This window comes from Chlamydotis macqueenii, chromosome 2, assembly GCF_036417535.1.
Source record: "Chlamydotis macqueenii isolate bChlMac1 chromosome 2, bChlMac1.mat, whole genome shotgun sequence".
In the NCBI taxonomy this organism is placed as follows: Eukaryota; Metazoa; Chordata; class Aves; order Otidiformes; family Otididae; genus Chlamydotis; species Chlamydotis macqueenii.
Window position 1 is genome coordinate 29,206,714 of NC_141557.1, and position 144,179 is coordinate 29,350,892.

Below are 144,179 nucleotides of genomic sequence, written 5' to 3' on the forward strand. Positions count from 1 at the left end.
AAAGTTGAGTGCTGTCACTAAAAGAAATTTAATCCTTTTGCTGCATTGTAGTCATATGGTAAATTTTTATAGCTATAACTGCTCCTGCTTTATTTGTTATCCCAGCAGGGCATGGCTGAGATATAACAATATTGCACAGCAGGGCTGTCTCTTTTCACAAAACATTTCATTGAGGCTTTTGAGCTATCTCCTGCTAATCATATTTCTCACTGAGGTGCCCACCCACCCAAAACTAGTGTGGTCAGTGGACCTGGCAGGTTACCACGTTCCAAGCAGTTTAATAAATATCTACCCATTTCATTTTGCTTAAGAAGAACCAGCAGGGTGGCTTCGTAGGATGGGATTATTGCCTCTGCATCCTGTTGTTCTTGACTGTGGATTTAATTCCTGCTTCTGCAATATAAGTTGGTAATTGTAATCCGAGATACTACATTTGATCTTGCTGCTTCTGGCAATGGAATCCCATTGAGCCACCTATTCCAAAACAATGTGTGAAGTTTTCTTATAAACCTAAATGTTGCCTGACATAAAATAGCATATCTAACTGTAGAGCAACAGCTGGCATGCAGAGGATATATTCATTTGCACTCTTCTGCACTGCCTCAAGCAGATATCGCTACACGTAAAAGCATTGGAAGACAACAGTAAAAATATTATTTGTAGAGATGGTGTTTGTTTCCACAGCTGTTTTCAGCCATCTTTCCATGTTCCTAACATTTTGCAGTTTCCTTCTTATTCTTGTTTCTCCAGTGGTACACCTGTAATGCAATTTTGAAACTTTAATAAACAATATTATTTGCAGAATCTTTCATGTAGAATTGTAATTTGTTTTATAAATGTTACAATATAGATCATTACTTACTTCTTAGGCATATTATGAGACAGCTTTCTGGTCCAATGGGTTAAGAAATTAAATCAAAAGCAAATGAAAACTGAACATAAGATAACATGGATAGATTCTGAAATATCCATTATTTTACTGTCTAGTTTATGCCTTATGCTGTACAAGGCAGCCCGGAATTCAGTCTCAGCTCTGTATATATTTGTAATTTTTTTATATAACTGTGTTCCAACTTTATCATTAGGGATTTAATTCTGCAATTGCTTATGAACAGAATTCCCATTTAAGTCCCTGAAGATGCATTTAGACTACAGAAGGGAAAAAATGATCTGCAGAAATATGATTGCAAATACATCTATAAACAAGTAGGTTGCTAGAAGTGTCATACAAAAGAAGATGCTTAGCCTACAGATTTTCATCTGATCACAGGTTCCTGTAATAATAAGAAAGGTATAGGTGTCTGGAAGACGGTTATGTTTTCTCTAAATGAAGTGAAGATGTAAGACAGAAAATGAAAGCTTAACCCATTTGTTTGTTTGTTTGTTTCTTTCTTTCTTTCTTTCTTTTTTTTCCCAGTTGGTTCAATTACTTTTTTTTCCACTCTATCTCTTATTGTGGGATTTGCAGGATGTTACTTTGCAAGCACAGCCCACAGGCATTCCTTAACGCATTGTCTCATGGAGACAGAGTTTGCTTTGTTTGTGGCTAAATGATTACATTAAATTTTTCAATGCAACTATCCTGACACAAGTTCTTGGACTTTTCAGAACAGAGAAGAGGCTTAAACATAGTCAAAAAATAGAAGAAGGTGTTGATGCGGTAGTATTTTACAAACTTCAGAGCTGCACTAACCATTTACATTTTAACTGACACAAGCATCCCTGAGGCCCTGATGCAAGAAACATTGAAGCTGCATGGAGAACAAATCTATCATCTACACAGTGGTAAAAATCTGCCTAAGCAGATAATCTCCAGGATAAACAGGCTCAGTTCTCAGCCTCTTCTCGTATCAAGGATACTCCAGTCCCTTTATCATCTTCATGGCCCTTCACTGAGCTTGCTCCAGTGTATCCATATCTTTCCTGTATTGCTGAGCTCAGAAGTGGACACTGGACATGGTGTATTGCTATATCACTAATAACTACAAGGTAGATAGGACGGATAATATAGCAGAAGCTCCAAAGCAACATTTCAAAATGATTACATGTGACCATCCGAATTAATGTACCACAGCTGGGGGTTTCAAGGGCTGCAAAACTTCCACAGAAGTGACTGTTAGAAAATGTGAAGTAACTGTTTTCTTTAAGAGAAATCCATGCAAACCAGAAATCAGAATTGGACATTTTAATTACCTTTTCAACAGAAAGGTTTAGAGATTATATTATACTGTTGTGGTGCTGTAGAAGAAATATTTTGATCAATCTTTTTACTCAATATTTTTCCTTTTCCAGATGCAGTGGCTGGGGGGAGAAGACAACGGCTAACCCACTGTACTCCAGGAAGCAAAACCTGAGACAGGAATAAAATGGAGTTATTGAACTAGTTAATGAGTATGCTGAAAGCATCTGTCTTTTCATTCTCTTTATAATTTTTCAAAAGAATGCTAATATATTTTGACAAGACAGAATGAATGAATAGCAAAACCAATAACAGTGCACTGGAAAAAAGGAAACGAAAATCTTAAGAGGAATGGGAAATGAGAAATTTTCATATTCTTCTGTAAAGAGAATCACTCTTTATGTAAATTCCTGAATCCCATGTTGAAAAGCGTGAAGTAATGCATTCAATTTCCTCACTCTAGGTAGTTGTTTATAAAAGACCATCATGGGGTATATTTCCTGTTCATGTAAATTCTGTGCTTCTGGAATAAATCAATAATATTTTGTCCCTCCTCCCAGGACCATTTTCAAAGGACACTATTGAGAGATGCTGTCAAATTTGAATGTTTGGTTTCTCAGAACTTAAAAATGAAATTCTTTATAACTGCATATATCATCAAGGGGTTAAAAATAAGGAACACAAACTTTTTATTTTTTCTTTTGCTTAAGAAGTAAGATTGAATCTTTCCAAAGTCCGGAAGCCTGATAGCTATACAGTGAATGTTCTGTTCAGCATCAAGGCAAATCCCAAGTTAAGCTATCAGAGATGAAGAAGAATAACAATACCATTGCCTTATCTAAAGCTTTCCTTCAGAGGATTCAAAAGCATTCAGTAAACATTAGCGAATTTAAGTAATTCTCTGTGAGGCAGATAGTCAGAATTTTCAAAAGCCTGTAAGTGCCAGGAAATCCATTAACTCTCTATTATCAAAGGGCATCCCAGAGTAAGCCAATGAAAAATAGAGTATGTTGGAAGAAAGTCAGTCGCAGATTACACAGACTCTTACTGTCAAAAGAGTATAACTTGAGAAAGAGCTGATGCATGCAGTTAGTTTCCTTTCCTTTTATGTTCTGATTAAATGCTTGTTAGTGTTGATAGCAATTCTCTCATTAATTTTTACGAGACTTGGCCCCCACATTCAAAAAGCGTTCTGAAATTCGGTCTGACCATTACAATAAAAGTATCTGAAATTGTGGTGTTTTTTGAATCTAGAACTGGAATCTCACCCTTGGTCATGTACAGTGGAGTAGTGACTCTGAGGCAACCTCTGCTGAACTCTGGTCTTTACACCATGATCAGATACTGGTTAAGAGAGAAACTCTAAGATTAAACACTCATCAAATCTTACCATTTAAATAAAATCAATACATATCTTTTTAGAGGCAATAAGCTTGGAAACTAAACTAAGTCTCAAGTCTTATAACTTGCTGTTCTTACTCCACACTTCCTTGGTGGGTGGCTGTTTAAATTCAGCATCTGAAATCTTTTAGCACAGCATAAATAATCTCTCTAGTGAGCTGTCATTAGACATACTGGTTTTACTCCCCCTCTATACCTGGTTGGCATAACATAACACCATCAATCCTGTAAAAAGGACCCCTTGTTTTCCTCCTCCAGCCCAGTTACCACCACTGTCCCTTTGTAAGTTATGAATACTCCTAGCACAGCAAGAACACATTAATGATTTATTTTTTCTAGGGAATATCCTTATTATGAATGATTTTGTTACCTTGCTGGGTACTCTCTCTGCAGGACATTGTTGCTAATAGATCCCCTTGAGCATCTGCAGTCTACATTCCTCATTTAACTGGATCCCAGGTGCTATGCATGTTAAATACCTCGTCTATAATCTCTTTAAGCATGAGATTTCTGTCACAATATCTTTTGTTGGCCAGGCAATTTTTTGCAGCAAGAGTAAAAACAGTGCAAGGCTTTTCTAAAATTCGTGGAAGAAGTTGCTAGTTGTAGTTATTCACAGCTGCATGCAGCAAAGAGCTCACATTTAGGGAGAACATCAGTTCCAGTACCCCTTATCTCTGCCACCCTCTATGACTTTTCAGTTCTCTGAAATCCTGGATCCCTTCAGACCCTCCTATTATTTTCTTATACATCTCTCAAATTGTGACAAAAGAAGTCTTACCACAGACTGCAGCAGGGACAAGACTGAGTGCCAAGACTGAATTCTTTAAAAATACCTAAATGGTGCTTGCCTTGGTAAAATGCCTTTTACAAGATTTTGTTAGTAGATCCCTACTAACAGACAAAGGAAGACCTTAGTTAGCCGAGGGAAAGGTTTCAGCAACACGAGCACATAGAAAAGGGATGAATGGATGGTGGGTCCTGCAAGCATGAGGTGTGCTGGACTATACAAAATGGAGGCTGAGTCTGTGCTGTTGAAGGGGAAAGACTGAAAAATAGTGAGATGTAATTTGGATTGGGAATGAAGAATGGCTCTACTGGGAGGTGTGGCTCTGTGTCATAGGAGGAGCAGCTGATGCCTGTCTAGTGGATTTGGAAGTTGTTCTATCTTTTGTGGATTATATAGCAGGTATGAAGAGAGTGTTTAACCAGTGGTGAACTGGTATGTAGCGTTTATATGGAGCAAGTATATGGAGCATGCAAGTCCCTTGGATTGCATTTCATTGGGATTGCAAACCTAAAGGACAGCAATATTGTAAAAGGCCTGTGCTTCATGTCATCAGATTTTAATAAATACATACAGAGCAAAGTTTATTTGGAGATGCTTGAGGACTTACTTTATAATTTTTCCTGCAGTGTTTCTTTATTGTCCATTTTTTCATGCTTTTGCACATACTCTTTTGTAACTGTAATTGTAGCTGATGCTTATGTGTGATTGGTCTGTCATGAACAGCCAAGTTCTACTATTTTTTTAATGTACATTATTCCAAAATAAGATCTTACTGCATCTAAGTGCTTGAACATGACTCTATGTTGTTGGATATGTGTGAGTCTTTGCAATTTTATTCCTCTTTACAAAGAATCAGAAAATATAAGATTAATTCAAAACACTTACAGAAGGGGGTATGTGGGAACAAAGAAATAAAAATTGACACTATGTCGGCACTATTTATAAAGAGAAGCTGAATGACAGGCCTTCTGTTTTTCCAAGTAAATGTTAATTCATTTAAGTGACCTGTTGTAGTGTTTAAACCATGGTAACACATATGTTCATATATGAAGACTGAAACATGAAGTATCGTATTTCATTTACAGTATAAACATGAAATAGTATAAAGAAGTGTCCTCAGCTTTGCAGTTCCCACTAAGAAATTGCTTCCAAAGTTCTCTGGACATTTTAGTCTATTTCTGAAGTCCTTATAGTCTTAGAAGGCCTACTCTTAGAAGTTTTGCTTTGCAAAGGGGCAGGGAAAAAAACTCAAAAATTAAATGGATTGTGGAACTATGGAAAGCTAGGATGAAGTATTTTAGTTTATATGCATAATTTATAGTTTTCACACATTTGCTTTAGAACATTGCTGTAGGTATGTGGCAGACGGGCCTCATATGTCCTGCTGAGCATTTTCTCTCACTTACCACTCTGAGCAGATAACGTAGACAGGGATGGCCAGCAAGGGAATGCACTGCTGCTCAGCCAGGCAGCTTGCAACCAGGGCAGGCACAGCTGATGCCAGAGCAGCTGAGAGTCAGCCACAGCTCTGTCTCTGTGTGCTGGGTGACACACAGGCTTTGGGGCTAGGTGACCTCTGTAAATGAAGAGGTAATGGGCAGCTAGGTTGCGGCTGCAGGGAAGGGAGGTAGGAGCTGTTGTATTTTGTGGAAAAGAAAGGTAGGTGACAAGGCGGCATGCAGGTTCTGCATTAAGGATGGTCGGTCAAGACATGGGAAAGAAACTCTGCCAGATCACTGCTGATCTGTGGAATTTTCTGACTCCAGAATAGCAGCTGATGAGGGCCTGTTACTCAGTAATTGCTTGTCTGAGTCAGGAACACCTATGTTAGAACAGTTTCCTTTATGGTTGGATTTCTGTAGCATTCTGTAGTCCAGCTTTCTTTTCCGACAGACAATATTTTCCTATAGTTAATTAATGTGCAATATATTTACTTGCTACATGCTAATATGCAGTTTCTGAAATGCAACGCAATCACATGGCATCGCAAGCTGTAACCACAGAGAAGTTATAATGTCATCTATGCACCATCTTTACAAACAATGAGCTACATTGTGGAACAAGATGTGTCACTGACTGTAGCATCTGTGGGAATCACAGTAATTCAGAGGCAGCGTTAATGTCATCAGAGACATTTGCAGCCTTCCCACTCCAGAGGTAAGAAAATATACATTTTTTTCCTCTCACCAGGACCCAAGGTCTTTGTAGGTTGCAGAGTGATACTGGTTTCCTCCTAGACTCACAGCACCCAATCTTTCAACCTTTATTGTTTTGGTACTGAACTGTAAATTCTCTAACACTTCTGCAATATTTGTCAGTTCTGCCACAGTTAAAAGCAGATATACAAATTGCATATATTATCTACAAATTGAAGAGTTTTGGTAGTGCCACAGGTATATAGCACAGCTTGGCTCGCCAGCTTCAACACAGTTTAATGGGAAGAATTGTACGGAAATAAGATGCAGAATAAATTTCTTTTCTGAGATGTAAAATACACTGCTTTATTGAAAACATTTCTGCAGTTCTATACTTACCCTATATAAGAAATATCTAATCTTTATTTAGTGAAAACAGCCATTGACACCAATGGCAGGAAGGAACTTGGTAGAGTAAGAATGTTTGGTTTGGATTAAGGTGTTTTTTTCCTCTTGTATAATCTCTCTCCCAAAGAAAAGGCTCATTGAATGAATTGTGTTTGCTAGGACAAAATAATTCTCTTTACTTGAAGACGAAAGAATGAAGGATTAGCAAAGTAGGTGGACCCCATGGTTCTCAGATAACGGGTCTGTTTTACCAGAATGCTTTACAAGAGGAATCTGCATCCTGTTAGACAGACAGTGTTTGTTCCACTGAACCAGGCTCATCCAATGCAAACTGTAAACAGTTGAAATGGAAATGCAATTTTTTAACCATTTTTTTTTAATATTTAATAAAAAAACAGCCCCTTGAAACTCTGACAATCTCTATCCCTCAGCAGTTCAGTGTTGGTTTCATGTTTCATTTAGTGTGATGCCAGAAGGAGAGTAAACTTTTGGCTGGAAATATCTCTACTTTCATCAAAAATATTTCCCTTTCTTAATGTAATACAGGTAGAAGATATAGGCTAAACTGCTGGAAATCAATGGACTAACACAGAGGTAACCCTGGAATACTGCTGAATATAGTGCTAACTGTGGAGTTGTGCCTGAGATGTCTACAAGCAAAAAAGACATATTGACTCTTTTGCATGACAGGAAATGCATTGAGCTTAGAGACACTGAGAAACACTGAAAATGGGACTTGTCTGGAAAACCTTATGACTCTAGGGATTAGGTCCAAGCCTGGGTTTACTGTTGATGCTTATGTGAACACTCACTTGAAAGCCCTGAATCCTTGTCCTGGACCTTACACTGTTGTTTGTCCAGTGACATACATATAATGCATATATGTATAAAATTAAAATAAAAATGCAACAATATCTTCATCTCTTCCTCTTGGCCATACACTAAAGGAAAGTGGAAGCTGCTACTGAATTTTACAGGGAACCACTTCACAGAAGCTTATTAGGCATGGGGGAAAGTATCCAGCAGATAACGTCCACCCGTATCCTAGGTGTAATGGTTCTGTGTTTCTGTACTCTGTGATTTGGAGTCATTATGGAATAATAACTGTTTAAAATATCTGAAAAAAACATTGGGCAGAAATTAGTACATATTGAAAGACAGAGGTTATCAATAAGAAACACAGAAGTCTGCACCTGTGCTGTTCAATATAGGTATAAATGGGCTGGGAAAAAAAAAAGTGAATAGAAAGATGATTATTTGCTGATGATCCAAATTATTCAGGGTAGTCAAAATGAAATGGACCATAAAGATGTATAGGGAATGGCTGGATAGTAAACTGACAGATAAAATTTTGCTTTGATAAATGCAAATAATTAATATGGGACAAAGCAATAAACTTAACTGTACATGAAGGGCTCATATTAGTTATTGCCACTCCATGCATTGAAGTTTTAGAGATGAGTCTAGTTTTGGAAACCCTGCAGTGGCGTTGGTGTGATGCTCTGCTCAATCTAGTTATTTGTGCTGGTAAGTCAGGCACCTGTGCTCCCTCTACAGTGTGCCATTTACCCTTAAAAGCAAACAGCTGCTTTCATCTTGAAAACTAAATTTAAAAATCCCAGTTCTTTCTCAGGCTTGCCACCTGAATTTGTGTTAGTCTGATCTGTATTTTATTGACTTTATTTCCACCATTTATAAAGGAGGAGACTATGTTTTATATGGCAGCTTACCTCATAGCAAACACCAAAATTCTCTAACAGAATATTACAAGCAGTGTAAAATACATATATTAACGCTTTCCTTTAGTAGGTGGTAAGAAAACCACAAAGTTCTTGAGACCTGTTTATGTAACAGGTCAAATCAGAGTGGCTTCTCCTTGTGTTAAAATATGCGTGGATAAATTTTGTAAACAAAGTTGGAAAAATAGCCATTAGAAAAAGTAAAGTATATTGTTACACTACAAAATCAGGATCGAATTAGGGATATATCAAAGCCAATTTTTCAGTAAATTGCTAATTCTTCTATACCAAACTGAATATGACTATTCAGTCATATGCAGTCATCTCAAAACATATTTTTCTTGGCATACTGTCTGTCTGCAACTTTGTTAACAAATCAAAAAGTGGCCTCAGGAAGTTGAAAAAGCAAATCACAGATACATCATTATCATCACAAGCTAAGTTCATTTTCACAGGTGTTCCAGGTCAGAATGGGCAGGAGTGTTGGTTACTAAGAACTAATTTTTGAAGTGCCCTTTGCCATGGAGCTGTAAAAAAGCTTTCTGATGTTCACAAGGCTTACTTAGGTAGATTTCAGCTATGTACACAGATATGCAAGAGCAGGAATTATTCAGCTGTGAACTGAAGTCAGTTGCGAACCAGTGACCTTTTCTCAAAAATAATTAATTTTAAGGTGTTTGACACAGGGAAGCTTTGACTATTCCACTGGTCATTATATGCCCAGAAGACTTTCTAACTTTGAAAGGGGGATGGATTGTTGATGTACTGAAAAATTTTCAATTATATTCACATAGTGTAAAGCCTGTAGTGAATTTAAAAGGAATGTAAAGTTTGTATTTTGATTTCCACCTTCATCAATATATCTTTCAGGACTTGAGTTTTGCCATAGAACTGAAGAGCACAATCATAGAATCATAGAATCATAGAATGGTTAGGGTTGGAAGGGACCTTCAAAGGTCATCTAGTTCAACCCCCCTGCAAGGAGCAGGGACATCCCTGACTAGATCAGGTTGCTCAGAGCCTCATCCAGCCTGGCCTTGAACGTTTCCAGGGATGGGGCCTCCACCACCTTTCTGGGCAACCTGTTCCAGTGTTCTATAACTCGCATCGTAAAAATTTTTTTCCTAATTTCCAATCTAAATCTACCCCCCTCTATTTTAAAACCATTACTCCTTGTCTTATTGCAACAGGCCCTACTAAACAGCCTTTCCCCATCTTTCTTGTAGGCCCCCTTGAGGTACTGGAAGACCGCTATCAGGTCTCCCCGGAGCCTCCTCTTCTCCAGGCTGAACAGCCCCAACTCTCTTAGCCTGTCCTCATAAGAGAGGTGCTCCAGCCCTTTTATCATCTTCGTGGCCCTCCTCTGGACCTTCTCCAACTGGTCCATGTCCTTCTTGTGCTGGGGGCTCCAGAACTGGACACAGTACTCCAGGTGGGGTCTCACCAGGGCAGAGTAGAGGGGGAGAATCACCTCCCTCGACCTGCTGGCCACGCTCCTCTTGATGCAGCCCAGAATGCGATTGGCCTTCTGGGCCACAAGGGCGCATTGCCGGCTCATGATAAGCTTCTCGTCCACCAGCACTCCCAAGTCCTTCTCCTCAGGGCTGCTCTCAATCCATTCCCCGCCCAGCCTGTATTTGTGCCTGGGATTGCCATGACCCAGGTGCAGGACCTTGCACTTGGCCTGGTTGAACTTCATGAGGTTGGCACGGGCCCACCTCTCCAGCCTGTCAAGGTCCCTCTGGATGGCATCCCTCCCTTCCAGCGTGTCGACGGCACCAAACAACTTGGTGTCATCGGCGAACTTGCTGAGGGTGCACTCTATCCCACTGTCCATGTCGCTGACAAAGATGTTGAACAGGGCCGGGCCCAGCACGGACCCCTGAGGGACGCCACTTGTGACCGGTCTCCACATGGACATTGAGCCGTTGACCACCACTCTCTGAGTGCGGCCATCCAGCCAACTCCTTATCCACCGAGTGGTCCGTCCATCAAACCCATGTCTCTCTAATTTAGAGAGAAGGATGTCATGCGGGAAGAGAGAAGGATGTCATGCGGGACATCCTACCTAACTGTATGCGTGTAACTTGTCCGTGTGAGTGTTAACTGAAACATGTTCTGTATGAAATTCTGGATTTATTTGTCAATAGAATGGAAGCTGCAAGACCTGTGTGACAGGAAACAAGCTGTGCTCTTTCTTAGAGTACTCCTATTAATTCCTGACGTGGTAAAACATCATTTCATGATGTGTTGACTTAAGAAGTTCCTACCTATTCAGTTGTGTCAAGACAGCTGTTTGTGGGATCTGATAGACTATCTTGTTTGATTCCTATTTATCAGTGAGTGATCATGTGGGAAGCACATTTAACTTAGATGCAATACAAAGTCTTAAGCCTTGGACCAGGAATAAACTGGTTTTGCTTAAGCACAAATGTGTAAAGAGCTTCAGTTACCTATCCCGTGTTTTTTTCCTGCACTCGCATGCCTGGAAGAGCAGAGGGGAAGCTGTGCCCTCTAGTGAGGCTGAGTAGCAGGCATAAGAAAAAGATTATTCCAGTGATTCATATGGACAAACGGCCTTCATAAAAGGACCCACAACTCCATCTCCCAGGACAGTGACCTTCACTGGAGCGATGGAGTCAGCCCACTACTTTTTCATTCTCTAACTCCTGGTTCCATTTGTGGTTTCTTGGTGGTCCAGCATCAGCAGGAGAAGTAACAAAAAGCTCTCTCACTGCCTTCCCATGAAGCACTTCTCTAAGAATTAGGAGCTATGGCTTTAGCTCTGCCCTTCTTCCCTCCTTTCTAAATTAAGAGGGTGCATAACAAGTTCTTTGGCAGATACAACATTTGATCTTTATATGAATGTCAGCATCATATCTGCAATTGCACTTGTGCCTTGAGCTGAACCTGGCACAGAGTGAGGTATGAAAGAAATGAATTAAACAAGCTAAAGGGCTCTGACCTTTCCAGAGCCTTAAGTACAGTTTTACAACCCTCTTCACGTATCTCAGCATCCCAGTAAAATATGTCTCTGGACCTGGGTATTCTGCAGCATATGTGAGGTGGGGAAGGGAGAGAATACTCTTACTCCACAGTGAGGTGACCTTTGTTTTAATCTGTTGACTTTTTTCAATTTTGTTAGAAGTCGGAATCATACTCTGAGACCTAGGCACCAAAGCTGGAAATTGGGCAGAAAGCAGGTATTTTACCATCAACAAAGCTTTTTTGGTGCCTCTCTTGAAATGGTAGCAGCTGATTTGTAAACTCAGTCCATCTGCAGTGTGTTTTTCAGTATCTATAGATGAGGAAAAACATGTTTGTTGTTCCCTGTAGGGAAGACGCCAGCAGTAATTCTACTTGGCAGCTGGAGGCAGTGATACCATGCAGAGCAAAGTCTTTTTCAGTCGGGCTGTCTGAAATAGATCCACAGGACTACTGCACTGAGCAAACAGAAACAGGAATTTTCTGAGGTGGAAATATAATCCATCTATCTGACTATTCTTAAATTAAATAAATATTTGTTATGTCAGTAAATTAATTTATTGACGTTATGAGTTATGTGGATTAAGAGACAAAAAATATTTTCCTGTGGCTTTATCCTGGCTGTTCTGGGGTATCTGAATTTTTTGAAGATGACATCATGATGGCAGACAACTTAGGCAGCACATTCCTGTGAAAGTTTATAATATTTCTATGTCCTCCAAAGTTATCATCCAAAAGAAATCTGGACCTTTCTGCATCCTTCAGATCTGTGATATATAACCTACCTCTGCCTTGTCTTCCATAAGGACTGCTGATTTCTAATTCACAGGTGTCTCTACTGTTCTTCAGTGTCAGTTCCCTCTGATTATGCAACACATTTTTCCTATCAGAAAGTAAACCCCATTATTCTTGGAAAAGTGAACTGCAAATAAAAACGAGTCTTTCAGTTATTAATATTCATTCTGGCAACACTTATCCACATGGCCACATTCACAGCATTTTTTAGCCAGCTCTCTCTGCAGGCGTACTGTGTGGATGAAGAGCAGTTCATCCAGTTGCAGAAACCTCAGCACAGAAGCCCATAAAAGAGCACTTTAATGTTTGCTAGCCTCCACTTTCTCTTCTACTTTATGACAGTATTAGTGTTTCCACTCCATTTCAAGACAGAAGCACCTAGCCATTTTTCTTCAAAGCTCTGACAGTTGCTTATCCATCTGTACGTTCAACTATCCTGATTCAATGCCATTTGAACTTGGGCTTTGGGCAGCATCCTCTGCCGTACCAATCACTGTTACACAAGTTCTGTATAAAGCCTGTCATGAATTTCCAGATGATTATTGATATGAAATGACTTCATCCTTTGCTAGTATTACCATATATTTCTTCAAGATGCAGCACTGGGGAAATATTCCAGAATATCTGCTAACTGGGGAACATCATTTGAAGCCTCCTAGAACAGGAATTGTTTGTCTTTTAAAGTGATGGATATTTGTAGCTGATCGCTTGCTTAAAGAACAGCAGCTCAAATTACGTCTAGTGAGGGATATACACGCGGATAAGCCTTGCCTGCCAGATGACACATCCCAGTCTGGATTTAGGACTTACTCTCTGTGGTTTCACTGCTAAGCTTTCACTGAACTCTGCTGCACTGCCCTGCCTTTTAACATCTAACCCTTTACATCAGCCTTATTCAAGAGAGTTTTTCTGCCAGTATAAGATCTAAAGCTCCTGGCTACAAAAGAATCTCAATATTTATTTGATGTCTATTAGTATAAGCATGCATCACCACTTGATTTACAGTGGAAGATTTTAATTTACTTTTTAGACTGTAATTGTGCAGTCTTGTGAGCGCCAAAGATGATGCCCTGTTTTATTTTTATTTAAATAGCTTTCAGAAAATTGTAGAAATAAAGATGCTCACTGGATTGCTCTTCCTTCTGATTTTTTCACTACCTTTTGCCAAGACAACTAAGGTTCAAGCCCTGATGTCTGTTGTTGCACTTGCATTAGAAGAGTTACATTTGGAACCAGAGCACATACACAGATACCATGTGCAGAATGCTGTTATCAGATTTGGCACACCAAATACTGGGAATTGTTAGGGGCTAGTAATGCACCATTCAGGTTCATGGTTTAGGGCAAGCAACTTGATTCAGTAAGATTCTTACCTGTGTAATTAAACCTATATTTATTCAGAAAATGTCTTAAATACATGCTTAAATTTCACTAAATAATAGGGTTGATAGCTGTCGTAGTTCAGCCCCGATCGGGACCAGACTACGCAGTCTCTCTCTCGCTCCCCCCACCCTCCGAGAGAATAGGGGGAGATGATATAAGAAAAACGGCTCAAGGTTTGAGATAAGGACGGGGAGAAATCCTTAAAGTTACCGTCACGGGCAAAACAGACTCGACTTGGGGAAAACTATTCATTTATTTCTAAAACTAGCAGGATAATGAGACAGGGAACAAGATAACCTCCCCCCACCCCTCCCTCTTCCCAGGCTTAACATTATCTCTACTACCTTCCCCTCCCGAGCGGCACGGGGGGGGAAAAGGGAATGGGGGTCGCGGTCAGTTCATCACGCGTTGTTTTACGCCGCTGTATCATCGTCGGGGGAAGAACTCCTCGCATTCCTCCTCTGCTCCAGCGTGGGGTCCCTCCCACGGGCCACAGTCCTTCGTGAAACTGCTCCGGCGTGGGTCATCTCTTCCACGGGGTGCAGTCCCTCTAGAACAGCTGTCCCAGCGGGCCCTCCATGGGCCACAGCCTCCTTCAGGCCTCCACCTGCTCTGGCGTGGGGTCCTCCACGGGCTGCAGGTGGATCTCTGCCCCTCCGTGGACCTCCATGGGCTGCAGGGGGACAACCTGCTCCACCATGGTCTTCACCACGAGTTGCAGAGGAATCTTGGGCAGGAGCCATATTACTCCTCCCCCTCCTTCTTCACTGACCTTGGCGTCTGCAGCCGTTCCTCACAACAGGCTGGCAGACGCCTCTCAGGATCCTTTTTACATCTTATTCACTTCTCATCTCCTCTCCACTTCTTGCAGCCCGGCCGGGCCGAGTTGGGCCCAGTCAGCTGCCCGGCGGGAGGCCAGAGGGTGAGGCCTGCAAGGCCCAAGAGGCTCGCGCCTCCCCCTCTCTGCCCCCGCTCAGCTGCTTCACATCTTCTCCTCTCTCTTTTTCCTGTTTTCCCCTACTTAAATACGTTATCGCAGAGGCGTTATCACGGGACATTCTGCTACCAATTGGCTCGGCCTTGGCCAGCAGCGGGTCCGCCCTAGGCCCGGCTGAGTCCACTGAACAAAGGGGAGCAACTTCTAGCAGTTTCCTACAGAAGCTACCACCTTAGGCCCCCCTCACTAACAAAACCAGAACAATATCCCTTTTCCCAATTTTTTTATTTATTCTTCAACAAGCCTTAGGTGAAACAGAGAGTAACAAAGTCTTTTGACTGTTTTGCTGTTATAATCACATTCCGTATCACTAACAAATGGCACCTCCTTTCAATGAGAACCACGGAGTTAATGTGAGACATTTGAAATAAAAAAGTCAAGAGGACAGAAATACAACATGAAAGTGTAGCAGATACGCAGATTCGTGTGCAAAGCAGTATGTACCAGCTCCATGTGTCATCACCTTCTTTGAGACTATACAAGAAAAGATCAGAATTGAACAGTTTCAAACAGAGAACAAAGGGCACTTGGGAGAATTTAGAATCTTGGGTTTGATTTGAAAAAAAATGTGTTTAATAGGGCAAAATACAATGTACTTTGCAGAAGGACAGCTTCCTGCAACTCAGTTTCCCCTCCTGCGTCTGCTACAGTCACTTACAGTGGGCCATAAAGACGTGGGCTCAGAAGCAGCTCTCTAACCAAAGCCATACATCTCATTCACAACATCCAGCTTAGCCAAGAGGAAAGGTGCCCAACCTCTGCAGAAACACAACAGGTGCTACACCATCCTACCAGTCCTGTGCCAGGAGAGAATTAAGTAAAAAGAGAAAAAAGCAAGTGGTTAAAACTAAGATGGAAAAAGATGGAAAAACACAAAGAATAAATAGAGAAGAAGGTCAAAGTTGATATTTCAGCAAAAGATGATAGAGGCTATCTGTTTTCACTGCTCTGTCAGAAGGGAACTGCAATACAAAGATCTAGTTCATAAATGAGGTGCTTTCACCAAACACTCTTTTCACAAGAAAAAGGGTTGTGAATATAAGGCAGAGAGATATTTAAGAGGACAAAAAGAACATTTGAGTGTTGTTAGGTAAGTATTTAATTTTTAAATTTATTTAATTGCTAAATAAATAAAAGCCAGGCTTCTTCAGGCACTGGTCTGCCTACACCAATAATAAGAGTCATTATTGTTTTCCATTTATTTTGGGGGGCTAAGCATAATGAATAATGAAAGCAAACTCCATCCACCTTCATGTGAATATATTGTAAGTCCTACAACGTGACACATTATTGTAATATGGTGGTTGAATTAATGATTTCAATTTATAAATGAATCAGTGATTTAGAGCTGTGCATATACACGATCTATTTGAGTTGATATTAAACCTTTGGAAGCAGTGTATATTTATTAGCACCTTTGTAGTAATGCAAATTATACTTGATTTGGCTTCTGAAACACTTAACAAAGAATCTTGGGATTTCATAACTTTTAACTCCTTATTGTACAGTTTACAATTGAGCATGTTGTTAGAAAATTATCAGTCAATTCACCTGAGAGAGTCCTGGCTCATTGAAATAGTATCCAGCCTCTAGTGATAAATTTAGTTTTTAGACTACAAAGCATTCAGAATTGCAGATCTTCATTACAAAGACAATGTTCATTTGGCTGTTTCATGAACCTGTGCTTACCTAAAGGAATGTGATGGCTTAAGGTTATTCAACAGAGCTAGTACAATTATTCTCATCTGTTAGAGAAATATAAGGATTACTGGAAAATTAATTTGAAAGAGGAAAGGACTTATTATATAATTAAAGAATTGTCTTTATTAAGCTATTATTGAATTCTAGTAAATTTTGTCTGCTGTTTAAGAAATGAGTTTCCTACTAGGAAAAACATCCTGGAGAAAATTACTTTCATCTGTATTTAGCAAAGGAGGACAAAGTAATGATTTGAAACTGTCTTTTAAAAAGATGATTTGCAGAGAACATTTATTAGGTCCCTACTTATTCACAGGGGACAGAATCAGTACGTTTTCTTTTCTTCCTGTCTGTAAAAAGTCTGAATGCAGTGCTAATCAAGACTGATCTCAGTTCCTCCTTCTATATCATAGGTCTAAGCCTATGATGCTCGATAAGTCCATTCCCCCACTCTTCTCTTGCAAGTCACTCTTTCCTCTCCCCAGTTTATGGCCTGTTAAATGTACTGGTAAGAACATCAGCATGTGTCCCTGTCATAGGACTTGGTATTTAGATACCACTCCATCAAAACTGCATACCTTTGTGGAGGTAGGAAAATACTATTATATATGTTTTATGAATGCTGAAAAGTTAGTAGGATGCATCAAAAAAATGTTTTAGGCACTGTATTGCATACTGCTTTAATGTCTCCAGGTTAGGTATCTGGCTATAAAAGTAATTCACAAGACTGAGCTAGAGCATATTGAATGAGGAGAGTTAGATACCCAAGATTCAATTTGCAACAATACAGTGGGTTGTACGAACACCTAATTCAAGAAACAGGGTTGCCCAATTCTTCTCGTGTGTTGTTTCTTCTTTTAAAAGGAAATACCATTCCTGGATATAATTCCCTGAGATTATGAAATTGTTCAGCATTGCGCTTGATTTGTGGAAGTTAGCCCGAATCATAAAGTTCTGATATAGATATACACTTCAGTAAAGTTTAAAGAAACCAAGGTCAGAAGAGGTTAGACCCTTGTATTCCTATGTGCTTAAAAATATTATTTCCCACCCCTACCCTACTTAGCTTGAGGGACAGGAATTACATTATAGTTTTCACTAATATACAACCCTCATAGAATTGCAGGTTTTCAGAACATTTCTTATGTTTTACACACAGTTCCTATGTTGTGCTTGAATATGAAAGTTGCATATGAATGTTGTGATGAAGCTTTAATTCTCATCTCTCATCCATCAAGAGGCCTTATATGAACAGAAATGTAGAAACTGCAGGACCCCAAATTTATGGTAATGATTAATTTATTTTCCAGTGTATACATACACTTTCCACTGCTGCCTTAATGAAAAAAATGGTCTACTTGAGTTCAGTTTAATGGCTTGCTAGCGCTGGGATACGATGTCTTCAGTGTGTTTTGCTGTACTGGGTTACATGGTGCGTTTCGTTGTTAGGCCCAAGGTCATTAGAATATGTGACTTTTTGTATTAAGGGCTCTACTGGGTGTTGGTGGGAAGGTGCTGGCAGCAGGGGCTGCTGGGCAGCGTTTGTGAGGAGAGGCCGGGGCTGCCTGGTGCTGGACACAGCCGGTTCCAGCCGTTTCCAGATGGTTCTGCAACGGACCCACCACAGGGCACAGCTGAGACCCTCAGCCAAGATGGCGGCACCTCTGGGAAAACGTATTTAAGAAAGGGCAGAATAGCCAGACAGGCAAAGGAATGAGGGGAAAAAAGTAAGAAACAGTAGTATGAATTTTCCTAGAATACACTGTTACTAACAAATTTCAATCTCTTACCTCTAGTCCTCTTTTCCCACAATAAACTGTTTCCAGGGGTTCTCCTCCTGTATCTCCATGAAACCTTCTTCCTCAGTCAATATTTTTTTTCTTACGTGAACTCTTCTAGCACTTCTTTAATGAGAAACACACCTTTTCTCCAGATAGTTCCCACTCATTGAATAATCTGACTTGGTGACTTCACATAAGTAACTTCAAATATTTAAATTTCCTACTTCTCTGCCAGTGTGAGGTACGTATTTGCCTACAATGTAGTACAGCATGAAAACTGTGGTCCTGAAGCAGAATTTTTTTTGGTAGGAACTCTACAAGTACAGAATAAATAGGCCTGTCCTTTTTGGGAGAATTTATGCACCCTAGCTGGAAGACTGAAATACTTTAAACCAGCCAGCAATAAACCGCTAACGGTAAATGTTTAATTTTAGGTATAATTTGTACGACTGTTTGACTCCAAACTACATTATCAATGTGATAAAATGGAACTGTAGCCACTCAAAATTGTCATTCATGACAGAAGCGGTTTCTAAAGTTGTTTAAAAAATAATTAGTGACACTCCTTTTTTTTTTCCTAGCACATCTTGGATGTGACAATTCCTTCAAATGAGGTATTTAATTCCTCAGATATCATCTACACAGATATAAAGACCTTAATTCTGGTGGTTATCTTCCATCCTCTTAGGAGGATGGCTTCCAGCCTTACAGAGATCAGGGAAATGTCTGAAAAAGACTGTCTGATTTCAGAAAAAGCAGGACTAAAAAAAAAAAAAACAAACAAAAACCCTTGAACAGTGGGACAGGAAAATAAAAGCCAAATATGTAATGATAAATTTTGCTAGCGCATAAGAAAAACATTGAATTATTTAAGCAAATAAATGTAACCTATATATGTTGAGCTATTGTGCCTATTTGCTATAATTTCGAGACTTTGATTAATTCGAAATTCAGAGAATCCAATCCCACTGGACTCAAATGCATAAAATTGGGGCACCATTACTTCAGCAGCAACTAATGTAGTGATTCCAATCCACAGCAATGTAACATCCATGTTTTAGATTTGTCAGCAATTTGGGTAAGTTAAATCCTGTTAGTGAGGGGTTTAGAACTTGGCAATAAAGGCTAAGGCCAAAACTTGACTTGTTACACTATGGGGTGACAATTGTTCTAAGCTGTAGAAATACCAAATATTTACAAGCTGATTTTATATACATACACACACTTACACTTGTGATTCTTACCGCGAAATGAGACGTGAGGGGAGAAATATTGCTGTTCGGCTTAATTTTGATTTGGAAGGACATTGCAAATCAGAAGAGAGCTTTGCGATATAATTTCTACTGCTGACTGCTCATTTCTACTGCTGACTGCTCTTTGTTGTGTGTTTATCTTGTCTTCAGTTCTATCTGGTTTGGAAACAGCAGAATGAAGGACTGCTGTCAGAATGGAGTAGAAAAGACAAAATAAACTTTCTTACGATTTTATTTTTAATTGGTCACTTTCTAAATTTTCCATAAAAGTAATTTCATGGTAATTGTCATAGCAAAAACAGGTGAGGATTTTGGTTTTGTGTCATACATCTTAAGGTAAATGATAATGGAGATGTTTGAAGGCATAACCAGATAAAAAGAGAAATTTGTTAGGACTCAGATTTGAGGTGTGTGGGAGCTAGTTTTCAGGTTTTAGTTTTGGTTTTATTTATTTTGTTCTTCTAGGTATTCCAGCTGCTTTTTTCAGTCTATTGCATTTTTAAGAAATAGGAATTGCCCCTATGTAGACTTTGAGACTATTCTCCTTTTCCTTCATCTCTGTGGAAGGAATGATGATAAGGAATTATCCTTACAACTCCTTGTGTACTGCAGAGAAGCCTAAAATAGCTCTGGGCTGGCTTGCATTTCCAGCACTCGAATGCAGTGGAGTTATGTTTGCATGACACGGAACACGAAGGCTAATTAGCTGAGATGGATGTGTCACCTTGACCTGGACCCGTATGCATTGATCCTGGAGTTAGCTGGGATATTTCAGAGTTGCACTCCATGCAGTAGACATGCCTCTAATTCCTGAGCTCAATGAACAACTACTCAGAATAAGGGAAATGAAACAGGTTTGGGGTTTTTTTTGTGTAAACCAGGATTTGTTCTCCTCAGTCTCTAATAAGATTTCAGAAGTAAGAAGTGGATTTATGAAATCTGTGGGCTTGTTCCTTACTTACATGAGTGATAACAAAGGAACACTAAGCTACCATTTGCCCTCAAACACCATTCTAAATCCTAGTTGAGGAAAAATGAAATATTGCCCTGTTATCACACACTGATCAGCATTTTACACAATAATGCAAACCTCTGTAATTTAATCTTTCTATTTCTTCAGCAGTGTTTTTAAATAGTTAATTCTGGTTTCACACTGCTTTTACACCAACTTCAGTGGACATACTCACTGCAGAAGTGTAAGAACTGCCAACACCTAGTGACATCTTGCTGATTTTCTTGAGTTGCCACTGAGGCATTGCTATGATACCACAAACATGAGACCTGAACCTATTCAGCTCAACTGCCACAGAAATACAGGAAAAAACTAGGTCACTATCCCCAAAAGCTGAGAGCCTACAGGAAAGCAAAAACTCTCTTTCTAACATACACTGGAGACTGGTGATAAGATTGTTTGTCTGTTTTCAAAATTAAAAGTGATTTTTTTTTAAACTCTTGGAAATCGATACAGCATAGAACAATTCAAGGGTAAAAAAATCCTCCAAATCATTGGAGAATACGATATGGTCAAAATGATATGTTGATGGTCCTGTCAAGTGATTTGGTTTTTGTATAGTCTAGGTTTTGGCTGATAATGCTTCTTTATACTATAGTGATTGAACAAAATATTTTTAATCTCATTCTCTTTTACCATTTATAAATAGCGAATGAGTAGGTTTTCTTTTTTTCTTTTCCTTTTTTTTTTTAATATCTTCTTTCTAGGTAGAAAGTATCGATACTGTTGGTCATGGTTTTCAGGGTTAAATCTGGGTATGATATTCCATCTGTGCTTGCTTGTCCCTAAGAAGATTCTGCAGCTCAGACTAGGATCCTGACTAGCTTTACTGCTTTTTCCGGCTTGTACTCCTAAGGTCTCCTTAATCTTATTTAAGTCTGCAAAGGGCTTATATTTAGCTGAAAACATGAAGTGGTTCTGTAGTAGGAAAATTTCAAGCCTTCTTGCTATGCTGTGGCAGAGTAAAAAGATTTACTCCTTAGCTTTTCTGCCTTTTAAAAATGCCTTTACCATGTAAAATAGGTAACATGCTGCCATCTAGTGTCAACACAGCATGATTGCATTTCTTCAAGTGATTTTAAGGAATTTTGTATGATATTTCCTCTTCAGTAAAACTGTAGGTATCTCAGCAGCATAAATTTTGAAAGGACCATCCAATTATATCTTATAAATTACTTTAGGATAGCTGTGAGATCTGTATTTGAACTAATACAGTGTCCTATCACAAGTCTCAGCTACAAGCCCTAACTTCAGCTGAAAGCCTGAAGAAGCATTAATTTGCTTAAAAATACAGAAAAATCAATTGTATCAGTGTACAGTATGCCCTCTCAAAGGGTTGTGAATTTCATTTAAAACCAAACCAAAAAAAAAAGCAAAGGTATTTTTCCCAGATATACTCTTTTGGCCCTGACTCCGAGCAATCGCAACAATATGAATGTTGAAGGAACTGCATGGAAGTGCTGCAAACTTAGAAATGTTTAAGGAAGAAAGCTTTTTTTTTTTTCTTTTCTTTTATTCTGGAAACAGTACACTTACAAGAAAAAAAAAAAAACAAGAAGAAACTAATGTAAAAAATGTTCAGAGGGTCTAGGTAATTTGTCACCACTGAATTTTGTTTCCTCCTTTGTCTCCAGTTAGATTCAGTACGCACACAGCCATATCGCATAGCTGAAGAATAGCTCTTTATGATTTTATGATGAAACATGCAAAAAGAAAAACAAACAACTGAGCCCTGTTTACTCAGCTGAGAACTATGACTCTGTTCAAACTTGGCCTACTGTGCCGGAGTGCTGGCCAAAGTTTCAGCTGTGTAATGAAGTTCTGCAACCAGAGGGAACAGATTTTACAATGAAATAGCTGATTGAACCAATTAATTTCCAACAGCACATGATGACTATTTGTTAAGGTGAAAGGGTGCTAGAACATATTTATAATTTTATGCTTGCACTGTGTTCTTATTTATACTTCACTTGCACATAAGCAAATATAGAAAACGTTCTATATGTATGTGGTTAAGTAGTTGCTCCCAGTTACACAATCCATGCCATTTTTTGAGTGATCATTTCAAGGCATGCGTAGCAACTATCAAATTATTCTGTTGGCAGAGTGCTTGAAAACTGAAATACAAACTGGAAATTAATTCTGCTATCCTAACTCTTATGTTGTCACTTATGCTGCTCAAGCTGAATATTCCTGAAATACTGGTGTAAATACTGATGCTGCTTTGTATTTGCTTGTTGTAGTACATTTGAACCTGCTTAAAGCACAGGGTAGCAAAGCATCAGATCTTACAGGTCATAAAAGTATGTTTAGTAAAAGATAGTTCCATCCCTTAGGATAATTGGTGACACAACAGCTCTGTTTTGTTTTCAAATTACAGTTTTCTTTTCCTCAGTCATATTTTCCTTCTAATACCCTTGTTTTCTAACATGTAAGAGAATCGCATTGAACTTGTGGCCTTGTTGCTAGGTTTCAAGCTGCATTTGTGCAGCCTACTGAGACATTATTTTCGTTTTTGAATTCTGAATTGAGTCCCAAGGCAACAGGGCCCTGTTTCTTAGCAACACAGATGGGTAGACTGTATATTCCAGCTCTTTTGTACAATGGAAGAATAAACAACTCCCTGAATAGGGGTGTGCTGGAAGTTCATCCTTTTGCTTAACTTCCCCTAGAATTGAGGAAAGAGAAGCCTTCCATGATACAGCGTACGAAGTTTGCCAGGAGGTCCCTGGTTTTGCAGAGTGGTGAGTGGTATCTCTGTATTTTCTGCATCTCTTTCAGGTCCTTATTCATCACCATGCATATGGATCTGTAGGTGCTTTGGATCAGTGAGTCTCAGTTTGTAGGATACAATCATATGCATGGAAAATCAATGGTAACAAAGCTGGTACAGTTGAGATGTGTGAAAATACACAGACTTTTTGCTTTGGTGACATTAATGGAGAATCATAGAATCGCACTGCTTTAGAAACGTCCTCTGGATGTGAAAATTTGATTTTAGGAAAAAATCCGGGACTGGTGAAGACAGTTACAGGACCGAGAGGTAAGGAGGAAGTGGGTATTCATGCAACTAGTAAATTAGTGGCGTGTGTTATCCACTGTATGAAAAGCAGAAAAGTTGCCCTTGCGACACAATCTGCAAATGGTTGCTCGGCTTCGAGACTTCTTGGCAATATGGGCAAAATCTGGATTTTGCTGTTTCCAGGCTGTGGGACTGACATTGCCCTGGGGAGGGAGGAGTGCTAGAAAGAAGGAAGGGGGAGAGAAGGACATGCAGTTCCTCAGGGCTGAGCCTGTCTGCTCCTGAAACCTGTGGAGGGGCACGTCCATACACAGCCTTTTCATGATGGCAGCAGCAATGCAGAGTCTAGGTTATTACAGTTTTGGCACAGACTAGAAGAGAGAAGCGCTTTTGCTGTTCATTCACGCAGCTGGTTGCTGACCTTGGCAGTCCTGTACCTAAAGTTGGCCTGGTGAATCTGCCAGCATCTCCACTGAGTTGCAAAATGAGAAAAGGCTGCTTTAAATGTACAAATTATCAGCTGTCAATTTTTCTCCCCAATTTATTAAATTATAAGACAAAAAAAAAAAGCAGTTTGTCATGGTGGGACAGCTGGCTTGCCTGTAGACTGTCCGCCTCCACACTCGATGGGAACCGTGGGCCACCTTAGAAGAGAAAAGCAGAGTGCTCACCCAAGCCCACCCAAACCTGCTCACCTCCCTGCAACTGGTAAGAGTGCCAGGCTGTGCTTCAGAGTCTGGATAGCCTGAGAATAATCTGCGGGGTAGGGACTGTGAGTTTTGGCCCCTTCCCAGAGGCTGTCCTGCAGCGGGACGCGTTCCAGCCAGTGGGGTCTGGGACTGGAAGGAGCTCGGCTTGACAACACTTTACAGCTGAGCATGGCTTGGGAACAAAAGTAATCTGAAAAGGACAGCATAGAAATGTGACCTTCCAAGACCAGTTTGTGGGAACTTACTTAATCTCCAGCAAGCTGCCTACCTAAAACCTCATTCAGAAATGCAATTTTGTTGGTAAGGACACATTTCCATTTGCCCTTATCCTTCAAGGGGCCACCTTCTCTTAGAAAAAAAACATTGTGTCCTCAGAATGAATAAGCACAAAGAAGAGAGTATTCTAAGGTGATAGCTTTCTTTCAGGTTTCCTAAGCAATGAATAATAAAGGGAGTAGGAGAAATGGTTGGTATTTACTTGGGACCTGTTGCAATACCCTTATGATCTATGTCGTTCTTCCAGATTTTGCAGGACATACAAGGAGCATACAGATGCAGTGTAAGAGAGGTGATGGAGTCTGGGAGTGTCTTCAAGATCATTGAGAGAGAAAAGAGATAATATAGCTCATGCACAGAGCTAAATACTTAACTGCCTATTAGGGCATTAATGCTGCTCCAATGGTCTTTCACCCTGCCCAGAGGCATCCTTGGGTAATGAAAGGGCCTCTCTCTCTCCCTCTGGGCAAAAAGGTGAAGCTCGAGCAGCACCGGCTGATGAGATAGCCCACGGCAGGACATAACACCTGGGCACATGTTAGGACAGCAATGAGGTAGCTCTAATTGATGTTGTGGCCTGGGTGGGCCCAGGAAGGTGGAGAAATACAAAAATGCTTCAGGAATGATGGAGACTGGAGTTTCAATGTTTCCCTGATTTGAGGTTCATTCTGTCACTCCTGCTTGTGCAAAGCGAGGCCGGTGTGCACCCAGCGCTGCCCAGCTAACACCAGATCCCTGCTGTGCTGCACTGCATGCGCACAGGTTTAGTCTCCCATCATGGAAGTACTGTTTAATGAGACAAGAATAAAAACTTGAAGGAGAGGATGAAATACCCTACTTAGTGTGGGTATTTCAGGCAAAATAAAAACCAGAGCTCCTGTTCCTACAAACTGGTATGAATGTGTAGATTCTTGAACATCCTTGCTTTGAACTTCTGATGGGCTTTCTCTAGTGTTAGGAGTTTGCTTCTTCAGGTTACTTTGCAGAACTGAGAGAAAGAGGGAATCAAAAAGCAACAGTTCTTCGTCTAAGCACAGCTACAAAATAATATTGAAGAACAAGTACACATTTATCTTCAATGAATGCACTAGGTTATACAGAGAGAGCTAGCCAGACTGTGAGTAACATAATAAATGTTCTGTTGTACATGTGTGTGCATTGTTTTTTTCTTTTTCTTTTTGCCAGGGCTTACAATATCCGAGAAGAAAAAAAAATCCATCGACAAGCCATTATGTTCACCCTCCACCAAGATGAGCCACAATTTTCATTTGAAAGTCAAATAAAATTTTCTGCAAGCCTTGATTGACCTTTCTCCCAACGATAAACTGTAGTGCAGCAACCCAAAGCCAATACAGATATATGGCTAAAAAAGCCTCCTGATTTTACCTACCGACTCTGTAGATCATCCAGCCCTCCAGAGAAGCCATGAGGAAAGGGAAAAGGGGAACTGCAGCTAAAAATGACCTCTGAGTCCACAGTCATGCAACAGCTTTCCAGGCTTAGATCCAGGCTGCTCCTTCCTCTCTCAGAAAAGAAAAGGGACTTGCCTCAACTTGTCACTTGCTTTCCAAAGATCAGCTCTTATGAGGCCAAAATACTGTTTGTGAAGAATGGCAAATATAAGACTGGTCTATATGAAGACCCCAAACCACATGATTATAGGCAGGTAAAATGTCTGGCTCCCAAATTTTTATAAAGCAAACACTCTGAAATAAAAAGCGGATGCTTGGGGATCAGTAAATGAAGCCACTAGGTGTCAGCCTCACTAGCAAAAAACAACAACAAAAAAAAGAAAACCCATCAGTTGTTAGTACCACAGCTGGGATCGAACTTTGATAAATAACTGTTGTAGTCACAAATTATTTGCCAAAAAGACTTCCACAGGGAAAGCTCATCAACTCACCCAGGTTTTAATGTGCTTTGTAGCTGATATTTTCATTTTGGCAGAATATATTGAAATACAGACATCAGGGCTAATCAGCTCATCTTTACCTTGTTCTCTGTGACACGTCTGCCTGTACTTTCTGCTTTCCCCAGACTGGTAGGTACCAGTTGAATTGCTCGACATGCTGGATAGAAGGATTTTATGGTAATATTTCCATTTAGCAGCCCTAAATGAAACCAGCATTTTGTTGTGCATAACACATAGCAAGAAACTGTCCTTTTTTTTCACAACAGCTGACAATCAAATTATTTACAGAAAAGTTGCAAGGAAAATTTAAAAATCCAAGATACAACTTGGATCAGATCATCCCCCCAGAACAAAATCAGTGTGTTTAATATTAAAGCTGCTAAAGAAGAGAAGCCTTCAATCAAAACTTTTTAATTCAGATTTTTTTGAAGATTTTTTTTTTCTCTTGCAGGTAGTCATACTTTTGTGGGCTCTTTTGTGTTTGTTTGGTTTTGATTTTGCATTTTTTAGAATACCTTTTAAAATCAGCTGTCACAAAAACACAGAGAAGAATATTTTATTAATATTCAGTATTCTACCCATATTCAATTAACTATTAATTACAAACCTTCCTATCTTTTCTCCTCTGAGCCCTTCAGATAATCTCGCCCAAAAAGCAATTCAGCAAATTTACTATTTCTAAAATAAGAAACAAAACCGAGACAGTAAACAAAACCCCTTCTATTCTCCAAAGCAAACATTTATACCCGGACATATAGTTTACTGAAGAACCACATAAATGGCATATAGCCAAGGTTGCATTTCCATGGAAAACAACTTTTTTTTCCACCTTCTTCTGTATTCATGAGTATAAATCATGTCTTCATTTATTTGCCAAGCTGCTATAGCAGGAATTTAACTTCCCTGTTTTTCAGTTTACCTAAGGTAATTAAAAGCAAACTTCTAGTTAGCTATTACAGCCAAAAGACATTTGTCCAATAATATTCTGTCTCAAGGAAAACTTGCTTTATTTCAAGATGATCAAGCTTCCATAATAGTAATTAGATGCTTATTTGTTTTAAAACCTGCTAAACAAAATTCTTCTCTTTAAATAAATGTGTCTTACTTTTTCTCAAGTCTTGAACAGTAATGTAAATTTGCAAAAACAGTGGAAGGGGAAAAAAAGCATGTTTGTCCCGCAGCTCTAATGTTGTGCTTTCTAAGGTCACCACTTCAGAGGGCCTGACTATAGCAAGATAATCCTTAGCATCCATATCTTAGGAAATGTTCTCAAGATTTCAGAACCTTCTCTGTTCATATCAGGAGAAAACTAATGCTTTAACAATTTGACTGGCTTCAAAAGCTAATTCCAGAAAGTCCAACAACTACATGGCCAAGGTATTTAGCTGTGAGCATGAAATAAAATTTCAGGTCCTTCTTACGAATTAGGTGCTTTCTGTGGGGATTTCGGTGTCACCAGTCAGTGTTCTAATCTCAGGACTAATGATTCTCTTTGGTGAAATTCTGCCTGAGTGCAACAAGTACTTATAGGGCAGCATGTCTGAAAAAGAATAAGGAAAAAGCAAAAGAGCAAGTTGAAACAAAAAAAAAATCCTGATTAAGTTCCTGATAACAACCAAATATTCTCAGAGTCTCCTCAGGACTTTGTACAGAGGTAGAGGGGATCTCCACATTGAGGTCTGAAGGAAAACAGGGCATACTGTAGTTGCTAGGCATATCATTAACTTCTCAGCCAACTGAAACTTCTGGTTGCTTAGTTCTAGCAGTGATGCAAATTCAGCAGAACTAAGGACTTGCCTCTACAGGGAATTTTACTCCTTTTTTTTTTTTTTCTCCACTAATATGTCCCCTAGGGATAACCCTTAATTATCTGTTGTCAGGGATTTAAAAGGAAATATGCAATCTCAGTGCAGGATTTTGAAATTAAAAACGTACCTACTTAAGGATTTTGGACCTAGCTGCACTGATCCCCACGACTTGATCTTGTGCATGCAAAGGGGCAATTTCTGTGTCCACTTAGAGGGGAGTTCCTTTTCCACCATTCAGGCCAATGGGAAATGCTTCATTAAAGAGAAACCAGTACTCAGTCAGAAAAAAAAATAGAAAAAGGGATGTATTAAGAGAAAAGCAACAAGTAAGAAATGAAAATTACTAGTGTACAGTGCTTCCTTCTCCTTATGACGTTCTCTTGTACACTTATGTGCATCACACCCATCAATCCACAGTTAAACTTTCATTAACATCAAGTCTGCAACGTAACTTCATGCACCATTTATGTTCTCTCCCTGATTTCACAAGATATTCATACTGCTGCCTAACTCCACCATTTTTATTTTATCTTGTTCAGTTAATCAAAGAAACGTATCTTCCTGTTCATGCAGATGATATCGATACCTCCAGAACATCATGGTTATCAATTTTCTATCTCGTAACTCACAAGAAATCAGCTGTTCTGTGTGTTTCTTTCACACATTTCAACGTGTGAAGATCAGGAAAAATTGTCAGTCAAATCTGTGTACCTAGCGATGTAGTCTAATGAAAGTGATCTACATGAAGAAGCAAATTGCTATTCAAGAATGGGATGATGGAGCAAAGTTAATCTTTTAAGGGACCTTGTCTCAGACAGATTTTAAGACCGATGTGCTGGTGTCTTATTTAACCTACGCTTACCTGACTCTGCAAAATGTGGTTTGGTGAACAGCAGTACTACCAGCAGCCAGACTCACAATTTCCTCTTGCAATCGGCAGAAAATATTGCCAGTTATTTAAACTCCCATCTATTTTGAATGCAAAATCAGTTTTACTTCCAAACAATGAGAATATGTATCTAAAAAATTATATGTCATTGATGTTAAATGACCCCCTTGTTTTAGGCTTGCTTTTAGCACTCTTGTAAGTTCTTCAGCAACAGAATGCTCTTAAGCTCATTGTAATGCAGATGACTGCAGGGTATATTAATGATTAATTAAATTCAATGGAAAGGTTTGAAAAACAATGCAAATAACTCCATGCAAATAACTCCAAAGCATGCAACACATTTATTCCAAGAAATGATATCCCCTGTGTTTTTAGTATCACAGCTCCTTTCTCCAGAAGGGTGTTCTGTTTCTGTTATTATTTGTCATCTGTGTTGTAATAGGAGGACACCAGACTCATTAGAGATTGGGATCATGGTGATAGCAGTTGTGTAAATAAAGAACTTTAGGGTAATGGAAAATCGTAACTCTTGTCAACTTAAAAGCTTAACTTCTTAACAACGTAATTAACAGTTAATGAAATCTCCTAAATCTTGAATTTTTTTAACAGAAATGTTATCAATAGTTTTTTTTACCTTACATAAATCCAACATTAAATGTTCACTCTATAGTCAACATCACTTCTTGGTTCTAGGCGTGATGGCTTATCCGATGTTACAATGTATTTTCCTTTTCGAGTGCAGTATGAAGCTAATTTACCAAATTTTGTGACAAGTTACTGCAGAGATCCTTTAAATTTGAAGTTAAAATCACAGCATTTAAACATAGGTAAGTCCTTGACAACATGCAGGTTCATTGTGTTAAAGAAATCAGGAATCGGTATGTGAATAGTAGGGAGCAGGAGTAAGAGTGTAGAACTCCTCTACAGCCATGTAGCTGGCTGAAGTGGCCTCTGATGAAGCTTAACTGCCAAACAGCAATGTTTTTCCCTAAGTTTCAATATCAGAGAAAGTCTCCTTCCTAGCTCTAAATAACAGGCTCAAATCACAGAAAATACACTAGTTCACTCATGCAAAGGTACTCGATTTTAAGGATACCTGACACCAACAAGATTATTAGCTCAAAAATCTGCTTGCCAATGTCGATTTGCTGATAAGACTGCAATTTTAACCTCCTAATGGTGGTTTATTTCCAGGCAACTGAATCAAGTCCAATGTCTGCAGTTGTCATTGTAGATACAATAGTCCACATCTGCATTCCTACTGTAGTGGATAGTCCATTGTTCTGGTTTTGTTTGGTGAGGGGGGGGCCTAAGGTGGTAGCTTCTGTAGGAAACTGCTAGAAGTTGCTCAACTTTGTTCAGTGGACTCGACCGGGCCTAGGGCGGACCAGCTGCTGGCCAAGGCCGAGCCAATTGGTAGCAGAATGTCCCATGATAACACCTCTGCGATAACGTATTTAAGAAGGGGAAAACAGGAAAAAAAAAGGGAGATGATGTGAAGCAGCTGAGCGGGGGCAGAGAAGAGGAGGCGCGAGCCTTGTGGGCCTTGCAGGCCTCACCCTCTGGCCTCCCGCCGGGCAGCCGACTGGGCCCAACTCAGCCGGGCCTGGCTGCAAGAAGTGGAGAGGAGATGAGAAGTGAATAAGATGTAAAAAGGATCCTGAGAGGCATCTGCCTGCCTGTTGTGAAGAACTTTTCTTGTGAGAGAAACAGCTGCAGACGCCAAGGTCAGTGAAGAAGGAGGGGGAGGAGTAATGCGGCTCCTGCCCAAGATTCCCCTGCAGCCTGTGGTGATGACCATGGTGGAACAGGTTGACCCCCTGCAGCCCATGGAGGTCCACGGAGGGGCAGAGATTCACCTGCAGCCCGTGGAGGACCCCACGCCAGAGCAGGTGGAGGCCTGAAGGAGGCTGTGGCCTGTGGAGAGCCCGCTGGGACAGCTGTTCTGGAGGGACTGCACCCCATGGAAGAGATGACCCACGCCGGAGCAGTTTCACGAAGGACTGTGGCCCGTGGGAGGGACTCCACGCTGGAGCAGAGGAGGAATGTGAGGAGTTCTTCCCCTGACGATGAAGTAGCGGCGTAAAACAACACGTGATGAACTGACTGTGACCCCCATTCCCTCTTCCCGCCTGTGCTGCTCGGGGAGGGAAGGTGGTAGAGATAATGTTAAGCCCGGGAAGAGGGAGGGGTGGGGGGAGGTTATCTTGTTCCCTGTCTCATTCTCCTGCTAATTTTAGAAATAAATTAATAGTTTTCCCCAAGTCGAGTCTGTTTTGCCCATGACGGTAACTTTAAGGATTTCTCCCTGTCCTTATCTCAAACCTTGAGCTGTTTTTCCTTGTATCATCTCCCCCTGTTCTCGGAGGGTGGGCGGAGCGGGAGAGAGACTGCATAGTCTGGTCCCGATTGGGGCTGAACTACAACATCCATAATGCGATGTCTGCCCTTTAATGTAGTTTCTATAGCTTCACCTCTCACAAGGATAGTTTATTTGAGAATAATTAACTACACATAGTTAATATAGTAGCATATAAATGCTACTATATATAGTATAGTATGTATAGTATAGTATGTATAGTAGCATAAAATGCTACTTCCTTTGTACATTCACAGCAAGGCCACGGATAGAATATTTTTTTGCTTATAATCTTTACCATATATGTCTGGGTGATCCTTTTTTGGAATTCTATCTGATTAACAATAAACACAACTTTTCAAATCCTAGAGTCCAGACAGCTTGTCCTATAGCTCATAAATACTGTTTGCTTAATATTCTCAGATCCTGGACTTGAACCACTGAAAGGAAAGGAGAAGGTCTCTGAGATTTCTTACATACAAGGCTTATGAAAACAAATGGGATCCATGGCTGCTACTACCAAAGAATCCCTGCCCACCTAAATCCACTTCATTTATGGTTAGTCAGATTAAAATACAGCTTCCTGCTTTTCTCTGTGTCAATAATAATAATAATAATAATAATAATAATAATAATAATAATAATAATAATAAATCACATTTATTTTAGAGTGTTTTGGATCATGCAATATCTTAACTTGAGGGGGCAGTTGGCATGTCCTAAGAGAAGCATCACCGTACTGGAGATCCAGGGACATGGACCACCAATTTCCTTTAGATTTTCAAGAATATAATTCTGTTTCCAGCTCTTGTTGACTTTTATGGAGTCTGGAAAGATAATCTCTTGGGGAACACGTTCTTGCTTCAGCCTTTAGTGGAAAATTATACAGCACTGCACAGGGCAATTCATTTGTAGGAATTAGACTGTTCAAGGACACAGACTGTTTCAGAATATGCAGGTACTGGGCAGATGGTTTGATGGTTTATAAATATACACTAAACATTTAAATGTAGAGATCTCCAAAAAGAGAATGTCTCTATTTTCATTATAAACCAACTCTCATTAACATTACTGAAGACTAACAAATAGTAGGTTGAGGGGAAAATACCTTGTTTAGGGAACTGGTGTAGGTGATGACAGATTGTGAGTTGTGAACATAACTCTAATGAATAGTGGAAAATCAATATGTACATTTGTAAAACACATGAATTGGCTGAACATAAATATCTCTAAGCATTTTAACATGTTGTGCTCTGATTCAAGTCTGAAACATGTCTGAGAATGAGTTCTTTGATGAACCTGTCAAAGATCATTCTTGTGACAGCCACTCCTGTCTCATTTTGTAGCTCTGATGTACTTTTTCTGCTTTCAGAGGCACAGACAGTGGCATGGTGCTCACACTGCATTCTTGGGTTGTGTGGAGGAAAAGCTGTGCTGGCTGCAGCAGGCAGAGATGTGAGTGTTCATTCTGCTAGGGTAGGGACACTTGGATCTATTCTCATGCAGAGGGAAAACACGATTTTGCTCTCCTGTGGTCTTAGGTGAGAAGGATTGATGGGTGCTGGCAGAAGCCATAATTCCATTGGTTTGGGAGGGTCGGGAGGACACTGACACCCAATTAAACTGAATAGACCCGAGCTTTTCTTTGAGTCTAGAGCAAAAAGTGCAGATAGCTTAGCGGGCTTTCCTCATGCTGACTTGCACTAGGGAAGGGTTACTATCAAGTGACATCCTTGCTGTATCCAGGATGACCCTGGCTTACATGGGCTCAGTGTATCCACACAGGCAATGCAGCATTGTCTCAGAGTCCACACGGCAGTGTTGATAATCTGAGAGGAAGCAATAAAAATCTGCTGGTCACAACACCAACTTCCACTGGAATAGCTTGTACTTCTTGGAAAAATGCATTTGTCTGAGCAGAATTCTCTACTGCTACAGCCAGGATGCTCTGTAATTCCACTTGTAAAGTCTCTTGAAGGAGATTACTCTTGGGGAGTAACGCCCACTCAAAGCAGGGCCATGCTGGGTGGCTTCCTAAGGAAGGTGGAAAGCAGAACTACTTTTTAATGTGTTATAAGACATTTTTTTTAGCTTCCAACACACCTTTTCTTCAATGTTCCCACGCTGCTGACACTTCACAGTGCCCTCCAATACAGTCTCCATGTCTGGCTGCCAGAGTCCCAGGAGGAAGAGAAAAATGTCCACAAAATACACCATTTTCTGCTTCCATCTTGTCTAGAACAAACTTCTCATGGGGGAAATCTTGATCTTCTCACTAATGAAGCTATTTTGCTGTAAAACTGCATTTTCTGCCATCATGTTTGACACTAGCCTGATGTGAGCTTGTAGGGAGATGACTGTAATTAAACAGCAATGTCTTTCCTTTCACAGGAACTCCAGCCTAAACAGCACAGGTGCTGAGGCGAAAGCACTGTGATAGGGACTCCACACCATTATTCACAGTAATGTACCATACTTCTGGTCCCAATAAATGTGTTCTCCTGCACATGCTATGGAAGACACTAGTGGTCCTGAGCTGCATCTTGTGTATATCCTGTGAGGCCAGGTATGAGCTCTCTGAGAGCCCTGACATGCTGTAACAAAGCAGGCCTAGGTCCGAAACCTGGCACAGAGAGCCCCCTTTTTCAATGATGTTCAAATATTTTGGCAAAATATCTAGGTTTTCCTCTAGATACCAGCATGGAACAGAAACACACTAAATGCGCCTTGCCTGGTTTACTAGTGAGTATTTGTTCTCTATCCCCGAGGCCCTGATTTCTGAAGTAATATGGAAAGCAGCATTATTATCTCTTTCTACTTAACAAATCCCTCTCTATATATATGTCACTGTACTGCTAAAAGTTACTTACCAACTCTTCCAATTCATTAATTCTTTACTCTAACCAGTCGCTCAGTCATCTGGAGGTAAAAGAAATGGCACAGCCCATCCTGAGAATTAGAGAGGCTTAAGTGCCCTCATTAGCTTACTTTGGAAACTCCCTGTCCTCTTCATTCAAGAGTTGGTGATCAGCAGACTGTGCCAAAATGAACCCTCCCACACTTCCTCTTTCTTCGATAGGAGCAGCTGTTTTGCTCTTGACACTAAGTACTACAGGATTGATTGCTGAAAGCTCAACATGGTCAGGTAGTTTCAATTCCTTTTATAAGCAGTGTGTGGGGATGTTGAGCGTAACAGTGGGAAGCACTTTTTAGTCATGGTCTGCATTGCTGAGGGCTTTGGAGGCATATCCAGAGGTAGATTTGACTCTAATCTCTCGATTTAAACTGTGAGTAAGGTGCACAGTAAATACACCCCAGAGAGTGATTTAACGTAAGAAAATTGCATATTGGGTTGTTCTGGTTTCCAAAAGACAGTGAGCTACACACCACTGTGGAAAGCTTGGAACACTGGTAAGAATCCCTTAAGCAATGATCTCATAGCTCTGTGTGCACTGTTGTGGAGTTCAGTGTTTGTCCAGGATTTCCCAGATGCAACCCTTAGTGAAAAGAACATGACCTCTCTTTCATTAGAGGAGCCAGGAAAAAAACACGGGGCTGCTCTGCAGTGACGAGAGAGCCAGTTACTAGGGCCTCTGGGGTACATAGGCTGTTAAGGAATCTAAGGTACCCTCCATAAATCTATGCATGGATAATGCTCTTTACTGCCAAATGTACTGTAAGAGATATCCTAGGAATCAAAACTGAGAGTTGTGAACCTAAGAGTTCCTTGAAAATGTTGGCTTACTTTGATGTAATTATTACATATACTACATACATTTATCATATGCAATATGTGTAAGTAAGAAAAAAACAACTGTTCCTTTTAAGAACACTATGAAGAATTATAAAGTTTTCTTTTTCTCCAACACCACATCCTTGCTAGGAAGCAGCTTAAAGAGCATACTGACAGGGCAGATGTCTCTCTTCCAAATTCCCACAGGAGTGTGACATTCCAGCATCCAGCAGAGCCCAGCAGGAGTGCAGTGTCACTGGCCTTTTGCTGTGTCTCTCCACAGCATCGTCCACTGTAATGGTTCATAGGCACACATGGAAGAAGTGCTCATCCAAGCAGAGTGCTGTGGCAGCTCTTCACACTAATCTCAGCATCTCCTTGTTCCTCTGTTGCACACCCAAGTTTTTTCAGAGCCTAAAGAGGGCCTGAGGTTCCCCCTCTGAGATATTTGCCATTCAGGCTGATCTTCTCCCCTGACACGCTTCACAGAGCTCTTAAATCTCAGAGAAAGCAGAGTGTAGTTTTTATATCAAGGGCTGGCTTAAGTGGTGTTCTCATGCCTCAGCAGTTGGAGATACAGGCAAAATCTCTTCATCATTTTTACTTTTACATCCTCATTGTGGGCGTGGAAATGCATTGTAAATCATGCTGACAGCTATGTCAGTCATTTGGGCACACAGTCAACTGCAGCGTGGACATCTCTTAGCCCAGCATATGTGAAATTACCGGTGTCCATTACCAAAAAATGTCCCTGATGTAAAATCTGTTCCTATCAGTCAGTATTTTTCCATTGACTTCAGTGTACTTTGGAACAGGCTTATGGAGGTGAATTCTTTTGTTTTAGGCAGCACTATTGGATTGTTCCTTCAGAATTTCTTTATAAAAAGCTCTACAGCTTATATAAATGCAGACAGAGAATTTAGATACTTTCTGAAATACTAAAAGGAAGAAGGAGGCTTACAGGTTAACCATAAATACTGTGATCTCATGAATGACCAGAAGAAGGAAGTGTTACATGAAAGTATGTTCAGATCTGCCACCCACGCATACTGACTCTATAAAGACAAATTAATAGATTCTGTAATTTACTAACACTAGTATTTTGCATATGTATAGAACTTACCCTACATATATTACAAAACAAACAGAAAGATTTCAAAGTCTCTGTTCAGGACATCCTTCACAACCCTCCCAGCCCCACCTCCACACCCCTTCATGTACTTCAAATTCAATGTTATCTCAAAAGCTGTTGTACTTTGGGATAGATTTAGCCATGCACCCTGTGATTTCTTGAACCGAGGTCGTACTCATGTGAATGATTACCATGCAGATTAAAATCAGTGTTTGAATCATAAACAGGACTCCTAATTCTCATCTAAGCTCTGTCAACATTACTATAATTTTGTTTATATTTTATTTGCCATGAATTTATGCCCAAGTTCAACTAAAAACACTGTTCCATATCCTCCCTCCATCACAAACCCATACATTTGAAAAATTAAACACAAACACATGGAGTACTCAGGTAGTCAGCAAATTTTAGATACTGTAAATGCTCCTAGGATCACACTGGTCATGCTGAAAGTGTTAATATCCTTGTCACACTAACTCTTTGAAATACTAAATTTTATGCTTTTCATGTGGAACAAAATAACAAAAAGACACGAAACAATCAACCTGACTAACAATAGACTAACAATCTAAAGTTTAAAAAATTATTATTGACTTATAAAGATCTTTCTGAGACTTGACTTACAAAAACTGGTAAACATAGCAGATTTGTTTGCAATTAAAAAAAAAATCTTGTATTGACCACAATTAAAATTAACAAACTGGAAAAAATGTAAAGAATATTTTTTTTTGCCAGATGTTTCTCTGCTCCATTAAACATGCTTTGAGCATTGCATTAAGCCTTATCATGTCACAGTGATAGCAGTAGGGTAATTTTATTACATTAATAGCACAATTACAGTTAGCTAACACTATACAGACATGTGCTGTTTAGTTAGTATAAGGAAGAAAAATATTAATTTCTTTCAAATAAGAGACTGTTTTTAACAAGGCACTAACTGCAGCCAAAAAGACACACAGGATGGCTGTACAACACTAAATAGAGGAGTGAAGCCTAAATTGAAAAATGTCCTGGGATGCCTCTTTTCATTTAGGTAAGACTAATACCCTCTTTTACTTTGCCACCAACCACTGTAACAGCTCAGGAAGCACTGGGAATGTTCTCGCTGAATTTTGTGTGGACTGTGGTGAAGGGCAACAAGCAGAGAGGAGAGTGGAGAGCAGGGAGGTAGGGAGCCATGGTGAGAGGGCCTCAGAGGAGGCAGCAGGATGCCAGAAGCCGGAAAGGCTGCTGTTGCTGCAGGGCGCCTGCACATGATTCTTTTAATAAAGAGTCCGTTTAGTTTTAGTACCATGGGATTTCCTCAAGTTACAAATCAACAGGCAGCGCGTGAAACGCACAAGGTCTCTTCTGTAACTGTTTCAAACATAAAGCTTTATAAACATTGAAGTGCTACTTTTCCTCCACAAAGGCCTTCTCTCAGCTGGAAAAATAAAACAAGGAAGAGCCTGTCATGTAGATTGTACTAAAATCATACTTAGCACAATAAACTTGTCTGTAATGCCATATCCCTCAGCTCACTATTTACCTATAATTTACTTTGTAAAGAGAAACAGGTTTATTTTCACTTGCTTCCTATGTAATTGAAGAGATAGCAACTAAGTAGTGATGATTTTCCTTCAGTGTTCACCTCAAGGGATGGATAGGAAAACAACAATCACCTGGCAGCCAGTGGAAAGTCCAAACATGGAGACATAAACAGCATTCCTGTACGTGTTTTCCTGAGAGGATAATTGTTCTTGTTGATGGTTATGTACCTTTGAAATTAAATACCAAGCAGTGTCAGTAGTGAAAATAACTAGAAACATAAAGTCCAAGGATATCAAAGGCATTATTCTTTTCCCAACAGAGGAAATTTTCTGGCCTTGCAGAAAAGGCAAGGCAGGAAAGGGAATATAATGGCCTGGTGTATTTTAAAATAATGTAACGAAATGCACCCTTTCCCCTGATCACGTCTCTAAAAGCTGGCTGGCATGCCCTGTGTGAAACATAAGTCCAAGCACACAGCCAAGGGCTGTGTCAACACATAATGTTGGCTACCTCACACTTAGTATGGAAAAAGTTTCTCTTGAATCCAGGAAAAGTTGGACAAGGCCTTAAGTGACTTCCAGATCTGGAATTTCAAGCACACAGTCCATGTGCATAGTGCTGTGTTGCTGTGTCACTGTGTCACTGAAGAAAAAAGAGCACAAGATTTATCAAATTTATTGATTAACTTTATTGATCTAGGGGTTTGTTTTGTTTTGTTGTTTTTTTTTCTAGCACCACACAGTTTATCACAGTTTCACAACATTGTAGGTCCTGTAGCAGCAGGCATTCCCCAGTCTTTTGTGGTGCTGTTCAGGATTTTATTTTTAAAAGTACAAATTTGAGAAAGATACTCCCACAAGTCATATGTATATATAAAGCAAAGTCAAGAAGGCTCAGGAGCAGAGCTTGGAAACATGGGACAGGAGAGTGCCAGAGGTCTCAGAGCATTGCACCAGGATGGTGGGGTTGGGATTTACCTTAGCAGGATCAAATGGAGACCCAGGGAAAAAAGGTGCCTAAAATACTGATTTGGGAGAGAAGCTAAAGGGTGCTTTGTAGCTGTTCAACTGTTTTATTCTGGAAGGAGTGAATGCTGTAGTTCTGTTTAGGACTACAAGTGTATACAGTATTAATGACATGAAGGAAATGAGGGGATAATAAATATTGGAGACATTAGCTCTTACTTTTACAGTCAGAGGATTAATTTATTCTGGGAACTATGCCTAATGCTGGCTAGGATTGAGAGTGTGTAAATAATCTATGCACTTCACTGTCTCACATCAGTTATGCATTTTACCTCACACTTTATTTTGTCTGGTATCTACCCAAATAAGATAGATACCAAAGGAGAGAACCAAATTGGAAAAGGAGTCAGCAGAATAGGGTCTGCAAATATAATACACTTGTGTCCCTAAGGACATTCCTTCTCTGGAATAATGGGCTTCTTAAAACAAGACATTAAGAAAAAAAATATATTCCCTTAAGATTAATTTTTGCCTTAGAGTTTAGGGCTGAGGGAGTTGCATGATTTGCTAATTTGACTTGAGTTGATATGAAATGTGTGTTCTTCAGACTTTCTTATGAAAAAAACACTTGTCCTGATGAGTGGCAACAAAACCTAAGAAAATATTGTTCCCTGTCTTACCTTGTCACCTAGATTTCTGAAAACAACTTTGAAACAAATGTTATGCTGACAGTACAACTTCTAATGCCAAGGCACCTCTGTGCTTTCTATGCGTAGTGCTAATCAGAAAAGAGAGAGATTGGGTCCTTTTCCCGTAAGTGTGTGTCAGACTCTTGAAACAGGAATCAGTCCCAAGCTTTGATTTAAAATAGATCTTTCTGTAGACCTCTTGAGCAACACCAAGACCCCATCTTGAACATGTGCTACCAAAAGATAACTATTTTAGAAGCTGTATTCAGCAGGTTTGCAGATCTCAGCAGCTTTTTAGCAAATTAGTATACTTTCAATATTTCAGAGAAAGGGAAGAAGTTAATTTTATAAATCCAGTAACCCTGATGTAGAAACAAATTTATGGATGGCTTTGTTCTCCTTCAGACAGCTTTGCTTTTAGATCTGCTAAACTCAATGTGTAGATTCCCAATAAATGTCAGTGATCTTAGAAACTACTCACTTAATTTGGGAAGGCTAATCAAGGAAATTTTCCTGCTGTCTTCAAACTGAAGTGATGCTGAGAGTATTAATTTTAAAATTCTGTGACAGGACTCTTGTTAGTGATATTAGTGTTTTGTGCTGGTATAATTAAACTTGGCTAATACATAAGAGCTGACACACAGTAACAAAATTCATAATTCTCAAATGTGCTGTTCTTGGAGGGTTTGAAATCACCTTAGCCTTTCATTAGTTGAAGTATAACAATACACTTGTGCTTCAAGAAAACAAGTGGGAGGCATAAATACTTCCTATATGAGTTTGGTAAGAATGGGATGTTTTGAATAATCTAGAAAATGTTTATTTCCCAGGTTGGTGTACCAAATTTAAGAAACGTTCAAACAGACTTTTTTCAGAAAGTCAGAAAACAGGAAGTATTCCTCTTCTTTCCCACATTTCCCTCCCCTTCTTTTCTGTTTCAGATATTTGAACGATTTAAGTAAGTGTCCAGGGTGTCAGAATTAAAAACTGAAAAAATTGTTAGAAGATGTTTCAAATTTTATGTGAAGGTCAATGAATATTTTGAAAAAAAATAGTTTCAATACATAGTTTCCAAATCCAGAATAAGTTCATACGTGAGATTTGATGAAAAAAAAAAATGTCATTTTAAGTACTCAGCTCAATACTTGCAGATATCTATTAAGGAGGAGCTACTTTGTATTTAAAAAGTAGCCATACCACTACACTTATCTGTGTTATTCTGAAAATGAAAAGAAGCTTAAGTGGTATTTTTATTTGCAATTAAATTAATCTTAAACCTATTTTGCATAGAATAGAGAATCTGGCTTATGCCATGGATATCTACCACTGAAATCAGCTACAACAAATGAGTTTATTCCTCTTCTGAGAATTCAGAGGCACTACTTGCTAAATGGGGGCAGGAGATGTACGTGCTTTGAACACTCTGCTTTTCACATGGAATGCCTTTAAAGGCATAAAGGCATTGACATATTATCTTCATTGAAGACAAAAAGCTATCTCAGAATAACTTTATTTCAAAATATACCTGCAATTAGAATCTTGGCAAAAATATCCTTTCCTTGCTAATGTCTCAGAAAGATTGCTCCTTTTTTTTAAATAAATGTAGTAACCCTCTCAGACAACTTAGTATCAAGGAATTAATGAAGGAAACATTTACCATTTGAAGAATGCAAAGAAATAAATTAAACTGAAATCCTACCTCAGTTTAGATAACTAGCAGCAGTTTTGCTTTTTACCACTTTTCTACAAATTTGATTGTTCCTCCTTTGTGAGCAGATAACTAGAAGAGTCACTCTCTTATGGAGAAGGATGTTTTCCCTGGGTCCTCTCCACTCTCCTGCTTGCCATATTGAATATTTCAGGCTCTCCTTCCACATATTTAAGTATATCTTGTTGAAGATTTGATCTATGAACTTAAAGGATGTTGCATATTTAATTAATGGGTCCAGAATGATTAGGCTTTCTTCAAATTGTTGCTGATTTCTTGTGTTTGGGTAAACCTCTTTTCCTCAGTCTTCCTTAGATGCCTTTAACTTTAATTAGTGCACAGATGGTAAATGGGAATGTGGTAGTTTTCTTGTATCTCTTTTCTAAGTACTTAAAAATAACTTAAACCATCAGCAAAATCTGTATGCTGCAACATACAAATAAGAAATGACAGTTATCACTTCTTGACACTCGGAAGATCATTCTGAAATTATAGTCAGACCAAAGTTACAGTATTTTCCAATTCAAAATGGATAAATGCCACTCTTTGGCACTTGCAGAATGGCAGTCTGTGCAGACAAGTTCTGTAACTGCCTTATACATAGCCCTTTTAGGCTATGTATTTGAACTTTACACAAGAAAGAAAGAAATAAATCAAGGCTTAATTCCCTACTGCCTTCCATCCTCTGTAATGTGAAGTGTTGTCACTTCATCTTTTGTAATGGAAAAAAAGTCACCAATATGATACATTGCCACTTCCACTTATGCAAAACAAATGGATTGAGCTGGAGCAATCAGCTGATACTGACTTATGCCTCATGACAGGGTGTATATAACCTTTAGTGCACCCTGGCAATGACATGAATGGAACCAACCATCTTTCATGGGGCATCTTGTTTCACAAAGCAGCGTGCAGTGGACTCACAGTAATACTGTGGAAATTGATAAAACAGGGTGAAAGAGGTATTGTAATAATAATCAAAGTTATCAACTGATATAAAATAGCCTTGTTTTAATTAAACATTCTGAGTGATAATTTTTGGCCAATACCTCAGAATCTTTCTTAATAAGGAATGGCCTTTCCATTTTTCTGTTTCCAACCAAGGTACACTGATTCACTGAAAACCTGAACTTGAAATCTTAGTAAAGAGCTGGAGATTTTCCCCATCAAACTTGAGGCCATTATATCTAAACAAAAGAGAGCAAACTTGAAGATCCATTGGATGATTTTGTGAAACTTACTGAGCTACGCATCCATCCAGAACAGCATGATTTATTCCTATGGTAGACCAAATGAGCAGGAAATGTGGATAGGTTGATAAATCATTAATGTGAATACTGGCAGTATTTCTCGGTCTAGATAGCCAAGGTGGGCAAAATTACAAGTCTGAGAATATCTTTTCTGAATCTCATCTACTCCCATGACCATGCAATGAAATGTCGTGTCATATAAACATGAAGGAGAGCATCTGTCTCTTGGAAGACAGGAGATTGCTGAAGGAGTGCTTCAATTCCCTCTCTCTGAGTCCCTGAGATATAATATACTGCACCTTGGGATGAACATAGAATCAGAATTTCTTGATTAAACTTTTATGCTGCTCACTGAATATTTCAGGGGAAGAACATAAGAAAAACGCAGGGAGCTATAACATATTTAATAATTAACACTTCACTTCTTACTAGCCCAATGTCAAAAATGTTTCCCTAGATTCTTTGACTGAAGCCAACATTCAGATTGCTTCCTCTGCTTGCCCCACTCGGGCAGCACCACTGCTGGAGAATGAATTTGAAGAGTCAGAGCTCCTCGATCTGGTAGGAGCCAGTCAGTTGCCACGTGGAGCGCACAGCGTAGCTGTGATCCTGCCCTCTCTATGCCTTAGGTACCTGCCTCAAAGCTACACATGAAGGCCCTTTATTGCTCTAGACTTGGAGGATTAAAACCAGACTCTTCTCTTGAAGGTAAAGGAGGACTTGCTACTTTTATGTCAGGGAACTAGTTGGGATTCTGCATACCTGTCATCTGCTAGCCTTGTGACTCAAACTTTGACAGTAAGTAGGAAATATAGGTTGCAGTTTTTCTTCAGTGTGTTCTGGCTTTGCTAAAGCTTGTCCCACTGAAGCTGGGCTGCTGAGCAGGATGGTTTGAGGGATGATGGTAGAATGGAGAGAATTAGCAAGTGGTAACATAATTCTATAGCCTGGTTTTGATAGCTTGGCTTTTAAAGCTGTATGGTCTAATTCTTCTGCTGCTCATACAGTATCAGTGACTATATTATTTGGAAGCATGTTGGAAATAAAAATTTAGCTCATATCTGTGAACTAATTTACTGTATTTGGGGTAAATCAGAAAGAACTATTGATTCATAATTCAGGAACAGAACGGATCAGAACAGGGGTTGACCTCTACAACTGTTTGGACAAGAGTGTGCTTCTGACACATATTCTGTGTACAGCAAACCTCGTAATGTGAAACTGGAGGAAAAACTAAACATCTGTAATCCTATTGTTGAGGTACTCTCATAGAGTTCAGGGGGATATTTGACATACATGGTGAAGAAGAAATAAGCTTTGTAGAAGGAAACACACATGACATTTGAAAATATTCTCTCCTCACATACCCTTTTCGTTCCTTCCATTGTTAGTTCCTGGAACTGTAATTCAATGCAGGGCATCAGCATTGTAGAAGGACTTAAACCTTAGACTTAAACAATCCATCCTGAAGGTTATTCTTACTGGGAAAGATGCTGGAGCTCAGCTTCTGGGAGCCCTTTCGGAGTCCTTATGTGCATCACCTGGAAAAAATAATCTTGTTTCATTTCATAGGTATAAAAATCAGAACCCGGTACATTGCATTCTGGTTTTTTTATATGTGTACACACACCCACACCCTGCATATATGCAGTATATGACAACAATACTTTAATGGAAAAACATTCCTTAATCAATATAACGAAAGACTGGGGAATTAAATTAGCAAAATTAAATGGCAAAGTTTTTCATAAGTCCTTGAATTCTCTGAGTCAATATAAGTTTGAATCTCTTCTGTTTTAAGGACGAAATGAGAAGCGGGAACAACTTCTGACACTCCTCTGTGACCTATCAGTGGGCATTTAAAGATGACCATAGCTCAAACAGTGCAGTCAAGCAGGTAGAAATATACACCTCTACCCCATCACTGTGTTCCTGGTCTGAAACAGTGGCCGATCGCTATATCCAGTCTCGCCCTGAGGAAAGGGTGTGAGGCAAAGTTGTTTTCCTATACTAGTCCAAGACTAAAACAGCACTAGACCTGTGCCATCCTTTTGAGAAAGCTCTAGTTTATCTGCAAAATATAATCTTTAGGATATTAGAATGGAATTCTTTGAAATGTTAAGGTAGTCTGAAATCTCATTCTAGTGAAATTTCTAATGAGTGTAGTACTTGCAATTTGACCCTTTGTGACTTCTAAGTCACAAAACCAATATTGCTCTGTAGTCATAGAATCATAGAATCATAGAATCATAGAATCACATGGTTGGATGGGACCTATAAGATCATCTAGTCCAACCGTCTTCCCACTACCATTGCTGCCACAGCTACTAAACCATATCCTGTAGCTTCTCATCAAGCCGCCTCTTGAACACTGCCAGGGACGGAGACTCCACCACCTCCCTGGGCAGGCCGTTCCAGTGCCTTACCACTCTTTGAGAGAAAAAGTTTTTCCTCAAGTCCAATCTAAACCTCCTCTGGTACAACTTGTGGCCATTTCCTCGGATCCTGCTTGTTGCCTGGAAGAAGAGGCCAAACCCCTGTTCATCACAACCTGCCTTCAGGAAGCTATAGAGTGCAATGAGGTCTCCCCTGAGCCTCCTCTTCTTCAGACTAAACAATCCCAACTCTCTCAGCCGCTCCTCATAAGACTTGTGCTCCAGACCCCTCACCAGCTTTGTTGCCCTTCTCTGGACATGTTCCAGGGCTTCAATGTCTTTCTTGTAGTGAGGGGCCCAAAACTGAACACAATACTCAAGGTGCGGCCTCACCAGTGCCGAATACAGGGGGATGATTACCTCCCTGCTCCTGCTGGCCACACTATTTCTAATGCAGGCCAGGATGCCGTTGGCCCTCTTGGCCACCTGGGCACACTGTCGGCTCATGTTCAGCTGAGCATCAACCAACACCCCCAGGTCCCTTTCCTCTTCACAGTCCTCCAGCCACTCAGCTCCGAGCCTATAGCGCTGCATGGGGTTATTGTGGCCAAAGTGCAGGACCCGACACTTGGCCTTGTTGAACCTCACGCCATTCAGCTCAGCCCAGTGATCCAGCCTATCCAGATCCCTCTGAAGGGCCTCCCTACCCTCAGGCAGATCAACACCGCCACCCAACTTGGTGTCATCTGCAAACTTACTGAGGGTACACTCAATCCCCTCGTCTAGGTCATCAATAAAGATATTGAACAAGATGGGCCCAAGTACCGACCCCTGGGGGACACCACTTGTAACAGGCTGCCAGCTGGACTTGACTCCATTAACCACCACCCGCTGGGCATGGCCCCCTAGCCAATTCTTTATCCAAAGAAGGGTATACCTACCCAGTCCACAGGCAGCCAGTTTCCCTAGGAGAATACTGTGAGAGACCGTGTCAAAGGCCTTGCTGAAGTCCAGGTAGACCACATCAACAGCCTTTCCTTCATCCACCAGTCTGGTCACCCAGTCGTAAAAGGAAATGAGGTTGGTCAAGCACGACCTGCCTTTCGTGAACCCGTGCTGGCTGGGCCTGATCCCCTGGATGCCACTCATATGCCGAGTGATCTCACCCAAGATGATTTGCTCCATAACTTTCCCAGGTACTGAGGTCAGGCTGACAGGCCTGTAGTTCCCCGGATCCTCCTTACGGCCCTTCTTGTAGATGGGAGTCACATCGGCAAGCCTCCAGTCCTCCGGGACCTCCCCAGATAACCAGGACCGCTGGTAGATGGCCGAGAGCGGCTCTCCACTTCAGTTGCTACATCAAACAACACACAAAAGCACATAGGAAGTAATTTTAAATGTTCTTTCTGAATGTACTGATCCTAGGATACTTCTCTTTTTTTCTCCATATTTTCACTTTTGAATAACTGCATGTTAGAAAGTTTTGATTATTTAAAATGAAAATCTCTGTAAAGTTAACAATGTCAGTACTTATTTTTGCTACAAAAAAAAAAAAAAGGTGGAAATGGATCAAGACAAAAGACAGCACAACTTTCATAAAATGGCAGACATACATAACAACAGTGACATTGCAAAAGTAATTTTTGCAAACAGACAAGAATTAATGTTGATGAGTACAAACAACTATCCTGGCACTTATGATACAAACTTCAACCCTTGGCCAGTGGTCAGGAAGGGGTTACATAGTACATAATCCTAGTAAGACAACCTTGGGCATGAGAAAACTCTGTGTCGGAGTAGTGCCACAGACCCTGAGACAAAACAATTAAACTGCTTTTGTGTCTTTAACCTTTGTCCATTGGTGTGTGACACTGGGCACAGCCAATGCTGAAAAAAACAGCATTAGCATGCATTTCATGACAGCAAGGGGAATTACAGCTGAGAGTAGTGTTTGGTCTGTCAAATGAAAATTTAAAGCTAGAATAAGATGTAAATTTGACTCAACTGGCCTGTGCAATCTACACACAAACAATTTGAGCTTTGCAAGACAGGCAGAACAGGTAGGAGACATGAATGAGGCTGCATAACACCCGGCTGGTTTGAGCTTGTGTATGGGCACAACCCAGCACACTTCCAAAGTGAGTGCAACTCGCTGACTTCAGAAGAAATAGTAAGTCCGTACAATTATAGAGTATGTGATGAGCTTTCCCCGCACTGACTAAAGCTAGCTAGTGCACAAGAGTGCAAAAAGGCATGCAGTAAGAAAAAGAAAAACTGCTAGATATAACTGAGTGAGTAAAAGTGAAAAGAAAAACAACTGGCATAGATGGAAGGGTAAATCTGAGAAACCACTTACGAATATTTCGAAATGGCTGATACTGTATTGAAACTGGAACTGCTGGAATTTTTTGGCTGCTCTTCCAATTTTTTTTTTCTTCATATGCTGAACGGTCTGGAGAAAAGCATTTCGTTTGGGAGGCATAGTCCTTTATAAAGCAGACTCAGCCTCACCAAGTCCTGGCAGAAAAAGTGATAGAATGCTTGGCTGTGAACTGGTGAAGGTGAGCTGTAACATGTTTAGCTGGACCTTGACAAAGCAGAGCACCTGCAGGTTCCTTTTTTAAACAGTGGGAATAGAGCAGAATGCTCAGCAAAATAGGAGGCAGTAGTAAGTACACGCTGAGTAATGGCATCTTTTCCCTGAATAGTTAAACTGTACCCCAGACAACATAAAAAGAAAGCAGGGAAGATAGTTAAAAGGGTTTCTTAGATGTGGTGCTTTTTTTTAACTTGTTGCCAGAGAAGATGCTCTCCAGCTGCTCTGTTGCTTTTGGCTGTGCCTCTCCCTCCTTACTGAGGGAGCCCTGATCCACTTGCAGGTGGATGCTTGCGCTCTGCTTGTATGAACTTGCTAAAACAAACCAATGGGAAAATCCTGAGCCTCAAAATCAATCCAGGTGGATAAAGATAATGGAGCTAAACACGACGTTCTCTGAAATACATCTTTTGATAGGGTGACTGCTTGAGCTGTAGCGATCTGTATCCTATCCAGATTAATCTACCTCCTATCAATATCAGATGAAAGCACTGATTTCCTATAATTTTCGTGTTGTAATGACCTGCCAGGATGATGTACCAACCATTTATAAAGGACAAGTAGGGAGTGAGTTTAACTCTTTTGGGTTGTTCCATGGTGTTGGAAAAACACCAGCACAATGCTTTCCATTTTCTGAGAAAGGGAAATTCATATGAATTCTGGGCTTCATCCAGAATCTTCAGAAAGAAACAAGATATTTTCCCTCTATAAAAAGATTTCTGGCAATATTGGACAAACAAAATTAAATTGCTGGATGGAGAAGGAGAGCTGCACTCTGCTGTTCCAGTCTGGGGTAAAAAGGAGCCCAGCAGCAAGTGAAAGCTATGAAAACTCTGCATTCTGACACTGCTGACGAAGACAAGGCAGAAGTGATAATTACACAGGCAAAACGCACAGCCCTGCCCGTGGCTACCAGGTTGGGTCGGTTGTGCTTTGCTTTCTTGGCTTTTTTTTTTTTTACTTCCTCATTTGAGAATAGTGAAAAACTATTCTTTTGCAGCAAGGGTCGCCGATTATTTATAACACCTCTGCCACGAGTTTTGGGGCACAGAAAGAAAAAGGGTGCCAGCTGAGTTTGGCAGCCGTGTTGGAAACCGATAAATACACAAGACCCCACCCGGCCCAGCGTGGGGCGGGGGTGCATCTCGGCAGTCCCGCTGCTCTCCTCACCGGACTCGGCGGCGGCGGAGCGGCCCCGCTCCCCCACCCCGGGGCAGCTGCCGGGCGGGGGCTGGCCCCGCTCCGCCTGCGGGGCCGGGCCGAGGGCTATAAAAGCGGTGCGGGAGGGCCCCCCCCCGTCCCGCAACACCGGCGCTCCGCTCTCCTCCTGCCATGTCCCCGGAGCGTCCCCCCGCAGCCTTCGCCGAGGCCGGGCGGCAGAGCGGGCTGCAGGTGTGGCGAGTGGAGCGGCTGGAGCTGGTGGCCGTGCCGCCCAGCCGCCACGGCGACTTCTTCGTAGGGGACGCGTACCTGGTGCTGCACACCGCCCGCCGCGCCGCCGGCCCCCCCGCCTACCGCCTCCACTACTGGCTCGGTAGGGACGGGTCTGGGGGGGTCTCGGGTTGCGCGGCCTTGCTGTTGCCGGGGGTACCCCCCCCGTCCCCCCGCTTTGGAGCTTGACCGGGGGCTGGGGAGCCGAGTTGGGTTTTTTTCCCCCCTTTTCAGAAGCGCTGCCTGCGTGCAGGTGAAGGAATGGGAGCAGGGCTACAGGCAAGGGTCGGGGCAATGCTGAGCCTCAGCGCTTCTGGTGTGGCGATGCTCTGGGGGAGAGAAAGGGGGTGTACGGTAGAAAGCTGACGATGTGCCTCCTTTGTGATGTTAGCGTGCTGAAGGGTTAAAGTCAAGTCTTGGCTGCCTCCAACCAAGATTCACAACTGAAACCCTGCCTGCCTTCAGATGAAAAGTTTTCTTGCCTGTGTCCCCACGAGGACCAAAACTTCACCTCGGCCGTCTCCCTGTGGCGTTGTCACACTGCTTTCCGTCCAGATGCTGCCTTTTCCAGCTCGACTGATCTTGCTTTCTGCTGATACAGAGACTGGAGGCAGGGTCACCAAGTTTTCTGTAAAACCTCTTCTCTTTAATATCAGTCTGACAGCCTAGCAGAGCCCCTTCTGAAGCAACTGGGAGCACTGGAATTGGGCTGATTTCTTTTGCCTTCAACCTTGGCTAGCACAGTGTTTACAGACAAATAGAAGTAGTAAGACATAAGGATGTGTTTTAGGTGACTTCCTCATCTTCTGGACACTTCTTGAGACTTCCTTGTCTGGTCACCAAGTCATCCGACCGCAGTGGTTGCTGTGTAGCTGCTTGAAATCTATTACTTTGTTCTTGTTTCACTACCAGGTTTGTGTTTATAGGCAATAATCTCGCTGAGTGCACATAAAGGCAGGTCAATGTCCATTAACGTTAATGTGCTTGACTTGCTGTGGCTCTCATTGTACAGCTGGATGCATTGAAAAAGAATAGCAGATAGAGCCGGGATTGTTCTGCATAAATGCTTGAAGCTTGTTTAGTTTTGCATGTGTTACAAGTGATCCAGCTGGCATGTGGGATAGTGTCTGTCTCTGACAAGAATATAATCATAGATGGCAGTGTAAATGAATTTCTGGCAGAAGTGCTTAGGTCAACAGCACAGCTAGTTAATTGCAGGGTTTGGCTATTTACACCTTTGCTAATGAAGTTACAGCTATTTATGTAGTAGTTAAGATGTAACAGACCCTTCCCAGTGAAAGATGCAAGGACTCTTTGCAACTGAAAGTGAAGTCAAAACAGTGACTGACATTTGCAGTAATGAACATTTGCAGCCCTCTTTGCTGCTGTACACGCCGTTGCACATCTACTGCTGATCTGGCGATATCCAGATATTGCAAATAGCTTTGGGTAATCTGGGCACGCATTGTTCTTCTGCAGCTGGCAGGTTGGCAGCAGAGCGGCTAATTGCTGGGAAATCCTTTCCTGCTTGCAGGATGTTCTGGTGGTGGGGCGGAGATGCTCAAACACTGCTGCAGGCTTAATAGTAACAGGAGACCAGAACTTCATACAAGGTGTATGGGGAAGGGCAGTCACACGCAGGGCCGGAGTTTGAATCATTTTGGTATTTTTGCCTAAGGACTCTCACCACTGTTACGTATACCAAACTTTTCCTTAATGAGCGAAGCTTGCGTAACCTGTGTGCCAGGAGGACCACAGTAGGGTTTTTCTGAAGACTTCCCATAAACTGTCTCTGAACAGTTACAGCAGTCATTACCAGTCAGATTTTGGGATGGAAAGAGCACTTGTGAAATCAGATTGGTGGAAACCCTACAGGCTTTGGGCTTAGACACTTACAAGGGCCTTGCTATGTGGTGACATGGTCCTACTCCTGCCTGTCATCTGTGGCATGTATTTTGTGGGGGCTACATACAGTGGCTTGGAGTCTGAATAGATTCTGACTTCACCAAAAAAGCCCCGTATTCAGAATAAGAGCAGAGCATTGAATTTTCTTATTATAGAGTGTCAAACTTCCTCCTAATGCCTCGCTTGGGCATACTAAAGGGATTAGCAGGTCTAGACCATGGGAGGATGGGCAGTGACCTTGATGTGCTTGACAGTCATGTGCTGTAACTGGCATCCTAGGGTTAAAGTGACCAAATAGTTGTTCTATTGGCCTGAGTGATGGGGATGGGCTTTTTCCAGACATTCTTGTGTAATGTCCTGCTTTCAGTAATGTTTAACTTTTTTTTTGGGCAAGCCTCATGCTCTTCTCTTCCCTGTGCCTCAATTATTCTTTGGATCCCTTCTCAGTTTCATCCTTTCTAGAGGTTTCCATTGCACCTGTGTCCCCACAAAAGCCATGTTGATGGCAGCAGTGACACTGCTCCTGGGAGAAGCACAGTTAGTTGGTGGGCAGATGGGAGTTACCTTGTGGCATTTGCACTGCTGGGCCATGAATAGGGCACTGATCCTCACTAAGAGAGGAGGTAGGTCAGTGATGGCCCCATGCTTTATTATTTCCTAATACTTCACCAATAGGCTTCCTGTGACACCAAGACCTCACTACACACTTCATCTTCTCCCATAGCCTGTGAGAGGTATCTCTGTCTGGACTGTTTGGAGCTCTATGATATTTTTCCACTCAGTCACCTAGAAGCAAGGAAATGGTTAATGTAGTGGAGAAGCTGCTCCTGAGAACTGTTGATTGTATACCAGCATCTCCCTCTTATTTATTAAAAAAAAAGTAAATGGAAAACCTTGCCTTTTCTTACTTTGCAAAAGTTCTTGAGAAGCCAGTTCTCTGAGACTTGATCCTATTTGTGCTTTTCTTGAAACAATAAAAACTGCTGGAAATGTTAATCAAAAACACATGGGCCCATGTTAAAAGATTTTGTTTTAAATATACAGCCTACTTTGCAGTGTGATTAGGCCATCAACACACGAGTTAAGGAGGCCATTTTGCCACGGTCCTGACAAGAGGCTAATCTCTGGAAGGTCCAAACAGTGTGACCTCATGAAGCAAATATCTGAGCCCCAAAGCTGCTTTTCTTTCTCCCAGCTGTACCAGGCAATCTAATAAAAGATATCTCAGCAAAATACTCTTTGCTTGCATTATAGTGTCAATAGGACCACTCTTGAGTTATTTTAACTCTATGGCTTGGTGAATTGCTCTTAGCATAAATACATGGTTTACCATCTAATAATCCTTTGACATGACATTCCTTAGTCTTTACACTTCAACTTAAAGTAAAAAAATAATTTCTGTAGATACTTGTCATGCTAAACTGAATTTAAATGTTCTATTGTTCAAAGAGGCTGAGAGAAGACAAACTTGGCTATTTTTCACTTTTCCTTTTTCTTTGAATGCAGTTCTAGAAGTAGTTAAGAAACGGTCTGGATGGTCATGCATGTGGTGGTGAACAAGGTTATGATGTAGTGCTTTGTTGCAACATATACATGGGCAGTACAACCTGCTGAAGGCAGTGCCTGATCATCACAGGGACAATTTCTCCGACAGAATTTGAAGTTACATTAGCCCTTTATAGACATAATATTTCATCTTATTTCAGGGAAAGAATGTACCCAGGACGAAAGCACAGCTGCAGCTATCTTCGCTGTTCAAATGGATGACTATTTAGGAGGAAAGCCTGTGCAGAGCAGAGAAATTCAAGGATATGAGTCAACTGAGTTTGTGGGCTACTTCAAAGGAGGAATTAAATACAAGGTAAAGAGCTAGTTGTCAAAATATATTCTAAATATATATAAAATATTGTCCCCCAAGTAAAATCAAATCTTTGGCTTTGTATCTGTTACTGAAAGTTTTTAAATTGTTTTTTAATGTTTGGTTGGTTTAGATCTGAACTACCTATCCTAAACTACAGGAGGCCCAGTACTTGTACAGAAAGCAGCAATTAGTTTACCAGTGTCGCTTCTGCTAACTGAAAACCTGTCACAGTGAGTTATTCCTGCCTCCATCCACTCCGCCCCCCATCAAAATCAAGCTTTCCTGAGATTTCATACTTTAGTGTCTAAGGGCACTCACAGTAGGGACTCTCTGTGTTTGGGAGGCAGTGAATGTCACAGAAACCACTTCTATGTTGTAGACTGAAGAATTTTGTTCAAATGCAGAACCCAATGTGCTTAAATGGTTAAAAACATCAGCAGAGTGGAAAAGTCCCAAACTTTAGTCTAAAAATGGTGCTTTTGCAGTCCTACTGAAGTTTTTGACTTTGAGGTAGGTAAAAAAAGCTCCCAAATACTTGTCATGGAAATTTTATGTTTTAAAAAGCTGTAGTGTCAGCCTCCTTGTTGTGTTACTTTCAGAAGCAGAATCTTTGGAAGGAAAATTTTTGAGACTTCTATATTTTTTAAGAATAAAGTAATATATCTCCTGAGAATCTCCTTGTAGTAGGAGCTCTGTGAGCCATCACACAGTCAGCCTTTTTCCCATTATGGAGGATTGTAACTTGTCACATTCTACAAAACCAAGCTGAAGCTTTGAACTCTGCTTGTGCAAGAGAAGTTGACAGTGAACTGTCCACTCTCTTACTTTTTTTTTATTTGTAATTTCAAGAGACACTTTCTATTCTGACCGAAGAACTGAGTCTCCCAGAGGAGTGGAGAGTGCTGCGTCACAGAGGCAGACAGCCAAGCCAGTCTACAGGAATAAGTTAGGCTTAAACTTACACTTTACAGATTGTAAATCAATAGTTTGGTCTTGCCTCCCCTAATTTGATGCTCTTTACTATGTTGCCTCCTAAGTTACAAATACTCCTTTCAGAAAATTAGAGCTGCTGTGGAATGACTGCTCCCTATGCACATAACCAGGCACTAAAAACACCCAGACCTCTGCATTTAAGGAAGTTGTGAAAACTTGTGCAGAAGCTGCATATTGCTCTGCTTTCCCTCAGTCCTTATTTGATAACCTACTGATTTTTGTCCTAAAAGTGTGGTTCAGCATTACCTTATCCTTTGGATGATGCAGGGAAGTGTGGTAAATTCTGTGCTTTCCCTTTCCACGTGCATCTAAAAACTCTTTGAAGCAGGGTGACCTCTGCTCCCTGATATAAAGGTTCACACCTGAGAGTTCAGTGGGCAGCAGTGTTCCCCAAGTCTATCTGGTCTGTGGTCAGCACAGTTAAACAGTGTATTATTTTTACTCACTTCTCACTGCAGAAGCTATTTTTTCCCCTGCTAGCTCCTCAGCTGTAGCAAAAAGGTAAATTTGCAGAAATCAAACTGAAGTAAAGCTTGCTTCTTTGTTTTGTTTTATTCAGGCAGGTGGTGTGGCCTCTGGATTTAATCATGTTGTTACTAATGATCTGAGTGCTAAGAGGCTTCTGCATATCAAGGGCCGGAGAGTTGTAAGAGCCACAGAAGTCCCCCTGTCTTGGACCAGCTTCAACAGAGGAGATTGTTTCATTATTGACCTTGGATCTGTAAGTAATTCCTAGAGCAAAACACTGAAAAGTAAGAGATGCAGCATCCCTTTTAAGGTCTGAATCATCCCCTAAAATGCACAACTGATTTTGTCACTCACCCAAACTGACAGAAAGAATTTGCTTTAGAAAATCAGTTTTAGTGTCACAACACTTCCAGGATTCAAAACTGCTCTAAATGTTTTCTGAAGTATGCACAGATTATCCGTCAGAAAAGACTTCTCTTTCCCACTCAAGGCATTGGGATTTTTTACTACTGATATGTGAACCTTAAGCTATTCACGGTAAGTCCTGTCTGACTTTGACACTGTCTACCAGCTGAATGGGATCAGTGCTAGAGTTCAGAGCAGAACACAGACTGGACCTTTCTCTTAATAGCATCTCTTCATATTCATCAAACTTTGATCATGACCATTCACCCTAAAGAAATAGCTGCAAAAGAAATTATCATCATAAACTTGTTATACAATGTGTTAAAAAACTACTTGAGTATTTCAAGAGGTGACTTGAGAAGCAATCCCATACTTCAAGGCTTTCTGATAAAAGCAAGTAGAGAGACTCAGTGCAAAAGCATATGGACAGATAAGATAATTTTGCTTCAGATGACTTAAAGTATAGTACTGTCACTTTAGTATCAAAAAGTCTTAAAATGAATCCTAAAAGTATCAGCTGGGATGTAGCCCATGCTAGTTAAATGCTAGTTATCAGTTTGAAATTATTCCCATGCCTGATATGCTGACATATATAAAATTAAGAGCATACGAAATAAAATAGTTTATCTGCAAGGCAGCAACTGCAGTTGCTCTTAAGTATAGTGCTTCACAAGGAAGTGGTCAATTACTTCCTCAGGATTTCAGAGAAGAGTTCCCTAACCCATTGAAAAAGGAGCTCTTCTGAACTCATGTTACGGGTCTGGCTGTTTCTTCTGAAAAGCATCCCCTGGTGTAATAATTGAAGATATTGGTATCAAGTAGCTATACTGATTATGTCTGTTAGAATTTTACCATGCCTAGCAGCCTTCAGACAGAACAACAGTGTTATCCTAATGTTATCCCATCCCTCTTATGGCGCTGCATCATCTGAAACAGCCAAGTCACCAGTATGCAAACAGCTATCTCTCAATGTCACTTTGTATTAGGGATGTATAGAAGACTCAAATCATCTGTTCCCTTTCAGAGTTAACCCAGGGGAAATGGTAAAATTGGAACTAAACATTGATAGAAAATGCTGCTTTTGCAGTCAGGCTGTCACAGGGCTTGAGTTTTCTGGTTTGGGGTTAACTTCCCATGGACATCCTGTGGAACTGGGTGTACTCCATGAATTTGGCTTGTCCTGGCCCTTATTGTGCCACAGTCACCCAGTTCACCTAAAGTAATTACTCGGATAACATTGCAGACGTGGCAGTGACACTATACCACTGTGGGTATATAGTGGTCTTAGGTGTATAGCTGGGGGTTCATCCCTTTTGATATTTGCTGAGAGGAGAGCACTGTCACTAGGCAATTTAAATGTAATATAGGTTTAGATTCTTATTTCTAATACTGAACGTACATTGCGAGCCTTTTCCTTTTTTAGCATAACATCACTCTGGTTTCTGATTTCCTGTTTGACAAGACAGAGGTTAAGCAGCAATGTAACCCTGTGCCTTTGTAGGAAGAAAGATTAGATGTGAACTTCTAGATCTCTTCTTTACCACGCTGTGGGAAATGTCAGTCAAATCACATAACTAACAACAGCTCTTGGTCTTGCGGTGTCAATGGTATACAAGGGATGGGTTTTCCTGGGTGTATTAGCAGGTTAAGGGAAAAAGTCTTTCAGCATACAGACATTTGTAGTAATTTCATCATAGGTTATTATATAAACCAGACCTTTCTTGTGGAAGATGAAAAGGCAATGTGTGACATACTTCAAGATTAAGATATGTAAGTCTAGTGAAGTGTCTATTGAGAAATAGGTGTGTTGTAAAACTTGCTCAAGACTTCTGCTGTGACAGAGTACTTTCTAAGAACTGTATTTCAAGCTGAAGTAACTGTGTATCAAATTGAAATTTTCCTTGTCTCCATGACTAGAAGTCCATTGTAAATGGATGAGTCTTTACAGGAGCTCTTAATTGAATTTAGGGTCCTTAGGAAAAAAAATTGGCTCAGGTAGATTCCTTTACTTAATTGAAATAAAATGAATCTTAAATAGGGTTGCTCTTCAGTCTTGGGATTTATTGCAGGGCACTACAGAATCATTGTCTGAGAATAATGGGTGATAATTGCATAAAATAATGAGCTTATGGTCAGTGCTTTTAGTATCAAATTATTGTAGCATGTCAAATAAGATTAATTTCCCAGACTTACTTTCCCCAGTCTCTTACCTAACCAGAAGGATGGTCTCCATGGCACTGCAAAACTGCTTGTGCAGTCCATTTGCTTTTGTATTTTATCAAGCCATTTATCTAATATAATGAAAAATCATTTCTGTTTTCCCACTGAGCTCGATTACAGCAGTATTTTAAATCTGTCATTTGAACAGATAAGGGAAAATTAAGAAAGGTAATAATGAACAGGAATAAAATCATTAAAGTCACTAAGGTTTCCCCCCTGGTGATAATACCTTAAGTAAAGAGCATTTGTGTGCATTTCCAGCTAGGTTCATGTATTTACAGTTCAGGCTATGATGGCGACCTCATACCTAGGTATGATACTAAACCACATTTGCAGTAGTTCAGATATCCCACCCAGGTCTTATCTTGCCTCCTTTGACCTCTCTAGGCTGGAGCAGAAAATAGCTGCAGATGGCAGAGAAAACACTGTCTTTGATATGAGAGGAGTCATTAGCTGTGGGTAATGTGTGAAGACCTTTTATTCAAACAAACTTCTGTAAGACCATAATATGAGCACTGTGACCACCAGACTGATGTTCCAGTGCAGTGAGTGATGCAAGAGGCTGCCTGGGGTGCCAGACCCTGACTTAAGATTTTTTTTTTTTTTTTTTTTTTCTGCAAGGGATTTCCATGATGCCTTCTTGATGAATCTGGGAATCTCCCTGTAAGGAAGCCTTTGGGACAAAGCAGGCAAGACAAGTGCAGGGCAGTTACTGAAAAGGCTTTGTACAGGCCTGGAATAAAGCACGCCTTACCTTGTTAAGTGCTGCTTGTAGCACACCCTGTCCTGGCAGAGCTGTGCTCAAGTCCTCCCAGACGCCATTGTCTTCTACCACACTTCCCAACCTATCCTTTTGACTGGAGAGTGCTCAGCTATTCCTGGTGTCCCACCTGAGAGGTACCAGGATGGGTCTGGCAGCTCTTGGTGGCCATAAACTGGCTTTACTCTGTGCGTGTCTCCTTTACATCCAGATGCAGCTCTCCCTGCTTCATCTCATCCTCCAGTCACCTGCCCTTAGCCACATCCCTCTTTTCCTCCATCACCAAGACAAATTCTCAAAACAGCAAGGAGCATGAGAGGGCATGGAAAATGACCATGGAAGGAAAAAGATTAATCATTGAGCCATTTAGTGAATAACATACACACTGTTTCTCAGACTATTTTAGTATTATCCAGATCTATATGTTAATATAGCTTATATATATGCTTTTCCGATAAGATGTGCTAAAGACTTAAATCTCTTTCATCATTTTTCTTAGTGATTCATTTAAATTGGGAACAACACTTGTCAGTATGTACAATGGTGTATACTAGTGATGTATAAAATGTGAATGTTGAGATGTGTTGATAGGTTGCGTAGTTATCAAAACATGGAGCAGAACTAATAGGAGCAGCAATACAATAAAACAACAGTGCAATCAAAGTTCTAATGCAATGTTACCCTTCTTCCCAAAGGAAGAATGCAGATGGCAAGGTGATAACTATATCTCAAGTTAAGTGAAGATGGAAGGTAAACTGCACTCAGTTGTCCATCCTTCCCCTTCCTAAAGTGATGCTTATAAATTGGTTTATAAACAGCCAAGAGGTTGCTGGTTTGAAATTTAAGGACCTGCAGTGTGCTTAAAAACAACTTGTTGTGCCATCCAGCAATCAATGTATGTACTTCTCAAGGGCTCCATGAATCGCGAGTGAAAATTATGATGTTAGAGCTCAAAAGTATGAGACTGAGTAATGCTGTTGTGATCATGTATCTGTCAGTATGCTCCTACTTGAACTCCTGACATGATAGGTATGTCAAAAGGAAAAAGACTGCTGTCTTGCACAAAGACACTAGAAAAAATACATCAAGGAAAAAGAGTGGCTTTTTTAGGAAACACTTTTCATAAAAACTCCTGACTTGCTATAGATTAAATTATATTCACAAAGAGAAAATTAACTTCTGCTTTTTAACAGAAAAAGACCAAGAGGACAGATACTTATGATTATGACTGCGGGTTATGATTCAGCATCACATTGCAACCTTAAGCACAGTTGCAATTGTGCTTGCTTCTGTAATCTCCCTGCCTTCTTGCCTGCATTGTCTCTTCTAGGTGGCTTTGCTTCTCTTCCTTTAGAGAAACCAGTTCACAATCAGCATATTAATTGCTTTATTAAAGTAACTTTGGGTATAAACAGTGCATAATTCTTGCATGTTGGAGTTCATCAGTGTAAATTTCTCTTTCTAGTTGCTTTCCCTGGCACTTACAACCAACTAGTCATGTTCTTTTTCCATGTTTATTTACATTTTTCTCCTAAACTAATCTTTTCCCCATTTTCCCCCAGCTGAGAGTTAACCTATCGCTCATGCTGTAGCAGGGAGTTGCCAAACAAGTAGCCAAGCTTGAAGAACTGCTCTAGTTCTTTATTAACTTTATGGACTTATTAACAGTTTAAAAATGTGGTTATATCTATGCACAGTGTATCTTAGTAAACAAGCATCTCATTTTTTTGTAAATCTGTGAATCAGTTATTTTTACAGCTCTAGTAGTGGAAACTCCAGCATTCTAGAAATTGTTGTAGTCCCAAAGTCATTAGACAGAGAAAAATAAATGTTAAGCCTTTTTCACCACTCTTCAGTTACAGTATTCAGGGTATGTAGTTTTCCTTTATACTCCATGGACTGGAAAGCTTCCCCTCGCCCTGACGTGTACACATTAAAATGTCTGAAGCAGAAACCATAATTAAAGCTTCAGGTGGACAGGACATACATGTCTGCACAAGGAATCAGTTAGGTTAGTTTTCTTCCTGATGCTGTAGGAAATCCAGATGTTTAGCTTCTTGAGCTGCTGTTATTTAGAATACATATCCTCCTGGTACTCACCCTTTAACGCACTGTGGTACAGCAACAGCTATTCCCAGAACATACTAGCAAAACAGGTGTGAGAGGAAAAATGAATGTAGTAAGTGTATGACTGTGGTACATCTGACTTATTTTTATCCTGACAACTTGTTCCAGTTGAATCAAATGGAAGACTCCAAGTTTGATTACAAAGACGCTATTGTAATTATACTAGGGCCAGGCTCGTGGTGGTCTCAGCAGCATTCTGGCTGAATGAATTCAGAGTTTATTTTGGATTATCAAAACTCCACAACTTTCAATGGTTCACTGTATTACAGTTTCAACAAATGTAAAAGGCAGATCTGATGAATATGTGGAATGATTTTTTTTCTGTTCCCTGCCTGTATCAAGAATTCCACAGGCAAGACAGGAAAAAAACATTGAATAATTTAAGGAGAAAAATGTCTCCAGAAGCCTATATTAATCTGATTCAATCCAAACTTTCTTCTCAATATATATGTCAGTTGCTAAAAAACCTGAATGTCATGAACTGACAAAAAGTGTTGTATCCTAGTCACTCTTACGCAGTTTTACTGTTCAGTTATTTTCCCCATCACTTGAACTTTGCTTTCTTGATTTATCACTTTTTTTTACTTTAAAAATAAAAAACCAAACAAACGCCACATTCTTGTTTTAGGGCTGTGTTTAATTTCCAAAAACTTAACAGTGAGTTACAAACACCAAGCTAACGTGCATTTGAAGGCATTGGAAGCATTTCTGTTGTTTACAGTTCATATAAAACCTTTTTTTTTTTTTTTCCTGATTCTACTTGTATTTTGTATTGGCATTTTTCCTTTAAATTTGTTAACTTTAATTTAAGAGACTAGACTTTAATAAAGAACAGTTTCAGCTACAATGATCTCATACCTTATCAGAACAGCTGTTTATTAATGAAAGAACAGACTCTCAGCTGAGCGCATGCCGATTATTTTAATACAAACATAGGAGCATGGTAAGATATGTATGAAAGCTTTGCCAATATTCTTGTATGTTCAATTTAACTCTAGCTTTGCTAGGTTTTTTTTTCTGCTTCCCTCAAGAAGTGGTATCTTAGGTTCACTCACATGTCAGTGTTAGGAGTGCAGGCTCCTTTGAGCATTCTGGCACCACAGCTCCTCTCCTCCTGACCCACCTTTCCTTACAAACCTCATCAACCCTTCTTCTACCTCCCCACTGTTAAAACAACTGCAGTGGCTTTCTGTGATATGATCAGGCTCTGATCTGATTCAACCCAAACCAGAAGCAGCTAAGCCTAAGAGGAGAGAGAAATTAAGGCAGTAATAACTTTACAAACTTTATTTTCTTGCTTTTAGTCCTTTTGTATGAGTTGTGGAGGTAAAGAGACTGTAGTATGGTCTTTCACGTGAGTGGGTTTAGCTGAAGGTCGTCTTTGTGCCAAGCTGCTCTGCTTCATAGCCGTGCCTCTGTAACTAACTTGTACCTAACATCATGTTGACACGATGCTATCCACACTATAGATTTAGCAACTTTTTAGTTAATAGCTGTAATTTTTAAAAATTGAGGTGCCATTACATTCTGGGATCATGTTCTGGCGTAGATGCGGGCAAAGGTGGACAGGCTTAGGGTGCATCAGGGTCTGCTGACAAAGAATAGAGGCACACCAGCTTATGATACTTGGCTTAAAGTCTTTCCTTAATGAAAGCTTAAATTTTTATTTTACTATTTTAAGATTAGTGAGACTTAATCCTTTAAACATTTCACTGTTATTTTCTACCAAAATTGAAGTTTTGCAACAAATTTGCTTCAAATAGTGTTTTGAAACCTATTTAATTTGTTTAGCTTTTTAATGTCTCTTCAGGTAAGAGAATGCAAATCAGCAGCCACAGTATGGGTCTGGAAGTTAACAGGTATTTCAACAAAGATGTAAGATTAAAACACTTTTATGTTCAGGACGTGTTTGTAACTAAAACAAAACTGTGAGTCTTTCACAGATTTAAGCTGCTTGGTTTTGCTTTCATGGTCCTGGCTAGGATTCACAGAAAAGACACCAGGACACAGAGCATATTTTCATTTGCCTCCAAACTGAGCAGGCTGCCAATTGAATACAGAGGTGGCTGTGTGTTGGAAAGGAAAATTTGTTTTTATGTCACTTATGAAATAAGAATTTCTTTGTTTATTTTTCCTTCTCTTGCTCTAGATGCCATTTGGGGCTGGAGCAGGAAGACAGGAGGTGTACACTCACAGTCCCTCTCCATACAGGGAAAATGCCAAGGTGCTCTTACTCAGAGTTACACAAGCCATACATAATCATCCTGCCACACACTTCTGTACAGGAGCTAAGTCTTTGGTCATTTTTAATCTGCTGTAGAAATCTGAACAAAAAGCAACAAAGGGAGGTAGATTTAGATTAGATATTAGGAAAAAAATTTTTACAATGAGAGTTGTAGAACACTGGAACAGGTTGCCCAGAGAGGTGGTGGATGCCCCATCCCTGGAAACGTTCAAGGCCAGGTTGGATGAGGCTCTGAGCAACTTGATCCGGTTGGGGATGTCCCTGCTCCTTGCAGGGGGGTTGGACTAGATGACCTTTGAAGGTCCCTTCCCACCCTAACCATTCTATGATTCTATGATTTGACGCTGTCCCACACGACATCCTTGTCTCCAACTGGAGAGACGGGGATTTGATGGATGGACCACTCACTGGGTAAGGAAGTGGTTGGATGGTCAGATTCAAAGAGTTGTGGTCAATGGCTCAATGTCCAAGTGGAGTATCATTCCTCAGGGGTTGGTATTGGGACTGGCCCTGTTTAAGATTTTTGTCAGCAACATGGACAGTGGGATTGAGTGTACCCTCAGCAACTTTGCCAATTACGCCAAGCTGTGTGGTGCAGTTGACATGCTGGAGGGAAGGGAGGCCATCCAGAGGAACCTTGATAGGCTGGAGAGATGGGTGTGTGCAAACCTCACGAAGTTCAACCAGGCCAAATGCAAAGTCCTGCACATGGGTCAGGGCAATCCCAAGCACAAATACAAGCTGAGTGGAGAATGGATTGAGAGCGGTCGTGAGGAGAAGAACTTGGGAGTGTTGGTTGATGAGAAGCTCAACATGAGCTAGCAATATGCGCATGCAGCCCAGAAAGCCAACTGCATCCTGGGCTACATCAAAAGAAGCATGGCCAGCAGTTCAAGGAAGGTGATTCTCCCTCTGTACTCTGCTCTCATGAGACCCCATCTGGAGTACTGCGTCCAGCTTTGGAGCCCTCAGCACTCAGGAAAGACATGGACCTGTTGGAGCGAGTCCAGAGGAGGGCCACAAAAATGATCAGAGGGCTGGAGCACCTCTCCTGTGAGGACAGGCTGAGAGAGCTGGGGCTGTTCAGCCTGGAGAAGAGGAGGTTCTGGGGAGACCTTATTGCGGCCTTTCAATACTTAAAGGGGGCCTACAAGAAAGATGAGGACAAACTTTTTAGCAGGACTTGTTGTGATAGGACAAGAGGTAATGGTTTTAAACTAAAAGAGAGTAGATTAAGACTAGATATAAGGAAGAAATTTTTTATCATGAGAGTGGTAAAACACTGGCACAGGTTGCCCAGAGAGATGGTGGACGCCCCATCCCTGGAAACATTCAAGGCCAGGTTGGATGAGGCTCTGAGTAACTTGATCCATTTGAAGATGTCCCTGCTTCTTGCAGAGGGGTTGGACTAGATGACCTTTAGGGGTTCCTTCCAACTCAAACTATTCTATGATTCCATGATCTCATGTGATTTGCAGGCCAGAAGCTGTCTGGAATAATAGCAGTGAATCCTGCTACTTTAAAACTGGAAGAGCAAACCACACTCCCCAGAACATGCAGATGAGAAGAGGCCTTGCTGTGACTGGAGTGTGCATAGTACAGACCCAGTTTGCCTTCACAGCCTCCCTCAGGAACTCTAGCATGGTCATGATTATTCATGATAACATTTTCTCCCCCTTAGCTGCTAATCCCACTGTGATCTGACAAGTACGTTGATATCAACAACCATTAATATCAGGTAGCAGAACAGCTCTCTTCCATACCATGTCTCTCAAACTCTTTTAAAAAGATTTTAAAAATAAATAAATACTGCTAGTACAAACTTCTGAAAATAAACTGGGCTTGGCACAGGAATTACTAGTGCATGAAGTTCCTTTTTTTTTTTTTCTTTGAGGGGAGTGAACACTTGAAGTCTATTTTCATTTTAATGGAAACATTTTTTTGTCAGCCTGCCAGTTCAAAATAAGGTTAGCAAAACAAGCCTAAAAATAGTGGAGGTGTAGTACAGCTAAGAAATTGTGAAAGCACCGAGTGAGCTAAAGCTAAATACCATATTATGGCCCTAGTTGAGCACTTTATATATATATATGTGTGTGTGTGTGTGTCTAAATATAAATACATGAATAATAAGATCCAAGCCAAAAGCTCAGTGGTCTATTAGACACGGTTAGATAACCAACTGACTGTATTTCAGGTAAATCCGGATCTAAATATTAGCCTTGCCAAGAAGTGGCTTTAACTTTTAATATAACTTTTTCTGTCTTTAAATTGTTAAAACACCAATCTGCCTAGAGATTTAAATAGATAAGTTATGTCAGGAAGACCTACTTGTAAATATCCAGCAGAACTTCTGCTGTGAGGCCTCAAAATTAGATATATTTTAAAATAATTGAGAAGATTATTTTACTTCAGAAAAGAAAGTTAACTAAATCTAAGCTCCTGAAGGCTTGTAGCACTGAATGCCTAAGATGTTTGTTTAGTGCTCATGGTAAATACAAGAAAATATTATACACTTTGGGACACTTTCATGACTTACGGCTGCTCACTTCCCTCTATTAAATTACACAATATGTGAAGTTTAACTTTCAGGGTTTTAATAAAGAATAGTGTCTTTATTCTCTAGTGCTGAAAAGAATCAGAGTCTTGTTTCTCTAGCTTTTAAAATCACTGTTTTTTAAATAACGAGGGAAGATGGAGCTGATAGGGATAGTGTGGCTCATCCATGCGAAGTCCAGATCAAAGATGTTTTCAGACATGGCTTGTTGATTCAAGTTTTATATATGTGGCAGGAGAAAACCTTACCACACAAGGTTTCTCAAAGATACAGCTAACAAAATTTCACATTTAATCATTTCAGTTTAGGATGAAAGTATTTAAGTCATATTATTTTGTGGGAGAGTCTCTTAGTTTAGGAAGGTGGACTCCATAAAGAAAATAATGAAGTCTGCAAATCAAAAAATCTGAAATCCATTACTGTATATTTTTAATGGTCTTTCTCCTTTCACAGGCTAATTTGAAGCCTGGAGCCAGTGGGCTAAAGGAAAGCTCAGTTTAGTCACTTGCTAACTGAAGGCAAAGTGGGAGAATACACTGTGAATGCAAGGTAGCCAGGGCACACTGTGCAATGGGACCTTTAGGAGATGCTAAGAAAAGAAAATGTGAATTTGTTGTCTGAGAAGTAAAGGTCTTTGTAATTTGCAGTGACAATTTAAGTCTCACAGTACCCTTTGTGGTCAGTACAGTAAATACTATTAATTTTGTAGATGAGAATTCTTGTTTGAGGTTGCATGGCCAGTTACCAAAAGACCAAGAGAGGGCTGACACATACAACTGAAGCCGAGCTTTTAACCTTTTTAAACGAGTTATCTCCATGAATTGCAGCATACACACTGAGGTAAGGCAATAATTGCCTAACCTCTTCAGTTAATTCTCTATGTATGACTTCTTCCTCTTCCTTATTGCTTCCATAGACTGTGAGAAATAAAGAATTCCTATTTATTGCTGCTGTATCTCTAGTGACTCCTGTTTTCTCATATAATTTCAAATAAGGTCAATTAGTAGGATGTAGGTCAAGACAATAATGAGTAAGTTTGAGTGCTGAAATTCTCAGAAACTAAAGGAACCTGTGTTTTCAGAAGTCTCTCCAAATTTGGGAGAAGATGGCTGAAGCAGTACATGGCTATAATATCTATACTAAAAAATCTGCTCAAATTGAAACATTTGACTTTCTACACACTCAAGGCAGCCTTTCATTAATTCTTTAGAAAATTCTGTTTCTCTTAGTATGCACAGATAGTTGTTGATTTTTTTCCTGTGGAAATGTTGAATGTCAGATTTAAAATAAGGTTCAGACCTGAAGCCAAGTATGTCTTCAGATTCTGGATTCTTGGTAAGCTGACAGTATTTAAACCAGAACTGGGAAGCAGATTTTTTTTCTTGTCTTAAGCCTACAGTCAAGTTGGTAAAGGCAAGCTGAAAACCTCACAGCTTTCATTGCATAACCTCTGCAAGTTGAAAGGGATCCAGTTCTGCGAATCTCTGTAATCCTGACGTAAACTTGAAACTTTGTCTTTGGCCTGACTATTCTGAGATTGAGTGATCTCCTAAAATGCAGATACTGAATTACATTACATAAATATCTTGCATATTACAAATATCTAGATGACTTAGCAAATCTCTTCTGGAAAGTATTTCTGAAAGATGTTGCTTCACTGATGTTCTGGTGGTTTAGATCTAGTACGATAATTATTAATAAAATGCTAATTTCATAATTTTGCTCAGTTTTCAATCTTATTGCTAATCTGTGTGTGCTTTTAATTATTTTAGGAAATCTATCAGTGGTGTGGCTCATCATGCAATAAATATGAGCGACTGAAGGCTACTCAAGTTGCTGTTGGCATTCGGGACAATGAACGAAATGGAAGGTCCAAATTAATTACTGTGGAAGAAGGAAGTGAACCAGACCAGCTCATAAAGGTATTGTAGTATCAGTTACTGACATAGCTGTAAATAAATTTCTTTTACATCTCAGGAACTAAATAGGATTGGGCTCAAACCCTAGGTTTATTGAGCACTCCAGGAAGTCAGATTTGGGTTATGGTAGGCCAGTTTATACTTCTTTTCCCTCCTTATCCCGGAAGTGTTAAGTTTATTGGGCGGTAAAGTCTGAGATAATTAATCACCTGAGAATACTTTTTCAAGCACTAAATGTTTGCTTTTTTGAATTAGCCATAGGGTGACTGATTTAACAGCACAGCTCATACCTGAACCACACTATCTGCTCCGTATGAGGAAAGAGCAACATTGAGGTGGGACAGCACCGAACAAGAGGAAAGACAGGGAATTACTATGTCTAAGATGTCAGCAAATGTAGCAAATTCCTTGGAGATGCATGGGGCCAGCCACACTGCTTTGCATAACAACATCTATGACAAATTCTTATGCACCTAGCTTCTAGTAACCCTACCAAGCCCCTTCCTCGTGTGTTCAGAAAGCTTAACCATTTACTTAAAAACTAGAATTTAGATTTCATAACTGAGTTGATCAAAGTAGATTGCAAAAAAAAAAAGAAAAAAAATCCAAAATTTATGGGATTTTCAGATCTTGAAAAAATTTACGAGCACAGATGCATTGTTGCAGGCCACATACTAGTAAAGAATTGTCACGTGGCATTTGTGTGCTAAATTAAGCTTTTTCCATTCATTCTCTAAAAAGAAGGAAAAGTGAAGCAGAGTCATAAAGCAGTCCTTCAATAAAAGGGAAAATGTAGAGGTAGAATATTATCTTGTACTTCAGATTAACTTCAGAAAGTAATGCTAATGGGGCATGCAGGTATGCTGTTATTTTTGATGGTGCTTACATTCGGTTTGTCACATGGACTATAACTTGCTATTGCTTAAGCAGCAAAACATGCCAGGTGCTGGGCGGCCAGCCCTTGGCTGTGCTAGCTGTGATGACCCCTTTGGATGATCTGCCCATCTGCTTGCCAAGGCTTTTTGCCTGTGGATGTGAGGACAGATGTGGCTGTGTTCAGAAGTACGGGAGGTGGCACCCAGTGCAACGGAGATTTTTGAAGGGAAGAAAACAAAACCAAAACAATCCTATATGTGGCTTTTCCTTCCTTGTACAGACTTCTAATACTGGCTCTGGTGTGCACATATTTTACACCCATAACTTTTATGAAAAAAGCACAGGTTGGCAATTAGAGCCCAACCTCCTGCTCTGTATTGGGTTGCTGCCTGCTGTGGGCCGCAGCTGGGTTGCACCGTGGGAACCTGCTGGCACGGTCCCGTGGCAGCAGCCTCCTGCTGCCAAGCCCATCTCAGGAATACTGCTCCAGGGTCTGCATGGGGCTTCTGATAAGCTCACGTGTGAGTTGGGAGCGTCGATTGGAACAGCTGCACTTTGACCCTCTTATATGACAAAGGGACAGATGCAGATGCGAAGCCAGGCCTCCTCCCCGTGACAAGCTGTGAACGGCAGGAATATGCTGGCCTCGCCTCTGCATCTGTGCCAGATTTTTTCAGCTGGGTGCAACTGTTGTTTTGCAGCAACTTCATCGCATGATTAAGAGCAGGAAAAAGGCCAAGGCTGCATTTTGATCCTGTAGCGCATTGTTATTGTATCAGGGAATAAATCGTTTCTCCTCTTGCTCAGCAATGTGTGAAGAAGTTTCTGCTTTTCCTTTCGGACTGTGAATATAGAGGGAAGAAAAATGGGTAGTTCAATGCAAGAAGGTCCATGGCTTCTATTGCCACCACTGTAATGAGCCTGATTCCAGTGAGTTTGTTGGCAGCCAGGGCTTACCTTCTAGCCTGTGTCATGCTGGGTAGCTTTGCTTTTGGAAGTGCTCCCCATATAACGGGGTTTGCAGCTCAGCCACGGCCGTCCCAGTCCAAGCTCTGAGATGTGCTGCTAATAAGCCAGGAGAGTAGTTAACCTCACAAACATACAAAAACTATTAATCTTTATTCCTGCGCAAATTGTATCCCATTCCTGGTGTTTCTCATTTTGATTTCTCCTTGCTCCCACAAAATTGTTTCTAACTTGCTGTAGCACTTGCCCAGGCTGCGTGCTCTGAAACTAGCATTATGCTTGTTTATTCCCTCCACATCAGGAAGGATGGATTTTTGCCATCTCCAGCTTTTTTAGAAAAAGGTTGATTTTTTTTTCCTAAGGAAAGGAATTATGTACTTTAAATATTCATTTTGTCATCCAGTATGCCACTGAAATCAGAATGAGATTTCCTAAAATTATCTCCTTTGATAAATGTCAGGAAAGATTCCCCCTCCCATGAGCTAGAAATCTGCTTCCGTATCAGTGGCTTAACTTGCTCGTGCAGCGCTGCTAGAAAAGCGTTCACCAGGCAGGGGCTGACAAACACACCATGAGTACCATCGTAAAGAGCCGACAGTGAGCTTATCCCTACTCTGTAAGCACGGAGTTGTGTTCCCAAAGCAGCAAAGCAGGACTGCTGTGCCTACGCCCCACCACAGAGGCAAGGCACACAGGCTGATCCAGCGTACCCCACCAGACTTCTCTCCTGCGATGGGATTAGCAGTGGCCGTGCCGGGCTTGTGTTTCCCAGCCTGCCCGCTTTCCTGCTGGGAGCTGGGGAGCTGTGGGTGAGCTGTGGGTCTGAAGTAGCCAGATAAGGGACAACTACCATTTTTAGCAAGGTCCTGAGATCACACTGACACTGCTTGAACAATTTGCCCATGGAGGAGCTGTCTGGGGCATGCTGTAGGGCTGGATGAATTGCTGCGGCAGGCCAGCATGATACAACTTGCTTGTCCTGGGAAAGGAGAGTGGCTAGCAGATGGGTACGTGAGTAGTTTTGACAGCAGCAAGCCCTTCTTTCATCTGTAGTGACCAGGGGCCCCCTGGGAGCACACAGTGACCATCCTGTGCCTGCACTCAGGAAATGCAGGGTGTCTGGAAAGCTCAGACCTGCAGTGGTTGCACAGGAGGTCTCATAAGGTGCTGCAGGAATCACCAGAACTCTTTGATGGTGAAGATGAGACAGAAACTTTCTGTGCAAGCCCAGCAAAGGTGTGTAATCTACCTAGTTTCATCTCTGTGTTTGCACTTTAGGTGAGGTACTGACTGGCAAGTTTAAATAAGCAGTGCTGTATAGGGTTGCTGCCTTGGGAATTCAAAGAATAAACTGACCACCTTGGACAAATTGCTGCTGTTCCTGCTCAGTAACTGTGACTGGTCTCTGCAGCCACAGCTGCCCATAATAAAATTCACCAGGTGCCAACTCTACTCTAATTTTCTCACCTAAACAGCTGAAGAGAGTTACTTATGCTGCTGAATTTTAGGCATGAATGTTCAAATTGTGTTAAAGGAAATTTTTCATCTGCATGGGACCAATAAAAAAATAAGTCCTAGCAATGCTTGGGTTAGTTTGGTCACACTACGGTGACCATGTCAGGTTACAGCTAACTACACTTCTTTTTTTTTTTTTTTCTGTTAATCAAAAGGAACAATAAATATATGGTTTCAAAGCTAACCTAGGACCAGAATCATCTGCAGTCAGTTGCTAGCCCTGTGGGAAACCCCCTTGTGCCGACTGCACTGACACTGATTCTTCTCCTTCTGACTGGTTGCAGTGGTAAGCAGAGATCTCACAGCATCGTGTTTGTATACCAAAGAGATCACTGAGGTCTGAGAGAGCAGCCACAGTAACAGGTAGCTGTGCTTAGGACAGACAATTTTCCAACTGTAGTTGGAATTCTGTTCTAATTCTGAAGAGAGGACAAAACTGGGGAAGCGAAATTTTAAAAATAGTTTCCCATGATCTCATTATTTAGCATTGTGGGAAGTGGTGAGCGGGATGAGTGAATGACTGCGGTACCGTTTCCTTTCTCCAGTAAAGTTGTTGTCGTCCCCTGTTGGGCTAATGAATGTGTAAGCTGTGCCTCTGCTTTCAGAGTAATGGCAAATTAGAGAAACAAGGAATCAGGAATGTCTAGTTTTGTGAAGTTTTCTAGTTGGCCAGCAAGCTGACGCTCCTTGCAATTAAGCAGGAAACACAGAAATTCAGTTCTGAGTCACCCAAGGGAAAGATGTAGAGCATCCAATACTCTATGCACAGTGCACCAGCAACTTGATCTGGTATCGTACCTCTAGAGATGAGGTAGGAGAGGAAGATAAAGTCTTAGTATATTTGTTCTACTATACTTGTGTAATTTGAAATATTAGACACCGTAAAAGATTTTTATATTACAGTACTGTTCTGACTACATAGACTTATCTCCCTGTGATAGATTTTAAGTGTCTCCGGCAGCCATGACAGTCTGTCTGCTGGGTATAAGAGCCAATGAAAAAGTAAGATCATCTGTCCCTTCTACTTAATCATGAAGTATTCATCTAACACTTTTCAGGTTGGTTCTTGTTTTCTATACAGTCAAAACTGTGTGATTCTTAGGACTGTTTCATTGTTTCCCCGCAAATTAATGACTCCTTTAAAACTACATCTCTTGGTAGCCTGTGATTGCTGCAGTTTTTATTGCTGAGGCTTTTGGCTTATTTTTGGAAAGGTTTTTAATGTCACAGCTGGAACAATGAAGCCTAAGAAACGTGACTGCTGAGGTCTAAAACCTCAAGAAAATGAAGGATAGTGTCAGCACACATCTTTGAAAACACTCTTCTGCCTTTAAACAAAAAACACCACGACTTTTGTTTACTCAGCATTTGCAGTTGTTACGTGCCTGGTTTCCTTAGAGTTCTAGTGGCCTTGCAACAGATAAGTGCAAACTCACTTCTCGTAAAATACTTGTGTAAATATTCACCTACTTTATATTTGTTTACATATCAAGCAAGAGAAGGAACCTCTTCCTCCTTTCTGATAACGCAGCCTTTCTCTTCCCTCCTTTTTCTTTCAAGCTCGAAGAAATGCTTAATCCTGTGAATTCCTGAATGCCACTGTGTTCAATGCTGATTGTTTTTGCATGTGGTGTGAATAAATACTGTGGAGGTATGGGAATGGCTTGATCATACTATAGGTAGTCACACGTTTCCACCTCTGTAACTGGAAAGGGACTGGTAGCACTACACAGTGCTAACTCAATCATGTGGATAAAATCTTAAGGGCACAGAAATAAGAAGCGCCCATCGCAAATGCAAGTTACAGAGACTGCTTCTTTAGATACCCAAATAATGCAAACAGCACCACAACATCAGGCTCCAGTAAACTTTAAATTGGCTGGATAGAACAGAAGAGCAGGACCATCCCCTCCTTTCTTGTTGAGTTCAAGCCCCTAAAAAATGTTTGCTGCAAAACAAAGATCATTTCCAAGGACGGCACAGAGCATGGTGAGGTAGCTGGGAAAAACTAAGGTTTGCTGTGACTTGTGACTAGCACAAATGTGTTTGACAGTGCAAGGGCATGCTTCTCTGAAGGAGCTAGGCGGGTTCCTGCAGTCCCTGGTCTTGTCACACAGATCATTGCATAAGGCTCAAAGAGCAGCGTGTGCCCCGCCAGTTTGGTACCTGCTCCTTTCCCAGAGCCAGCCAGAGTAGGATCTGCCATCACAACTCCGTAAAAAGAAAAATTGCTATTGCTGCTGTCATAACATTTACATTTCTTCTTGTTCCCTTGGCTTTTGGTTGTATCATGAGGTCACGTTGTGCTAAGGAGAAGCTTATTTGTTTGGTATACAGAGGAGTGGAGGAACAGTGGGGATGAGGGCAATGCAGAAGGAAGAGGAGGAAGGGTAGTAAAATTCCAGGCATTTGTTAGGGATTAAACAATTGTTTAATCGTGTAGCTTGTACACAGAATTCATATGCTATGAATTGCATGTAACTATTATGGTCCAGCCTGACCTGTCACTAGCAAGAAAATGCTCAACATGAAAATACATTAATGCAGTCACATTAGCCCAAAATATGCATGGCTTTGGGAATATGTAAGCCAAACCAATATATTTTATTATCTAAACTGAGACAATTGGAAAAAGTGGAGAAGCTTGCGGGAAGTTTTGTGAAATAAATATTAGAAATTAATTTCAGTCCCAGGGCAGAGGCAGCATTGGACAGTCACACACAGAGAAAAATGAACGCATTGAGGGAGGGGTGAGGACAATGGAAATTGTACCAGTTCCCAGAGCAAAGCCTCAGCTATGCAGTCAGACACACATAGGGAAGTTAATTACATTTTATTGAGAATGCAAAGACTTAAAAAAGCTAATGGGCAGAAAATAGCAAAACTACTAGCTGTAGTTACTAGCTGCAGTTGCATAAGCTACTCAGGTGAACAGACAACTTTCTCAGGGTGCTTTGAAACTATGGGTCAAATTTATCCCTCAGGAAAACAAATACACTTCTTCACTGGAATGGTTTTGGATATATGCAGGTGTCAGCAAGAACACAATTTGAGTCTTCACATTTTGGATAGTGGGTAAGAAGTTTGTAGGATATGAACTCAAAATACTCCAGGGGGGAAAAATACTACACCTGCTCATGTGTCTTTCGCAGCAACATCTGTCCAGTCTGAGGAGTGGCAGTTTCTTAATTGTTACAGCGTTTAATTACAACTTTTGATAGGCTATGAATGTGGATACAAAGTACCAAAACCCTTGCTCTGCAGGGAGCCAGTTTCAAGCTGTCAAAACTGGGCATCCTGTTTTCTTTCTAATTACTGAATGCATCTCCTTCATTAAGGACGGTCCTTTGGCTCGATGCAAATTTCCATTTGAAGGACTTCATGATGCAACATGTACTCAGACAAAACACGTATGGCTTGGATTTCAGTTTAGCTTAGCTGCTTTGCACCTGCTGAGCATTTGGTCCAGTGTTTTCTCAGGCCCAGGTAGAAAATCAGCAGGGGTGTTGCCCGAGAAAAGCAGAGGGTAGCAGGAGGACTCTTCATCAAAGTCGTGAGTTACCCATAATGTTCTTCAAGCTGCAGTTTTCAATCTCGGCCACCTGAAGCCAGGTACTTAAATGACAGTGAAGTGAATAGGAGCTGCAGGTGGCAAGTACATCTGAAAGTCAGGCTTTTAATTAAGTTGCTAAATATGAATTTCAGAGCCTGGATTAGAAATTTGCTTTGGAAAATGTTCATGCATATCATACTGCATGGCATGAACTAAATCATCTATGAGCAGGTCAAATAATAGATGATTGAAAACCTAATTTCTTATGCTAGGAAAGATGTTTCTATATTAGGTATTTCAGTGAATTTCTAAAATCATAATGAATTACTGGAAGTGCTTGCAATTAAATTATAGCGTGTCTCGTTTGCATCCTTGTGGGTGAAAAAACCAGTCATCTTTGTTACGTTTTCTTCTTCGGCAGCTGTAGCGCTTGCAGGGTAACCATATTAGTCAATTGTAATCTTATAATTACATGTTAGAATATTAATGGAGTTTGTAATGGCTTTTTTTCCTTTCTGTGCTAGACTATCAAGAAATCTATTGATGAAAAACCACCGTAATTTTCAGTTATTAAATGAGCATAATTAAGAAGGCAAGGCCAAAGAAAAGAGTTGTTAGCAGTTATCTCCACGTGGAGTTGTTAGCAGTTATTTCCATGTACTTGCTAGCAATGGGGGGGATTTCATGAAGAAGAACTGAAAGGGCAGAGTTTCCTTGCTGTATAAACAGCTCAGAGATATGCTATTCCTGGTATGCTGCATATCCCCAAGATAAATACACCTTGAAAGGAATTTTTTTTTTTTTTTTTTTTTTTTTTTTCCCCACAAGGTCTGCCTCATCCCAATCCCTGTGCAGATCAGCTCTCAAGGGATCTCTGCTCAAGGTTGCCTTTGAATTTTCTTTAGTGAAAGTTCTGCAGTGCAGGAAGGGCTCAGGGAGGAAAACGTTGTACTTTTGTTTCAGAGGAGTCTGCATATGCACGGATTGGCTGCATAACACCGGAATGAAAGTCCTCTCACATCTGGGCAAGGGTGAAGAAAAGCTGTACAGAAGAAACTGTTCCACGTGTTGTGGGGTCAGTTCAGTATTTCCTCCACCACTGAGTGTGTAATGCTGAAGGAATATGTAAATATAATTATTGTATTTACTGCAGAGCAGGTTATCAGGGCCAGGTCTTTTGCTTACATAACTGTGTATGACTTTGATACTACCTGGGTTTGCCTGTAAAAATAAGAGGTAGATAAAATTACATAAGATGGATTTAAATATTGCAGTACTCAATGCTGCAACTTCTGATTTTTAAGAGCTGTAGATCATAGCCCCTTTGTTGAATATTTTGGCTCCTTTACACAAAATCTGAAGAGATGTAGAAATTTAAAACTAGAAATCAGTTAGTGGAGGGCACCTAAACTAACAGGAAGAAAAATATTTTCAAAGAGCTAAGCAGGATGTATCTCCTGTACAACGAGGTGAAAGAAACATTCTTGGTTTCTCTCTTTTTCTGTCCTAATAAATATTTAATTTATATCAAGATTCAGCAGGAGGCATTAGAGAAAATCTATCAAAATACTCTCTGGTTTGCTTTCTTAAATATCTGTGCCCTGTCTTTGATGCAAGAGTTTGAGTGTCATACCAGGGAGGATCCCCTGGCACAGTTGACATATTGGGCTGTACGGAACTGGTAATTCTGAGCCTGTGAATACAGCCAGTGGTGCACTGGGAAAATATTTCAGTGCCCTCAGTAGATTTTTCCACCTTCCCATCTCACAGACTGAGTGCTGAAACACCTTGCTGCAGCTCCCTCTGCTTGCACTAACGCTCCTGTGTATCAGGGCTGCCTGCCTCTCCCTCCAGCCCGTGTAGATGCCCTGGGAACACTGGTTGTCTAGCAGAGTCACTGGCTGCCCATCACCTGCCACTGCCTCCAGCTCATTTCCTGCCGCTTCAAGTTTCAGAGTATTTGTCATACTCCTCTGTGATCCAGCCAGTCACAGCCTGGGGACCAGCCTGCATGGTGACATTGCCAATGCGCTGCTGCAAAACTGGAGGCACTTAAAGAATGAAAACCTGGAAGTTTTGTGGGTTTTAGCAAATAAATGTACCTTGTGTCCAAGGCTCCCTGTTGACATTAGTTACTGATTCATTTCCATTACTGTCCAACACTTAAGCATGCACTGTCATGCAGCACATACGTGTGTTTATCCACAAAGCTTTCAAACTGAGATCTGCAAAGCTACAAAGACTTCAGTGTGTGCCTAACTTCATGTCCCAATAAAGCAGAAAAAACAGGCATCTCAAGCACATGTGCAAGTCTCTGCAGGATTTGGGTCTCATTTCTGCTACTTCTGCTGGTATCAGAGGAGGATGTAGCAAAGGAGTAAGATTTAAAAAGTCAAGTGGAAAGGTTTAGTATAAATGCAAAAAAAGATGTAGGGTGACTACTTATTGTATTTTTAATTATGCTGCAGGTAGGCAGGTTGCTGAACAGCTCAGTTCTCAATGTTCAGCAGCAGCAATGGTTACAAAAAACCCGCTGTGTTTGCATAGTTACTGCCATTCACTCTCCCAGTTTCTTTAGTGTGTGATCACTGTTCATCTTGAAGGCATCCCAGAAGCCAGACATTTGAAGATAACATAGGCTGGGGGTTTCCTCAACTCATTTCATGCTCACTGGATCTCAGTGTAAATAGTCAGCTTAGATACTGCCAGCTGTGCAGTCCCAGCAGGACAGAAGGTCACTCGCTTTACCTCAGAGGCAAATTATTGAAGAACATCAGATTTCTACTTACAGGAGTGCTCTAGATACTTTTTTTTGTGACCATGTTATGCATGGCCTGTTTCACTGAGCAGAAAATTGATGTTAGAATATCGTTATCATACCAGTAAAGACTTTATATTCAAATTATCCCAGACACATATGCAAAATTGCAAATATTGTATGAAAACCTGCCAAAGCTTAATGCCCTATTTTTAGGAAGTTAAGCAGAGAGCTATGAATAAAATTATGATTTGCATTTGAAATTCCTGAGACAACAGAAACTGGCTAAAAATGTAGGCCATAATTTATGCGTCAAAAGTGCCATGAGCAACTGATGCGTTTTGCTGTTTTATAACAAGCCAGATGCATACAGATCAGAAAGGCCTTTACCATTACATGGTAAAGCAAAAAAAAAAAAAAAAACCATCGTATTTTCAGTCTCTGTTCAGGCAGGTGGGAGGTCTTCTCCTCAAGGTGAGCATGTAGTGACATCTATTGTTGCTGGCATTGCTAGTGAGAAGCAATTTCAGGCAGAAATCTTGCTGGCTGGGAGCTACTTTAGTGAAAGGATTTTTTTTTTTTCCTGTTGGGAGTGCAATTTTTTTGTAAGACTATCAATGTTTGCTCAGATTGATGGGCAGAGTTCCAGGTTACAATAACCAGTGAAATAAGCATATCCAGCTGTTCATAATCTGACCGATGTCAAAAGTTGGTTTTGTCTGGACCAGAATATCCCTCTGCAGTGGTTGTGCTCTGGCAGGAGAACCAGTAATCCAAAATGATTAGAAATGAAGCTGTGGCTGGTTACATTAGCAGCAAAGCCCTAAAGCCACCTCTGCCTGATGGTGCTCTGGGTGGATATGTCTGCACTGGTACCCAGGGTCAGCCAGGCAGTTACTAGCCTGCATCCTGTTCATCCCTTCCTCTCTCTGCTGGATTTTTTTCATTTTACTGGCTACTGGAATAGATATTTAAGGCAATATTTATTTCATAGAGACATTCCTTGTAACATTCTTCTCTGCTTTGAACGTTAATAAAAATTTAAGCCTTTATCTACCAATGACTTCACACTGTGCTTGTAGTTCAGACCTATTGTCCTGCACAGAGGATTTATTCCCTGTCACAGCCTACACGTGTACCTTGAGTTGGCAGGAGCAGGATATACTTGCTTCTGTCAGAGCATGGAAGAAAGTAAACGATGAGCTACTAATCCTGATTGTTTTCCAAAAGCATTAAGTAATAAAATGCCAGGCTCACAAGACAGCTTTAAGCTATGTAAATGTCTTGCTTTTCTTTCTATTACTCTTAGCATATGAAGAGGGGAACTTGAGTGTTTTTGAGATCTGACACTTGGGATCATAGCCACAGCAAATAGTTCAGTTTCAGACCCAGAAGCCTAACCCAAACTGTGTATAGTAAGAAGAAACAAACACAGTGCTAGTGTACACAAGGTAAACTGTACAGAACTGGTTTTCTCTCTTAATTAACCTTCACCTGACATGTTCTTCAAGTATTGTTTTCCTAGTTGGATTTTCAGCCTCACTGAACTTTTTAAACTTCTTGCTCCCATTAAATCAATATCAACTATTTCATGATGCAGAGCTGGCTTCTCCAGTTATGAAGAAAATGTTTGCTAAATTTCTTCTTTTGATGGGTTTATTTTAAATTATTTACCTTGTCACATTCCTAAAGATCAGAAAACTTTTGTCTGTGATTCTTTTTTAAGGGCAATGGAGTGTAATTTAACTTGGCTTTGGCTCTGTATTTTGCATTTCTCTGAGGGGGTGCAGATGTTTACAGAGAAGAGCTTGTGCATATGAGATACAAAAGGTTTTGCAGGCAGGATAAGCTACATTGCGTTCACCACAACATAAGAATGAACTTGGGCACTGTTGTAGAGGAACTGATGTTATCTTGGTTTCCACCATTACATTCTTGCACTAACCAAAATGTGGTGACACGAACATTTAACAGAACTTAAAAAAACAAAGCTGTAAAACTTAATGCAGATTGACTTTTTGTTATGCCTGCTAGAGACAAGACCTAAAAGTGTGGGGATAATTAATACTTTCGATAAAACGTTAACTTGGCAGTCCGATGCTCTTGTTGAGACCTAAGCTGGCATTAGGCTGTAGCCATGTCAAGCAAGGTAGGCTCTTCTGTAGCCAGCTATGGGCATGTTTTATTCTGAAATAGCTGTGAAGTAGATGAAGACTGGAGCAGTTAAACAACCTCACATATCCCCTGAGGTCAGCGTGTGCACGCTGGTGGTCACTACCAGATAGCGGCACTACACCTCTGTGCACTTTCGCTGAGCCCAGAGTTGTTAATTATTTTCTCCAGGACTCTGATAAAACTGCCCACAGTAAGCAATGGAGGGGAGAGGATAAACATCATTCTGTGGTGGAGCAACAGAGAGCGAAAGAAGGGTGGTTTTGACACCTTAATCTGTCAAAGGCAGATAAGGTGAAGCGATATGAAGAGTGTCTGTAGTTTGGAAATCAGCAGCTGCAATGAAAGATGCCAAGCCCAAAGAATGAGGAAGCTAGGGCATGGGTATGCTTTCAGAGGCCCTAATTATTCTTTAGATTATTTCTACTGCAGTAAGTAATAACAATGATGATTATTTTAAAAAGTGGTTACAAAACTTGCGTGTGCACCCGTATATTTATGAGAGATATGGTTTGGGGTTCTCCATATGGTTGAACATCCAGGGAAAAATGCAGCTAGTCTATTTTCTGTCCCTGAGAGAGCATTGCTGTTTTCAGATGTGTAGGGTTGATCTAGGGGTCTGAATTCTTGGCAGGTTTGTGAGTCAGGGTCCCAAACCTCAGAGCAGCCTAGAAGAGCCAGCATAGGATACACTGGGTTGTAAGACCTAAAGACCCAGTGGAGCAGCCTGGATGTCTGTACAGGGAAAATTATACAAGCGAGGTCCTGTGTTTGTAGTGAGCATGAGATCTGTGTGAAACTTAGAGTATATGTAGACAAGGATCATAAGATTGAATGTCCCTTAAGCTGTCTGTTGACTTAAGTCATTTTATCAGGAAACCCTGCTGAAAAGCTTTGGGAACCCTTGACCATAGCCTCAGCTGGCATAATCTGTTTTCTTTTTGATGCATCACATGAGAATCATCTATATGAAGGTGACATGCCCTGGAAAGCTGCAGCTCAGCCAGCCATATGCTTATGTAGCGATAGAACCCAATTCCAGCATAGCAGTTAGCTGTTGTTTGATACAAGCTTTGTCATCTTATTGATAAAATTATCAGTTATTATAAAATCCCAGCATGTGTGTGGACTCAGCTGTAGCACAGGAGTTTACCTTAGAAGGAGGAAAGACAGCTTCTCTGGGAAGGAATTTCTTTGGGACAGAACTTAACATTCATTTCAGCATAAATTGCTTTCTATTCAACCGCAGAATTTTTCCTTCTGTAATCTGTCTCATCGTCCAGTGTGTAGGACAAACTGACTGAAATTAATGCATATTGGAACTGACTAAAGTTGTTCCTAGCAATACAAAAGTGTAGTAACTATATCTATTTCATACTGTATCATTTCATACGTAGAGTATATATAGTGCACGCTGCATTACTTCACACCATGGCTGGTGTCTTCACTTGCCTTAAGTCACTTTGATCTTGTGTCATCTTCTGGTTTTGATACCAACATACACAGCTATAGAAACCCATTAGTGATCCGGTGGCAGGAGAAGCACCACTTGTCCCTTCTTAACAAGGGCCACCAGAATGCCAGGATCTATAAGCAACTGTGACTTCAAATTCAGGAGAAGGGGGCACCCTCCGTTACAAAAATGAGTAATGTTCTTGCCCATGCCTAAGAACAAGGCTAGCTTCGGCCAGAGAAGCTACTGTGCAAGCTGCTGTTTAGTGAATTACAAATGGATTTCCCCGCAACCAGAATGACTTTGCCTGTAACGGCACCTGCGCAAAGGAGGTTTTGACCCCTGTCGCTGTGCCAGCACTGATGAACTGAGATTTCCTAAGATGAGACTTAGGGAGTCTGATAATAATTGTCTATCTAGTTCAGAAAAAAAAACCATATCTAAATGCAATTTTAAGACACCAACAGGTCAGGCCAGCATTCTAAACTGTACCAAAGCCAATTTCAAAGCCCAGTTTTTAAATTATAGAGGCAGTTTGGTTTAATTGCTACCAGAGCAGAGTGCCTAGAGTGTGCTCTGTCACATAGAGGCTGCTTCTGTCAAGACGATTTCACAAACACCAACAGGCACTGTTTAGCCTTGTTTAAAGATATTCAAAGTGGCACTCACATAGTTTTTAAAGACCCCTGGGCAAGCAGAAAATTTTAAGAGCAGTTTATTTTGTATCATTTTAAGCGACTTACAACAAAGCTGAAAAATAACTGTGGTGCCACAGGTATTCTATGTGCACGGCAAGGGAAAACGCTGACTTTAACTGTATCAGGAATCACAACTGTTGTGTATTTTTTTGTGTGTGTGTTTTTTTTTTTTTTCTGGAAATACCTAATTAGCAGAAAACTAGTGAGTATGGACTTCTGGAAGTTTTATTAACAGGACTCTTTTACTCTCCTAATTGTTACTGAAAGTCAAATGTAATAAACCCCTCAAACCTGTTCAGTGTCTGTTCAGGCAAGGAAGCATGCCTGTTATTTGGCAATTTTCTGAGCCTTGCATTACACAGACAACATTACTCCTGATGCTCTACAGCTTGTGTGTAGGCTGCTGGTAGGTGTGAAAACCTAGGAAGGGAAACATTTTCAGAAACTGCGTGCCGATATGCCACACACGCCCATTGTTTTTAGCCATTCAACAGCATGGTGAGACTCTGCTATGAAAATGTAGCCCTGCTTGGCCTATACCTTAGTAAATCTGCAGCCACGTAGCATAAATTCAAGAAATGCTGACTGATAGCTACTGAAGAGCTACTGGTAACATCTTTCTTAAACACTCAGGGTATTACTTTCTTGTCTTCAATGAATCACAAGCAAAATATTTTATCTTAAACTGCAGCAAGCACACTTAACAAGGCTTTTGTTTTGTTTTGGTTTGGTTTTTTTTTACTATTTTACTGGCTTTACTAGGTGAGGAAACTCCACAGATGGAAGATTTATATTAAATATTTAGGCTATACTGGTTTTTTTTTCCAAATTCTTTGCAGCTGTATGCTTTGTCAGGCTTCCATGTTATCAAATATTTACAGTGGTTTTGCTTGTGACTCCATGATATACGCAAATACTGTGTCAATAGTGAGGCTGGCACTGCCCTTGCACTTGATGTTAATATTTTGTTACTCAGACATATCAATTACTACTACCTTCACTCTGGGACATAATTTAATAGAAATCCATAATACTCTGTATGTAACATTGGCATCTGGTCATATATGAATCATTAACAAAAGATCATTAAGAATGAGTAACTAGGATCTAATAATGACTACCTGATCATCATGTGTTCTTGATGAACTCCTGTAAATTTCTTGTAGTGACAGTTATTATAAGATTACCCATGGTGTAAAACTACCATGATGTAAAACTACCACAGTGTTAAAATTGACGTACTGGTGATGGAGCAAGAAAATGTTTTTCTCACCTCATAAATTTTTTTCAAGAAGTTAGCTAATTTTTCCCCCTTAAAACAGGATTAAGAATCTGGATTTTTTTTAGATTTTTTTAACTCATAATTGGTTATTTTGTATTGACAATTGAAATATTTTTAAAGATATTTTCAACTCATATATTTCACTGTCTACTTTAATTTTAGTATTTTCAAACATTTTAAGAGCAATGTCAAGCAAGACTTGCTTGCTGACAGTTTAGAAGTTAGAAACGGGAAGACAAACATACAAACACACACACAGAGCAGGATCACATGAACCTCTGTTCTGTGTATGTATGTGTGTATGTGTCCTTTGAAGCTTTTTTCTCTATACCACTTCCTGTCCTAGTCTATAGATGAGCAGCGAGTTGGCTTGCAGGAAAGACAGCATGTAGATCTAATGCTGCTGGAGATCTGACACAGTTATTTAAACTTACCCATGTATTTCTGAACAAGTCACCCATGAGTTTTGATTTAGATTGGATTATGTGTAAAGATGATCCTAACTCGTCAATTACTGAGACAACATGTTACGGTGTTTAGGTACTTACACTACAGAGCCTACTCTCTCCTTGCATTGCATTTGTTATTCTCTTGCACAGGTTTTAGGGAACAAGCCCGCGCTTCCTGAGTGTGATGATGGTGATGATGAGCGGGCCGATATTACAAACAGGAGAAGCGCTAAACTCTACATGGTAAGTAATTTATTTATTTTTTTGAGTTAGGTACACTCAACAGTATTCAAGCACCTAGTGCCCTCATATGTGGGGTTCTGGCCTCAGTTACAGAACTGCAGTTGTGTTCGGTGATTTGCAACCAGTGGACAAGTTTCTCAAAGGATGTCAGTCAAGACAGCCCAGGTAATTTGAGGGAAGAAAATGGATTACAGTCCTGTTTACTCAGGAAACAAGTTAAGCATGGCATATGAACAACTGTGCAGGTCAAAGAAGAATTATCTGGTCTCAAATCAAACTATATTTCCTATCTTCTTGATTATAACAGTGAGAGGTTTAGTAGTCATATACGATTCAGTTATTCTTAGCAGAATTTGAGATATGGACAGTTATGTTATATTTTATATATAAATCCAAAGGAATTTGAATGCAAAATTCATTTATTTTGCAATGCTGTTTTCCTCCTTCCTTACCTGCAATGGCTGAACACTGAGTAGGACAGTACCACTGCCAGAAAAATTACCTATAAACAAAATGGATTAAATACTTACTCCATTTGAATCAGTAGGAGTTTTATAATTACATTCAGTTAATTTACAATTTTTCCTCACATCACACTAGGCAAACTGCTCTTTCTAGAAGAGGCATGGAGTTTATTCTTTGAACTAAAAATACAGTATCTTACCTATATACAAGGCTACACAACTATTTCTTTTTCTTTTTCTGTAAAAAACCAAACTATTTCCAGACCTGTATTGTGTCTCTCTCTTTTTTTTTTTTTTTCACAGATCCCCTTTCTTTCACATTCTCCCACTTGAGAAAAGAAGTGAGAAAGTATTTGGAAAAGGGGGATGTGTGTAATGAAATCTAGAAAAGACTTCCTTCCATCTCAGTAAAAAAATATTATTTTCTCCTGAAGACTGCAAGAAGAGCTTTTTTTTTTTTTTACAAGCTCTCATTAGAATTGACATCTGGACCTTTCTCTTCAGCACTTTGTATTCTGGCCGATGCAGAGAGGTTGCCTTGTGTGACAGAAAAGAATCTTTCACTGGCATACAATGTACTTTCTTCCCTTCCCCATAGTCACTTAAGAAGCAGGGTTTGATCAACAAGTGGCAACACTCTGATAGCACTAAGAGCTGCTGGATCCCCATGAGTGTCACCTTCTAGGTGCCATCTACAGTAGCTTCAAAGGTGCTGTGAAGCCTGAGAGAGGGTGAGTCACTCCCTCCGCAGCTCCTGCACCCACAGACCACGACAGGATGGAGCCACCTCTCTCCCTGCCCTACCCATATGTGTGGCTGGGGTTTACAAGAAGCCTGTATGAGGTGATCGTTGTTACAAGGCCATTTTTAGTGCTTGTTGTCTACGTGCTGTGTTCAGTTCCCATTAATCATTCCATTCTTGACAAAAAAAAATTTGTCACAGAGCTCTGTTAGCTAAATTTAAACGTGCAATATAACAGGGAATGTCAAAGGCAGGAGACAGGTCTACAGTGAGCCCTCACAGGAAGTATAATAGTTGATTTTTATTTGTTGTGTGCAGTGGTAATTTCCATCTTGTGCTTCCATAATATACAATATAAGATATAATGGCGTATTTAAAATCAATCTTCAATTATGAAAGGAAATAAAGAATACTGGAAAAGTTATTACAATAATAATAACTTCTTTTCAGTAGTAATAACTGGTCTTTTCATCCACTCAGGAGTGAGTTTGAAAAGGTTTTAAAGGTCTACATGAACTTACAGTGGTAGTGGAGGTTACAAAGTGGATTCTTCTGCACCAGGTCTTATATTCCAGTTTCCAATTAAAAACCTGTAGGTTATAAATGTAGGTATTTCACTTGTTAATATCAGTGTAGGACTATTTTATTATAATTTCAAATCCTCTTGTTCAGCATGTACATGTACTTTTGGCTTCAGTGCAGGTTGCTTGGTAGCAGAAGATGACACCTCGGGACTCCACCAGTTCAGCTGAGCATACAGGAGGGGCTGAATAAAATATTGATTTTAAACTGTGAGGTGTTCACTGAATGAGCAGTTGGCTTGAAAGCGGAACAGAAATTGATTTATTCTAAGAAGTTGTGAGACAGGGCGTCAACAAACTCACTAAAATTAACGCTACGTCTCCCTCTATTGGATGTAAAATGAACTGAAACAAGAACAACAAAAAATCATTAGCCTACCTTAGTTTGCAGCAGCACACAAATTTCATACAGCCATTTATATAGGAATGGTGACTGATTTTTATAGTAATTTTGGGATCATAAATTAATTTGGTTATAAAAACCGGAGTTGATCAAAATTTGAAATGATTTCTTAGGTGTCAGATGCCAGTGGATCAATGAAGGTGTCCGTGGTAGCAGAGGAAAATCCCTTCTCCATGGCCATGCTTGTGTCCGAGGAGTGCTTCATTTTGGACAATGGTGCTGCAAGGAAGATCTTTGTGTGGAAAGGTAAGAGATCACTTCTGTTGCAAATGCAGAAGCTACACAGATGTATCTAAGGAGAGGACACAACACCCTCCGGACACTAGCAAGAATTTCATGCTGGCTGCACACAGTTCTGCCTTGGTGTGGTCAGTGGACAAGGATTGCTCACTTGGGTAAGGGCCTGAAGACTCAGTCTTTTCTAAGGATCCTGGCTATTTTTGAGGTATTTGTAAGATTTGGTGCTTAAATGCTTATCTAAGTGGCAATTACAAAGCAAGCATAAAGAATTCTACAAGTTCTGCATATTGTCATCAAATCCATATCTTCTGGGACAAAATCTGGACACTGAAGGTTTGATAATGACTAGATATTATATTTCCATAAGTTGCTCCACAGAGGTATGACATTGAAAGATGAGTGTTCCAGGCATCAACTAAATGCATAAGCTTACAAATACTTTGATGCTGCTTCTCTTTTTGTGAATATTTCTCTGTGGTATCATCAATTGCTTTGCTGCAATTGCTTTGTCTGAACATTTCCCGGGAGAAGAATACTACTGGGGAATTTGGTCTGGACACCTTGTAGCTGGAGTGTTGTGGAGCTGCTATTGCATCCAGTGCTGAGTTTTTCCTCTTTTTTTTTTTTTGTCTGAGGCAGTGTATTAATAATTCTGTGGCATTTGCATTTTATTTACCATGAGCAATAGCAAATAATTAATCGATGCAGTTGTCAAACTGCTGAAGTCAGTCCAGGAAGTATTGTAAGCATTTTAGTCGAAAACTTCATTTGCAGTTAGGGAAGCATCCTTTCAAAGAGAGCACTTGGGGAGCAATGTGCTCAGATGGCCTAAGGTCTACCTGACCCCCTGATTCCTGGTTTTCACTCTCCACCTGACAGCTCCTAGAAGAATCAAGCCAATAGGATCAGGGATAAAACTAATAAAACACAATTTAGGCCCTTTGAATGTGGTCCTGCGTGCTCCTCTGTGCTCACTTTGCTACTGTTGGTAACAATAACGTGTGGAAAAATCCCATTAGTCTGTGAGTCTCACCATTGCACTGGGAGGCTGCAGTTATCATCTCTGCTGGAAATCTTCAGACCGCTAAGTCCAGGAGCGCGAATTACTTTGCTAATAGTCTCACTCAAAATGGAATACAATGAATAGCTGATCCGAGTATCTTATTACACTAAGAGGCCTCTGGAGTATAGTCACTGACAGCCAGCTGGGACACAGCGCTGACACACAGTGCCATCCCACAGAGACTGTCAGAGATGTCTAACGCTGAGTAAGGCTGAACAAGGAGCAATGGATGGGGAAGGGTGGTAGTAAATTGCACAGCCCAGCCAGACGAAAGGGGAGTTTCTTTTACTCAGACGGTGTGAGTTCCTCACACTTCTTCACTGCCTGAAGAAGTGACGGCAGTTCTGGGCAGCAGCTTTATTTACTATATTGCAGCCTAGCAAGCAAAGATTCAGAGAAAAGAACCAGGGTGTTCTTGTACCTTGAACCAAGCTGATAGTATGAACAGCATTTTTTTGATAGGAACACACACACACTAAGCAAAAAACAATGCCCCCTTTAAAAAAAAAAACTATTTTAACTATTTTCAGAATCACCAAGGGTACTATTTAGGCCATTCAACTTTGTGTGAATCTTATTGCTCACACTATGCCCATTGTTTGTTTGTTCAAGACTGAGGCAAGAGCAATGTCAAAGAGAACCTGGCTCAAGGTTTTTGCAGGATCTGTGAACTCATTCCCCTTTCCTATGTATTGTTATCTTTCTGTTTTAACCAGGCAAAGATGCTAACCCACAAGAGAGAAAGGCTGCCATGAAGAATGCTGAGCAATTCATACAGCAGATGAATTATCCTGCCAACACACAGGTGTGATCTATTTATTAGATGATACCAGGAGAGCATGAGTTCTGCTAAAGGCTTTGGCTTCAAATCAGAAAAAAAAAAAAAAAAATTAAGTACTTATAAGACAATAAGGGCAATGTTTCACTAACAGATAATTCCAAAAAGTTTCTGTTCAAGTAACTGTGTCAGTTCTGTTTTCCTTCCATTTCATGTGTCTTGTTTCATTTCAGATTCAAGTCCTTCCTGAAGGGGGTGAAACACCAATTTTCAAACAATTTTTCAAAGACTGGAAGGATAAAGATCAAAGTGATGGCTTTGGCAAAGTATATGTCACAGAGAGAGTGGCTAAAATTGAGCAGATTGAATTTGATGCTACCAAGTTACACGAGTCTCCACAAATGGCTGCCCAGCATAACATGGTGGATGATGGTTCAGGGAAAGTAGAGGTAATTTTTATGTTGTATTAAATTGTATCCCACCTATGTAATGTATGTAATGGGATAAGCTGCTACTCTATGTTTTGCTATTTAAACTGTTGTGTAGAGTAACACTACATTAGTGGCAGTGTTACTTCTAGCATCAGACAAGGTACTTTGAAGTAGAAAGTGAATCTCTTTGTCAGCTGTATGCTGGGTCATGGGTTTTTAGTGCTTATGAAAGATGATTCTACCAGTTATCCCCAGAAATCAAACAGCAGAAACATTTCTCCTTCTACACAATACCTTTTAAAGATATACTTTAAAGATGAACCTTAGCCTAAAGAAAAACTTTTAGCTCACATCAGCTTGAAATCTGGAATGCAAAAACTTGCCCTTGGAGTTAGACATTCATTCCATATCTGTATGTATATATCCAATCTGCTTTCTAGAGGAACCTTCTTTGTCCCTAGTGTGTCTCACAGGTAGCCTGGATTTGGAGATGAAAAGATGACTGACTGTGCAGTCTTTCTAGATCTATCCGTATCCCACTGGAGGAATATCCTTGCACTACACAGGGCTGGTTTGGCATTGCACCAACATAGTTTGTTCAATACAGGTCTGCACGTTGAGATTCTGGAAGAAAAAGGAGGGATAAATACCTACAGTCTCAATGGTATATTTTCTGGGTTTCTAACCTCATACTTGGGATGGTCCATAGGCTTGAGCCAAAGCAGCTTAGATCTGAAGCTTTTTTTTTTCTATATAATTTTAGCAGTATGTTTTTGGAGAGCAGCTGTTAGCTGAACTAGGCTGTAGTGAATCAAATATGAAGAAATCTGCCTGTGTTACCTGACTGCAGTGTGCCTCTCCCAAATGATTTGATGGTTCAGTGATGAATCATAATGTTGTGCCATTCATGTCATATTATCATCTTAAGATGTTAAGAAAGTAAGCTCAACAGAGCATTATGAGGTGATCATGTGGCATTAAGACAAAGAAAAGTGGACTGCAATGGCTTGTTGATGGTCATCATTCATTCATTCAGTGGGTGCAGGGTGTATCTATCCACCTCAAGAAGAATCCTTCCTGGTTTTATTCCATAACACTTGGGAACAGAAACAAAGGTCACTCAAGGGATGACACAGTAAATTGTTTCTTGAAGAGTCTCTGCATGAAGTTCAGGATTCTCCAGTGGTTTCTCTGTTTCCCCAGATCTGGCGTGTGGAAAGCAGCGGCAGAGTTCCTGTGGGACCTGAGACATATGGACAGTTCTATGGTGGTGACTGCTACATTATCCTCTACACTTACCCTAAAGGGCAGATCATCTACACATGGTATGTTTGGTGGGCTTTGCACAGACCTCCAGCATGTGGATATTACTTTATGCTGACATTATGTCCTGCTGAGTAGAACCACATGTAAATGCAAGGTTGTTTACTGGGCCTTTGTCATGCAGTATGAGCTCTGGATCATTTTCAAACTGAACTTAACCATTGTCTTTTTCCTTGTCTTGCTCAGGCAAGGGGCCCATGCTACAAGAGATGAGCTGACTGCGTCTGCATTTCTGACTGTTCAGCTGGATCAGTTATTGAATGGTCAGGCCGTGCAGGTTAGTGTCTTCTGGATAAAATTTAACACAGCGTGCAATATATGAAAATGCCAATAAGAACTGAAAGGAGGAGGTAGTGTTTGAAGACTGGGAATATCAACTGCTCATGGTCTGTATCAAGCCAAGCACCATGGGCTCCTTTTAAAGTCACTGGAGATTTCCCATTTGAATCATCCTTTCTGAATATAGATGTCCAAAAGAACACAGATATAACACAACCTAAGACTGCCTTTTCCTTCCTTTGACTTTCACCATCTAAAAATTAGGTTTTAGTCCTGCCTAAGCCTTACAGAGTCTCTCCATGGTCAGTGGAGACCAGAGGATAAGATCCTCCCAGAGCAACTCACTCTGAAAGCAGTGTCTGACAGGGCTATGGCCCTGTGTGAGCTCCTTTGTCTCCTTTTGATTTTGTAGGAAGCTGTGATGTTTAGCCCAGACAAAATGCCTGACTTTCAGAGGGCCAGAACTGGGAGACATAAAAGCCACATGCCAGCCAGAAGGGGAGAGCCTGCAGGAACCGTGCTGTAGGGTCTGGCTTGTCCCTGCCATAGTGAGGAACAGAACTTCAGTTTTCCATCCCCTAGTGCTTGCAGCTCTGGGAAAGTAGGAGACATATCCTCACTTGCAGAAACAGGGTGTGCAAGGCAAGGCGCAGGACACAGGCAGCTAAAAGGTGTGAGGAGATAAGCTAGTCCTAGCATGCCTAGGGTGTGTGCTCTTCCTTCATCACTAGTGAGGAATGGCGGGCAGGTGGAGAGGTGAGAGGTCTTCTTTTTTCACAGAAAGGCTAGAGCTGGAAGATGACCAGGGATAGGCAGAGATTTTCGAGGCAGCAGGAGATAATTCTGTGTTTCCCACTTCTTAATTACCAAAATAAAGAGCTTCCCCCACCCACCAAGGTACAGTTAATTTAGATGGCAGATGATACTTTTAGCTATTAATCAGTTATGATTTATGATTGAAATTATATTAATGAAGGATTAGAACACTTCTAGGTAATTATTCCTTGAAATATTCCCAAAGCATGTTCTCTATTTGGACAGAGTTCAGCAGAATGTGGTCCTACCTCATACCTAAGGCCAATACTAATACTAAAGTAATAATAATACTACTACTAACAGCCGCAATGATAACGTGCTTAAAAAGCCTTTTCAGTAAAGCTGAAGGAGATCCATCTCACTGCAACAGCCATGATACCTAAAGCACTGTTAGCCTGCAATTTAGGAACATATGTATGTGTGTATATGTGTGTGTGCGTATATACACATATATATGCATGTATACACATATACACATGCATTCATATCCATGTATGCATAAGAAGGGCGTGGACCTGTTGAAGGTAGTCCAGAGCAGGGCCATGAAGATGATCAGAGGGCTGGAGCACCTCTTTTAATGAAGAGAGGCTGAGAGAGTTGGGGCTGTTCAGCCTGGAGAAGAGGAGGCTCCAGGGAGACTGTATAGCGATCTCCCAGTACCTAAAGGGGGCCTACAGGAAAGACAGGGAGAAATTATTTAATGGGGCCTGTTGTGACAGTACGAGGGGTAATGGTTTTAAAATAGAAGGAGGTAGATTCAGATTAGACATAAGGAAAAACATTTTTTACAATGAGGGTGGTGGAACCCTGGCACAGGTTGCCCAGAGAGGTGGTGAATGCCCCATCCCTGGAAATGTTCAAGGCCAGGTTAGACGGGGCTCTGAGCAACCTGATCTGGTTGGAGATGTCCCTGCTCCTTGCAGGGGGGTTGGACTAGATGACCTTTAGGGGTTCCTTCCAACCCAAACCATCCTATGACTCTATGTACATGGCTACCTACACTATATGTGCTTAACACCTCTGTTAGCATGATTTGAAAGGTCTAACCGTACTATTTTCTGATCGCTAGATGGCACTGCAGTACAAATTACGATTAAAAAAAAAAAAGCCGTTCCCGTGTTCGTTTTGCAGGAATAGGTTTCCCTCGGCATTTTTTTGTGGATGTTGTTTTTCTGTTAGGTGGGCGGGTGGGCGGGGGGAATTGCCGTTTGTAAAATCCTGCCGCAGTTTGGCACCTACAACGATACGGGCCCTAGGGTACCCTTACCAGGCAACTGTACCTCTCTGTCCCCCGGTGAGACAAGCAGAAGCAACGGGACCCCCGCTCTGCCCCCGCCGCCGCGGGCAGGGCGCAGGGCCCGGGCTCGCCACCTCACCCCCCTCCGCCTCCGCGGGCTGCCAGCAGACTCCGGCCCTCACCCCGCCCCCGTCCCCCCGCTTTATTTCCAGGAGTGAAAGGCAGGGACCCGCAACCCCCACACCTTGGCGGGTGGTGCTGTTCTAAAGGAAGAAGACACCGTTGTATACAAATAATTGTTGTCATACATTAACCTAAAAATAGTCACTCTTCATAGCTCAACGGTTTTTTGGGGGGATTGGAATACATCTTTTGCATCTGTAATGGAAGTTCATTTTTGTCTTCCATGTTATCCTCTGCAAGACAGATTTACGCTCATCTTTTTCCTCCTCTTGCAAATAAAATACACATAGAAATAATGGAACAAGATAAGTAACCATTATATTCTGCTTAAATTCTGCTAAACTTGCAAGGTTTTCAGGAGAATTAAGTCACTCTATAAAACTCTGTGACATGACAGTTCTTTTGAAAAAGAGTAATTTTTTTTTCTTACAGTAGATAGCAGCCATTTTAATCAGCTAAACATTATGTTAGAAGTTTGAATCTTGTCTTTGTGTCAGCATGATTGACAAAAAATTCTCACAAATGCTCTAACTTTAATGTGTCTGGAACTATATTTTTAGATCTTCTCAGCTTGCCACTTCTCATTTGTGCTAACATACTTGGCATTATTGGCTAACATCCCCTCTGCTAGTCAACAAAGACCAAAAATAACTACCTGTGTCCTTCTGTTCCTTTTATTGCATTTCTTTACGTATGTGCAGATCCGAGTCAGCCAAGGCAAAGAGCCTGCACATTTACTGAGCTTGTTCAAAAACAAACCACTTATTGTCTACAAGGATGGGACATCCAAGAAGGAAGGTCAGAAACCCTCTACACCCACACGACTCTTCCAAATCCGCAGGAACCTGGCAGCTATTACTAGGATTGCAGAGGTAAGGTCACCTCCTCAGTAAACCAACTACTCCCCATGGAAGATGGTATAGATGCCATGAGCCTTTCCAAGTAATCTTGTTTGGTAGTCACAGCTGGTAGGAGCGCAGAACTCCAAATCAAATCCACTGCTCTATGTGATCAACCCATCTAGTAAAGAGAATATGCTGTATCTGGCTGCCACCAATCTACATCTTTCTGAGGAAATAATAAGAACACATGTAGTGAAGTCAGCTGACAAAGAATAGTCAAGGAATCAGCAACCCTTATGAGACAGTCTTTCCTACTTTATGAGATAGTCTTTCCTACCACCAAAGAGTCCTAAGTTTTGCCCTTCGGCTCAGTTCCCTGTCTCTAGTTAAGTTCTTCTCTAATTTATATCAGTATAAATCTAGGGAAAATTTGAAGGAAAAAAAAGCATAGCTGATTAATATCTATCTACACATTTTATATAAGCATGCAAAATAGTGATCACATTACTTGAAAATATGAAGAATAAAACAATTTCTTTTTTGATCTAGGTTGATGTTGACGCAATGTCACTGAACTCTAATGATGTCTTTGTTCTGAAACTGCCAAACAACTCTGGCTACACCTGGGTAGGAAAAGGAGCAAACAAAGAAGAGGAACAAGGAGCTCAGTACATTGCCAGTGTTCTTAAATGCCAGACTGCTAAGATTAATGAAGGCCAGGAACCAGGTTAGTATGAGGCCACGTGGTTGCTAATAGGCAGCTGAGAATACACAGCATTGCATGGAAATACAGCCTACATGGTTTTTGTGATCATGTATTTTGTTGGCAGAAGTATATGGTCACCCTCTCCCTTTGAAAATCCAACCTGACATTTTACCATGGACATCTATCCAGACTTGGCTGATGCACAAGCAGTGCAATGCCCTGGAAGTCTGTACAGCAGTAGCAGGAGCTGCAAAGGAATGTGCTACTTTCTTCCCCCTGAGTGCCTACAAGGGGAGAAAGACCTAGTGCATTGCTCTTTCTAGGTCTCCAAAAGATATCTTCATTGTTGTTTTGACAAACTGTAGGAAGAGCTGCAAGAAAATGCACCCATCTTTGAGACAGAAAAGAAGATATTTTTGGGGGATTCTTGAGACAGTATCTAACAAGCTAAAACATCAAATGTTAAATCCACTCCTCAATAAATTATATATTGTGTGTTTCAGAGGGATTCTGGAAAGCACTTGGAGGTAAAAAAAAATATCAGACTTCATCACAACTCTTGACAAAGGCTGAAGATCATCCCCCTCGCCTGTATGGTTGTTCTAATAAGACTGGCAGATTTATTGTGAGTATATGAGGGATACTTTCCTCTCTGTTTAATTACATATTTTCTGGTATATTTTGCCCTGGGAATCAGCAGACATTACATGAATTTGAGGATCTGGCTTAGTTAGCTGTGCTTAGCAAGAACTATAGAGTTGAGGTTGAGTGCTTTAAATCAACCCAAATGCAAAGGATGGACAGGAGAATTAATACTGCAGAAGTTTGCACACAGAGCCTTCTCCAGCCTGGGACTAGAGCCTTGCAGATGGAAAAAGATAAGCCATTTGCCCAATCAAAAGCAATTATGTTCTTGCAGATCATTGCCAGACTGCTATCATTTCACTGAGAAAGTGCTGGTCAGTACCTTGCCCCTTATGTGTTTGATAGTGGTGGTGAGGAAAAGAAATATCCCTTGCCAAAAATCCCTAGCAGCCTGAATTTTTCCATAGAGATTTAATACACGTAATTATGCCTCTAAGGTATTGGCCTGTGCTCAAGGAGGTAGGAAGACCTATTTCCTTAGCAGAAGTACCCAGAGGTGTGCACTGGGTATTAAGCCTGTGATTCAGGCTTAATTACTTAATGTGTTCTGGGAGGGCAAGGCTGTGTCACAGTTTGGCATGGATGCACTGATTTTTAAGTAGGGGACATAGTTGGCTACCATCTCTGCAGTCTCCTGAAGGCACAGCCCATTCATTTGGAGAGGGATAAAACAAATAGGATTCTTTAATAAGGAGTTTAAAATCTTGTGAGAGCAGTAAAGTGTATTTTTCTAGCAAGCTTCTAAAACACTCCTGTGAAATACAGCAAGCCTCTAGTCTGCTGGGAGCTACACACTTGTTTGGGTTTTGTTTAAATTCCCTCCACATTCTGTGAAAACTCCTCTTTCCTGTGCTGTTTCTCTAGTAACAGAATCACCAGTGTTAGAGCTCACCAGAAGAGGTAGGTCAGATCACTCTGACCTTCTGGCCACCATAACAGAGGGTGGGGAAAAGGAATGTCTTTCGCACCATCTGCTTACTGGCTCTTTAGCACTCCTACAAGACCAAGCAGAGCCAAACCCTTGACAGTCCTTTAAAAGCAGAGGGCTGACCACTAGTGACATTATTATCTCTCCTTCTCATACAAAGTAACATTAAACTGTTTTCCTATCTGCCTGCACATCCTTTGAAGAAGCAAGCTGTCTGCCTTTCCTTTGGGGACTAATCCTCAACGGCTTAATCAACTGTAATGTCCCATTGTCAAGTGACTGGAAAGCTTGCCTGGGTGTGTATTTCATCACTGAGTTCACCCACTGCAAACCAAAGCAGTTGCCTTTGCTTATAAACGAATGTAAGCTGCATGAATATATCAGCTGATCCCAGCTGATTGATTTAGTTTGCTTGGTACAAGGTGCTCTGTGGAAATTTCCCTGGCCCCTTCTTCTGGCAGATCTCAGTTCCAACTTAACAATAGTCACAATATCCTCTGCCTCTCCTGAGGATATCCTATCAATTCTGACAAACTGAGAGCTGATTTTATAGGACATGCAATTATGTGATTTGTTTCCTTTCAGTGAAACACCCTTGACACATTAATTGAATCAGTTTAGGGCTTGACCTTTAAGGAGCAAAAAGCATTGCACACCAGCATCTGGACTTATCCTTTAAAAATATCTTCGGTCTGCACAAAATCATAATATCTTGATAAATCATTAAAAAACAAACAAACAAAAAAAAAAACCAAACATAATATCCTTTTTAGATTGAGGAGGTCCCAGGAGAATTCACTCAGGATGATTTGGCTGAAGATGATGTCATGTTGCTGGATGCTTGGGAGCAGGTAAGCTGTGTACTTGACCACTGCTTTTTGTGGTAACAAGGATAGTTTATTCTTAACCACTTAGATCATAAGATGGGAGGAAAATTCATATTTGTGAAAATGGAAGAGGTTTTGTTTTCTTTAAATTATACCAACCAGAGCTGTATTTTTTGAGCTATAGGATGTGCTAGTGTGAACATACATGATTGAATTTCCAAGCATAATGTGGGACCACAGCAGGCACTCCCCTTTAAAACCAATGGAGGCTGCAAGAGAGTAAGCCCCAGCAGTGTTCTGAAAGGCTCTCAATAATGTTCTTGACTTTATCACTAAAACTGATTAATTTTAAAAAAGAAAGTTATTGCATAAAAGATAATCAAAAGCCACAAAATCCATGTAGCAGTAGCACCTACAAAAAGTGTTACTAGAGAAGGAGACAAACACTAGACCCTGACACAGATTTCTTCAGAAGAACTGGATGGAGAGTGGCAGAAACAATCTCCATCATTTGCCCAGGTTCACTGAAAACTGAAAATGTTGAGAGCTTTTTGGATGACAGGCAAACTTACAGTAGGTACAGAGGACACATCTGTTTCTCACAGGATATTCTTTCTACTCTTCCTCTCCCCTTGGAGGGAACGGGGAAGAAGGCCAGAGATCCCATGCTTTAGCTGTCTTCTTCAGCCTAACCCTTAAGGAAAAAAAAGGCTGAGGTTTTTGGAAATGAGAAGGAACATTCAAGATCCCAAGAGTGTTGGGGGAAGGTGAATGGAAGAGCTGGATGGAGAGTAGTTGGGATATATTGACTCAGGTAAGAAGAAAAGAAGTCCAGGACATGTAGCTGGTTTCCAGAAAAAAAAAAAAAAACAAACAATATGTGGGGATTGCAGCTCGAGGCTCTGGTTGTTGGGTTACTCAGTGGATCATCTATCAGTTACCTGGGTAGCACCGATCACAGGGCACAAGCGTTGATACGCATGCGGAGCTCTAACCAGAAACAGTTCCCGTTCAGTGTTTTTACCTGCACCTAAAGAGCAATTTCCCTGGAGAATCATAAAAGATATTCATGGAAAAGGTAATTAGAGTGCCTTTCATCAGAGTGCATAAAGATCTGGCCATCCAGTGTGAAGAGAGTGATGAGATTTCCGAGGATAGAACTACAGTGTCTTGCAAGGAAATAAAAAAAAAATCATCAATTGTGGTTTGTGAGAGCTGTGTATCTCTGCAGTCTTTTCATAGTGTATAGTCTTTCTCCTAGTGGAATGAACTATCTTGTACTTTACCTGCTTACTTATCCTTACAACAACATGGCAGCTGTATCATTTTTTTCCTCTGTTTGCAGGTTTTTGTCTGGATTGGGAAGGATGCTAATGAAACAGAGCGACAGGAATCAGTTAAATCTGGTAAATCAAATCAATTTGGCAGAATTCTAAGTGAAGTAACATCAACATTACTTAAATAAGTGAAAAAAAAAGTAGAAGAAATCTAGTTACATTTACAGTGTTTGAAAGGGTTACTGAGCTTATTAGGATTTAATCCTGGAGAAGATTATTTTCACCTTTAAATGTTCTTTCAATTTTATTGTACCTTACTTATCTGTAAGTTTATGAAGGGTTAAATTAATCAAGATAGCATTACTAGGCTTCAGAGCTTTTTAAAGAATATATAGGAGAGCTCCATGAAAAGAAATTGCACTGAAAAGAGAAAGAATTTAAAAGGACATACCTACTGGGCTGCACCCTACTCTAATGTGTACAGTCAAAGGAATGCCAACAAATCCTCAAGTCCGTACACTGAGTTAAATTTGGAGGAGGAAATTCCAGTTGCAGAACAAATCAAGACAACTCATTTGGAGTGCACCTTCTCGAAAAATTGTGTCATCTCTGTGTGTGATTTCACATAGCGGAGCCATTCTGACAAAGTTTGTGATAAAAACACTTGCAAGTATTTCCCTGGAGGAGCTAGGGTTACCTAGCTGTGTTTCCGATATGTACAGATGTCATGTTGCAATGTCAAGGGAAACTATACTGGCTTTTACATAGGAAAAACAGGAATGAAGCTCGTGCATCTGCACAGCACCTGCAAATTCTTCCTGTTCAAGAGCCAAACCTCAGCTGTATGGCAAAGAACTGATCAGAGCAACAATCCCTCTGTTTTAACCTTGTGGAAAATTCCTTCACTGGTAGCTGGGAGAAATCAGCAATTACCTGATCATTTCATTGCCTTTGAAATAATTTAATTGAATAATGTGTTATAGCAGCCCTAGGTTCTTTCAGTAGGGCTTTTTATGTATTTTTTATACCAAAGGAATTAACTAATATTTTATTTCCTCTCTGTTTTTAGCCAAACGCTATATTGAAACAGATCCTTCTGGCAGAGATAAGGGGACCCCCATTGTAATTGTGAAGCAGGGCCATGAACCCCCAACATTCACAGGCTGGTTTCTGGCTTGGGACTCCAACAAATGGAAGAACTGATCTATCCAAGGAGGCTTCAGCTTCAAGCCAAAGAATGATCAGAGCCCAGCTGCTTGCTAGTATTTTTAAGCATAAGCTTAAGCAACAATGTGATGCATCTGTTGTTACATTTTCCTGAGCTTTGATATATTTCAGTGAAAACCCCAGAAATTCTTAGCACTGGAAAGGATAAATGAGAATTGTAAACTGGTCAAATGGGGTGAGTGGGGCTTTTCATGTATGGAAAGCTCTACCAGTACTTTGTTTAATCTATTGACTCTTCAAACAGAAGCTGTGGATAAATTTATTTTAATGTGCTTAAATGGGCCAAATTCTGCCTTCATTTAAAAATGCAAAATAATGTCACAGAAATTCCTTCAGATTAAGGTCAGCATAATATTGTGCAGAATCTGGCCTGATAAAGGACTAATTCTACATCTGTTGCAAGGGTAAGACTGGACACGATTTCCTTACTAGGCCAAAATATTGCCACACTCACGTAAAATTTCAGATGATGCCTGATCCAGAGTGGGAGCTGTGTGTTGCAGGGGGCAAGTAAGGGATGGATGTTTTGAGAAAGCTCTGCTTAACATGTTTGCTTGTCTTGTTAATATATATATTTGGAGCTTTTGACTGAATGGCTGTAAGAATATGAAGCCAACAAAGGTGGTTTTTTTTTGAGGGACTGTCTAGCTTGTAATTAATTTCTTTAGATTTATCTCTGTGAACCACCTCCAGCTCCACCAGGTCTTTTAAACCAAAGCTATTAAACATGTTCTAATGCACTAGTGCTTTTAAGTGGAAGCAGAAGTAACAGCTTCAAAAATACGTACTCTGCCTTAACCAGGTTGCACTTAAGCCTTACTTCGTCTTGGTTGCCTTACTCAGCAGTACTCAGTTCCTTTCCAGCATGCAGACTGCTCACCTTGTCAGGTGCAGGATGGGTTTCTACTCGTTTTCTATGCAGGTCTTAGTCAAATATCAAGTACATCAAGCACAAGGAAACCCCTTGTTTCAGTAGCATTCCACATCCTGGGAATTTAGAGTATGAGTACGCACTATAAAATATAGCCTTCTCTTTTCTCTCAGATACGGTTATTTGGGCTTTTTTTTTATTCTGGTGAATTTAAGAGTAATTTTTCAAAGTGTTGGTTTTTTTTTTTTTTTTTTTGTAATTTAGCCAGAAAAGTCTACGTAAGGGCAGTGGGAAAAATTGTGCTTCAGATCTTTAGCACTGCTTTGATCACTTATCCTATAATGCTTGTTTTAAACAACAATTTTGTACAGCTGTAAATCTTGTCAATGTGGCTTTTTAATGAAGGCATTTCAATGGTTTTATTATTCTTGTAAGTTAGGTTGGAAAGTGAAATTTTAGACATTTTTGTACTTTTTTAACATGATTGTGATTTTGAATCTGGGTAATGCAAAAGAGTGAATTTAGTCTGAGCTCATAATCAATGACAAAAGAATTGTGAAGCTAAGAGATTAATTATAGGAGTTTGTTAGCTTTAAACATTTGTTTAAATCTTTGCTAATATAACTGGGCTGTATCTGAATGTAATTTCATTTAAAATAAAATTACAAAAAACAATATTCTATATGCCGAGCTGATCTTGCTCTCTCTGACATATTGTTGCTCAGTGCTTCCACTGATGCCTACCAAAACTTCCTAAAAAACCCAATAGGTACCTTCCTTTCTAGATGGTCAATGCAATGAGAAGTTACATGGTTTTACTTTGGTGCCATCTTACCCAATGGAGGGTTAACTTCCCAACAACTTGGAAGTTACAAACCTAAGTGAAAATCAAAGAACTGGGTGCTTATTAGCTTGTGATTTCATCTTAAAAAAAAAAAAAAAAAACAACCTACCATTATTCTTATCAAACTCTTTGGCTTTATAACTTTCTGCTTGCAAAAAATGATTGACTATAGAAGTTACTATTTTATAAAACAGGAGGAAATAGGTGTATGTTTATTGTTAAAGGATAGGTCTTGCTTTTTATTTCTGAGAGCAGATAAGGAGATGTCCTTCTCTTGTTGAAAGGAGCACAAAAGCCTTTTCAGTTCCTCAGCTACTGCACTTCATGCAGCCTCTGAGCAGCCTGTAATTATTTGATGGTTGTCTTTGAAGTGTACATATGATTATTCTCATTTTTAAAAAAATAACAGTTTTAGTAGCTTCTTAACCAAGGATTAGACAAGGTTTGCCCTCTTTGTACATAAACGTCTTCCAGAACACTGAGGGCTCTGAACTTGGCGCAATCTGCCAGTGTATTCTGCCACACTGTGAAAGCCTCTTTTCAGTTCCCTCTCACAAGACAGAAGAGCTTTTGTGGTCTCCTGGCCTGGGCATTTGGGTTTACAATACAGTGTCCTGGCACATTGACTACTGATGTTGAGAAGAGCATTGAGAGCTTATAACGGAACAGTGTTCTCAACTGGGCTTTCAGCACAACAGCTGCTAACAACATTGTTCTTGGATTTACTTGCTAGCGAGGAAGTTTATTTTTCATATATATGTGCAGTACGCACAAAGCTTTATCTCTTTTTCTCTCTGAAGAAGAGAGAGAGGGAGGGAGGGAGGACAGACAAGATGGACTATGAGTGCTTGGAAGTATTAAAGATGAAGCTGTTTCCAAGAAAATATTTAAGCACATAAGTTTATGAATACACATAACAAACCTCTCTGCCTTGTTTTCAGAATAAATAGAAAAAATTGTGCAGATGTATGCAGTACAGTCAAGTTCAATAAAATAAGCTGTATCTTGCATCATTATCACACAGTAATAGTAGGTTCACCCTATTTGTAATGGCAAAATTAGACCCTGAGTTAGCAGTTTATTATGCTACCAAACAGCAAGTACTCATATGTTCTATTGGTTGTAAATACAGCATCATTTTTCATCTTTGTTTTATAGAATTTCATTGCAACAGAAAGATTATAGGAATCCTTAGAGCCAACAGGACATCATAATAATATATAGTATTGGTAGTTCACATCAAATAGCGTAATCTTAGAATATAATTACAGATTGTACACTGGAGAGGAGCCAGCCTCTGGAATCACTGCTCTAAATATCCATTTTGACCATAGCACATAGTGCTAGATAGCATCAGATCTGCTGTAAATGATTATGTTAAATGTAGCGAAATTCAATTGAATAGATTGATCTCTTGCCAGTTCAGACTCACATAGGCTTCCCTTGGAACAACAAGAAAATTATGAAGATGGTAGACAGTGGGATTGTGGTACTCAGTTCTCACAGGAGAACTAAGAATCATACAGAAAATATTTTGTTCACTGGACTGTAGCAGGAGGTGCTCTCAGACATCTCTATAGGCTACAGGAACACTTCTTGTTATAAACATTGTGATCTTCTTGTACTCTTCATTTTTACTGGATCTAAAAAAAAAGCTAAAAAAAAAAAAAGCCCAAACAAGCCTATTCTTCTCCACAGACTGAAGTTGCTCTTCAGAGTCCATTTCTCTACAGGAAAGCTTGAAAAAAAAAACCTTCAAACTTTGATTTAGAATGCAATCTCTTCTTTGGCATCCCACGGAAGTTGTGCCCTTATGGCTTCACTGAGCCAAATATAAGTATATAAGACAAAAAAAAATATTATCTCATAAAAAGAGAGCTAGATAATACTCTAATGTGATGACTTTCCAAATCCTTACTTTTTCTTTAGATAGGGAAAAATACACTTTTCCTCTCTTATGACTAGGACTTTTGCTGCTAAAATCAAAGGAACTTCTGATTTAATTGAAAACGCACTCAGATCTTAACTCCACTACACATCCTTAATGTCTCATTACATCCTTTCTAGACAGGCCTAAAGTTACTTTGACCTCCCCTGACTATTAACATATTACCTTATGCTAAAAATCAATAAACTACACTCATTTCAATTAAAGCTTCCAATGTGCAAAAGGGAGAAGGGCAGACCAGTGGGAATTGGGAGGCCTACCATGCCACAAAATTGGTTGATGACTGTTCTGGCCCTTCTCCCCTTGCATGTAATTTTCCTGTTGACGTTAAAGCACATTTGCATTACTGGAAAAAAAAAAAAAATCAGCCTGTACCAAGCTTCTTCCTAAGTGCATTCACACTTCCATTTTGCAAGTGCTATGAGTGTACTGAAGTCCACAAGATCGTACCTTTTACCATCACATTTAATCAGTCAGCAGTGAAACGTAGACCTCCTCACAAATAAAATGAAAGCATCAAGTGAAAACATTAGTTTTTATTGTTTGGTAGACTACAGATCATTTGCTCAGAAAATTACCTGGATAGGGGAAGTAGCACCAGTGAAGGTACGTGCAATGTTTCTTCAGGAATGTATCAGGAAACAAAGCAGGGAGGCTGGGAAAATCTGAACGGTATGCCTCTGCAACGCCCAGAGATAGGCACGTTTTCTTTAGCAACAATAATGCTTTGACTACTTTAACAAAGCCTCTTGATCAGTGCTACAAGAACATAGCTGTCCCTGCTGCTCTTTCACAGATTTCACAGGGGTGACTCAGGGTGATTTCACAGCAGTTTGCACTATTAACACCAAGGCTGAATGCAATCAGGTGATTTTAACATCATTTACCTGATAGTTGACCATGCTTTGTGTTGTCTGATGCCCTTCCTCCAGTAGAACCACCTACAGCAACAGTCCCGGAACCTAAGACAAATTTCGCTTCCGGTTTAGATTTTCACAGAGGTGGCTCAGAAAGGTCACAGGTTTCCTGTAACAGGCATGGCAGCACAGCAGAGTCCCCATTTAACCAACTGAGTGAAGCTGTAAGTACCTTTGTTGGTGCCAGAGACTGCTGTCCTTCCCACCACAAATCAGCTGCTCTCCTACTGGACTTGGGCAAGAAGTGATATGTAGCAGGGAGAAGAGACAGGAGTGGCAGCGAATGTCTTATCAGCAAGGACAACAGCCAAGAAGCCCACTCTAACAATCCCCTACTTCCTTACTAGATAGTCCCAGTCAACAGTTGGTATCTCACACACCTTCTGCTGCCAGACTCTGTCCCATCCCACCATTTGAAGATACATCCATTTGCATCCACTAACTAAATATCCCACTGGTGAATGCTCAAAGCGATTGTTTTTAAGATTGTGTGAGGAAAGGTAATGGAAATTTGTCCTGCATTTAAAGCAGCAATCCAGGACTCTGGTAACCTGCATTTCCTGTGGTCTGTGTATCCTTGTGCAACCTGAAATAAATCACTGAATTTCTATGCTTCTATTCTTCACCTATTAAGTAAGGATTTCTTCCATCTTCTCCCTGTTTATTTAAGCTGCACTGTCTTTTACCGTCTGTTTGTACAAAGCTTGACCTAGTGAAGTCACTTCTCAACACTGTCATCTTGTAGATACTGCTCATAATCCAGGCAGCTGCCAGGGTTGTTAGTGCCAAGCTGTACAGACCTGCTCGGAGCAAGATCAGACAATGAGACAAGTGCCATGGCGCGCAGATGTGCTGAGGCATGGGTGCAGCTCCACCAGCAGTAGCATTGGGGTATTGGAGCATTGGAGCTGGCCCAGCTGAGACATAAAGCTTTTACAATATAAGACAATATGAGCAAAAATACTTCTCCCTAGCAGTATAGGGAATAGCAAAATCTCCAGGTGCCTCTTTACTTTGACCTGGAGAGTGAGAACATTTGCTTTTAAAAGGTATGACCACTTGTCTGATCTCCCAGGCCCTTACATTTTTCTGCTGCTGTTGTTAAAGACACAAGGCCCCTCTGCAGTACAGCTAGCTTTGTTTCTGGCAAGCGATATTTTCTGGGTGACTCAAGGACTGTGGCTGTTGACAATTTATTGGATCTATCTTCTTTCATTACTGAATTATACTGGGTAACAGACATCTGCTGACATGGCTTCAACGCAGAGGTGTCCTGTCCACGGTAAAGAGTATGAACTGAGAGGACCAAGAAGTGCCTGCTGACTACAGATGGAAGGATGAAGATAACTGACAAATATCTTGTTTATTTTGAGGCCTTGGTTTTGCATTTTAATGGTAACTCCACTCTTGAAATGTCTGCTGGCTGTCACTATTGGTTTCACACAAAAGGAAGAATTTTATAGTTCGGTAACAGTGAAAGCTTGGAGTTAGGGACACCATGGTGACTGCTAATGGCTGTCGTTTTATCTAAACTCTGAAGTATCACAGGTTTGAAAAACACAGAAAGATGTGTATGTTTTAAGTGCTAGACTGCTGGGCCTTCAATCCACCCTCAGCAAGATCTCAAAGATCAGTAATTTGAAAGGGAGTGCAGTGGTGCTCACCTAAAAACCCCTCTATCTGGAGTTGTGCTGAGATTAAAGACTGTGCAGATGTCGGTGTCCCTAAACAAAAGTGCTGGGTTCTGAAGTGAGACTCAGCAGGTAGGATCTCTAAGACTTAGTAACAGGCTTTCACAGCATGACCTACGCTTTCAGAGGCCTTCCGTCATTAAAATAGGAGGAAGGGATGCAACCACTTGTCCCCTTTAAAGCTTTCTGATGCTTTCTTTGAAGATTCAGATTGGGGCTGCATGCACTCATGAGCTGTATGCATCATGTATCTGTCATTTTAACTGGCCATCTGAAATCCCAAGACTTCAAAGCATGAAGAATTCCCTAAATAGTCCCTTTCTGCTTACAGTACATCCATGCTTATTTTTTCCTCACATAAAGAGGTATTATTTGTTTTCCTTTTACATCCCAGTAGTAGAGAGGCCTTGAATGGGACAAGTAAATTGGGAAAAAATAAGATTATGTTTATAGAATCCCGCTGCTTCTTCTGCTTCCTAGAGTCCTGCCTGGACTCTTCCTTAGTCTTTTTTCTGTGTCCTGTCCTGGTAGAGATCTTGAGGAAGGCCTTCAAAGACAAGATGAAAACTGCAGAGCCTACCCTTGCGGAGTTACTGGCTTTTGCAGCATTGTCTCCATCCATTGGCGTTAAGTGATGTGATTAAAATCTCAGCTAAACAATCTGTTCCTCCCTAAGTTTGTTTATCTGCCTTCCTTACTTTGTTTAAAGCCTGCGAAGTAGTGTGGTGTGGCATGAGAGCCAGAACAGGGGAAACTTGTATTCTGATAAAAAGCTGTGATGTCAACATAAGGCTTAAAAATGTATGTATTTAAAAATTAGTATTTTGGCAGGTTTTACATAAGCAGAGTTTACAACTCTTGTGGCAACAGCTGTTAGGTGCCAGGTTCTCTGAAAGACTTCTACTCTTCTCTAATATTATGAAACTGGAAGGTATAATGTGGTTTGTTTAAATCATATTCTCTGTGAGATGAAAGCAAAAATTATTTTGTAGAGACAGCTTTTATAAGGTCTTCAAAGTGAGTTTACTGTTGTTTCCACCCAAGAACTGAAACCTAGGAGCGTGAAAGAAAACTTTCTGTTTAGCACACTCGTGATCAGATTTCAAATCAGTTTTCAACTGACTTAGCTTTTAAACTTTAGCCAAACACTAGGCCCAATCTTGCATTCATTGAAATAATTTTGAAATTTACTGTTAACTTAAGACATGGTGAGCTGACAAGACTTTAAAATTCCAGCCTATAGCTATGCAATGAGCTGAAATTACTGCTCTTCACCTACACAATGTTTGTCTTCCCTGAAACCTTGTTGTTTCATCCTCCTCTTTTCTTTGGTTTGTTTCTTCCTCCTTTTTTCACCCAACCATGATACCAGCTTGTGAGTTCTCTAGGATAAGGGTGATTCATATAAGGGTATGTTCATATAGCACATAGTAATAGGCTCAGGTTTCTCACTGAAACTCTTAAGTATTATGACTGAGAAAAATAATTACTTTTTTTTTTGCTGAAGTTTTAGAAACAAATATCCAGCATTACACAAGTATCAGACATCCTTTGCGTCTCCATGTAGGAGACTGAAACCTTTGTGCAGCAGTTAAGCTAGCTGTTGAAACTCTCCATGACCCTGGGGGGAAAAACTCCTCTGGTTGTACTGAAACTTTGTAGCTCTTATCACCTGCAGCCAAACAACTAGTTTAGGCTTGAGAAAAATCCAATCTACCATACTTAGCTCTGGTTCATATTCTGCTGACTGAAGTCTACTTTTAATGCTAGAAATCAAAGCAAGGGAGTATTTGGTCTTTCCACCCCCTCCTGTAAAGCTGATTTTTTTTAATACCCTTCTGGTCCAAAGCAGAATTTAAGGTATTGGTCAAAATCCAAACATGTTCAGGGGCTGGATGCAACTGCCACACACCTGGCAAAGCTGTAGAACTGCACAGCTGCTACTACATCACCGTTTGTGTGTGGAGTGCTGTTGACTTGGAAGAGGGGAAAATGTAAATAAGTCTTAGCTCAAAACTCCTAGTCCCCAGTAAATCTGTAAATGAAACGCCAGTCAGAAGTCCATCATACCTTGCAAGCAATGAATTAGGCCATATATTATTCTGAGTGCAAATTTATGCTTTATTTCACTGGGACAGATTAACTATTTTCCCTTGTGCACTTGAGATGCCTGTTGACCAAAAGACAGACTGAAAGATCTGTCCAGTTTTTGGAAACTCCTCACAAATGCCTCACAACTCAGTCTCTCTGACTGAGAAAGAGTTCTGGTTGGAAGTGAAGTAAGCACTATGGAGGATGAGACTAGTGGACTGCACAGATGCTCCATGAACTTTATTGGTTTTCTGTGGTTTACAAAACACCAAGTTAATTTACCAGTTAAAACATATATTGTGCTGTTTATCTTCAGGAACATTGTTGATCTATTAATTACCTCATTAAAGAAATTACAACTACACTTCAGCTCAGTTATCTGACTAAAATTCACAATAAATTGTTGCTTTCATTAAAAAAAATAAAAATAAACACTTCCCCTGTATCTAGGGAGCCAGCAGGTCTTTCTTTTTACTCAGCTAAGAATGAGATGCTTTCAGAAAGCCAGAGAGTGGCTATATTCCACATATATTTGTTCTGTAGGTGACCAGGAGTTATAAGGAGCACTTGCAAGCTCTTATTATTAGGAGCACTGATAAATCACAGAACAGCAGTTGGAGAACATCAAATAAATCGTTTGTGCTCTATTTCATTGTCTCAGCAGGGACTTACACTGGCTGCCTCCTCTGAACGCCAGGCTCAAGGAGCTGTGTGACATTATCACCATACTACCTATAACATTACACACTGAAGCAGAGACTTTAGATTTTTCACAGCCCTCCTGAGAGTTTAGGCTTGTCTCCCATAAAATTTTATTTCCATACCCTGTAATCTCTGTGAAATCTTTTTTTTTCTATTGCTGCTATGCTTTTTTAGGAGAGATGAGCGACTGAATTTCCTTTAAGGTGTGCACTTAACTTGATTTACACAAACTTATTGCAGACCAACAGCCTGCTCATTTTTACAGTGGACCCTGTGTATTGGATGGGCATCTTCACTCAGCTGATGCCAAAAGGGCCAGAACACATCCAAGAGCTGGCTATGCGCACACCATACAAGCACATGCTCCCTGCCAGCCGCAAGGACAGGCCGGTCCCTGCAAATTAGTGGAGCTTCAGTGCTTTGTCTTTTGTGACTGTCCCTGAAATTCTCTGATAGCAGGTTTCAGCTTGCTGTACTTGCCATTTAAGCATTTCATTAACCGTAAGCTAAGTGCCACTCTGTGAACTAAGTGCTATATGCTTCTTCCTGGCCTTGCACTTCCTTTTGGATACACGCAGTACCTGAAAAGTATAGCTTTTAAATAAGTAACTCTAGCAAGCGGATGGATTATAATGAAATAGTTGGCTTAAATGAATGTTTTACCCCACAAACACTTAGTCAGAACTTGCATCTCTTTTTCCACTACAGTCAATCAACTGAGATACAATTTCATCAAAAAATAAGCTGCCGTAGTTCTGATGTTCAAGGTCTGTTTATCTGATCTTTTACAATTCTAGCAAATCTCAGTACCCTTATAAATTTTAAACACTTATACAATATTTAGAAGGTTCCTTAGAAAAGCAAAACATTACTTGTATTTTTCTCTTTTCTTCATTGTTCCTCTGTGCTAGCAATATTGCAAAGCAAACAGCAGTATCTGATATACTGCTACTGTTTCCACTATTATTCTGGACTGGGGAAAAAGACCTTCACATATTAAATCTAGCTACGCAGGGACAAAATAAAAACAGACGCTGCTCTTGTATTTGAAACTGTAGTACTTTTAATCTGCTTGCAAACTGCTTCAATTATATTAAACTGATATATTTTTAAATTGTGCAGCCTCCTTCAAAGGAAGCCTTGTGAGAAGATGGTAGTGGATTTCAAAATCTCAACTTGATAGAATTTTAAACTATTTAGTATAACTCTGGCATACAAAAAAAAGCTCTGAAGTGGCCATGGCTTTTCTGGGGAAAAAAGTACTGGGGAAAAAAAAACAATGCTTTTGGAACCAGTGCTGTAACTGGAACTTTCGAATAGCAGCGCTGAGTAACACAGCAGTCTCAGCAACAGAGCGTCTGACTCAAATAATTAGTTCTAGAAAAAAAAAAAAAATGGTGTCACAAACTTGGGGTGGGGGGGTGTCACCTGTTGCTGTGGTAAATATAAGTACAGATGCCTTTGGTCAGGATAAAGCCACTGAATAGGCAAGCCAAGGCTGTAAATCTCACATGTAGTATCACACGTTGAACACTTCTGAATTTCTCATGGTGCAGAAGTCTCACCTCACGTACTGAAGGACTAAGGTAGGAGGTATGTTTGCATTTATTAAAGAACCATCTTTGCTGGGTTTTTTTAGCACCAGCTGCTTAGTGAAGTAGGGGTAAGGAGACCAGAAACCAGGGGTACTTGCAACAATAATGCTTTCTTCTGCTCTTTAAAACTGCCAGTTGTATGTCTGGGTTTGGATTTTGTGACTATACACTTTGTATCATATAAAGGCAGGATCTATGCTTAACCTTCATTAATTACACGCTGCTATTAAATGAACAATTAGTATGGCAGACAGTTTTGCGATACAAGTCCTTAATACAAATGCTGTTGAGGACAGTGATTCTGCTGTTCCACCCGATTTCAGGAAGAAGTGCTACTGACAGAACCACACGCGCCGAAAGAGGTCAGACTGTTCCCTGTGCTCTGCAAACCTGGAGTCACCGCCATTACAGCCATCCTGTCAGAGGATGAAGCAACTACAATTCATAGAACTTAAAAGGAGGAGATTATAATTTTAGTCACCCCGAGACAATACTTGCTCAGTATGACTAGGAAAATTTATGAGCTGGTAGCACTTTTTTTCAGCTAACGCACCTAAGAGCATTCAAGATGCAACTCAGCATGACTGTCAGCATCAAAGAACAAGGCTTTTTGTTTGTTAGCCTGCTATATGGCATAATGTTTATTTATGAAAATGAAAGCAGTAAAATGTAAATGTTAGATTTCATGTGAAGGTATGTATGAAATGAGAATAGGTTTAATTAACTCATCTAATCAGAGTGGTAACTTAAATTGTAACACACAGCGACTCCATCTCCTACTGCTCTAAGCTTTGTTTTTTATTGTGAGGAAATAAATGAGATTTTCTACCACCAACTATTTTTTAATAAACAAAGCAAAATAATTCATGCAGCATGTAAGTTATAAGAGAATTCAGCAGACGTAGCAAAGATGATAAAAGGCTTTGTTGTGCAAAACACTTTGTATGTCCATTTAAGCTACAGTCTTAAGAGCAAAAATTTATGTGTTGCTATTTGTCAGTGATTTCATTGTTACTGCTTATTTTCAAGGAGGTTCTCAAAATTCATGGTGGAACTGCTGTAGTATTTTATGTAGGAAATTTATCTTCTTTTAGAACCATAAAACGTCATCTCAAAGCAATACTGTTTTTAGCTCTAATCTTAGATCTAGGGTATAGTTGAAGAGGAGTAACTTCAATATTTAAATGTACAACCAAGCTACTGTAACCAAGCTACTGTAACAGTAATAAATATTATTATTATTATTACACATACATTAATACATATTACCCATTAATACATATTACCCAAGTTTGCCACGTTATTGTACTGAAATGCAGTTGATTTTCTTTTTTTATACACAGAGACATCTGCTTGGTTTCTGCATGGAGTGGCAGGAACTGGTGGTCTGAGGTGCCTCACATGTCCCTTTCATGAAGACAGAGATGTTGGGATCGCATCACTGTACGCCAGCTACCTGTAGCCAGTAGTGCATTGTCCTTGCAGTAATTTCATTCTCCTTATGACCTTGGTTTTTTTTGTGTGTTTTACAACTAACTCAGCTCCATGATGCAGCTGTTTTCTTCCTCTCCCTCCTTCTGCATTTGCTCATATTTGCTTTTGTCCTTTACTGTTCTGTAGTTCTGGCCGTATCCTTCTGCATCAGCAGTATACAGGATTTGGTTCATTTGTCTTATGTTTCACTCTTCATTTGATTTGCATGCTACTCAAAACACATGGTGTTATTAAAAACTGCTCAGGTGATTAGCTATTGAACCGGACAAAAAAAAATGTCATTAGCCTGTTCTGCAGAATGATGGTATTTAGCCAAAATAAAGCACTTACGTGGCTAAGGAAATTCAAGCCCACTGGCTTCGCTTTGGAAAGAATTTCTCAACTGCTGTGTCACTAGATGTGCTTGTATAGCAATAAAATCATTATCTACTTCAATGGAATTTACCTTCAAAATGAGCAGCACAAAGTGAAAGCTCTGATTTAATCTCTTGCTACAGTGAAACTATCATGAACTGCTAGTTTTTCATTTCCATGGATTGCTATTTCCATATGAAAGAGAATTTCATGTGAAATACATGTGCAGCCTTTCCAGTGGACATTTGGTGATCCTTTGCATTTTTGTTGTTATCTGGGCACTGTGAGATAGCTCCTACAGCATATGGGGTGGTATGTATTAAAAGGTAATCTAAGTCTCTGTTGGGTAACAATGTTAAAATTTCCAAGAGTCTTCCCTTTCCACTCTATGCTGACTATTTCTTGGCTACATTTTCAACCTCTCTCTCACCACTACCAACTTCCTGGTCTATTTCCCTAATAAGGACTATCTATGTTTCATAGAGGCTGCAGCTTTAACCTGCCCTGAACCAAAATTATTCCTGGACCATTTAGGATTTTTAAAAAATCCTATTTTACCATCATGAAGAACCCACACATTATGCAGGTGCTGCTTCTTTTTCTTGAAACTCAAAGGTTTGTCCCAGACTACCATTTCTGCGTGGAAACTATATGTAGACTATACGTGTGAAACATATGCATACAATAATATATTACCATTTGCCCTGGTAAATTGGTATCAAAGCAAGGGGAAAAGGTTTTTAGCTCAGAAAAGCTGAAGTTGCAGTTGTTTTCATGAGCTAAGGAATGCTGAGCCAGAAAGAACTCAGAAACATAGACAGGTTAGATAGGAAGTGAGACCAAGCCCAACACAGAAATTAGGCACATCTCTTTATTTTGCACTACAAAGTCTGCACATGGCTGAAGCCTTTCTCCATTGTGTCTTCATACATGCACCTTGCCATCTAATAACAGCTGCCCCCCTACATTTAGCTATGTGCTTGAAAAGAAAGTAAGTATACTTCTTGGTGTGCACTTCCCTTATTCAAGGTTTCTACAGGATAATCAAAGCCTTACTTCACCCTTACCTTCAATTATCAGAGGCTGAATGTGTCAGCTTTCTTACACTCCCACTAATTTAGATACCTTTGCTCCCTTCATCACACCTGGAACACCCGCCCACTATGCACGTTTGACTTCTAAAGTAGCATGAAGTGCACGGGAGGAGTTGATCAACTTGGATTGTTATTTAATAGCTGTGTTGCAGAAATGCCTACAGGCATTAATTAAGATCAAGGTGCTAAACACTGAGAAGACTGACAATGAAAAATAGTCCCTGCCCCAGAGAGTTCATAATTCAGTTTACAGCAAGTTACAACAGGTGGATGAGACAAATTAACTGGAGGGAGGGAAAGAGAAGTAGAACAATCTACATCTCCAAGCATTTTCTGAGCAGTGTGGATCATTTTCACATATCTATTTACAAATACAGATATACTCATTTTTGCTGAAGACGTTAATTTCTCTCCAATCCTAAAATTACCTTGCTGATGTCATAAAACTCTTCTCCCAAAGAAACACAATCTATGGGATTCCTTCTCCACCTAGTGTGCTAGAAATGCTATACTTTAGAAAATCATCAGTTCTGTACCCCTCCCTTTTTAAGGGCAGTGAAATCTCTTACTATGTATTGACTGCTTTTCAGCACAGCAGGAAATAAAGGCAATCTTTCAACATTTTATGTTTAAAATTAAAGTACTTTCAATAAAAGTAGGAGCTGGCCCACATCCCTCCTCGTGGAATTAATTGTAAAATATGCTATTATAAAGCAGTGTTAAAGTGTGAACAGATACTGGTAACAATCAGACATTAAATTTTAGAAGACTGTAATATCTAATAGGCTTATTTTTCCATTAAAAATAGGGAATACATAATTTTGTAGGTGGAGATAAGGGTCAATTTGATTTATTTCAGGTTGTCAAGTTTTATGACTAAATCTATTATCTCTAATATTCCTTAACAAGGTATTTCTATCTGGTTTCCACCAATTTTAAATTACTGAAAATGGTCCATGAAATAATTAAGGCCCACGTCTACTGTTACTATAGATGTTTTTCTATTACATTGTAGGCTGTGCAGTTCCTTATACTAGGCAAGAGTAGTGCAAAATGCTGCCAAATCAGAAACCTTACCAGTTGGCCTTAAGGGGCAGTAACTCACCTCTACTTTTCCACAGATGTAAAATCACTTTTCTATACAAACAGGTCACTTCCTCCAAAGAGAGTAATCTGCAAGATCAGGATGTAAATAACTAACAAAGATAAAAGCAGTGAAACATTGGTCTCAGATGTAAGCAAATGAGAATTTTGCTGGTTTTAGTAGGACTATAATGGGTATCTCAACGCTTTAATCATGAAACATTGCCTATAGCACACTGGCATTTTTTGTTGCTATACAATGTCATTTCACTATTAAATTACTTCTTTTATACATCATAATTCTTTGTGATTTAAAATATAAAGTACAACGCTTCCAAAACAAAAAGAAATGTGATTGCCAGAATATTAAAAACTCATCCCTTTTCAGCAGCCGCACCAAGAAATTTGGAAGTCCTCTAGGAAAAATACAAGGTCAATACTGAAAATGCCCCTTTTTTACTGGAGCCCAGCTGGTCAAAGACTTGGCTAATTGTAGTACAAAGTAGAGAAAACATAGACTTGAAACAGTAGACTTCAGTAGCACAACAGCTTTATTTAGCAGTTAAACACAGGCTTTTATTTTAAAGATTGATTTATTTATTTTTTATGTAACTAAGGATTATGGATGAAGACTTTTCTAGTATGCCCTGCTCTGAAGCCAGCATATCCGATCCCTTCACGTGCTATTGGTATTTTACACTGAGCTGGTGTACATCCCACACAGGCAGAAGTAGCCATCTGCATTCCCACAGCTGTATAAAAATTACAATGACAAACACAGTAAGTGAAGAGAGCAGTGGGAAAGAACAGAATGATGGAGAGACAGCAAGAATATCTGAGACAAAATACTTCTCCAGGCCTCCTCTCAAACATGTATACTCTGGGAACAGGAACATAAGAAAATGTCTTACTAGGTGGTAGTAATTAGTCCTGACTTTGAAAAACTTCATTGCTCAAATTAGGCTTAGATATTAAAATGCCAAATTACTTAACATATCCTTCTGCTGTGGGAAATCTTCCTTGTAACTAGGCTAGGGGACATTTATATTCATTCAGACCTCAGACCTGAGCACTGCTGCGATCTCTACATGCCAGGCGTCTTAACAGGACTATTAAATCCTCAGCTCCTCCCGGACTGTTTGTGTCCTGTTTCGCGGGGACAAGCGGAAGGCAGGACGAGTAAGAACACACAGCCAGACCTGGGGACTTCGACCACTCACTCCAATTTACACAACAGCAAGTGCTATACTCCAGAAAATCACAGTGCTCACAGCACTTCCCTCTCCCCTAACTTCGCCCGTATCAGTGTCTGCAGAGGCCTCAGGCGGCGAGGGCAAGGCAGCCAACGGGATTTTCCGCAGCTGCCGCGGCACGACGGCGGCCTGGAAGCCCCGGGTACTTGCTGCGTCACTGCAAGAGATCAGGAGCTGTAAGGCGATTTACGGAGGCCCCAACAGCAGCACCGACCGCACTGCAGCACCCCAACCTCCCTGGGCGGCGCTCTTCACCCGCCTCCCCGCCGCCCAGAACCGCCCCGGGGGGTGCTGCCAGAGCGAAAAACAGCGCGGCCTCGGCGGCATCGCCTCAAGGGCGGGCGGAGCCGGGCCAGCGCAGGCCGCGGCGAGTCACGTGGGCGGGGCCGCCGCTGGCGGGAGGCGGCCCGCGAGCTGCCGGTTTGAAGCGCGTTGCTAGGCGACAGGAGGGCACGCGGCGCCTAGGGGAGCGGCCGGTGGTGGGGGAGGGATGACGCAACAGCCAGGGGAGCGGAGCAGCCTCGGCCGCGGCCCTTTGCCGCCCCGGGGAGGCGGTGTCTGCCCTGCGGCAGGAGGCTTCCAGCGGGGAAGGGCGTTCCCGCCAGTCCCTCCCGCCCGCTCCGCGGGCTGCGCGCCACCAGCAGTGTCGCAGGTGCGCTGTGAGGCGCCGCCGAGCCTCCTGCCCAGGCCGCTAGGGGGAGGAGCTAGAGTGACAACACCCATATCCAATGAGCTCAACGCCTCCGGCTAAGGGGCGGGGCGCTAGGACGGGCGGGGCGCTGCCGCCCGCCCGCCGCAGGGGGTGAGAGGCTGCTGGCGCCGCCCGCCCGTTGCGGTAGGGGCCCACGGGTGGAGGCCGCGGTGTCTTTCCCCGAGCGGGCCGTGACTCCGCCCCGCCGAGGGAGGAGTGGGGTCGCTCAGGCAGGGCGTGGGCGCAGAGCGGGACGCCCCTGCCGTTGCGGAGGCTCCAGCGTTCGCCTGAGGACGGTAAAAACCGGGGTCCCCGATGAGTGGCCGGTGCAGCTGGCCAATAGGCGAGGCGGAGCGCGCCTTCCTCCCCGCCCCCGCCGCGCGGCGGGACCAATGGGGAGCGCGGGGCGGGGCGCGCGAGGCTAGGCGCGGGCTGGGAGGCGCCCTGCTGCCAGATGCGGGGGAGTCGCGGCGGGAGAGGCAGCGGCGGTTTGGTGGCGGCAGCGGCGCGCAGGCATGGGGGCGCAGGCTGCTCTCGCCTCCCCGCGCTGAGGGACGTGCCCGCCGGCGGGGCCGAACGGTAGGACAGGGACAGGGGCACGGGTGGCGGTGGCTGCGGTGGCCGCGGTGGTGGCGAGGGGCGCAGGTGCCCAGTGAGCTGCAGTGTCGGTAGCGGCCGCCGCCGCGCCGCGGGGCGGCAGAGCCCGCTGGGCCGGGTGGGGGACGTGCGGCGTTCGGCGTCTCACGCTGCCTGCCTCCGCCGTCGGGGCGGCGGCGCTGGCCGTGGCGTTGTGGCCGCGGAGCTGCGTGGGGCTAACGCCGGTTTGTGTCGTTGGTAGGATCCGAGCCTAGCGCGGCAGCCAGCGTAGCCGTGGGAGCCGGCCTCTGCTCGTGGCAGTCTGCTGTCACCTTCCCTTTGGCAATGGGGAATGGACTTTCGGACCAGACGCCGATCCTCTCCAGCCTGCCTTCCTTCCAGAGTTTCCACATTGTCATCTTGGGACTGGACTCCGCTGGGAAGACAACCGTGCTCTACAGGCTGCAGTTCAATGAGTTCGTCAACACTGTCCCCACTAAAGGATTTAATACGGAGAAAATCAAAGTGACGCTGGGCAACTCGAAAACGGTCACTTTCCACTTCTGGGATGTAGGCGGCCAGGAGAAGCTTAGGCCGCTGTGGAAGTCGTACACGAGGTGCACCGATGGCATTGTGTTTGTGGTGGACTCTGTCGATGTTGAGAGAATGGAGGAGGCCAAAACAGAACTTCATAAGATTACTAGGATATCTGAAAATCAAGGAGTGCCTGTCCTTATCATTGCTAACAAGCAGGACCTGAGGAACTCTCTCTCCCTTTCTGAAATTGAGAAAATGCTAGCGATGAGTGAGCTGAGTTCTTCAACTCCCTGGCATTTGCAGCCTACCTGTGCAATCATTGGAGACGGACTCAAAGAGGGACTGGAGAAACTACACGATATGATAATTAAGCGAAGGAAAATGTTGAGGCAGCAGAAAAAGAAGAGATGAGTTCTATTTTGACCTTTCTATTTTAGAGTAGTTACATGGTCAAAATTTGACATAAGACGGCTTCCAAACCCAGGCCTGCTCGTTTAACGGATGCCGTTAAGCTTAGTTACGTTAAACAATCAGTTGCACAGCCTTGCCATGTGGAAGGCTGTGCAGATATGGAACTTTTTTTTTTTAACTAGTCTCTTCTGAGTTTTATGGCTCTGCATTATTTCAGAAGCCCTAATAGGTGATGTAATACTATCAGGAAATGGATGGGTGGGTATATGTGACATGGATGTCTAAATAGCCAAATAAAATGAGGGTTTTATGCTTAGTGTTGTACTCATATGTTTGAGGGTGCCCTCTGCAAGCAATTTGCATTGAAGATGTTCTGTGTTTTTTAAACTTCTAATGCTCGTAAGTGGAGTGTTTAGGTGAACATTATACAGCTTTAAAAACATGTATGAAGCTAGTAACTCATTATTTTGAGAGGCTGTTTTTTATCTTGTTTGGGGATTTCTATGAAAGCTTGGCTACATGTGTAGTTCTTTTTAATTTGGCACTTTTTGAAATTGAATCATGTTCAGTTCAAATACTTGAAATTTAAGTTCTGTGGATTCTTCAACTGATAAAAGACACTTTGACAAGTAAAAATGTAAACAATACGCTGGAGCATGGAAAAGTGGTTTCAAAACATATAGCATGTTTTTGGTATGCAAGGTTTCTTTTTTTTGTTTGTTTTTTGTTTGTGTTTTTTTTTTTTTTTTTTAGAAGTAGCCGTTCATCACTATTCAGTGCTAATCAGGTTTAAACTGTTACTCCAAATTAGTAATTTATTTTTGAATGATGAGTATTATGTCCTCCTACTACCAAGTTAAATTAATTGCAGTAAGGGAGCTATAAAGAACAACTCTGGCTGTTGTGGTTGTAACCAGTGCAGCATTCTTTGCTCTATTGGTGAATTTTCTGGCAATAAAACTAAATTATAATGAAGTAAAGATGGAGTTAAAATTAGCAGAGCACATCTTGTATCTCCCCAAAATACCCATTTTATTAAAGTGGTATTGCTATGTCACTTTCAATGTATGCTTTTTTGTTTGTTTGGTTGGTTGTTTTTTTTTTTTTTTCTTTTTTAATTGTGATTCTTAAGTATTTTGTGGTTAGGAATGTAATAATGCTTTATACACCCAAACATTTGACACTACCGGGGGTGGGGAGGGGGAGAGTAGGGGAAGACTTTCAAGATGGGCCTGTGTTCTGCTTTAATTATGCTTTAAGCTGTTTTTGTTTACAGAGTGTGCAAACAGTGTTAACTGGGCAGGATCGTGCTTGATGGAAAAGGGAGGGTAGTTTTTCTTACTGGTACAGAGCTTCAAGTGACTCTTTAGATACTTGGCTAGCAATTAAAAGGGCTAAAACAGAGCCTGGATTTTTAAGACTAACCTTAGTGGTGCTGTAAAAATTCATCAGAATGTTAGATTCTCTTTAAACTTTTGTTGAAAATACCAGATTTAAAAAAAAAAAAAACAAAAAAACAGCAACATCTATTTCCTCCTCTTACTCAGGCAGCAAAGTAATACGTTTTTCTTATGTGCTGCCATGTATCAGGAGGATGACAGCTAGAAACCTGAATGTCAATCTATGTAATTTAGATATGTTAAAAAAAAAAATCAGACTTTTTAATTAGCAGCTGTTTGTCCAGGAGGTAACCAAAAATGCACTTTAGTGTCTTCAATAACTGAAAGTGACAGCTGTTTTTTTTATGACATCTTGGTCCTTTTTGAATAAACTGAAGTAGCTTCCAGTGGAGCTTTTGTATGTTGGTTATATATGTACCTGCACTGGTGACATTGTTAGTCACTTCCTCAAGTAATGTCTATATTTATAGAAATGTGGATGACTTCTTAAACCTCAATAAACAATTCAAAACAAGCCTGCAGAGGGAAGGTGTCTGACTTCTTGTACTGCAGCAGTCTGTTCTCATCAACCTCTGTGCACGTATTGATTCCAATAACAGTAGAACTGTTCCTGCTGAAAACCAGAGTCTTACAAATGCGGTGAGGCTCATAAAAGTCACGGTGTTATAAATTATAGGTATCTCATTAAAAACTTTAAATCAATGGCACATTTGTATATTCACAGAAGAAATATTAACTGCAGTTACTCTTTTCTGGAAAGAAGTGGTGGATCTTGCATAATTTGAAAAATCTTTTATATAGCTGAACCTATTTTGTGTTACGTTTAATAGGTGGTGTTGGGCATTTATCACATGTACTCACAGGTGGTACTTAATTTAATACCTTCAGGCTTGTATATCTGAAACTGAGGGATTCACGTGTACTTAAGCCTTGGGTGAATTTCCTCCTCAGATTTTACGGCAAGTGAGGTAGAATGCGGCAAGAGATAGGAAGCTTCTAGTTAGTTTTAGGACCCGAACATAAACAAGACAAACCTCATTTAGAAAATCGTGACTTTTGAACAAGAATATCCAAACCTGGTATTTTGATTTCTGTTTATGTAACCGATGGCACATCAAAATGTAGGTTACTAACAGTCAGTCTTAAGAAAGACCTTATTAGTGATGCTGAGCCCTATTAATTTGGGGTGTAATTGGTATAATCTGGCTAACCTTTTCCTTCCTATCAGGTGCGCAGTACTGCTAGGCTGAGGAAGGTGAGGTGGCAGGCTGGCTTTGTACCCAGTAAACAAACTGTCCAACACCCAGTAATAATTGCTTCGAGTATCATTAGGCTTCTATTTGGAATAGTTGAAAAGGCATCCTGCTTGAAAAAGTTGGCTGTGTTTTGTTCTGCATAATTAAACATGCTAGTGTTTATCTGGTGACAGTCTACCTAAACTCTTCTATGTATAAAAACTTCAGTGAATTATTTTAAATACAAAGACATGACAAATCTGTACTGTAGCAGTCGGGAGGAAGAAATATGAGAAGGTGGAGAGTAGTGTTTCTAAAATGTCATGTTTATTATCACATGATATTTAATACTGACTTGGAAGTAGAAAACTGAGGAGTGAATTTTACATTCAAGCTGTACTAGAACTGTTTTGCTGGAATATTACAGTAACTGTTCTGAGTAAAATACATAAATGTAGCTGTACCTCTGAAACTGTGTTTTGTATTACTATGACAAAATCTTCAATTATGAACAAAATGGTGATTGCAGTAGAACATTTGGTATCTTAGCCGATTTAGTTTCTGCTGGCATAGTTCTGTGAGCCTGGAATCACTCTCTTCATATGATGCATTGACATTTCTGGCCTAAATACTGGTATGTGTAAGAAAATCTTTATAGGAGCTGAATAAGCAGGTGTAATTTTTTTTTTTTTTACAATGCTGGAGTTACACTATTTAAATTTTAAAATAATTTTTGCTAAAGTGGGCTGCGCTCTGTTCAAGGCACTAGGTAAGTTAAATATCTTAAACTGCTTCTGCTTTAAGGCTGTATGGAATTGCATTTAAATCGGTGCAGTGCTGTTAAAAACAAACAAGCCACAAGGTCTTGTAACCTTATCGCTGTTGTCTTAGCTTACAAAAGTTGGTATGGCATTGCCTCAGCTGTTTATCCACATGCAATTGTTTAAAGGTAACCAGCCTTCAGGATCTGGTCTCTGTTTTCTAGCTGTGTATTAGCTTGTGACTGTTTTCAGCTAGAAAAACTACTGTAGGATGGTAAGACTCCTTCAAATTCTTGACATTGCTTTTGTGTTGCACTGAATGTGTATTTACATTTGGGGATTAAAAAAAAACAACCTGGTTTTCAGCCAGGTGAAAATTGAAATTTTCATGTTTTATTGAGACATGATTGATCTTTTGTGTGGAAAGCAGTACCCACAGCCAGTCCACAGTTCCCAGCCTGACTTAGGTGCTTCTGTACCATCTTACACAGCATCTTGGTCCTGCACGAATTTACTACCTGGGATGCAGGGGTCACAGAGCAGTGAGGAGCTGGAAGCAGCCTGGTCTGGTGGGGGCTAGCAAGCCCTTCTGGACCTCAGCAGGTCTGCGTGAAGACAGCTCTGCCTTCTTGGGGAGGGGGTTATCTGCATCTTGGATCATTTGTTTACAAAAAGCAGGGTGGTAATTAGTGTCTGACTGAAACTTCTTGTTTCGAGGAGGAGCGTGTCATTCTTGGCGTCCAAGGAGGATTTAGATATTGTGTTAATGCTATGAAGAAGGGCTTGGTTAGGCAGTGTGTGGAAAATGTAGGCAATCTGCATACCCTATATGTAGGGCACCCATCCTAACATGCAATCTTGATTCAGCTGTGTGGATTGCAATGTGTGAAGGCTACCAGACATGCTTATAATGCTATCTTCCTTAACTTCTTCTGAGAGAGAAACCTAGGCCGGAATTGGTGCTTTTTGGATCAGTGTTTTCCCTTTACTGTTGAGTGACTAACCTTTTGAGAGGGTCACAGCTTACAGCCCTGCTCTGACAGGCGATAGCCTCGCGTCCCACAGCCGAAATAACTCTTGTCGCTGCTGTGAGAGATGTGTAGGGAGCCATGAATGGGCATCATCTCTTGTTTTAGTCTGAGGGATGAGGAAAGCATTTGGTTTTTGTTGTGGGGTTTGTTTTTTTTTTTTGTTTTGTTTTTTTTTTTTTAATCCTGACTGACAGCTATGTGAAGGCCTGCCCCTCTGCCCCTGCTCTGCAGGCTGTGATTATTTTTAGGAGCAGTACAAGACTGCAGAGCTGTGTGGATGAACTCTTGTGCGTGTTTTTAAACTACAGGGAAATACATGGCCTGACTTCACAGCTGTGTGACGCCTGGGGTTGTCGTGCTGGCTACTGCAGCCATCCTACCTACTTGAGGACAAAATAAAGGGCTTTAAAGCATTAGTCAGTCTTCTTAAACCTGCTGTAAAAAAAAAAAAAAGGCAAAAATGCAGTTTCAAAGACCTAGCTGAAAAAAGCCAAAGCAGCAAGTGAAGGACTTGAGTATCCTCCCTGCCAGTGTTCTGTTTTATTGACCTGGTGGCTAGGCCGTGCTGCCTGCAGTTTGTCCTGGCCTGGCGAATGACACAGTCACCGAGGGTTCACAAACCGATTTATTCAAAGGAGAACTCAAAATCGAAGGATAAAAAGGTAGGCAGAGAGGCCAGACAGCACTTCCAGACTAAATACCTGCTTGCAAACAGCCCAGGAAGGTAAGAGATGATAATCCCTGAGCTGTGAAGATTATGGTTTCTTAGTTCCAGCTATATTTACACAGCTGCTCTGGCAGAATTAAGAGCTAAAGATGACAGAATAATTAGAAAGGAGAAGGTCGAGTACAGTTGTTGGCTGTGGTGTGTGTGGAGGGAGAAAGGATTTGAAACTGTTGGGTTCTAGCTTTTCAAGACACATTGAGCCCTAAGGGAAATAGATATGGTTTTAGGCTGCTTAATTGGTTTAAGATCTTTATTGTTTTATGCACTGTAGTTTTCCTATTGCTGAAATGAAACAATACCTCATTTAAGAAAGCCACCTAATCACGGCATTAATCTCCGAGTCCACTGACAAAGGAGAAGGTTTTTGGGGGTGTTGAGCCTTGTTAAACGTGCTGAGGACTCCTGGCTGACTCACAAGCTGCTGTATTTCAAGGTCTTTTCTAAAAATAGAAGAATGGTGGAATTTAGGTCAGGCGAGGTAAAGGTGTGAAGCCTGATACCTCAGGCACCACACACAGTCCAGAGGTACCACCAACCCCGTAACCACTTATTTTCACTTTATGAATGATAAATAAGAATAATATGAATAATTTCCTTTGGAGAGTAACATTTTTCATCCATTTCTCGTTTTAATGTCATTTGCCTTGAAAGTTTTAACAGGCTTTGATAAAGGAACATCATTAAGTTGGGTGTCACAAGGCTGAGTTCTGAGTGAAGAGGGTCAGGAAAGAGTGTTTTGCTGCCGTGACTTGGCTAGCTAAAACCAGTCTTTTGGTAAAACTGGCTTACCATGGACAAAGATGATCTAAAAGAGGGAAATTTTCTAAAAGTATCTTCTTGTTTCTAACATTAGCTGAATTCCACTGGTCTTACAAGTTGTTGGATTGGGCTGCTGCTGATTTTTTGACACCAGTTGTATGATGATGTGTAAGCTTATTCCCCTTTGATTCCTGTTACAAGTGATATAGTAAAATGGCTATCTACAGATTATTAGTAGCACTATTTCCATTGAACCCCAGTATTGAGTTTCTATTTGAATCGGAGATATATATTCAATTTTTTTTTTAATTATACTGTATTCCATATATAGGAGCTGAATTGTGCTAACCTTAGAAATACTAGCCTCCCTGATTTTAATTCGCTTAGAAAATTGACTTGTACATTTAAAGTCGCTGTAATTCAGCTCTAATCCGTCATATTACATTGGAGACAAATGGCATTCACAGACTGAGCCCACACTGATGCTTTTTGACAGATCTCCTATTGCCGCATCAATACACATCCCTCACTTTGTGCTATGGTAGCACTGGTACCAGCAAACTATATTTCTATATGGTTCAGCAACTATATTTCTGCCACTCTGTCATATAACTTGCTCATGTACAATGTTTGTTTATGTCCTGCTATTGCTGTACTCATGATATGGGAACTCTTTGAAAACATTCTGAACAAAGACTCAGCTGTACACTGCAACTTTAAAGCAAATAAATCACACCATGTAATTTAGTTTCAAAGTAAGGTAATGCTGAAAGCTGGAAGTCTGAGATTGAAGATTGGTACATCCAACCCAGCCACTGAGCACTGGTCAATTTATCCCTGAAGTCTCTTCATCTACATGTAAAACAAGAATCTCACAGTTGATCTTACATTTAAATTCATTCTTAAAAGTACTGTGAGATATTCATATTTTACAGAAATACAGTGTAATGGAAAATAATAGACTGTAACAGAAATCTTTTTTTTTTTTTTTTTTAATTGACTTGTAATGTATTTGTGTTCAATAGTCAGGCATCAGGAAATTGTACCATTTCAAAAGGAATGTATTTGAAAGTTTAAAAACACAAGTTCAACATACTGTATTATCTCTGACCCCATGAGCTTCAGCTTCACAGAAAACAAAAATATTACTGTGGTTGAAAATAATAATGTATTTCATATTCATCAGTGAATAAATATTCATAAACTGGATCATCTGTACCTGATTTTTGTTTGCATTTGACCATTGCCATTAAGCAAAAGCAGGCAAAATTATTCAGTTTTATGTTTGAATTAAATTGGGATGAATATATGGTCTTCCAAATCAGGCATATGAAAGTTTTCAAGTTAAGGTAATTTGCAAAGATCTTGAGTTAAAATAACACATTATCTTATAATAAGCTTTTATTTGGAATAGTCAGTAACAAAAAATAAATTCCTTTGAAAAGATATAGTACAGTGAGAGAAGTATCTCAGAGTGAGAGTCCTCAGGATTCAGAGGGTCTCCTGTTCTCCCAGCCTTTCTTGGCTGCAATGAATCAGTCTGCACAGGATGTGGCTGCTAGCAGATGATAATGCAAAGTGAAGGGCTGGGCCATGAAAAGCCCCAGGGTGGCTCAGCGTGGTGCTGAGTTCTCACGAAGAGCTGATTGCTTTCCAAAAATAAGAGCAGGAACTAGGGCAGATAATCCATGTAAAATACACTTTCCACCCTTACACATTCACAACAATTTATTATTTTCAGCATTATGGAGCTTTACATGTTGATTACATGCATAATCCATCGAGGCACACAGACCTACCTACACATGCTTCTGTTGTATTCTTGCAAACCCTGTTTGCCAGAATTTCTCTGGGATCCTGTTTTGTGGGTGTAACTTGAGAATATATAATTAGATTCATGTTTTCCCATTATTTGAACCCAAATGTGACTGCAAACATGACAGCACTAGAAATATGTTTCTTTGAAATAATTTCCTCTGTTTTAAATCTTTCACTTTATTAGGATAAGGTAATCTAGACTGCTCACACTGCCTATGAACCATGCTATTGTGGTGGCATTACCACGGCTCAGAGTTCAGGTTGTGTCAGCACTTCTTTTGTAAATATAAATCCTTATTTCAGAAACTTAATAACTTAATAAGCCTTGAAATTTCACACTTGTCTGAAACGTGGCACAGAGTATTAACTTTGCCTTTTACCACATTAAATAAAAATATATACTAGAGGGGCATGTAAGTTAATGAAAAATAAGCTCATTGTGTTTTGCTGCTTTTTCTATCTCAAAGTTGATTTTGTTTCTTGAAATGAAATGGTGTGAATCCACAGTTCCACTTGGAAACCTCTGAAAATTTTATGTTAAGTTAAAAACTGCAATCATTGACCTGTGCGAAGCAGACCTACACACACCACGCAAAACTTGCAGAGCTCACTCATGGGGGGTGAAGTTCTCTCATCAGTGCCAGTAGAGCTGTTCCTATGCAGAACAGTTGTAGGACTGGACATATACAAGGGACAGAAACATTGACATTTCTTTCCCCACGTTCTTTAATATATAATTTCAACTCCTCTCATTCACTAAGTACATTCTCTTAGCAGTGATGATGTGTAAGGTAAATCAAATGCAGGGGTTTCTCGGTCTTGTGGAAAAAAACACCTGTGCTCTTAAAATTTCTAGGCTGTTTTCTAAACAAACAAACGAAAAACATTGGAGAAGGCTCCAGTCTCAGTAGAAGTGCTGAATCTTTTGATGTTTGCTCACCCCATGTAGATAACCTTGAGATTATGCTGAGGGTTACTAAGGACATAGCTTGCCTGGGCATAGTACCTTCTTGCATACAAGAGTATTTTTTTCTTAAAAGTAGAACTAACACAGGGATCCTGTATTAATCATGGCTTTAGTCTGACCTAATAACTTCTGGCTTTGTCCTTATAGATTCACTTAAGCCTCTGCACAGGGGGTGTGGAATACGGCTGTTTGAATCTGCAGACTTTATCTTCCCTTCGCATGCATTTTAGCTGCGCACACCCAGACAAAGCAGATCTTTCACGTCCTTACCAAAGAGCATTGATCTGCTCAGAAGACTAGACATGCTCTTCACTCTTACTTTGCCAAGCCCGTTTTATAGAAAGCACAAACCCCATGTAGTCCAAAAAAAAAACCAAAACCAAAACACCCCCAAAAAACACTTTTTAACTTTTTTCCCCTCCTTCTTCCTTTTCAAATAGCTTCTTACGCTTTCAATGGAATGGCCATAATTATCTATTTTGTGTTGGAATATCCTTACTCACTTCTGGGTTAAGTTTAGACTCAACCTGATTTCCTTTTCTTATTTACCTAAGGAAAGTCTACCATATCTATAACATCCTCCCAGGAACAGTGCTATGGGTTTTTGGTATAATACAGGCACAAGTCAGGATTCATTTAACCTAATATTAGACCTCTAAAAATTAGGTATTCTTGTCTGATTTAGGCACCTCTAAATCTTTTTACAGTTCATGGAAATAGATGTGTTTGTCTAAGGCATGATTCATCTTAGTTCAGGAGCGGTACCTAAGGCAGGTCTGATAAATTGCCCTGTGGTGTGGCTTGTTTCTCTCTACAGAAAGCAAAAGCTGATTAACTAAAAAATAGACACCTGCCTTTTACACCAACTGTCTGTATTTATATCCTAAATGATAGCCCCAAATTCCCAGCTACTCTGCTGGGAAATGCAGGTGTCTGCCATTTGAAATTTGTGTCACCCTACAGCAGCTGAGAGCCTCTTGCAGTGCTTTGCCTCAGCAAAGCCGCCCCAGTCCTTCTGGGTGCTGGTAGGTGACCGCACTGTTTGCAGAAGGAAAATATAAGAACAAGTATGTTAAGTAATATATATTAAGAAAACATGGAGTGAAAGATTTTATTTACAGTGAACACTGCATTTCACAGCCCAGATATTCTCGCTAGAGAAATCAGTAAAACAAATTACTTCCTCTTACAGTGTTTTATGGCTCAGCCAAACTACTTGTATATGCAAAGGCAGCTTTTTCATTGAGTTCAGTGGGAGTGAGATAAGGCTGTAGAACTGTGCAACAAAATGCCCATCTATAAAAGCTTTCAAATAGTAAACTTTTAGGTTTCTTTTTTGAAAATGTAAGTAAACCCTCACCTACTTGTTGGTACTGTAATTGAGTCGAGCAACACCTGCACCTTGCTTCTGCATGTGTTGGGAGTCGCAATCACTCTCCTGTGACTACAGAAAGGCTACCAGCAATCAGGCTGAAATTGTGAGAGGATAAAAGGGATTTGTTAAAAGAATGTTTACTAGCTGGCATTTAGGGGTGACCTGAGTGGAGAAGCAAGATGTGAGTGAGGAGCTCTGTAAGCAGAGAAAATGATGGGCTGCTCTGGGTCTCCTTCTGTCTAACAAGGTATGAGTAACTGATACCCTTTCTGATGAGAAAACCTGAACTTAGAAGGGGGTATGAAAAGCCGTGTCTCTTGTCCCTATGTTGTGAAAATTGTAATAATTGAATACTTTCTTAAAAGTTACTTCAGTCAATGCTCTGAAATTGCATGTAACTTGTTTCGTTAGAAAAGCAAACTGCAGTGCTGGGAGGTGTAGTAGAGGAAGGAAGCGACCTTGAAAGTAGAGGTCTTGGGGTATGGTGCTGTGAGCCCTGGTGCTTAGGGAATGGCTAAACTGAGCATATTGTGCCCTTCTGTAGTCCTGGAGAAAAGTGTTAGACTTTGTTTTGCTGAGGTATTGTTTGATCTTAAAAATAAAAAAAAGAGGGGGAAAAAAAAAAAAGAAAAAAAAGCTGATGTGCAGGCTTACCAAGAGATCTGCATCCCCTAAATCACCATATCATCATGTGAAAGCACGGTAAGGGTGTATCTCCAGAAGAATTGTTATCTCTGATGTGAGACCAGGTGCTATGACGTCCTATCAGTTATCTCTAGTGAGAAAATAACTGTACATAGACTCCAAAGCAGATTATTATCTGCTTCTGTAAACATCCTGTTCACTCTGTGTATTGTGTGGATTAAACCAGGGTTGTGAAGGCATCTAAGCTGGGACTGAGACTGCCGCTGAAAAGTTGCGCTGTGCCTGTTAGCTTACTTTCTCTCTTCCACCATGGATGTGTGTAAAAAGCATTTACCTATTCCTTCTCAGGCCTGTGGCAGTGAATTAATAACACATAACATAATGCAACCACTTACGAGTGCTGAATTTGCTGGGGTTCAGAGAGTTTTCAGTCCTGAAGAAGAGGAGAGTGGTGCAGGGGTATGCTCTTGCAGAGGGCTAGAGGACCAACAGGGCTATGTTTGGATATTTGGGGCTGAGTAGTTAGGAGGTGCCGCGTTCCTGGGATGGGAATGTGGCAAGTGTTCATCTCCTTTTTAGTACGTGTAGTAATGTTGTTTGCTGGGCCATTGATTTTTTTTTTTTTTTTTGAGCTTGCTGTTATTATTATTAGACACTGAAATGTAGAGATGTATGAACAAAGACTTAAACCAACCCCCAAAAAATGTAGTCTGCAAGAAAATATTTGGAAGCTATTATAAAAAAAGGTATTGAACATGGTTGTAAACACTAGTTGCTGGGTGACAAGTTAAACTTAATTATTGAAACTTTTCTCATATCTGTTGATTTGACCCTAATAACTACCTTCTAATAAATGAACATCAGTAAACAAGTGACTCCAGGTTTTGTTTGGTCACCAGGCGTTGTGTGTGTGGGTTTTGGTGTTTGAGGGCTTGTTTTGGTTTGTGTTTTGGGTTGGTTTTTTTTTGTTTGTTTGGTTTGGGTTTTTTTTTTGTGAAAAGTGAACTGCACTGGTACTCCTTCTATCAAGCTGTTCAGTTCAGTGCCCTTCAGCAGTAGAGCCCCTAGGACAAACGTGGGAGAGCTCCTTTTATTCAGCCTGCTGAGCTGATACAAGTACTAGGTCAATTTTGTTGTAAAGCCTGGGTTTGTGTGCCAGCAGATGAGAACCCTCCTTTCAACAAGCTGTAGCAACTCACTTGGGTGCTGGGAGTCTGCCTGACCCAGCTTAGCGGTGGGCATCTCCCAAATGGTGTGTTCTCTAGGCACTAAAGAGATCTTATCGTGCTGGTAGTGATTCAATGTGAATGGGGATCCAAATTGTGTATTTCTTCCCCCTTGCAGCGATGGTGTGGACTCCAGCTTATTTCCACCTGTGTTCTGTACTGTCATTCTGAACAGCCTGCTTTAAATCCCGATGCGGATCAAGTAATCCAGTATCCAGGCAGACTGCTGAGTGTTCCCCCTCTTTCTCTCCTTTAGAAGAGCCCAAAGAGAACACTGGGAGTATTGCAATAACCTTGCTACTCTTCCATAAAGAATGTAAAAACAGGATAGGATCTCTTGAGAAATATTTTTATAGGGCAGCTGATGACTAATTTGTTATTACTGTGTTTGAAGAGCCCTTTACTGCTTTTCTTTGGTTAGTTGTCAGTGGTGTCCAGAGCTAGGAACTGTCAGTGTCTGTGTCTCTGGGCTTCCAGAGCAATGCCATCCACATTCCCCTGCTCTGCCTGACCAGCCAGAGGCTTTGTCTGACCTCTGCGGGCTCCGAAATGTGCCGTGCTGCTAGTAAACTCTCTCCTGGGGAAAGCGATTAAAGTCACCCTGACATAGGCTATTGCATGGTGATAAGAGTTGAAGGGAGTCATATTTCTGTCTCTCTGAAGTTCCGGTGATGGGGTGGTGGTTGCTGACGGTGGCAGATGCCAACGCTCACCTGCCTGTGCACCCTGGTGCTCTGTTTCAGTTTGTGCTGATTTGGCGAAACGATCTGTCTTTTGCTGAAGTTGGCATGGTTAAAGCAGTGAATGTCACACAGCTGGGTGCATGCTCTCCTCCAGGGAAAAGCAGAGCAAAGCAGCAGGAGCGGGGAATTTTTTTTCTTTTTGAGAAGCTGCAAAAAAAATATTACAGATCTGAAAGGATTCCTAGATAAGTGTTGTTGGTCTGCCATCACCAAAATAAAGAGCTTATATTGCTTTAGGCAGAAGTAAGAGGTGAACCTCGGTTCTTAAGTGTCTGCCTTAAAGGATTCTTACGATTGCTGTTTTGATATTTACACACACGTATTATATATAACAATATATATTTAACACACATGTATAATACAGTGTACTGATGTCATTCTTTTCAGTCCCAAAGTGAGCATTCCAAGTTTCTGAAAATTCTGTTAAGTATGCAACCGCTATACTTATTTATGGTGATTCACATTCTGATTCATTAAGATACAAGCTTGTTTCTACAGAACATGGAAATTTTGTAGGCAATGATGTTATAAGCCTGCTTTAAGCTTTAAAACAACTATCTGGAAAGCAAAAAGAGTTAAATTAGAGGGTGAAAACTCTTACTATGTTTGATAATTTCTGGGGTACCCAGGGGGTGTGTGAGATCAATTACAAGATGTGATGTCTGTCAAAGTTTTTAAAAACTTTTTGGTGGTGGTTTTGATTTTTGGGGTTGGCTTTTTTGTGGTGTGTGTTGTTTGGTTGTTTTCCTCCTGCCTCAACTTGCAAGGACAGAAGGATGAGAACTTGATCGTCCTCTGAAGGCTGGCAAATAAAGTCTGGAGACCTCATGGTGACTGAGGACAAGGAACTGTCTGTTCTGAAGATCATACTGTGGTACCTCAGCCTGCTTGACCTATTTCTTGATGTGGTGCATAAGAAAGTCAGGCCTTGATCTCAATGGTACCTTTCCCTCTTTTTGTTCATCTCACCAATGTTGGAGGGGGAAAAATATGATACTTTAGAAGTATTGTGCTTGCTTAAGTAATTCCTAGGTAGCTTATCTTTAACCTTTGTTTACACAATTATTGTGGGGTTGTTCAACGTATGCAATACCTGACTTAAGTATTAAGCAATAATTGCATCTTAAATTCTGATGTGAAGTTTTTTTGTTTTCAAAATTCAAATTCAACTTTTGAAGTTATATTGTCCGCTGACAGCTTCCCAAATCATCTTGGTCAACTTAGTTGTTGGCAGACATGTGTGAAAGCTTATGATGATAATGAAGCAAATGTCACTTTTACTTCCAGTTTCATTACATTTTTTAATTGAATGTTTGAAGTGAGATGTTATTTGGTTGGCTCAGGGGTGTTTATTTTCCTTTTGGAAGGAGGTGAGCTATAGCTTCTTTTGAGATGGATATAAATAACTCTTTTTAAAGATACAGTAACGGCTGAGTTGGCTGCTGTCAGTCTGTTAAATTCTTAGATTAGTAATTAGATTACCTAATAACGCTGGGGAGGAGGATGCCATTGATCTCCCCTGACACAACAGCCTTGCTGTTCCCTCCCTTCTGCTGGCTGGGCAGCTCATGAGGCAAGGGGCAGCAGCGGCTGCTCCTGGGGCTGGGAAACGCCGGTACACTGGAAGGCTACTGCGTCTCGGCTTCTAGACAGGCCAAATAGCTGCCTGTAAGGTACCACTTGCTGCAAGGTGCCTTGAATGGTTTGGGTGCCCTCCCTACAGCGGGAGGAGGTGCTCTGGCCAAGAGCAGCTGTTTGTCTTGCTGGTCACCTCTGACCCATGGGAACCAATGACTCGCTGCTGAGGCATCTCCAGCTCTGGTGACTATGTAACTGGAACTTAAGCAGATGAGCTCCCTCTTTCATGGTAAACCATTGCCTCGCTTCCTGGATGTGGTTTTATTAGTGTTTAAAGGGGTGTGTGTACTTAAGGAAGTTTCGGCTGCTTCTTCACTCCCTTCTAAATGAACACCTTGTTACAACAGCACTAGGAGCTTGGGCTGTCCCTGATGGATGCTGCAGGTTCCCCAGCCTCCCTGGCAGGGCTGCCAGCCAGGGGAGCTGCCTGCAGCACACAGCATCCCTCTTCTCTTGCCCAGCCAGACCCTGACTTGGGGCTCAGCCCCTTGCATTCTGTGACACTGCTTGTGTCAGGCCAGAAACCTGGGTTTATATGTGGAAAACAGTAATAACGTATTCATTGTGTTTATTAAATGGAAACAATCACAACTTGGAGCCCTCATAGCCTTTTGTCCAGTCTTGCTTTTTGTATATTTATTTAGACAAAAATAGATTATGATGTTCTGCTGCATTATCTAAAGTGAAAACAGTCTTAGCTGAGGGATGTGACTTGCCTTTAAATCTGGCCAACTCTGTTGTGATCTCTGTGTTGTCTTGGGTAGTGAAGTGACAAAAGGTCTTGAAATGACTGAAAACAAGCCTGCTGAGACTTAAAATACAATAATAAAAGCTGGTATGATTCTCTTTATTAACCTAATTGCCTGTCTTGTGATGTATAGGCAAATATCTTACAGTTCAGTTGAGCTATGTTCCACTTAGTCTGCTACTGTATTAGATAATTGTTTTTTTCTGTGATACTTTATAAATCAGGAATTTATCCTCAATAGAATTGATTAATAGATCTCATAATCTTGTTACACACGAGTACCATGTCTTAAGCGCACCAATAAAGTTTTCACCGTATTTATGTACATTACTATAAAGAACTGAACTTGGATAGTATCATTATCTGTTAATTGTCTGGTAACTCCTTAATATAAGATGTTCATATATACTTTGTGAAGCATAACCACTTCTTCAAAGCATACAATTTCTTAAAGCAGAACTTATTAATGGTAAAACAGATATATAAACAGAATTTCTAGGAACCTTCTAGTTGCCAACAATTATATTCGGGTTTATCATGCTTAGGTACTCTCTTGGTGCCTACTCGGACTGCTCTTGGACATTAAAAAGATGCAGTACCCGCTTTAGGGTGTACAGACTGCTTTGCTAGGCTTGAAATTAGTGGGAGGGCATTGAGGAAAAACAGGGATAGCTGGAGGAAAGAACAAAGGCTATGCTTGCGTGGTTGTGTGGCTTACGTCACTGTAAGTAAACAGGGTGGTTCTGCTAAGCCTTCTGACTTTGCAGTTGGAAGAATACGTGCATCCTGAACCATGCCAAACCATCCCACTGATAGAGAAGTTAACTTGTTCTCCATCTATCTGTCATCTTGCCAAAAAACTTTGTGTAGATTGTGATGAAGGGATAAGATCAAATGGAAGGGATCAGTACTGCCTTTGGGAATATTTTGCTCGCCCCTTCTCATGGGAGACTTCTCTGCTTGCTGTCCCCAGCTATTAGTCTTACAGTTGCACTATTAATCTTTCATACACCCCTTCTTCTTCAATCTTTTCTGCAGCAGTCATTCTTTGGCAGGGGGTAGGGAGTATTAAAAAGGCAGATCCAACAAGGATGTAGCTGTATCTCTGTATCTGTTTGGTTTTTTTTTTTTTTTTTCCCTTATATGCTGGGCTTTGTGCTTCCATCTTTGAAACTTTACCTGGCAAAGCATTTGTGCAGGATGACACTCTGGCAATGTTGTTACGTGTACTGTGGTGTAGACTTGATCACAACAGAATAAGTGCTTGTGCTGGTATAATTACGCTGGTGAGGTAAGTGAAGTTAAAGTATTCTACCACAACAAATGTTTTTGCTCATAACATGAAGTGGCAGATAAGGAGGGACCTTCCAGTTTTACTAGTCTGTCTTGGGTATGTCTGTGATCTTAGTGGGTCTTTCTCATCCTACCTAATCTGAATGATCATATAAACTAGTAGCATTAAACAGTTATAAAAGATTAATTTCAAAGGAAAGATTGTCACTTCTGCTTCAAACAAAATGCTTATCTGGAAGTTTCCTTCTACTTTTTTTTTTTTTTTTTTTTTTTTTGTGGAGGTGTATGGGACCAATGCTGTGCATTTGCCAGCACAGCTATAGCCACTTGCATAGAATCATAGAACAGCTGGGGCCTTTTAAAGGTCCTCTAGTCCACCTCCCTGCAAGAAGCAGGGACATCTCCAACCAGATCAGGTTGCTCAAAGCCCCATCCAGTCTGGCCTTGAACGTTTCCAGGGATGGGGCATCTCCCACCTCTCTGGTGCTACTGAACTTAAATAGACTTCAGAGGCAATCTGTCTTTTTTGTACATCTGAAAGTGCAACAGGCTCTGGACTCATGCCTTGGACTCCTGTCTGCTCTGCCTGATGCAAATGACTACTAATGGTGTTCAGCACCATGTGCATGGGCAGTTTTAGATGGAGGGAATGATTCTGCAGCAGCTTAGCCAGCTAAACTTGACAGCTGGATTATATGAATCAGCATTCCTTGCTTAATGAAAACCAAAGTGAGTTACTGAAATATCAGTCACACTGCCTGATGCCACCTCAGCTGAGGTGACTGCTTCTTTTTGGATGTGATCCGAGAACTCTTCTTCAGCCCTTGCCTGACAGTTGACCTCTTCTTATTTTTCCTTAGCTGTGATGAGGTACAAGTATGTGCTACTATTACTACAGTAATGCTGTAATTGAATGTTCTAGTGAAAATATGTTTATCTTAAAAACTATATTTATCTTGTTATGAACAGTCTCAATTTAGCTAAGATCCTTTAAAAGTGAAACTTTAAATTTATTGCACCAGAAGATGCTTTCTTGTAATGAACGTGAAAATATATTATGAACAAATCGCGTGTGTGTGTTTTTTTAATGAGATAGATGCCTGAAATATCTACATACAGCCAAGCAATAAAAGCTGTTAAGCTGATTGTCATCTTGCCGTGGTTGGGAAAACAAAATGAACTAAACTGAAGAAGCCAAAACTGGGTCTGATTCGATGTAGGTAGCCAAAAGTAAGACATGCTTGGATCAAGCCTTGAATTTGAAAAGGAGAAGGCAAAAAAAAAAAAAGTGGGTAGAAAAGGATAGGAGAACTTCCACTCATTTCAGTGGGTGTTGACTCAGGTTCTTGTTCCATTCCCTCTTAGCAGAGACTCTCTCACATAAGTTAAGGAGCACCAGATCCTATCTCCTTCCTTTCTATCAGTACAAAGTGTCTGGGACCTGCTACAGCATGAGCAGAAATAAGCGATCCCACTGAAGCCTGTGGGCTATCTGCTTGTTAAGTAAATGCTGCTGCCTATCACAGATGGAGCTTTGGGCTATTGACCAAGCTTGTCAAGCTCTGGGAATACTAATGAGCAACCATGGCTGACACTGAGAGAGACAGTTAAACAGAAGGACTCTCAGGTTAGCAGAGGCTAAGACTAGCTTTGCTTGGAAGGGAATTTTGACTCTGAAATCTCTTGTCCTTGGTTGGCCATTGACTGAACGGCTTGACTTTTCCAAGCTCAGCTGTAGATTGTGTGAATATTATTTATTGCAAATTCATGTGTTATTGCTGGTGACTTTGTTCTTAGAATTGAGATAGTGGTCTTACCATGCAAAAAATTGGAGTGACTGAAGCATGTTAGGACTTGTAATGGGAGCAGTGTGCTCCCAGTTAGTAGTTCTGACTGGTCTAATCTGTATGAACATTGTGCTGAGGACTTGCATACAGGCCTACACATCCTTGTGCAAAGGGCTACATAAACACACACCGAAATGTCAATACTCAGCCTTGTAATTTAAATGAGAAGAGAAAGGAGAGGAATGCAGGACAATGGCAAGCAGGAGGAACTGAAGAAAACAGTGACCAGATGCTGGTGTACTATGTGGCCTCACATAAGACCAACATCCTTCAGAACTGGGATGCAACCATAGCTTACTGCTAACGAAACAAAACAGGGGGTCACCTCTGGCTTCTGAGGCTTCCTAGTGCTGTCATCTAAATTAGATCCATTCTAATGGGCACACTGTGTTTTGCATATTATAATTATTTCTTTTTTTTTTAACCATAAGCTTAAAATGCTTTGGAAAACCGTGCTGAAACATCTCTATTCATAGGTAGTTTTTTGCCCCTTGGAGACTGGAATAGATAAGACAGCTCCAGAGGACACACTGGAAAGAAGTGGGGGATTATTCTCACCTCTGTTAACTGTATGCTAATACTGCTGACTTTGAAAAGAGGTGTTAGTAGGCTGTGGGAACTCATGCAGGTGCAATAGCTCCACTCTCTCCCCTGGGAAATGATTTATCAGCAGCTTAAAGCAATAACTAACTAAGGCAGCCACCTGCCTTATGCCACAGCAGTTGGTGATAATGTTACTGTGTGAAGATTGCTATGGCTGAAGAGAGGCCATAGTCTCTTTCAGCCCTAAAAGAACTGCTCTGAAAGCAGAAACTTTCTTCCCTGCTCCTTGGAACTCTCTTTTTAAGTTAAGTATTTGTTTTTACTTGACTGGCTTGCATGCAAATGGTTCTGAAACTATCCTGAGGTGGCCTTCTTGAAATGATAGGGCAGGAGGGCTCTTACATCTCCTGGTGTTATTGTTTGTTTAATGCAGGTATTTCCTGCAAAGCTGGCTTAACAGAGCAACTAGAGGCTGTCCATGCAGACATATGTAGTGCAGGAAAGCTAAAAGTTCAAGCTGTTCTGCAGTTTGTGTAGTTTACTCTTCTAAACTTGGCAGTTTATAATATTTTCTGTCTGTTTGTGGATTCTACTCAGAATCTCCAAGAGACTGGAATTTTCCATCTCAAAAATAAATGGGAAGTAGGGGGAACTGAGTGCCTCTGAAAATCCTACTTCAAGTTCTTTCTTCCCTCCTTTAGGTGAAATAAATTTCATGTGAGGTTGTACTTGAGTATCTTTTTGTTTCCTGGATGGGAACAGCCAGGATCTTGGCACCCAAGATCATTGAATCAGACTCTTGCAGGATGCCTGGTCCAACTACCTGCTCAAAGCAGGACCAGCTCTGAAGCTGGGTACAGTTGCTCAAAGCCTTGCTCAGTCAAGTTATGAATATCTCAAAGGATTAAGATTCTACAGCCTCCATGGGCAGCCTGGTTCCTTGTTTGGTTATTCTTATTTTGATCTCCAAGGGAGCCAAGGGCTTTTAATGACTGACCTTTTCAGTGTAATGGTCCAGCTAGTTCTCCACTTCCCTTATGTGGCACCCATCCAGTCCATACTTCTATGACTTGACTTTATGACTTGGATCTGGATATCGAGACAGATTGCTGAAAGCTTTACTAGAGTCAAGGTAAATGATATCCACTGCTCTTCCTTTGTTCAAAGTCACCCTTCTCTTCATAGAAGGAGATCTGGTCAGTTAGGCATTATTTAATTTTGGTAACTCCCTGTTGCCTGTTCCTTATGACCTCTCATCCTTAGTAGGCTTTGAAATGGCTTTGAAGACTTGCTCAGTAGTCTTTCCAAGGACTGTGATTAAGCCTGTGTTTCCCGAGATCATCCTTCTTGAAGAGGAAGGTGACATTTTTGCCTTTCTGTAGTTATTGGGGCCCTCCTGAAATTGCTGTGACCTTTTTAAGTGATTGAGAGTGGTAACTCAATGGTGCTGGCCAGCAGTCTCACTGGCCCCGTTTGTCACACAAGCCCATAAGACCAGACAGATACTCAGTTTGCTCTCCCAGACTCTTCCATTAGGCAGAGGAACCAAAAAGGCCTGAGAGCAAATCTTACTGGTAAAGACCTTTTCTGCTTCTGTTATGACCAGATTCCCCAGCTCATTCAGCAACAAAACCATGTTTTCTTTAAAATTGCTGTTGCTGACTGTACCAGGAGAAGCTCCTCTTGTTGCTGCTTGCAACTTTACTAATTTAAGCTCTGGGGAGCTTCAGCCTTCCTAAGACCAGCTCATCTCTCTGTACCCAGGTGATGTTCCTGTTTCCCTTCATCCTTCTGCATGCTTCTGTGAGATCTCATCAACTCATTCAGAGCTGTCATATAACTTGTTTGGTTTTTTTAACTAATAAAGTAAAACACCTACTTTAGGAGTTTGCTTAGGTAAAGGCAATATTTTTGAAGACAGAGAAAAACAAACCCACCACCAAAGAAAGTACCCTATTAGCATATATTAATACTCATGGTCAGGGTAACTTGCAGAGCTTGAGACTGAAGTCTTGTGTGGGCTGATAAAGTACTTACAGATATGAAAAGGAACTGCTAAAGGTGATAAGTTTTGATGAGAACTTATGAATATTCACTCACTTCTCCATTTTACAACATCAGAGTAGGTGTTACAACTAGTCATTAGAAGCTTGGCTATAAGACCAGTCACTGCACTGCTGATGCTTCCCCCAGCACTCACGAGGAGAGGTTTAGCCTGTGCACTCCTTAACCCGTTAACTTCATTTCAGTCTCTGTACAGCTTGCTGAAACACATTCTCGGTGCAGAATTTCCTATGAGATTTTGGCACGTGACAGAAGTGTAAAATTTCTCTGGGCTAGAATGAACATCAAACTAAGCTGCGTGTTACTTGACAGATAACTTTGGAGCTGAATGAGAGTCTGGAGCTGCAATGTGTCTCTTAATGTCTGGACATGTTTCACTGGCACTGATGACTTCTGCTTTATTTACCTTGGGAAAACAGACTACTCTGTGATGTCCATTTTATAAATCTATTACTAAAACCATGCTTTTTTTTTTTCTTTTATTGCTGTTGCCTTCAAGGCTGCTGGAAATCCACAGCATGAAGCCAGAAAGAACATAATCTGTTGAACTGTGGTGCTGAAGCAGATTTGCAAACATGAAGAGTCAGAAAAATATTCTGCTTATAAAACGTAAATAATTTCAATATCTAAAATAACTTACTATGATAAAATGGCAATGAATTTTTCATGAAGTACAGCAATAGCAGCAGATGGCTACTGGGCCTCTGGGAGAATCTTCCCGTATCACATTCATTCTGAAAGACAGTAAACTATAAATGGCATGCAGTAACTAACAGGTCACCCACAATGTAGTGACCACTGTTAGTTTGGACTTCAAGTAGATGCATGGAGTCAGACTTGTTCTAAACTGATGTATTTTCCTGGACTTCAATCTGAGGTTTAGCTCCATGAGTTCTTGTGCACAGAGGTTTCTGCAATGCATAGGTGGGCGGTGTTTGGCTCAAATTGCTTTATGCTCACATACTTGTCTTATGCCCCTTTTTTATCTTGTCACATCTGACTGTAGTTAACCTACCTTCAAAGTGACATTACTCCAACATGGAATGGATGAGACCACTGTAAATGTTCATGTGAGCTTTACCCATGTTGTACGAGCTGAAGTGCTTCAGGTAGTGTCTGCAGTGCATGGCTTTGCTTGTTGTTAGGAAGTCGTGTGTTTAGCTTTGTGTTTTCCACTGTACACCTTTGTGTGTAATACCTTTGTTAAATGTTGGCATGTGCCCAGCTGCATTTTTTCTATTACGGTCCTGGCTGGAACTTGCAATAAATTGAAGTGTTATATCTAGCATCCTCTGTGCTGCTTTTAGTCGTGGGTGGTGACCTGGTTTGTCATTCCTAGTAGAGCACTAGAAGCCCTAGAGTAAGAGTACAAATTTCTGTTGCTGCAGTAAATGGAGAAGGAGTAACTCAAGGTTAAACCCTGTGACCTGTCAAAACCAACAGATGAATGCTTCGTTAAAGACTCCTCAAATAGAAAATTTATTTCCCAGAACTTCCCCCACCCCCCACCCCCCCCCCCCAACTTAGATCACATTTGGACCCTAGATGCCACTAACCTTCGTTTTTGCTTATTCTTTCTACCTTTTCTTTTTCTTTTTTTTTTTTTCATAGTGGCATCTAAGTTAGTTGAACAAAGCCAAAACATGATCTTACCTATCATTGTACTGACCAGTGTACTTCTGAATGGGGGGAAATTTATTTGAATAAGGGGCGGTGGTATGTGTGTATATACAAACAAGGACCTTGCCTTCAGCTATTTCAGATTAAGATTTAATGCACACTAGTCCATCTGAGTCTCTATGAGGTCAAAGATTTTTTTTTCTGAATTGTGTGATTTTATTTTATTTAACTTACATGATTAAATATCCTCTACGACTTACAACCCTAGCAGAAATGCCTGACAGGCTCCAAAGCCTTTCTGTAGAGAATTTACCTACCTACATGTACTTTGCTCCTGCCAATCTGCAAACACATGGGTGTATCCACTCTTCGGGGTGAAGTTCAGAATCCTTATTTGGTGTTGGGGTGGCTGATACGTCCACATGGCACAGCACAGTACAAGCCACGTTGGCTTTAGTGACAAACAGCATAGCTACAGTAGCCTGATGCTATTTCTCAACTAATGTGCCTCATCTCCTTGCAAAACTAATCAGGCTGACAACAGTGAAGTTGCCTGACATAGCTCTCTAACTAGAGGTGTTCTAGCTAATCAGGCTATATATTCCTGAATAGGTATTTCAAGAACTATACACACCCATGAGTACATACATACCAACGGAAGGTATAGCTTATGCTCCTGTTTTTAACAGGGACACCATCGTGTGTGTGTACGTATAAACTTTTTTTTTCCCTCCTCCTCTACTTAGGTCTCTTTTCTGTCTTGGAACTCCTCTGGATAATGTGGTCTGGTATAAAATAACTTGAAGGCTTTGAGTCTAAACATAAATTACAACTTTGGGGCTAATATAAAGGATTATGTTAGATGACGCTGTGCTCTGCTGGAGTAAGAAATTGGCACGTGTGGGTGGAAGTGAAGGAGGATGGAAGGCACCTGATCTCTGAGGTTAGATCTGTAGCACGTGCCTAGGGTTGGGCTGGGAGGCAGGAGGCTTGCACAGCGCAATGGATTTAGGTAATCCCCTGCGGGGCACACAGGCACTGCACGGGAGAGCAGATGCTGTCTCACAACACCAGGAGTTGGGGGGGGGTCTGGATTATTGCACTATATTTCATTATGGGCTGTTTCTGGCCACCGACTTCTTGTTTGGGGTGTGTGGGAAGGTTGTTGGTGGTTTTCATGCCTTCTCTAGGGTTTTGTACTGCAATATTATGGCAACAGTTCTTTACTGGCCCTTAGACATGCTGCAGAGCTAGTGAGGCTGAGACTATGGTGAGAAGTGCTGGAGCTGCAGTGAGAGTATTGCGTATCCCCTTCTTTTCAGGAAGGTGGCATAGTTCATGTGGTGACGTGTACTGCTAGCTGAGCTGTAACCTGTTGTTGCTGACTCCATGAAGTGAAGTCTTCCCTGAAAACAACTGACCCATAACTCCTAGGTTTTCTTTTGTTTTAAATTAAACCACATCAAATATGAACCTGAAACAATGCGAGCACAAATATTTAGGAGTGGACTTGACAAAACCTATTCAAAACTAAAAAAAAAAAGATAATTGAAACTGTGCCAGGCAGTTGTGAATGTGTGAATGGATGAAAACAAGAGAGTGGTTTGGAGGAGAGGAAGCTGGGCGTTTGCAGAAGCAGGCTTCCAAAGTAGGTAACGTTACTGTAACGCGAGTATGCACAATGTGCAGCTCCACCCCGGCTCTGCAAGATTCCTGTATGAATACAAGGTTCAGAGTACTACGGCCCAGCAAAAACAAACAATTTTTTAAAAAGGCCTTTTTCTGTTACACTCACTGTGATCCATTCAGCATATTTATGCTGAAGACTGCATGTGCAAGCCCTATTTCAGGTATCTTTTAAGTCTGTAACTGTCTTGAAATGTACACTCAAGATCTTATTGTTGTACCTAACTGTATAAAAATTAGTAACAATACAACTCTTCTATGCCAAAGTCATTCCACCTTAAACAAAGCAAACTGTTATCTTCCTCTGTCTGCGTTATCTGGGTATAAACACAGGGCTGCTTTTGCTGGCCAGAGAACCTCTCTGGCTATTCATAGTATTTCAAAAATCTTTCCAGATTCTCTAGATACCTATTAACAGGCCCTTCTCTTTTGATATGGGACTGAAAAAAAAAAATAAATCAAATACTTAGAGAGACAGATAGGGGAAGGCTAGAGGGTCCTCAGAGACGCAGCACTTCTATTGTCCTTTCTGCTTTTTAACAATCGCTGCAAAGTCACGCTGCTGATCTACAAGATACTCATGAACAATTCTCTTGTCTTGTGAAAATACCCACTGAAAAGCTTCATGATTCAGAGAAGAGGAAGATAAATACCTCTAGGGCTCTCACTGTTTCTTGATATCTTGTTTTACTGATGATTAGCTGGACCTGAGCAGTGGTGTTCTGCTGAGCAAAATAAATGCAGGCAGAAGGAAATGTGTGGTTATTTTGCTCTCTTATTTAATGATCCTGGCTTTTCATCCCCTGCAAAGTCATGCCTCTGTCTCTGCTCGCACAACATAAATAAAAAATACTGTACTTGCGTGCAGAGAAAACATAGCCGAACACTCTCTGCCTGGCAGCGGCTGAAAATCTGTCTAAAAGCAAAATGAGACTTTCTGGAATAACATAGGAGGAGGTGGAAATATTTTGACCTCATATTCCTGAACTCTGGCAGCTGTATAAAACACACTGCAGGAATGAGCCCGTGATGCAAGTGGCTCGGAGTGCTTCAGAAGCAATTTTCTAATACGAATCCACAGGTGTATTTTGGGTGGTTTTGTCTTTTATGTGTCTGCCCAGCACCGCCCCCCCCTTAGCCCCCATGTCCTACAACTGCCGAGAGCAGTTGCGGTTCCCAGTGCCAGCGCTGGGTTCCTGTGGCCCTGCCGAGGTCCCTGCTAGGATGGGGAAGTGTGTGCCTCCCTTCAATCCTCCTGAATTGTACAAGACGAGCGTCAGTGTGAGGTCAAAGGAAGAGTCAAGTACACTGATGCAACATGGTGGTTTTTCTTCCAAGTGACTTTTTTTTTCCCCTTCCCCCGCCTTGTACTGGTGGAGCCCCTTTCCTCTTCTGCTATGACAGCATGGGGGAGGGAGAGTGTGGCTTTGGTGGGGCCTGGAAATCTAAGAGCGCGCTTCCTTCCTGACAGCTTTGCGCTGAGTCAGAGCGGCGGAGGGGTGTTCCTGGCAGCTGCCTGCACGGCTGGGCTCTTTCAGTGTGCCTGGACCGCGCCCGCCTGCCAGATAAACACAGCGCGCTGGCTGCGTATAAATTCTTGTACCTTGGTCAGTCTGAGGCTTTTTTTTTTTAATTTTTTCAAAGCCGTGCTATTGTCGCCTTTCCTTTGATGTGCAAAGCTGAGCTGGAGTATGAGCCGCCTGTTTCTACAGCCGAGAGCTTGGGAGAACTCGTTATCTCCCATGAGATGAAGATCCATGTAATGTTGTTAATATTCAGATAGCTCTGACTTGCGAGAGATAAGCAGAAGTGCCTGGCTGAAAGTCTGCCATTGTAACACGTAGGCTGGGCTAACCCGCTGAGAAAGAGGTGTATATGAAACTTCTGACCTTTATTTAAGGTAGTTGTAAAAAATTGAACCAAACAACAAAAAAAGAACCTCAAACCAACCAAACCCAGCTGTACTCCTTTTTGTCATTAGGCAGGTAAAAGAAGAGGAGGCTCCACATCAGACTTATATCACTGCCTGCAATGAAGCAAGGCACGTGCAAGCAGCAGGAGTTCAGGTAGTGCGCTTCTGATAGGGTTTCTTCCTCATGAACAGGGAAACTATGATGGACTGAAAAAGCCTTGGAAGAGTAAACAGCAATACTGGGGTTTTTTTGGTGTGTTTTTTTTTTTAATTACAGAGGAGGAGAGGGTATTTGTAAGCTTTTCTTCACCAGTAGGGTTGGGGTGGGATGTGGGCACAACCCCAGGCAGGAATAGGACCAGCTCACTAAATTTTTAGAATAAACTACACAGCCTCATGCTCCTTGGGTGGATGCAGCCCTCAAGAAGGACATGCATTAAGCCAAATGGGAGGTAAGTAGAAAAATCAATGACATGCTCTCAGAGCTTTTTGTTAGTACCAAGAATGGGAAACTACTGCTGAATATCATCTCTGCTCCTGGAAACCACCCACCTCTCCAGAGGGACTCTTCAGACAGATATTTTTTTTTTTCCTTCTTTTCCTTCTTGTATGTAGCTAAAGCATGTCTAATAAACTGTGTTTCAGTATAGTCTCCTTTATGGTCTATTGACATTACTCTTCAGTTTCTGTGTACAATTTCAGAGCTAGACGAACACTTTCTCCTAGATGCAGAATAGATATATTGCCTAGATTTTTCACTACAGTTGTCAGGAGCAACTTAGGTTAACTGTGGGGCTGACTGAAACAACAGACTTGCATCCAAGTTCTGTACTGGATGATACATAAGGCTACTGGTGCCTTTGTAGTTCCCATGCCCTTTGTCCCATAGAGCAAGGGAGTAAACAGAAGACCCGAACTACATTTTCCTGTGCAGACACTAGCTAATGCTGAGACGCTTGAGTTTCTCACAAGTCTTCTGTGATCTTGAAAAACCTAATCTAGACCTGCAGGATATTATTGTGTAAAGTGCACACAATAGTCTTGGTTAGATTTTTGAGCGGAAAAGGAGATGTTAGGACTATGCAGTCAGTCTGTAACAGCCGTTATCATTAATAATGTATTAAAAAGAAGGTTTATAGCCCTGAGGCTATCATATCAATGATGCATAATCTCAGAAATGTCAAGGTGACTCAGGGTGACACGATGGACCATGGCATCTCTGAAGTGCTCTGTAATGTGCTGTTTTGAATAGCACACATCCTGAAATGCACACAGTGCTTAGACACAAAGGCTTCATCGCCCTCTGAATCATAAACACTCTCCTTGGCAAGGATACAGAGCAGCAGTATTGTCTTATGCCTCCTAAAAGTATAGGCTTGTTTTTTTACAGTCTGTTAATTTGGAGTACGAAAGAGTCTGAAGGTAAAAAACAATCTAATTCCCTCCTTTATCAGGATAGAAATACTTCTTGCTCATTTTCGTAATGGGGGAAGGTAAGTACGGCTCCACCATATTGTAGATCCAGTAGGGACGTATTTGTGTTGCTGCAATTTAGCTGGCAGTTCTTGCAATTAACAGTGCCGGACTGCTTGTGTGTGTTAGTTTTGTGCTGTATTACCACACTTCTCTCTCAGGCAGCATTATTCTTTTTGAGTGCAGCTTCTTTTCACACATGGGGTTAACCAGCACCATATCCTTGGTTGTGAATTGCATTAGAGCAGCTTTCAGTTCATCTGAATGTTGTCTTCTGTTAGAGCAGGTAGTTGTAAATTCTTAGGGAATAGTATTCCTAGTAGGGACCAGGTGGTGTAGCCACTCCTGTCACCCCGTGACCTGATGTTTTCATTTTATTTTTACACAGTGCCCCTGAACAATAGGCTTTTATTATGTTTAGTGGACTTTTTTTTTTTAATAATGGGCTGGGCTTCCTGACCAGCAGAACATCTACCTCCCTTGGTAACTACCCAAGAGTTTCTCTCAGAAAGCTCTTCTCCGAGTACGTTATGTTCAGTCAATAAACTTGCTCTGCACTTGGCATTCTGAGTGAGTTTTACCATTTTAGCAACAGTTGGCTTTCTAAATTAAAATACTCTTGCTGATATGACAGTGTGGATGCAAATTAATTGGGTCTTGGATAAAACCGGACACTACCCACTTTCAATTTTTTGTGCTAGAGGACTGATGCCCAAGTTATTCTTGGTCTCTGGTGTGGTCTAGGCTGTGCACTGGGAAATTTGTCTCTACTGATTGCAGGCTATACCACAAAGTGACTTTGGGTAGTGCCACTGCAAGTCAGAGCTCTGTGGTAAGTGCCTGGCTTTAGTTGAGTTAGCAGTCAAGCTCTCATTAATTTCTGTAGAGTCAGGCTTCTATATCTCAGGAGGTTTTGATGATTTCTTTTTCTTTTTTTTTTTTTTGTCCAATCTCTGACGCAGATATGGGCACGTATCTGCCTATTTATTTTGCTTTAAAACCAGATGACTGTGTCAGCTGAGGTGGTGCCATGCCTGAGGCTACAAAGTCATGGTGACAGGCCTTCTCAGCTAAGTTGGGCTTGGTGCTGTCCTAACATGCTCTCGCAGACGTTTCTCTTTTCCAACATGGCACATGAACTGAAAAAACTTTCATCTGCTT

The 144,179-nt window shown here is 40.8% G+C and overlaps 2 protein-coding genes across 4 annotated transcripts; both read left to right on the forward strand.

Annotated features, from left to right (window-relative positions):
• The first annotated feature begins 23,198 nt into the window (after positions 1–23,198).
• On the forward strand, positions 23,199–98,908 carry SCIN (scinderin). Of its 3 annotated transcripts, none has more exons than XM_086742416.1 (16): positions 23,199–23,300; positions 52,553–52,707; positions 54,260–54,421; positions 66,252–66,401; positions 82,271–82,363; positions 84,667–84,799; positions 86,573–86,661; positions 86,868–87,083; positions 88,269–88,390; positions 88,575–88,665; positions 91,605–91,775; positions 92,295–92,472; positions 92,955–93,076; positions 94,798–94,875; positions 96,197–96,257; positions 97,198–98,908. In XM_086742416.1, exons 1-16 carry the CDS (start codon positions 23,252–23,254, stop codon positions 97,329–97,331), a joined length of 2,004 nt encoding a protein of 667 aa, XP_086598542.1. In that variant the 5' UTR covers positions 23,199–23,251; the 3' UTR covers positions 97,332–98,908. The 3 variants fall into 3 exon arrangements, with proteins under 3 accessions (XP_086598542.1, XP_086598541.1, XP_086598540.1); XM_086742415.1 differs by lacking the exon at positions 23,199–23,300 and adding an exon at positions 26,304–30,000; XM_086742414.1 differs by lacking the exon at positions 23,199–23,300 and adding an exon at positions 48,816–49,044.
• A 15,557-nt stretch (positions 98,909–114,465) lies between these two features.
• ARL4A (ARF like GTPase 4A) lies at positions 114,466–122,629 on the forward strand. Its single transcript, XM_086742419.1, has 2 exons — positions 114,466–114,562; positions 114,822–122,629. The coding sequence occupies exon 2, from the start codon at positions 114,905–114,907 to the stop codon at positions 115,505–115,507; it is 603 nt and encodes a 200-aa protein (XP_086598545.1). The 5' UTR covers positions 114,466–114,562; positions 114,822–114,904; the 3' UTR covers positions 115,508–122,629.
• The last annotated feature ends 21,550 nt before the right edge of the window (positions 122,630–144,179 follow it).

Bases quoted from the DNA above. Each gene is read 5' to 3' on its own strand.
- SCIN (XM_086742414.1), top strand. From the start codon at position 48,843: ATGTCCCCGGAGCGTCCCCCCGCAGCCTTCGCCGAGGCCGGGCGGCAG. The intron at 84,800-86,572 runs GTAAGAGATCAC...TGTTTTAACCAG, and splicing joins GAAGATCTTTGTGTGGAAAG to GCAAAGATGCTAACCCACAA. The intron at 88,666-91,604 runs GTTAGTGTCTTC...ACGTATGTGCAG, and splicing joins TGAATGGTCAGGCCGTGCAG to ATCCGAGTCAGCCAAGGCAA.
- ARL4A (XM_086742419.1), top strand. From the start codon at position 114,905: ATGGGGAATGGACTTTCGGACCAGACGCCGATCCTCTCCAGCCTGCCT.